This window comes from Pinus tabuliformis, chromosome Q (genome assembly GCF_031772625.1).
Source record: "Pinus tabuliformis cultivar Carrire ecotype Pingquan chromosome Q, CPIR1, whole genome shotgun sequence".
In the NCBI taxonomy this organism is placed as follows: Eukaryota; Viridiplantae; Streptophyta; class Pinopsida; order Pinales; family Pinaceae; genus Pinus; species Pinus tabuliformis.
In genome coordinates this window covers 110,825,498-110,969,676 of record NC_142296.1, presented here as the reverse complement: position 1 = coordinate 110,969,676, position 144,179 = coordinate 110,825,498, and positions in this window count along the sequence as shown.

Genomic DNA, 144,179 nt, shown 5'->3' with positions numbered 1-144,179 from the left:
AGTCTGGCAAGGCCCTGACCTCTGACAAGCTTAGTGGGCTTCAATTCTATGTTAAATTCAATCAGTTTTGCAATCCATTTAGCCCTTCTTCCATCAGCATCAGGCTGCGTTAGGACATCTTTTATTGACGCAGAGGGTACATATGCAATTATCTTGGAATGCAAAATGTAAATTCTGAAAGCTTTCAAAGACTTGATAAGAGCATATGCCTGTTTCTCAATGATATCATACTTCAACTCAGCATCCCTTAATGTTTTGCTAAAAAATGCCACTGGATGCTCTAAACCTTCTTCATCTGCTTGCAATAAAACTGCTACAAGGGTGTCATTAGAGGCAAATGAAAATATATGGAACTCCTTGTTGTAATCTGGACTTCTTAAAGTGGGAGCTTCCATAATAGCTTTCTTAATGGACTCAAAGGATCTTCTTGCTGCATCAGTCCATTTGATCTCCGACCCCTTTTTCAACATGGAGGTGATGTGTTTCACAAGCTCTGCAAAATTTGGGACAAACCTCCTTACAAAATTAATCTTGCCCAGAAAGGACTGGATATCTTTCCTTGATCTTGGGACAGACAAAGTCTGTATTTCTCTTACTCTTTCTGGGTCAATTCAGACACCTGCAGCAGAAACAACATGTCCCAACAGCTTGCCCTCTTCTAAAGCAAACTGTGACTTTTTAGGATTGACTGAAATCCCAAACCTTCTGCACTTCAGGAACACCCTTTTTAAATGCTACAAATGGTCATGATGGCTGCCAGAGTACACTGTTATATCGTCTAGGTAGATAAAGACAAACTTATCCTTCTCTCCCACAAATGTTATATCCATAGCTCTCTTAAAGGTGGCTCCAGCATTCATCAACCCAAAAGGTATCTTGGGATACATAGAAGTGCCCCAAGGAGTGGTGAATGCAGTCTTTTCTTAGTCATCTGGATGTACAGAAACCTAATTATACCCTGAAAATCCATCCAGGAAAGACATTACTTTGGCACCTGAGACTTTCTACAGTAAATGCTCCATCTTGGGTAGAGGATAATTGTCTTTCTTAGAGCATTTGTTTAAGTTTCTAAAATCAACGCAGAGCCTGATTTCTCCACTTTTCTTCCTCACCACTACCAAATTGGCTACCCATTTGGAATACCTAAGAGGGATTATGATTTTGGCAGCCAGTAATTTCTTGATTTCTTTTTCAATTAGAGGAAGGAGCAAAGGATTTATTGGTCTCAGCTTTTGCTTGAAAGGAATGGTGTCTTTCTCTAAAGGAATTTTATGATGGATGATCTTTTTGTCATATGTTTTCAGGTCACTATATTCCCAGGCAAAGACATCAGCAAATTGCTTCATTAAATTGCAGTATTCAGCACTCTGGGCAACAGACAAATGGGTGGACAGATTTATATATCTTGGTTGTCCTGGACTCCCTATATTATGCTTACAAACTACAGATTGGTCTTCTTTTTGGGCAGCCTTATAAGGCACATCATTTTGGTCAAACAGCTTTTCTAATGGAACCAGGCCCTTAGGTATATGATTGTTGGGCAGTTGGACAATGCTATCTTTACCAATTATGTTCTTTAACCAGGATTGGGGGCTTTCTTCCAAGGCTTCATTCTCTTGGTCAATTTGCATTTCAGAAAATTCATCAATGACTTGCAGAAACCTATTCACTTCATCATCATCTTCAAAAACTTTCCAATGCTGGACATTATCAGGCAAGGATGGTCTGTATTTTATCTGAACTTCATAAACTAGTCTGGGAGGCATGGGAGGACTAAACATGCTAGCAAACACAGCAAGGGAATCAGCAAGCTAATTTTTTACTCTAGGGATATATGAGATACAAAAATTATCAAAAGAATATTTGAGTCTCCATACCTCATCTCTATATGCTTTCAACCTTGGGTGCTTTGCTTAAAATGCTTTGTTTACTTGTTGAATGATAAGATCAGCATCTCCAAACACCTTTATGTTCTTGATTCCTCTGTCCTTAGCTGCATTGAGACCTAATATCAAAGCCTCATACTTTGCTATATTGTTCGTGACTTGAAAATCCAGTTTAAAAGACAGATGTGTGCTTTCTTGTTCTGGAGATATCAGCACCACCCCTGCTCCTGCAACCTTCCTAGAACATGCTCCATCAAAGAACATTTCCCAAACTAGAATTCCTTGCTCTCCCTCGGCCTGATTCACTGGTTTCTTGATCTACATTGAGGCCTTTTGGAATTCTTCAATTTGGAGAATACAAGCTCCAAAATCAGTGTACACGGCGTATATGGGATGATTAGAAGGGTTCTTCTCATCACTAATGATGTAGGTCAGTTGTGCTTATCTGTACAATCTCCTGCTTTCCCCTCCAAAGACTAGGACAGTGGCATAAGATAAATCATTTTGTAGTGTCCCACCTAGTCTCTTAATCCACCCTCTGGACAGCAGCATGCCAAACTTGGGAGGGACATCTGCTACCACAATATCCATAATCATGCTCTTCATGGGCAACTGAGTTAGGGTAATGGCCAGGTCTTTGATTAATCCTAGGCATTTTACCATTCTTGAATCAAAGGAGAATAAGTCATGAGATGGTCTAATGATATCAAGGCCTAACTCTTCCATGACAGCTTTTAGCATCAAATTATGGCTGGCCCCTATGTCTAGCAGGCAGTTATGGAGGGTTTTATCACGAATGGTCAAGGAGACATAGAATGATGGGGAGCTATTATCAGCAGGTTCGATCATTGGGCTAAGCACAACTGCAGGTTTATCATCTTGCAAATTGACGTGGTCAGTGGGGTTTTGTGAGGCTTTCAGCTCAAGAACATCAAGGATAGGCTTTCTGAAAGGTTCACTCTTTACTAGTTCTATCAAAGGTACAAGTATTTTTAACTTCTGGACTTCTGATTCAAAACTGAAAGGGGAAGGGGGCTTGTCAGAACCTCTTACCTCTTGAGCTGGTGCTTTGAGGATGACTGGATCAGCTGCTGGCTTCTTCTGTCTGATATTCTGTAGCTCTGTTGGGACAGTAGTTCTTTGGACAAGATTCTCTTTGACATTGTTTGCTTTTGACCTCAGATTATATCTTTGCTGCTCACCAGTTTGCAGAACAACCTCTCTATCCCACCCTTGACTAATTTGGTCTTGGAGTAATGATTCTTCATAGGCAGCCAATGTCAAGAAGGTAGCATTGCCTTTATCTTCCATGCAATGAATTTCATCCTCTTCTTTGAATTTCTCCTCCTCCATGACTACGTTTTGGAAAGGAGCCTTCACTCTTTGTTCTTCATGGGCCTCCTTACCCCTCTGAATGATCTGCAACTGCTCGTTTTCTCTTCTGAATGGATTTGGGTTTCTTAGAGCAAATGTGTTTTGAAGCCTTGTCTTTCCAAAGCTCTGCTCAACCTTCAGCTTAGATATCTCAACAGCCAATGACTCTATCATTTTAGTCATTTTGTCTAGTTTAGGTTCCGAAGATGAAGCAGGGGAAGAAGAAGCCTCACCTCTCTGCCTCCTTCTGTCAGCATGACTTTTGAGCTTTTCTGCAGCCATGATATTAGATTCTATCTCTAGGGCTGCATCCTGCATTTCAGTTAGAGTGGCACATCTTCTTTCTCTCAAAAGCAGGTAGAAATCAAAGTCAAAAGCATTGGCATAAGTGAGTTTGGCAGAGCTGGGGGTAGGCTTTACTTCAGTTGGTATCTTACTATACATACAGTTAAATCTTTTATTAAAATCAAGCAATGATTCCCCATTCTCCCTCTTTAGGTTTCCAAACTCTGTATGGTAATAGAGCAGATCTTTCTTATCGCCGCATTGCTTCAGAAATGCATCATCCAATGCTTCAATGTCTGCTGTGGACCTATGGGGCAATTCTCTGAACCACTTTCTAGCCTCACCATCAAGGCTCTGGACAAACATTCTCATCCACACATCATCTTCACTGATATCTAGGTTATTAGCATAACTATAAAAAGACTCAAGGTGTTCTTCAACTATTACTCCCTCTGTACCAGTGAACTTAGGAATGTATTTCTGATACTCTCCTGCAGGCATGGCATTCAAAGGAATAGGCAAGACCAGGGGTCCATACCGAGCAGCTATGATTCTTTCCATCTTTGTGGGAGCTTGTTGACTTGCCATGACTGGGATAGATGAAAGTATACTGGCACACTGAATGGTAGGAGGCAATGAAATAGATGACAAAGACAAAGGAGTATGATGGACTGTATGGGAGGCTTTCTTTGGACTAAGATCCAAAGGGGAACTAAATGAACAAGGAGCTTTATGAATCTCTGAAGGTATTTCTTCACTAACAATGCTAGGCTCTATATCTTCAAACCGTATATTCTCAGCTATAATCTTCTCTTTCAGAGATACATAAGATTTCTTAGGCTTACCTGATCCTGATGCTCCTTTCTGTGATGTTTTCCTTTTCTTAGCAATCTTCTCAGGGTCAGGCACTGGGTCAGTTGGTGATTTCTGAGGATTTCTCTGGGTATGCCTCACAAACTGAGCCAGAACTGTAATGTGGAGTCGCCACTAGGTTGGTTCTCCAGTAGAGTCACCAGATAGATGATTACAACCAGAAATGTGTCCGTACCTCGTCTATCATCAAAGTTGGAACTGTGTCGTTCTCCCAGGGAAGCTGAGCTTCAATCTCCTCTCCCCGGCAACAGCGCCAATTAATGTTATCACCCCAAGAAACTCTCCTAGATTGTAGCTCGGAGATGCTCGGTAACTTTACAAATTCAACTTATTGTTGCAAATGGATGAATGGAAGGAATGATGCTTGTTCAAGCTAGATAACCACTTCTACTATGCTTAACTCCAGACATGCGTGAACACTCCCAGACTACCAGCAGATGCACAAGACCTTGTGATGGCCGAAAGCAACCAGTAAAGAGGTCTGCAAATCTAATTCCCTAATGTACAGACAGGATGACAACTCTCTGTCACTAGGTGAAAAGAAACCTGAATAACACATTCACTGGTACATGCAGGATTTTAACACAGAGGTAGGATGACAACTCATCTAATGCTAAACATTAAGAGTTCAGAAAAACTACACATCAGGCACAACCTAGAACAGAATAGAAATGGAAAGTGAGCAATTAACAGCAAAAGAAGCCTGTATTAGTTGAAAATTAAGACGAGACTCTACAAGTATCAAAGTAGTTACAGTCTCCAAAAGTTGAACCTTGCATCAAAACAACAACCATCAACCCTGATTACATCTTGTTTCTAGGTATATATAGAGTTTCATTACAAAGGCACTCGGCCATTCTAAGTAGGGAGGGGTCATAATTGACCACCAACCGCTTTAACTACCTGATGGAGCCTCTGAGTTCGTTTACTTGTCTCTGTGAGTGAATTTGATCTCCTTGGGTGCTATGTTGTCCTCTCAGGTGGCTGGAGTGTCCTTATCCATTAAGTTCCCTAACTGCTAAATGAAGCTACATACTCATACTTGGTCCTTTTCTTTCATAGCCATACTGCCTGTTAAATTCAGTTGATGTGGAGTAATTGCTATTGGTACTGGTGAGCTGGTCACCTTTGTCCTTTAGGTGCACGGAATGGTCAGGGGACGTGGACTAAGTGGCGAATGGACGGACTAGACGAAGGAGGGAAATCAGCCGTCGGATTGAGAGGACGGACGGCGGGGACGGCTTAGCGGAGGGTATGGGGAGAGATGAGGGCGAAGTGATCGTGGGCCATTGGATCTCGGGCGGACAGATCCAACGGTGATCAGGCGGTGAAGGTGCATGGCGGTTATTAGGCGGGAATGTGGGACCAGGCGGTAAGTAGTATTGTTCGCACCGGCGTTGGGGGTTGGGCTGTAAACGTACATTGGCGTGCAATCCCACTTGGCGCGTGATGCATGGCGGTAGAGGAGTGGGAAAACCACCTTTCCATCACGCGTTAACTCCCCAACACTTTGTGGTCATGGGGAGAGCGGACGTCGTCCGATCGTGATGGGGGTGATCGGACGGTAGGGAATCAATCGATCTAGTTTTTTGTCAGATGTGACAGGGGACCGTTGGATCGGGGTGCAGAAATCAATAGCTGCGATGATGGGTGAAGGGTTTGTGAAGGCGCTTAGTCATATGGGCGTGGGTTTTATGGGGTTTTGGGGTTTTAACTCCCGGGGCTTAAGGAAAAAGTTTTATGTGATTTTTTAACAAAAGCATGGGTAAAGGAGATGAAAGGGGAATGAGCGAGGTAATGGAGAAAGGTGAGGATAACCATTTCAGGCCTTTTTTGAGCATGACCAAGGGCCAAGTTGGCCTCCAGCTTTAGAAAATCCTGATTATATAGTAGAGCTAACAGCCCTTATTATACTTGATCACCAAATGAAATTGTTGTAAAACCCCGTCCACTTGTAGTGCCTAGCCTGTTGTAGCTTATTCTATGCCTGCAAGTACTATAACAACTGGTGATCTGTGTGGATTATAGTCTCCTTTCCCATCGGATAGTGCTTCCACTTCTTCATAGCTTGCACCATGGCATAGAGCTCCTTGTCGTAGGTAGGGTAGTTAAGAACTGCCCCATGAAATACTTCTGAATGGTAGCAAATGGGCCTTTCTCCTTGCATCAAGACAACTCCCATAGCATACCCACTCACATTTGTATCCACTTCAAAGGGACATTTCAAGTTTGGTAATGCCATTACTGGTGCTTCACTGATATTCTTCTTTAACTCATCAAAGGACTGCTACTGACCTTTTCCCCACTAGAAACTCTTGCCTCTTGCTGTTATGGTGTGGAGCGGTGCTACTACTACTGAAAACGAGGCTATGAATTTCCTCAGGTACTGTGTTGCTCCAATGAAACTCCTAACCTCAGTAACATTAGTGGGCACCAGCCATTTTATGATGGCCTCCATCTTGGAAATATCTATCTTCAATTCTCCTCCACCAATCACATATCCCAAATACACCAAGGATTGTTGCGCAAACTCACACTTCTTGAGATTTGCTAACAGTTGGTGCTTCTTCAATCTGTCCAGCACCTGCGTCAAATGTGAATATGCTCCTCCCAAGTAGCACTATATACCATTATATCATCCAAATAAACAATAACAAATGAATCTATAAAAGGGCGCAGTACATCATTCATTAATCTCATAAATGCAGTCGATGTATTACATAGGCCAAATGGCATAACTAACCACTCATACAAACCTTGTCTGGTTTTGAAGGCGGTCTTCCATGTATCTTCTTCTTTGACTCAAACCTGGTGATATCCAGACTTCAAGTCCAGCTTGGTGAAATACTTTTCTTGCTGCAACTGATCTAGAAGTTCGTCTATCCTGGGCAGGGGGTATCTGTTCTTGAGTGTTATTTTATTCAACGCCCTGTAATCTATACACATCTGCCAAGTCCCATCCTTCTTTGGTGACAATGATGATGGGTGACCCACATGGTGATGTACTCAGTCGAATTACACCATGTTCTAGCATTTGCTGCAACTGTTTCTTCACCTCACTTGCTTCTATAAGAGACTGCCTGTACAACCCAATATTTGGCAATGGGAAGTCTAGCAATAGCTGGATCTCTTGCTCCATTTCTCTCTTATGGGGTAACCCTTTAGGCTCTCGGAACACATCTGTGTATGCCCGTAACAACTCCTCCAATTGTTGTTTTTGTTTCTTAATACACCCCTCTAGGGATGCCTTGCCTCTTATTGACTTCTCTACAGAATGATTTTCTCTTAAAAACAATAAAACATACTTCTTACTGGAACTGATCAATTTCTTGTCTTGGTTGTGTTGAAGGAAATGTAACTAGGTTCGGTCTTCATCAATGTACTTTTGATATTTGTATATATTCAAGAAAATAAATAATATTTTTATAATATATGTCAATGAGTTTCTTTCTCATTGAAATAGGTTTAGCACTAGTTAAAGTGTTATAGGTGAGTCCAATAGTCAAAAGAAAAAGGTTGAAGACCTTAAGGGCATGTTACACCTTGTATAAATATGTATTAAAGTCAAAGAGAAAACCTCTAAGCAAATTCAAGTCTCCTCCCATGGTAAGGCACCATCAAGAAGCTCCTTCAACCATGCAATACCACCCAAGAAACCATCTGAAGTCTACTCTTCAAGTCGGCCTCCAAACAGTTGACTAGTCAGCCTAAATGGAGGGACATTCCTCTATTTATAGAGGTTTTCCACTGCAATACAACGCCCTCAATCAGCTCTGAAATCCACAAAGGAAAGGATGCAAAAGAGGAATGAAGGAAGACGAAGTAAAGGGCCTACAAGGGCAGCGAAGTAAGGAGGAAGACAGCGAAGGTAGGGGATTGTTTATAGGGATAGAAATAGTCACATGTGCGAGGAGAAGGAGGAAAAATATGCGGATATGACAGAAGGGACAAGCAATCCATAATCTTGTGTTGTTTGGGTTTGAAACTAGGCCTACAATGCCTCCCAAGACAAGCGAAGAATCCTATCTATCTAGCGAAGGAAAAGGACCCTAATTCTCTAAGGTACCTCTCACACATGCAAGAATTAGGGCTGCACCGCTATCATAACAAACCTCCCTTGACAGTCATAAATGTTCATCGGTTGGCTCAGAGAGTGAAGGGATCACCATAAGGGAAGGGTTGCATCAAAGGCATGTCTTCTAGAGCAAGTATAACAAGACTTACCAACAATTGAAAGAAGAACGAAGTGTCGGAAGAAGGAAGACGAAGTGCCGGAAAATGAAGTGTTGGGGAACAAAGTGTTGGGAAACAAGGTGTAGAAAGAGGGAAGGACTTGACTTGTGCTTGGAGGATATTCTTGTCAGGGGTCTAAGGTTTGGCATTGATCAATAGAAGCTTCAATAAGAGAAATTCACTAAAGGGTTTTCCTCTCAAGAGAAGAGAGGTTTTGGCCCTGGCAGAGAGCCAACATCTTGTGTTCTTATTTTTATGTTTTGGTAGAAGTTTGATGAAGTACACTCTTTGATGAAGTACACACATATGCACTAATAAGAATAAGAAGAAGAATAAGCTAATAATGAAAAGTAAAAATACTCCACAAATTGTTATCAAGTAACGAAGAATCACACTACACTACTTTGCCCTAGATTCTTCAACATGGTATCAGAGCTAAGGTGACACATCAAGGAAAGGGAAACTCAAGAACACTCATCAAGGAGAAGCATTTACAAAGTTGAAGCATCAAGCCTAGAAGTCTCAATCACTTCAAGGACAAGAAGGGTCTACAATCCATCATTCATCAAGGAGGTCTACAAAGCTAGAAGAAGAGCCTTACATAAAGGCACCTACAAAGAAGAGAAGATTGAAGCAGGACCTACATCAAGCTACAAGTCTTCAAGAAAATCTCATCATCAAGCAAGTCCACTTAGAGAAGGCAACTTGAAGAACATCAAGATCCAAGGAAGGCAAGCCATCAAGTCTCCAAAGAGGAAGCAAATCCACTACATCTCAAAATCTATCAAGTACATGTCCCCTCCTGAATATACATCAATATCTTTTTGCAAGGAAGGGAAAAAAATTGGTAGGTAGCAATAACTTTCTTGCATGGAAGAATAGGATTTATCTACTTCTCAAGGAGAATGAAAGCCTAGAACATGTCAAAGGGAGTATCACTATCCCTGCTAAGTGTTGAATTTTCTAAGTCTATCTATTAGAAAATTAATTTGTATTATGCTGGTTTATTTCTTCTAATTGTTTAAATTCAAACAAGTTATTTAATACATTTAAATACCGAAATAAACACAATACAGTCACGACATCTATAGATCAACAACTGAAAGAAAACAAGCACACAAGTGACACCGTTATTTTTGGACAAATGTCCCCGGAAAAACCCAATGCGAGAAAACCGGTGCAGTTATTCTGAGAGTATATTATTATGCAATATTTCCTTGAGTACAACTGGGTGCCTAACCGGCTCACCCAATAGAGAAAAAAATACATAGCAGCAATACCTCTATATTCGAAAACAGGTATATAGAAAACCTATCCCACGAAACCCTCTTCGACGACTCTGAAGCTTAGCGCTAGCCCTTCTAACCTCTGCATCAGCCTCCTGCTGACCTATGTCAGCCACAGGACCCTCTATATCAGCCCTCTGAGGCATTGCACAGCCTCTAAGACCCTCTGCATCACTCCAGCAACCTCTGCGTGGATGACGCAGTCCCTCTGGCCTTTGCGCTATCTTTGTTAGGCTCTGTGTGGCCTGAACTGGTTGTCGCTCTCGCTCTCTCTGCTTCTGCGTTGGTCTCTCAATGATGTCTCTGCCTCTTTGTCTCGTACTCACTACCCCTCGTTGCTTATCACTAATTCAACTTTGCTTAGCAACCCCGCTTTAGCAAAATGAATGACTAATCACTCTAGTGTATCCTCCAATTGACCCTCAAGCCTCCTCTTATACTTTTCTCGTTGGTCGTTCAACGGCCGAGATTAAATCTCTAATCAACGGATAACATTAGATTTGGCTTGACTCATGACTTTTGGAACCTTCTAACCTAGTTTTATATTAATACCCATTAATATTTTATTTTTCCTATGTTTAGACTTAGGAACTCCATTAAAAATATTAATTATTTTAATATCTCCCAAACCGGGTACCCTCTCCACCAATTTTCATGGCTAGAGCACATACGATGCTACCCCAAATCAACACTCCCTCTTAGCAAGGATTGTGCTCTAGTAATACTCCTCATTATGTATCAATCTGATTATCTGGCACTGGTACCTGTGTTGATGCTAGGCCTCCCCACCCAACATCCTCTGCACTGCTACATCCTGTACTACTGCCCATGGCCCTGCCACTGCCATTGTTGCATCCGTACGACAACTTCCTCTACATCTGTGTTGTTGTTGATCCATACTCACAACACTGCATCCCCCTCTCATCATGTTGCATCGTGCTACTGCATACTGCTATTTCACTGCAACTCAGTTACTGAGAAGTAAGTACCTGATCCACCCAACTTCTGACATCCCTGTCAGGCTAGAAACACTCCTGATGATGAAGCTACCTCTGCCACTAACAAGTGATCCCTCTATTGACCTTTGCGCTGTTGTAACAACTCCCTGCATGTTGCACCGCTGCAACCCTCTCTGTGCCATCCTAAACCGTTGCAACACTCTCATGCCTCTCGCATTGTTGCAACCTACTAGCCTCGCGCTATCCGAGAAATCCTGCACTCTTTCACTCTTTGTCGCTTCATCCGCATCCGTCTCTACCCACATCCACCAGTCCTGCTACTCTCTCTTCGGGGCTCCTGTAGCAAGGTATAATCCAGGAGGTTGGGTACCTCAAGGATCCTACCCCTCATCACTGTAGTCATCCTAACTACAACTCGATGTCTCCCCACTTCTTCTCTAGTGGCACATGAGAACTCATGGCACAATCATCATCCTCCTTGACTTCTTTCTCCGCCTTCACTGGCACTGCCTTAGAGTCAAAAGCCTCTCCCTTACTCTTCTTCCTCGGACACTAGTTCGCATAGTGACCCAGTTCCCCACAATGGAAGCACTTGACCTTGGAGAGGTCCTTCTTCTTCCTCTTCTCCTACTTTCCCGCAGATGCTAGAGCCGCATCCTCTTCCTCTTCCTTCTTGATCTAGACTCCTTTGCTGCTACCTCTCGTCTTGGTTAGTCATCTGATCTCCTCTTGACGAAGAGCTGCCCATAGTTCTTCCCAATCTAGAAGACTCGCCCTGCCCAGTATGCTCTGGAAAAATATCTCCCACTCCTCGGAGACTGTGTTAAGTGCGGTCCTTACCATCAACTCCTGATCTAGCATGGCCCCTATGGAAGTCAGTTGGTCCCAGATCTCCTGCAACCTGCTGAGGAAGTGATCTATCTACTCTCCCTTCTGCATCTGGTATGACCTTAGCTGATTCTCAAGGAGCATCTTCCTCTGCACGGAAGTATGTTGGTACAACGTCTTCAAGGTGTCCCACATCTCCTTTGTCGTTTCCTTCTCAGTAATATGTTGGACCACATGATCCTTGACCCCATCAAGGATGATGCATTTTGCTTTGGCCATTGCCTCCTTGTACCTTTCATTAGCTACCGGATCAACTTGGATAGCCACTACTCTCAAGGCGAAGCCCTTGATACGATGTTTATCTAGAATGGAGAAGATTATGGCCTTACAAACCACAAAGTTGAACGCTCTGTCCAGCCTGTCCTAATCTCTCAGCCCATTCACGGCCATCTCGTTGCTCTTTTTTCGACTCCTCCGAGTCTCTCTACTTCCCTCCTAGAAATCCTCTATTCGACTCCTACTAAGTCTCTCTACTTCTCGTCTTGAAGTTCTCGGTTCGACTCCTGCTGAGTCTCTCTACTTCCCATCTGGAAGTTCTCTTCTGGACTCCCTCTGAGTCCCAATTTCCCTACTGGAAATCCTTTTGCCAACGTCAAGTTGCCTCTCTCCGATTGCCTGTGCAACCGCAACACTGATCCGGATTCCTTGGCTAGAAATCTGCCTCGGCAGGAACTCCCTCTACCTTGGTATTTCCCTGTTAGGTATTGTTCTAACCATAGTACCCCACCATCTTTGTTCTCGCAAACTGCCCACAACTTCCTTTGCCCCAGAAACTAAAGGACTAAGCCTTTAGGCTCTGCGCAATCCTGGCACCGGCAAAACAGCTCCCTCATCCAATTGTGTCAACCCTCCTGGCCTTTGTGTGGCTCTGCGTGAGCCTCTTTCTGCCCTCCTCAACCTCTGTGTTGGCCTTTCTCTAGCACGGACTGATGGCACAGTCCCTCTGCGTCAACTCTTCCTTTGTCGCTTTTTGCAAGGATCAGATATGTCACTCAAGACAGCTGAATCTGCTGCAAATGCTCTGTTTAGTTGATGCCTTCAGCTTTCCTGTGATCTGCAACCATGCTCTGATACCATGTTGAATTTTCTAAGTCTATCCATTAGAAAATTAATCTGTATTTTGCTGGTTTATTTCTTCTACTTGTTTAAATTCGAACAAGTTATTTAATACATTTTTATACCGAAATAAACACAATATAGTCACAACATCTACAGATCAACAACGAAACAAAACAAGAACACAAGTGACATCGTTATTTTTGGACAAATGTCCCCGGAAAAACCCAATGTGGGAAAACCGGTGCTGGCATTTTGAGGGTATATTATTATGAAGTATTTCCTTGAGTACAACTGGATGCCTAACTAGCTCACCCGACAAAGAAAAAAATACACGGCAGCAATACCTCTATATTCAGAAATAGGTATTTAGAAAACCTGTCCCACGAAACCCTCTCCAGTGAATCTCAAGCTCAGTGATGGCCCTTATGGCCTCTGTGTCAGCCTCCTGGTGACCTGTGTTAACCCCAAGACCATCTGCGTCAGCCCTCTGAGGCACTGCGTAGGCTTTGGGACCCTTTGCCTCACTCCAGCAGCATCTACGTGGATGACGCTGTCCCTTTGGCCTATGCGTTGTCTTTGTTGGGCTCTGTGTGGTCTGAACTGACTATTGCTCTCATTCTCTCTGCTTTTGCACTGGTCTCTCGATACTGTCTCTGCCTCTCTGCCTCGTACTCACTGCCCCTCATTTTTTATCACTGATTCAACTTTGCTTAGCAACCCCGCTCTAGCAAAATGAATGATTGATCACTCTGGTGTATCTTCCAACTGACCCTCAAGCCTCCTCTTATACTTTTCTCGTTGGTCCTTCAACGGCCGAGATTAAATATCTAATCAATGGCTAAGATTAGATTTGGCTTGATCCATGACTTTTGGAATCTTCTAACCCAGTTTTATATTAATACCCATTAATATTTTATTTTTGCTAAGTTTAAACTTAGCAGCTCCATTAAAAATATTAATTATTTTAATATCTCACAAACCGGGTACAATCTGTCCAAACAATGTTTGGGTCTTGGAGATCTCATGTTCTTTAGCCTCTCCACCAATTTTCATGGCTAGAGCACATTCGACGCTACCCCAAATCAACACTAAGGAATAAACTCAAGCCTTAGCCAAGTACAGTAAGGATGAGACAAGAGCTCAAAGGATTCTAATAGAATCAATCAAAGACTCTCTCATTCCCCATGTCTCCAAATTTGAGACATCAAAAGAAATTTATGATAAGCTAGTAGATCTATTCTCAGTCTCCACCACCGGAGAAGTAATATCTCTGAGGAATGAATTATATAAGATGAATTATAACAAAGGAAGGAATAACTCCCTACTTCATGAAAATCTTTGAAATGAGAGATCAACTTCAAGAGCTTGGGAAATTCATGTCTGACAGAGAGATGACTTCCCCAAGAAAGAAGCAACCACTCTCAGTGAAATGTGGTCTCTCTGCAGGACAGAGGAAACCAGACTCAAAGCAAAAGAAGATGTGGGAATCAAAGGAGCAAACATTTTCTACCATGGCCAAGAGAAAAGGGAAATTTGGAAAATTTTGTCCACGAAGAACAAATAACAAAGACATCCAAAATCCAATGTTTTGGATGCCAGGAATATGGACACTACAAAAAGAATTGTCCTAAGCTTAAGAAGGAAAACAACAACAAAAGAAAGAGGGAATAAGCTTACATGACTCAAGAGGTGAAAGAAGAAAAAAAGAAGAAAAAGAAGGAAGATCCTCCGAATCTCTAGTATGACTAGGTCAAACTATTTATTTTAAGTCTTCTTTCAAAAGTTTTGAGTAGGATAGGAGCATGTAGGAATAAAATAAAATTGCATGACTAGAAACATCTTCTAGAATCTAGAAGCATTATGTACATAGAGTTCTAGATACTCATGAAGATGTAGCATTTATAATAAGGATAAAAATGCATGGGTCAAAAATATCTTCTAGAATATATAAGCATGGTAGATATAGCTCAAGATATTCATATAGAAGGGGCATACCTAGTGTAGGACCTCATCCATGATAAAAGAAGATTGATAAGCTAGTAGAGCTATTCTTGGTCTCCACCACCGGAGAAGTAATATATCTCAGGAATGAATTATATAAGACGAATATAACAAAGGAAGGAATAGCTCCCTACTTCATGAAAGTCTCTAAAATGAGAGATCAACTTCAAGAGCTTGGGGAAGTCATGTCTGACAGAGAGATGACTTCCCCAAGAAGGAAGCAACCACTCTCAGTAAAATGTGGTCTCTGTGCAGGATAAAGGAAACTAGACTCAAAGCAAAAGAAGATGTGGGATCAAAGGAGCAAGCATTTTCTACCATGGCCAAGAGAAAGGGGAAATTTGGTCCACGAAGAACAAATAACAAAATCCAATGTTTTGGATGCCAAGGATATGGACACTACAAAAGGAATTTTCTTAAGCTTAAGAAGGACAACAACAACAAAAGAAAGAGGGAATAAGCTCACATGACTCAAGAGGTGAAAGAAGAAGAAAAGAAGAGAAAAAAGGAAGATCCTCCGGATCTCTACTATGACTAGGTCAAACTATTTATTTCAAGTCTTCTTTCAAAAATTTTGAGTAGGATAGGAGCATGTAGGAATCAAATAAAATTTCATGACAGAAACATCTTCTAGAATCTAGAAGCATGATGTACATAGAGTTCTAGATACTCATGAAGATGTAGCATTTATAATAAGAATAAAAATGCATGAGTCAAAATATCTTCTAGAATATATAAGCATGGTAGATATAGCTCAAGATATTCATATAGAAGGGGAATACCTAGTGTAGGACCTCATCCATGATAAAAGAAGATTGATAAGCTAGTATAGCTATTCTCGGTCTCCACCACCGGAGAAATAATATCTCTGAGGAATGAATTATATAAGATGAATATAACAAAGGAAGGAATAACTCCCTACTTCATGAAAATCTCTAAAATGAGAGATCAACTTCAAGAGCTTGGGGAAGTCATGTCTGACAGAGAGATGAAAACTGTGGTACTCAATGCTCTACCTGAGGATTGGGGAAACTTCACATCAAGTGTATATGCCATGAATGAAGCAACCACTCTCAGTGAAATGTGGTCTCTCTGCAGGACAGAGGAAACTAGACTCAAAGAAAAAGAAGATGTGGGATCAAAGGAGCAAGCATTTTCTACCATGGCCAAGAGAAAAGGGAAATTTGGCAAATTTGGTCCACGAAGAACAAATAACAAAGACATATCCAAAATCCAATGTTTTGGATGCCAGGAATATGGACACTACAAAAGGAATTGTCCTAAGCTTAAGAAGGACAACAACAACAAAAGAAAGAGGGAATAAGCTCACATGACTCAAGAGGTGAAAGAAGAAGAAAAGAAGAAAAAGAAGGAAGACCCTCTGGATCTCTACTATGACTAGGTCAAATTATTTATTTCAAGTCTTCTTTCAAAAAGTTTGAGTAGGATAGGAGCATGTAGGAATAAAATAAAATTGCATGACTAGAAACATCTTCTAGAATCTAGAAGCATGATGTACATAGAGTTCTAGATACTCATGAAGATGTAGCATTTATAATAAGAATAAAAATGCATGGGTCAAAATATCTTCTAGAATATATAAGCATGGTAGATATAGCTCAAAATATTCATATAGAAGGGGCATGCCAAGTGTAAGACCTCATCCATGATAAAAGAAGATTGATAAGCTAGTAGAGCTATTCTTGGTCTCCACCACCGGAGAAGTAATATCTCTAAGGAATGAATTACCTAAGATGAATGTAACAAAGGAAAGAATAGCTCCCTACTTCATGAAAATCTCTGAAATGAGAGATCAACTTCAAGAGCCTGGGGAAGTCATGTCTGACAGAGAGATGAAAATTGTAGTTCTCAATGCTCTACCTGAGGATTGGGGAAACTTCACATCAAGTATATATGCCAAGAAGGAAGCAACCACTCTTAGTGAAATGTGGTCTCTCTGCAAGACAGAGGAAACCAGACTTAAAGCAAAAGAAGATGTGGGGTCAAAGGAGCAAGCATTTTCTACCATGGCCAAGGGAAAGGGGAAATTTGGAAAATTTGGTCCACAAAGAACAAATAACAAAGACATCCAAAATCCAATGTTTTGGATGCTAGGAATATGGACACTACAAAAGGAATTGTCCTAAGCTTAAGAAGGACAACAACAACAAAATAAAGAGGGAATAAGCTCACATGACTCAATAGGTGAAAGAAGAAGAAAAGAAGAAAAAGAAGGAAGATCCTCCGGATCTCTACTATGACTAGGTCAAACTATTTATTTCAAGTCTTCTTTCAAAAGTTTTGAGTAGCATAGGAGCATGTAGGAATAAAATAAATTGCATGACTAGAAACATCTTCTAGAATCTAGAAGCATGATGTACATAGAGTTCTAGATACTCATGAAGATGTAGCATTTATAATAAGAATAAAAATGCATGGGTCAAAATATCTTCTAGAATATATAAGCATGGTAGATATAGCTCAAGATATTCATATAGAAGGGGCATACCTAGTGTAGGACCTCATCCATGATAAAAGAAGATTGATAAGCTAGTAGATCTATTCTCGGTCTCCACCACCGGAGAAGTAATATCTCTAAGGAATGAATTATATAAGATGAATATAACAAAGGAAGGAATAGCTCCCTACTTCATGAAAATCTCTGAAATGAGAGATCAACTTCAAGAGCTTGGGGAAGTCATGTCTGACAAAGAGATGAAAACTGTAGTACTCAATGCTCTACCTTAGGATTGGGGAAACTTCACATCAAGTGTATATGCCATGAATGAAGCAACCACTCTCAGTGAAATGTGGTCTCTCTGCAAGACAGAGGAAACTAGACTCAAAGCAAAAGAAGATGTGGGATCAAAGGAGCAAGAATTTTCTACCATGGCCAAGAGAAAGGGGAAATTTGGCAAATTTGGTCCACGAAGAACAAATAACAAAGACATATCCAAAATCCAATGTTTTGGATGCTAGGAATATGGACACTACAAAAGGAATTGTCCTAAGCTTAAGAAGGAAAACAACAACAAAAGAAAGAGGGAATAAGATCACATGACTCAAGAGGTGAAAGAAGAAGAAAAGAAGAAAAAGAAGGAAGACCCTCTGGATCTCTACTATGACTAGGTCAAACTATTTATTTCAAGTCTTCTTTCAAAAATTTTGAGTAGGATAGGAGCATGTAGGAATAAAATAAAATTGCATGACTAGAAACATCTTCTAGAATCTAGAAGCATGATGTACATAGAGTTCTAGATACTCATGAAGATGTAGCATTTATAATAAGAATAAAAATGCATGGGTCAAAATATCTTCTAGAATATATAACATGGTAGATATAGCTCAAGATATTCATATAGAAGGGGCATACCTAGTATAGGACCTCATCCATGATAAAAGAATATTGATCATGATTAAGAATCTTAGAAGACCTCCATCATCAAAAGAAAAAAAGCATTTGCAAGGCAAGGGTCTTTAAGATCCTATGATGGAATCTTCATAAGAAGGTTCATGAACCAAAGCAAATGTCTCATTGGGAAACCCATTCATGGGATTCAAGAAAATGATGATATGCAGGAAGCTAAGATGAATCAAGAAGGGCCACACCAAGGACAACCAAATGAAGCTAAGATGATCAAAGGAGAATCAAGATGAGGTATGTATGCATCAAATTTTAGTAATGTTATCATTTATATATCGTTGAGTCATGGGAATAGTTCTATAACATGATCAAGTATGAAAGAATCTCTTTCACCAACAACATGCTCGAAGGCATGTAATACAATGCAATGAAGGTCAACAAAGGAATATGCTCACAAAAAGAGTATAAGATTGTTGAATACAAAGAAAGAAGAAATGTTGACTAGTCCAGGAAGCAAGAAATGAAGAAATGCTCTCACAAGAAGCATAAGATGGTTGACCTATCTATCTAAGAAGAAGCAAATGAAGAAAGAGATCAAGCATGTGGAAGAACACCATGATCACCGAGAATCACTATCTGACAAGATACTTTGAAGATATCTCCCAAAAGAAGGCAGGACCACTCTGACAAAGGAAGGACCCTTGACACCTATGAAGGCCTTGGAGATATAAAATATGCATATAATTAATTCTACTTTACAAAGATGTCGTGATGAAGAAACCATCCAACAAAAAGAAATGTTGAAGCAATATCAAGATGAAGTCATGATGGACTACTAGGTCGAAGCATGTAAACAAGCAAGTACAACGAAGCATCCATGAGAAGAGTATTCTGAAGCATGGAAAAGATGACAAAGGAGTAGCCAAGATGACAAGAAAAATTGATGAATGACAAGAAAGCCACTTTCTACGAAGGAAACAATGACATGAAAAACCAGGAATGAAAGTGGTCGGTGGATGGTGCCCTACCTAGAAGAAGTTCAAACAAAGAATTGATGACATCAAAGAAAGTAAGGAGATCAAGCACTGAAGGACCCATGAAGAAGAAGTTGTTGATGAATGAAAGAGTCCCTAGTTAAGAGGGAGCCTTGAGAGTCCCTGATCAAGAGGGAGCTTTGGATCACCCCTGATTACAAAGGAGTGACAATTGTGTTTTCCATTTCATGGGTCATGCACTAGAACAAGACTAACAACTGTAATTCTAGATGAAGGCCATGAATGGAAATGTAAACACAATATAGACACAACATTCTTGTCTTCACTTGGGAAGAAAGAATGGGAGGTGTTAGCACTCCAGGAAACTCTCCTAGGTTGTAGATTGGATATGCTTGGTAACATATAATCTTCAATATTGTTCTCAGAACTATTGGAATGGATGATGGTTTGGTTCAAGTTAGATTACCATTTCAGCCCTAGTCCCACTCGAGACATGCATGAACACCCTCAACAACACAAGGCTTTAGACCACTAATGCTCAATAGTTTGTAGATTTAATGGATAGATGGAGAATAGTGGCAATACTAGCAGATTACATACATGAACATATATGAATGGCTAGCTATAGGCAACAAATGAGTTTACTGACTATACTGGCAGATGCATATATAATAACACATATAAATGGCTAGCTACAGGCAACAAAGAAGCTTGCAAATCTAATATATCAAATCAGAGATAAGATGACAGTTATTTGGCCTTAAAAACAAAGAAAACCTGAACAAATTGTTCAAGTGCAAGCATAGAACAGCAAAGAGAATGGGTGTTGAACATATTATGGCAAAAGAAGCTTGTATTACTAAAGAATGCAGATGAGAAGCTTGAATGAACAGAGGAGGAATAATCTCCAAAAGTTGAACCCTTATTACATTTAGTTTTCTTCCTTTTATAGGCCCTTTACAATGCCCCTAAGCTCTCTAGAAGGCTCAGAGTCTTAATCTATCCCCTTTGTCCCTTAACTGTTTGATTCCCTAAAGGCAAGCATGGCTTGGAGGTTTTTCCTCCTTCTGATAGAGGAATAACATTTTTCAGATATTTTTGGGTGATTTGTTGCGCTGTCTGGGAGCTCTCTCGTGCCAGAGATGCCCCACAATTGATTCTACTGTTATGGATGAGCTGCGCTGTCTGGGATGCTTCATGGTCGATTCCGTTTCAGGCTGGCTGCGCGTGCTCCATGATGCTTCTTTGTTGCATTGTCTATGTGGTGGAATGGCTCTTCTCTTTCCCTTTCCAGGCTCTTGTTTCCCAGCAATATGTCTCATCGGATCTGTTATATGGTGCAATGGGTATTCGGGCCCGTATATCCCTCTAAATGGCCCCTTTCTTTCAATACAAGATTGTTTTCTATTTAAAACAGAAAACGCAGTGATACTGTGAAAATACCCCCTACCTCTGTCCTTTTCGGACTTAACAAATGATTAGATATGGCTTATCAATCTCTCGGGTCCACCCTTGTCACCATCGCAGGTCGTGTTCGGCCTTGTTCCTGTGTATTTCGTTTATACAATGAAAACACTGAAAAATGCTTTGGGCGAACTTCAAATTTCATATATTCCACTTCCCGGATCCTCTTGGGTCTGGGCTTCATCACTATTGGCACTGCCATTATTCCTTTTTATTTTCATTATATAACGAAAATATATCAAATACATTGAAAATTACTTGGGCGCGGATCTCAAAATATATGAATTCAAAACCATAACGCCGTCGGGTCTGGCTCTTCGGGTCGCCCATATGTATGTGTGGAGGACTCGCCCCATGTATTATGCCAACGCGATACAGCGATGCAATCCGATCGCAATCGCTGATCGCTCAATGCCCGGGCCCCTTTATATATATAACATAGCTCCTCGCCGATGCGAGCCGCCAATCCGATCATCGGCGATCACTGATCAGCGGTGTCATGCACCCACTTTAAGCCTGCCCACTTTGCCTGGCCGATATGCGATTAGTCGCCTAGATCTGGGCCGTTGATCGGCTAGATCTAATGGTGGTTGTGCAATGCCTGTTTAAGCCTGCACCTGTGGGTTTTTTCACTGTTCTCCTTTGGTTTTTTGCCTCACGATAGTGATTTTCAACCCTTCCAAGGGCTTTCCTCTTGCATCGATTTTGATCATTAGATGATCCTTGAGCCAAAATTGAAAATGTCGAGGACATAAATGGATCCATCGGCAGGATTTTTTAAGCACGCTTGGAGACTTTGGGGCATCTTTGGATCCAATTTTGGGCCTTTTGTCAGTGAAGCTAACATTGGCTCCTTCTGGGGATGAAATCCTCCCTGTGAGGTTTCAAGAACTACTGATCAATGCCTTTCCTGTATACAACAAGTTCAAATCTTCCTCCTAGTGTTGCATCAGGCATGGAGTCTATTAAGCATGAAATAAAAACTTTGAAAACAACATATTTACAGTAGCAAGGCTTGAAAGCCTTAACTGAAATAAAGTTCAAGGAACAGCCCATTGAATGGGCCATCAAAAACATATCCTTCCTTTGATGCATCCCTTTTGAGAAAGCAGTCACTAAACTGAAAATCGACCCTTTTTACCTTTCCATGAAAGGTTTCTTTCTCTTGGTCAATGTGTATATCAGCCAATTCATCAAAGACTTGCAGAAGCCTATTGATTTGATCCTCTACTTCAAAAAGTTTGGAACACTTGATATTATCAGGCGGAGATGGTCTGTATTTCACCTCCTCTCCATATGCTTTCAGCCTTGGATGTTTTGATTGGGAGGTTTTCTACACCTGTTGAATGATAAGGTCTGCTTCACACTTTACTGTGTCATTTGTGACCTAAAAAATTAATATGAAAGATGAATCAATGCATTCTTGTGTGGGGAACACAAGGACTTCACCTGTTCCTGCGGCTCCCTCAAAGCAAGCCCCATCAAAAAACATGTCCTAAATCTATGGGCCTTCTTCCTCTATGATCTGGCAAACTGATTTTTTAAGCTGAGTAGAGGCCAACTGATAAGGCTTCGTAATGTCAAGACCGAGCTTATCCATGACAGCCTTGGGCATTAGATTATGGCTGGCTCCAGTATCCAAAAGGCAGTTGTGAAGGATTTTATCATGAATAGCTAGAGAGACATAGAATTATGGGGAGTTGTCTTCACAATTTTCAATCATTGGGTTGAGAATAATAGCTGGCTTGTCATCTTGGAGATTCACACGGTCAGTGGAGGCTTGGATGGCTTTAGGCTCAAGGGCCTCGAGGATGGATCTTTTGAAGGACTCATTCTTCAATAGTTCAATCAGAGGCATGGGTATTTTTAGCTTCTGAATTTCTGCTTGAAAATTGAAAGGAGGAGAATACTTTTCAAGACCTCTAACCTCATGAGCTGGAGCTTTGAGAATGATAGGATCAACTGCTGATTGCTTTTGCTTATTAGCTTGCTGTTTTGCAGGGACAACAACTTTATGAACGGGAGTTTCTTTGGCATTATTCATCATAGACCTCATATTATATTGGTGCTGATTTTCAGTTTGTAGAACAACTTCACCATCCCACTCTTGGTTGATCTGGTCAGTGAATAATGACTTCTCATAGGTAGCTTTGGTTAAAAAGGTGGCGATGCCTTTGCCTTCCATACCATGGATCTCATCATCTTCCTCAAACTGCTTTTCTTCCATGACTGCATTCTGAAAAGGCACCTTCAGCCTTTGGTCTTCATTGGCCTCTTTGCTTCTTTGCAAAATTTGCAATTGCTCATCAGGTCTTCTATATGGGTTTGGATTTGGAGGAGCAAAGGTATTATTAACCCTTCCTTTCCCAGAACGTTGCTCAACCTTTAATTTGGAAACTTCAGAGGCTAATGACTCAATCATTTTGGTCATTTTATCTATCTTAGGATCAGAGGATGATGAAGACTTATCCCTTTGTCTCCTTCTGTCAACATTACCTTTAAGGTTTTTTGTAGCCATGATATTCGATTCTACTTCCAAGGCTGCATCCTAAATATCAGCCAAAGTAGCACATCGCCTCTCCCTCAACAGTAAACAGAATTTAGAATCAAAGGCACTGGCATAGATGAGTCTAGCAGAGGTAGTGGTGGGTTTTACTTCAGCAGGTATCTTGTTGTACATACGGTTAAATCTTGTTAAAATTGGCAACCAGGGCAAAACTTCATGTGGGTCATCTTATTCATGGCTAATAATATTTTTATTATATTCCTCTCGTCGAGAGGTGTAGGATTGATATAAAGATCATCCAATTCCGATAAGTATTCATGGAGATATGAATTTATTTTGATTATGGAATTATTATCAAGCCGACCTACAACTCATGTAGGCTCAGAAGCCCAACAGTCGCATCTATTCACGCACCAACATTGTGTATAAATATAAGAGGACTTTTCCTCATTTAGACTCACTCATCTCATCACATCTCTCTCTCTCTATTGCGCAGATATGAATCTCTTCTCTACTGCGCTGAAATGGGTCTCTCTCTCTCACACATGTGAAGCCGGAAGCTGTTGAATTTGAAGCTGCAACTGCAGAAGTAAAGATTGACTTGCATGGCCTAGAAGATATCCTCTTTGGAACTGTGTTGTAGGTTCATCTGAACCTCCTTTCAAAGCCGCAACTTTTGGTGGTGGAATGAAGTCAATCCGACGAACGGTTTGCAAGATATCGACTGCCCTAGTTTGAAGCCGGAAACTGTTGAAACTGAAGCTGCAATTGCAGAAGTAAAGATTGACTTGTGTGGCCTAGAAGATATCCTCTTTGGAACTGTGCTGTAGGTTCATCTGAACCTCCTTTGAAAGCCGCAACTTTTGGTGGTGGAATGAAGTCAATCCAACGAACGGTTTGCAAGATATCGACTACCCTAGTTTGAAGCCGGAAACTGCTGAAACTGAAGCTGCAACTGCAGAAGTAAAGATTGACTTGCGTGGCCTAGAATATCTCCTCATCTGAACTACACTGTAGGTTCATCTGAACCTCCTCTGGAAGCCGAAACTTTTGGTGGTGGAATGAAGTAAATCCGACTGTCAGTTTGTGAGATATGGTCTGCCCTAGTTTGATAATGAAGCCGCTAATGCTGATGCTACTGATCTAGGGTTTGCTACTGCTGATATGAATCAGATTTATTGTACTATTTCTCTCTGCTGAATTATTGAAGATAAAAGAATATTTGATCAAAGGGTTTCCCCACACATTGTGGGGTTTGTCCCTGGCTAGCCGCCACATCTTGTGTCTCTTGTCTTGGCTTGTTTTCTATCGATCGTTTAATGTTCTATCTGCAGTTTACTTTATGTACATGTGATTGCTAATCGGTGGAATATAATAAGAAAAAGAAGTAAACTGTTATAAGCATAGAACATACCATAACTTAACACGGTATCAGAGCTGAGGTGAAGACAAAGCCCGAGCAAGAGCAAGAGCAATCATTGAAGAGAAGATTGGCAAGGCTATCCTAAAAGAACTATGGGGTCCTCAACACTCTTTCCTGCCGAAGACAAGCTCCGTGAGAAAGCTGACTATCACGGATGGAAGATGTCTATCGATCTAACCCTTGAAGATCAAGGAGTGTTGTACCATGTAAGAGGCAATATTGTTGAGCCTTCATCAAATGCATCTGCTGCTGCCTGGAACAAATGGAAAAATGGAGAAGTCAAAACAAAGAAGATCATCCGGGACTCTATCGACAAGCGTTTGGTGGCCTACATCTCTGATCTAGACACCTCTAAGGAAATCTATGACAGACTGGTGAGTTTATTTAAAGTTAATGATGCAAATCAAGTTTTGTTTCTTAGAAATAAGTTGAGGGAAATCAAGAAGGGTAAAGATGAAAGTATGCAAACATACTTCTTAAGAATCACCGAGATCAAGAACGATCTCCTATCTATTGGGGAAACCATTACTGACAGAGAAATGGCACTCACAACTCTCGGTGGATTACCATCTGAATGGTATGTGTTCAGGACTACTCTTCTGAACAATAATGTAATTCCTAGTTTCGAGGAATTAATGGCTAGATGCATTCAAGAACAAACAAGGGTAGAAGAGCAGGAAATGCCCTTGCCTAAAGGTCCTCCTGCTGCTTTTTCTTCTCATGCTAAGAAAAGAAATAATTCTGGGTCTAAATCGAAAAGAAAGGCTGGATTTAAGGGTGGAAGAAAAGGACGATGTTTCATTTGCAATAAAGCAGGTCACTATGCAAGGGAATGCCCTGATAGAAAGGACTCTCACCGTGACGATGATCAAAATCCCTCTCATGGTAATCGAAGGAATGGAAAATTCAACAACAAAGGTAAGAGGAGAGCTGGGAATCAAGGAAGAGGACAAGCATTCAAGAAGGCCAGAAATTCCAGGATGTATTAAATGCACCTGACCTCAAAAAGAACCTAGTGTCCATCTCAGGAACGGAAGACAAAGGCTACAAGGTAACCTTCAACGATGGCAAGGTATGTATATGGAAAAATAATGTTAAAGATGCCTTTACTCTTGGGTTTAGTGTTGATTCATTATATCAGGTCGATGGAAGTCTGCTAGGTGTCATGTCTTATGACACATCTCTTCAGTGAGAAACTTTGGCATTAGAGGTTTTCCCCCCTTCATTATAAAGCTATACTCGGTGTAAGACAAATGGTGATAGGGATGCCCGAATTCTGAATAGAGAATGAAGGTGTATGTCCAGGATGTGCTGAAGGAAAGCTAAAAAGGGGACAATTCCCCTCAAGCCAAAGCAAGACCTCTGATATATTACAATTGGTTCACTCAGGCATACCTGAGGTTGGCATTAAGAGGGATACTACTTCACCACATACTCTTGAGCAGAATGGTGTGGCAGGAAGGAAGAACCACACGATGATGGAAGTTGTCCGGGCCATGCTACATGATCAAAGACTTCCAAAGTTTCTATGGGCTGAAACTACAATCACCGTCGTATATGTACAAAACTGATGCCCTCATCAAGCATTGGGTTCCTAAACTCCTAAAGAAATGTTCACCACCGGTCAAAGGGAAGTCGTGATTAGTCATGATGTCACCTTTGACAAAAATATGGCTCTCAGCAAGGTGGACAATCTGCTGACTTTGAGTAGCTCTTAAGAAGCTGACACCAAGGAACCGAAAGAAAAGGATGATGAATCAATGCCTGATGTAGAAGAACCCATGGATCCGATTGATCCTCATTCACATGAGCCTTCCTCTTCTAGGAAGAGGCCTTCATGGCTTAGGGGGATACTTGATGATGCTGAAGGACATGGTGCACCCTGAGGAACCTTCCGTCAAAGTAAGAAACTTAACAGGTATCAGGGATACCTGACCATCATGAGCACGATCATACAAAATGAACCTTCATCATTCTCAGATGTCATCAAGCATTAACTATGGAAGGATGCTATGACCATAGAATATGAGTCTATTATGGAGAATGATGTCTGGGAAGTAGTTCCCAGACCCTGGACAAGACAATTGTTACTTCAAAATGACTTTACAAGATAAAGCATGCAGCAAATAGAAGTATGGAAAAGTATAAGGTTCATTTTGTTGCTCGTGGTTTATCCCAAAAGAGAGGTGTAGACTATGATATTTGCACCTGTTGCCAGACATACGACCATGCGCTTGATCTTAGCCCATGTGGCTTCACAAGGATGGAACCTACATCAGATGGATGTTAAGACCACGTTCTTGCATGGTTCTATCAAAGAAGAGGTCTATGTGGAGCAACCTGAAGGATTTGAGATTTATGATTGAAAATCTCATGTATGCAGGTTGAAGAAGGTTCTCTATGGGCTGAAGCAAGCACCCCGAGCATGGTATGATCTGAATGGAAAATGGCATCAACCCATGGTACTCATCCACCCATATTTTTCATCGACCCATGGAATTTACCCATGGTATTGTAAATGGCATTCGCCCGTGGTATTGTAAAATCCACCCATGGTATTCATTCACCCATGGAATTGACCCGTGGTATTGTAACTGAAAAATACTATAAGTAACAAGTCACATTTTGTAAAAGGATAGATTGTCCGCCACAATGTAGCCTTTACAGTTCAGAGGCATGTAGCCGCCACATCTCTTCTCAGAGATAAGCTACCATCGCCCTAGCTGGTTTATTTCCATTACTATTTTAAATAAAAGTTTCTTTGTGGTTTTGTTTATTGGGCATTCTCCTATTTTTCTTCTGGCAATTCAATCTTTCAGATCTTGGGGGTCTCTACCCCAAGATCCATTTCAAGTTTTCAGATCTTGGGGATCTCTCCTCCCAAGATCCATTTCAAGTTTTCAGATCTTGGGGGTCTCTCCTCCCGAGATCCATTTCAATCTTTTAGATCTTGGGGGCCTCCCCCCAAGATCCAGATCAGTGGTATCAGAGCAGGTTATGATTCCATGGGAACGAGGGTTTGATGCATATTTCAGTTTCAAATTTTGCAGCAATATTCAATAAACTTCAGGCATGTGCTACAACCTCCACAGAGCACTTTCTTGGGTCAAGCAGGAAGAATTTTTCTTTTTTCATTTTTTTGCAGGAATTTTTTTGGGCGGTGACTTTGCAGATCAGATCTGAAAATTTTGGTACAAAATTTACAAAAACAAATACCAGATCTAGATTCCTCTCGAAAAATCACCCAATTTCAAAAAAAAAAGGGTCAAATCGGAGTCCGGATGTGGGAGATATCGCTGATTTAAAATCAGCTATTTTATCAGAATTTTTGTGACGACGGAACTGTTGTAGCGCGAATCTGAGATCTCAGAGTGTCCAGATAAGAATTTCCAGTTCATGGGAAGATTCAAATTGATCCTTCTGCTTCCAAAAATAGGTTATAATAAATATTCTGAGTTATATTGACTAAGTTATGCTCATTTTAATTCTGAAGCAGCATTCGGAGTGGGTTCCCATTGGAGACGTGCCCTCCCACCCCACTTTAGTAGGCACCTGCTTCACATTCATCAGTTTCAACATAGCAGCATTCGACTTGGGTTATTTGGAGACGTGCCCTCCCACCCCAGGCTATGTAGGCACCTGCTACTTCATCAACAACCAACATCATGGTTATGGGTCAACCGCATAAAATCCTTGTCATCGAAATCCATTTGCTAGGCCGCACACTGTCAGAATCACAGTTGGTCACAAGCATTACAGGGTATCTCTATCCTCGGATCTTCGTTTATCAGGGTTTTTGGGTTAACCACATAAAACCCTTATCTTCAGTGGCTCTTCATATTCAACAAAGGCTTCGCAGGAGGGAACTTTACGCAATGGGGACCATTGCTTCTTAAGGAGGGAGGAATGATCCGAATGGAAAATGGCATCAACCCATGGTACTCATCCACCCATATTTTTCATCGACCCATGGAATTTACCCATGGTATTGTAAATGGCATTCGCCCATGGTATTTTAAAATCCACCCATGGTATTCATTCACCCATGGAATTGACCCGTGGTATTGTAACTGAAAAATACTATAAGTAACAAGTCATATTTTGTAAAAGGACAGATTGTCTGCCACAATGTAGCCTTTACAGTTCAGAGGCATGTAGCCGCCACATCTCTTCTCAGAGATAAGCTACCATCGCCCTAGCTGGTTTATTTCCATTACTATTTAAAATAAAAGTTTCTTTGTGGTTTTGTTTATTGGGCATTCTCCTATTTTTCTTCTGGCAATTCAATCTTTCAGATCTTGGGGGTCTCTACCCCAAGATCCATTTCAAGTTTTCAGATCTTGGGGGTCTCTCCTCCCAAGATCCATTTCAAGTTTTCAGATCTTGGGGGTCTCTCCTCTCGAGATCCATTTCAATCTTTTAGATCTTGGGGGCCTCCCCCCAAGATCCAGATCATGGTATGAGAGGATCGATAACTACTTGATGAAGCTGGGATTCACTAGGAGTGAAGTTGATCCTAAGCTTCACTTTAAGGTTGAAGATGACAAGCCTCTCATACTGGTGTTGTATGTGGATGACCTCTTTCTAATAGGTGCAAACCCTCTCTTTCACAAATGTAAGAGGGAGATGGCTTCTGAATTTGAAATGAAGGACCAAGGACTTCAAGTGTGGCAGAAGCCAAGGGAAATTTTCCTATCTCAAGGGAAATATGTGGTAAAGATATTGGAAAGATTTGGTATGATGGACTGCAAGCCTGTGACTACCTCGAGGATCTTAACTTTTAGAAGTTATATGGTAGTGATGTCGAATCAGATTTGGGAAATGCCTCTGAGTTTCATAAACTCATTCACATTGATGTTCTTGGTGAACCTCCGTCCGAACATATTTTTTGCAGTTAGCATTGTGAGCTCATATTTGGTTGAGCCTCACTGGATTGATGCCAGGAATCTTCTGAGATGTCTTCAGGACACAATCTCTCATGGATTAAGATACACTGCCGGAGATGTGAGACTACTTGGATATACTGATGTTGATTGGGCAGGCAGTGTGGTGGACCGTAAGAGCACCTCCGGGTGTTGTTTCACCTTGGGATCTGCTTCGATATCCTGGATGAGCAGGAAGCAGAAGTCGGTGGCTTTGAGCACCGCCGAAGCAGGATATATTGTTGCTAGCATAACCTCGTGTGAGGTAGTCTGGTTGCGAAAGCTCTTCAGTGAGTTGTTTGGATTTACATTGGATACCACTGTGATTCTCTATAACAACCAGAGGTGGGATTCGATTATTGAGGAATCCTGTATTCGTCGATTGCTCCAACAGATAGACATCATCTTGGATATGGTAAGTTGATGAGCAAGGAGGCTCCATCGCATTAAGATGATGTACAGGTTGATACACCTTGTCAAAGCCCCGAGGAAAGATCTAATCTGTGATTTTCCCAAACGACTTGGAGTCATCAAGAAACCCTTGTACAAGGGTCCTGCATGTTGCATACATTGAGCTCTGGGAGCTCTGAGGGCTTGTGGTTCCTACTGGAGCAACATATGACCACATGGTGACTCACCCTCCCCTGGTGGTGCACACTGGAACAAGATGATTCGCTCTCTTGTGGGACAAGATGATTCGCTCTCTTGTGGAACAGGATGATTCGCTCTCCTGTGTAGCAGGATGATTAGTTCTCTTGTGAGGCCTGGATTGATGTGTTCTCCATGGCAGCCTGGATTGATGTGTTCTCCACGATGATTGTAGCAGGATTGATGTGTTCTCCTGTGAGGCCTGGATTGATGTGTTCTCCATGGAAATTGTAGCAGGATTGATGTGTTCTCCTGTGAGGCCTGGATTGATGTGTTCTCCATGGCAATTGTAGCAGGATTGATGTGTTCTCCTGTGAGGCCTGGATTGATGTGTTCTCCATGGCAATTGTAGCAGGATTGATGTGTTCTCCTGTGAGGCCTGGATTGATGGGTTCTCCATGGCAATTGTAGCAGGATTGATGTGTTCTCCTGTGAGGACAGGATTGATTAGTTCTCCTGTCTAGGCATCCTACCCATGCAGTCTGGGACTCATGGGAAGTACCTCTCATCTGATCAATGAGCAGGGAAATGAAGTTAGGGACCATAGTAGTACCGATGGACGCATCGTTGTAACTACCATACTCCCTACGCTAGGATGACCTCCATTGATCTGGGATCAATGATACTGGTCTGGGACCAGTGGTAGGAGTTGTACCATACTATGACGCTGACTTCGGGTCGGTTGAGACTGGTCTGGGATCAGTGGTACATACTCTGAGACTGACTTTGAGTCACTGGAGGATGATATTGGTCTGGGACCATTGGAGTTGTACTCACTATGATGCTGACTTTAGGTTGGTTGAGACTGGTCTGGGACCAGTGGTACATACTCTGAGACTGACTTTGAGTCAGTATGATACATCCTCGATCATTTCTTCTTCTTCATAATTCGGACAAAAGCAGAGTAGAACAGAACAATGCAAGAGCAGAGCAGAACAGAACAAAATAGTACAGATCAGTGCAGGGCAGAACAAGACAAAGCAGAACAGGCAAAATAGAGCAGAGCAGGGCAAGGGTCAGGCTGTATAAGGCAGTGCATTTGATGGATGAATAGTAACGACCGATAGACAGATTGCAGATGAAGTTCTCCATGGTTGAGAGGGAGTGTTAAAATTGGCAACCAGGGCAAAACTTCATGTGGGTCATCTTATTCATGGCTAATAATATTTTTATTAGATTCCTCTCATCGAGAGGTGTAGGATTGATATAAATATCATCCAATTCTGATAAGTATTCATGGAGATATGAATTTATTTTGATTATGGAATTATTATCAAGCCGACCTACAACTCATGTAGGCTCAGAAGCCCAACAGTCGCATCTATTCACCCACCAACGTTGTGTATAAATATAAGAGGAATTTTCCTCATTTAGACTCACTCATCTCATCTCATCTCTCTCTCTCTACTGCGCAGATATGAGTCTCTTCTCTACTGCGCTGAAATGGGTCTCTCTCTCTCACACATGTGAAGCCAGAAGCTGTTGAATTTGAAGCTGCAACTGCAGAAGTAAAGATTGACTTGCGTGGCCTAGAAGATATCCTCTTTGGAACTGTGTTGTAGGTTCATCTGAACCTCCTTTGAAAGCTGCAACTTTTGGTGGTGGAATGAAGTCAATACGACGAACGGTTTGCAAGATATCGACTGCCCTATTTTGAAGCCGAAAACTGCTAAAACTGAAGCTGCAACTGTAGAAGTAAAGATTGACTTGCGTGGCCTAGAAGATCTCCTCTTTGGAACTGCGCTGTAGTTTCATCTGAACCTCCTTTGAAAGCTGCAACTTTTGGTGGTGGAATGAAGTCAATCCGACGAACGGTTTGCAAGATATCGACTGCCCTAGTTTGAAGCCGGAAACTGCTGAAACTGAAGCTGCAACTACAGAAGTAAAGATTGACTTGCGTGGCCTAGAATATCTCCTCATCTGAACTGCACTGTAGGTTCATCTGAACCTCCTCTAGAAGCTGAAACTTTTGGTGGTGGAATGAAGTCAATCCGACTGTCGGTTTGTGAGATATGGTCTGCCCTAGTTTGATAATGAAGCCGCTAATGCTGATGCTACTGATCTAGGGTTTGCTACTACTGATATGAATCAGATTTATTGTACTATTTCTCTTTGCTGAATTATTGAAGATAAAAGAAGATTTGATCAAAGGGTTGCCCCACACATTGTGGGGTTTTTCCCTGGCTAGCCGCCACATCTTGTGTCTCTTGTCTTGGCTTGTTTTCTATCGATCGTTTAATGTTCTATCTGCAGTTTACTTTATGTACATGTGATTGCTAATCGGTGGAATATAATAAGAAAAATAAGTAAACTGTTATAAGCATAGAACATACCATAACTTAACAAATCTCTTATTAAAATCAAACAGCAGCTCACCATTTTCCCTCTGTAAGTTCCCAAACTCAGTGTGGTAGTAAAGAAGATCCTTCTTATCCCCCCAATGCTTTACGAATGCATCATCTAAGGCCTCAATATCTGCTATAGATGCTGGGGTAAGTTCCCTGAACCATTTTCTAGCGTCTCCATCTAAGCTTTGGACAAAGACTCTCATCCAGACATTATCTTCACTAATGTCCAAGTTATCAACATAGCTATAGAATGACTCAAGATGTTCTTCAGCTGAAACACCTTCAGTCCCAGTGAACTTAGGAATATACTTTTGATACTCTCCAGTAGGCATATCATTCAAAGGAGTGGGCAGTATCAGAGGTCCATACCTAGCAACTATGATCCTTTCCATTTTGGTAGGTGCTTGTGGACCTGCCATAGCTGTGGTGGCTAAAAGAGTATTGGCAGTCTAAATGATAGAGGTCTGAGGAGTGATTGATAGGACTTAAGGAGTATGATGGATATGAGGTGAGGTTTCCTTTGGGCTTGAAGCAAAAGGAGAACCTAAAGAATAAGGAGCTATATGAATCTCTGAGAGTTTTTCTTCACTGCTAGTATTAGATGCTATACTCTCAACATGTATTTTTTCTATTACAAGCATTTCTTGAAGAGATATGGGAGATTGTTTAGGTTTACCTGAAACTAATGCTCCTTTCTACAATATCTTTCTCTCTTTGATGCTTTTTTCAAGGTCAGGTACTAGGTCAGCTTGTAGCTTTTGAGGATTTCTCCAAGTATGCCTCACAAACTGAGACAGAACTATGAAGTGGAGTCCCCAAGAGGTTCAACCTCCTGTAGAGTCGCCAGATAGATGATTACAACCAAAAATGTGCCCAGGCTTTTTCTATCATTAAAGTTGGATCTTTGTCATTTCCCAGGGAAGTTGACCTTTAGTTTCCTCTCCCCGACAGTGGCACCAATTATGTTAGAACTATAGGAAACTCTCCTAGCTTGTAGATCGGAGATGCCTGGTAACATATAATCTTCAATATTTTTCTCAGAACTATTGGAATGGATGATGGTTTGGTTCAAGTTAGATGACCATTTCAGCTCTAGCCCCACTCAAGACATGCATGAACACCCTCAACAACACAAGGTTTTAGACCACTAATGCTCAATAGTTTGTAGATTTAATGGATAGATGGAGAATATTGACAGTACCAGCATATTACATACATGAACATATATGAATGGCTGGCTACAGGCAGCAAATGAGCTTACTGCCTATACTGGCAGATGCATATATAATAACACATATAAATGGCTAGCTACAAGCAGCAAAGAAGCTTGCAAATATAATATATCAAAGCAGAAATAAGATGACAGTTATCTGGCCTTAAACACAAAGAAAACTTGAACAAATTGTTCAAGTGCAAGCATAGAACAGCAAAGAGAATGGGTGTTGAACCTATTATGGAAAAAGAAGCTTGTATTACTAAAGAATGCAGATGAGAAACTTGAATGAACAGAGGAGGAATAATCTCCAAAAGTTGAAACCTTATTACATTTAGTTTTCTGCCTTTTATAGGCCCTTTACAATGCTCCTGAGCTCTCTAGAAGGCTCGGAGTCTTAATCTATCCCCTCTGTCCCTTAACTATTTGATTCCCTGAAGGCAAGCATGGCTTGGAGGTTTTTCCTCCTTCTGACAGAGGAATAACAGTTTTCAGATATTTTTGGGTGGTTTGTTGCACTTTCTGGGAGCTCTCTCATGCCAGAGATGCCCCACAATTGATTCTGTTGTTATGGATGAGTTGCGCTGTCTTGGATGCTTCATGGCCGATTCTGTTTCAGGCTGGTTGCGCATGCTCCATGATGCTTCTTTATTGCGCTATATATGTGGTGGAATGGCTCTTCTCTTTCCCTTTCCAAGCTCTTGTTTCCCGACAATATGTCTCCCGGGCTCTGTTATATGGTGCAATGGGTCTTCTGGCCCGTATATCCCTCTAAATGGTCCCTTTTGGTCAATACAGGACTGTTTTCTGTTTAAAACAGAAAACGCAGTTATACTGTGAAAATTTTGCCTACCTCTGTCCTTTTCGGACTTAAAAAATGATTAGATACGGCTTATCAGTCTCTCGGGTCCACCCTTGTTGCCATCGCAAGTCGCGTTTGGCCCTGTTCCTGTGTATTTTGTTTATACAACGAAAACACTGAAAAATGCTTTGGGCGAACTTCAAATTTCATATATTCCACTTCCTGGATCCTCTCGGGTCCAAGCTTCATCGCTATCAGCACCATCAGGCTTCCTTTGTATTTTTGTTATATAACGAAAATATATCAAATACATTGAAAACTGTTTGGGCGCGGATCTCAAAATATATGAATTCACAACCATAATGCCGTCGGGTTCAGCTCTTTGGGTCACCCATATGTATGTGTGGAGGACCCGCCCCATGTATTATGCCGATACGATACAGGGATGCGATCCAATCGCAATCGCTAATTGCTCAATGCCCGGGCCCCTTTATATATATATAACATAGCTCCCCGCCGATCCAATCATCAGCGATCGCTGATCGGTGGTGTCATGCGCCTGCTTTAAGCCTGCCCACTCTGCATGGCCAATATGCAATTAACCGCCTAGATCTGGGCCGTTGATCGGCCAGATCTAACGGTGGCTGTGCAATGCCTGTTCAAGCATGCGCCTGTGGGTTTTTTCACTGTTTTCCTTTGGTTTTTTGCCTCCGGATAGTGATTTTCAGCCCTTCCAAGGGCTTTCCTCTTGTGCCGATTTTGATCATTAGATGATCTTTGAGCCAAAATTGAAAATGTCGAGGGCATAAATGGATCCATTGGCACGATTTTTTAAGCACACTTGGAGACTTTGGGGCATCTTTGGATCCAATTTTGGGCCTTTTGTCAGCGAAGCTAACAAGAGGATTAGGTAATCATATGGCATCTGATACTCTTTGAGGATGTGTAGGGAATCCAAGACAAGAGTAAGCAAGAGGACCGATATTCTTTTAGGGTTGGGAACCTAAGATAAGAATAGTCCTAAAAGGTCATACTTAGGAAACACTTGGGTGGGTATGTACCTTGAGAGACAATGATGAAGGTGTCTATAAATCATTGGTCTCACCAGCATTGTAGCTCATGGTCTTGTAAAGAGATGGAGTTGTTACTCAAGGCCTTTCACTATGACAATGCTGATGGATATGATGCTATGACAGATGGATTGCATATCCGGTTTCTCTTATGTGAATTCTTCAAAGATTGATAAGAGCCAAACACCTTGTAATGTTGTATGAATACCTCCCTAGTTAAGAGGGAGTGTTGAAGGAAATTTAACTAGGTTCGGTCTTCATAAATGTACTTTTGATGTTTGTATTTATTCAAGAAAAGAAATATTATTTTTATAATATATGTGCATGAGTTTCTTGCTCATTGAAATAGGTTTAGCACTAGTTAAAGTGCTATAGGTGAGTCAAATAGTCAAAAGAAAAAGGTTGAAGACCTTAAGGGCATGTTACACCTTGTATAAATATGTATTAAAGTCAAAGAGAAAACCTCCAAGCAAAGTCAAGTCTCCTCCTATGGTAAGGCACCATCAAGAAGCTCCTTCAACCATGCAATACCACCAAAAAAACCATCTGAAGTCTACTCTTCAAGTCGGCCTGCAAACAGTTGACTAGTTAGCCCAAATGGAGGGAAAAACCTCTATTTATAGAGGTTTTCCACTCCAATACAACGCACTCAATCAGCTCCACAATTCACAAAGGAAAGGAGTCAAAAGAGGAATGAAGATGAAGTAAAGGGTCTACAAGGGCAGCGAAGTAAGGAGGAAGAATAGCGAAGGTATGGAACTGTTTCTCCGGCTAGAAATAGTCACACATGCAAGGAGAAGGAGGAAAAAATTGTGGATGTGACAGCAGGGAAAAGCAATCATAATATTTTGTTGTTTGGGTTTGAAACTAGGCCTATAAGGCCTCCCAAGACAAGCAAAGAATCATATCTATCTAGCGAAGGAAAATGACCCTAACTCTCTAGGGTACATCTCACACGTGCGAGAATTAGGGTTGCACTGTTGTCATAACAGCCCTCCCTTGATAGTCATAAAAGTTCATTGGTTGGCTAAGAGAGTGAATGGATCACGATAAGGTAAGGGTATCATCGAAGGCATGTCTTTTAGAGCAAGTATAACAAGACTTACCAACAATTGAAAGAAGAACGAAGTTTCGGAAGAAGGAAGACGAAGTGCCGGAAAATGAAGTGTCGGAAGAAGTGTCGGGGAATAAAGTGTTGGGAAACAAGGTGCAGAAAGGGAAGGACTTGACTTGTTCTTGGAGGATATTCTTGTTAGGGGTCTAGGGTTTGGCATTGATTAATAGAAGCTTCAATAAAGGGTTTTCCTCTTAAGAGGAGAGGTTTTGGCCCTGGCAGAGCGCCAAAATCTTGTGGTCTTGTTTTTATGTTTTGGTAACAGTTTTATGAAGTACACTCATATGCACTAATAAGAATAAGGACAAGAATAAGCTAATAAGGAAAATTAAAAATACTCCACAAATTGTTATCAAGTAACAAAGAATCACACTACACTACTTTTCCCTAGATTCTTCAACAGGTTAGCACTTACCAATGAAATTTTCGACCTGCCTTTGTGTGCTTTGATGATGAATGATTTTCCATCCTTGATGAGTCGGTACTGGTTAGCTCTCCTCATGAATATCTCATCATGCATGTACATTTATGGACTCCCAAACATAACTCCACATACATCAAGGGGAACTACATCCAGATCTACTTCATCAATAAAATCAACACTAATAGAAAATCTAATTTTACAATGTTTTGTTACCTTCAGCTCTGCATCTTAAGTACCCATCCCAGTGGATATGGGTTTGGATGGTCACAAACTTCCAGCCCCAAATCCTTGACCAGATTTGTTGCAATGAAGTTTGCCTGCGATCCTAAGTCAAACATAGCATCAATCTTCATCTTCTTGACCTATATCTTTACATGGAAGAGTTTGGTCATTTCTTTCTCTTCCTATTGCTGAAGGCTACTTAGATTCACCTCCTTCTACAGTGACTTACAAACGATATTCTCATCCACATCCGAGCTGCTTTCAACTTGGTTGCTCAAATTAATGGCCATGAGATTATTCTTCTTATTATCTTTCTTCTTGTTCTTCGGGTTTAGCTCTGGATGCAATTTCTAGCACTTCTCCTCTGTATGGCCATCAATGTTGTAGTGGTTGCAGTGGTTGCTAGGATATTTGCATTGGTGTGTTGTGGTTGCCGTATTTTCATCTTTTCCCCTTCCCCTTCTTAGAAGCATCTTTTTTCTCGTTTTGCTTCGATCAACTTGATTGCACTTTTTCAAGCCTATGTTCTCCAGGTATTGTGCCCTAATACACAAGCCTCGTCGAGCTTTTTGGGCTTGAACAACATCACTTGCTCACGCAGATGGAGGTGTAGACCCCCCAAATACTTGAGGAGTACATCTGGGTTCTTTGGAGAGATACCCAACATTATAGCCATCTTTCTGAATTTTGTGGTGTACTCCTGCACGCTTTGGCCCAGTTTTTTCCTGAAGTAATGCCACTGGATCCACTGGTCTTCCACATACCCAGTGGGATAAAACTATGACTTAATGAGGGTATTGAAATCCTCCCACTTAGTCACTGGAGGTTCTTCCTCCAACCTCATGGTTTCTATGTGGCTCTCCCACCAAGTGAGTGCATGGCCTTCCAATTTCAGTTGCACGAATGAGAACTTCTGCCCTTCCTTGATCTGATGGATGCTAAAATAAACTTCCAGTTGCTGCAACCAGTGGTTCAGCTTTAGAGCGTCGATCTCATCGTGGTATGTCTTGATATTGACTTTTGCTATCACTTTAAACGGGGATTGGTTCACGACACCTTAAATGGGTTGATCTTTTCCGGGTTCTTTCTTTGACAAGTTATCTGTGTCTTCACGATCTCCTGATCCCCCTTCTGATTTGTCCTCTACATTCGAACATCCTTCTTCTCCAAATATCCCTAGCTTATTTCTTAGGGCCACCATGAGGAGGTTTACATTGCGGTTTATATCTGCGACTTGTTCTTCGAGCCGTGAAAACCTCACCTCTTCAGGATCACAAGTTTCGTTTACAAATTCGTCGCCCATGATTAGGGTTTTACGATTTTCAGCCTCACTGATCTAGATCCATAAAATCTCCACAAAATACCCAAAGAAACCTTCTCTGGTACCAAATGATCCGTAAACTATCGTGGATATTCCACTAGACAGTTCATCACAACAGATCTGATAATATTCTATTAAAAAGCTGAGATTCTACACTATTACAGTCTTATTTAATTTCTAGATCTGTAGATTTTATTGTAATTAGTGCATGCATGCGAATATAAATTATGCATAAAAGTAGAGAACGAAAAAACAATCTCACATGTTAGGATATTCTGACACATAGGAAATAGTTAAGTATAACTTGGTCTAGTGTAGAGTTAGGTAAAGTGTGTTTCTTTACTATGTACTTTTGTAACTTACAATCCGACAATCACGATATGTACTAGACATGAAGTGATTCGACGGTTCATTCTTTCCTCGGTATTACCGACACTTGATCCATGGCTTAACACCCAATTGGTTCATGATCTGTATTTAAAGAGCATGGAGGGCCATTTGTAGGTTAAATGTTCATGAGAGAAGCTTATGTAAATTTTCATTATTTTATTAATAAATTGCCTGAAGTGGTTGCATTGGCTCGGGCCGCGAACTGTTTCCCTCTTTGAGGGTTTTAACCACATCAACGATACTGGTGTATTGATCTGTGATCTATTTGTGAGCGGTGTCCTTTGGTGTTCTATCTGAGGAACTTACCCTGTAAATTCCTACATGGTATCAGAGCTATTTGAGGGCCGCATCCGTTGGTGATCCAAATCTGAAGCGGTAGAACTGCATCCAAATGTCGTTTCCTAGATCTATTGTTATTGACTGCTTTCGAGCCTAGATGAATGCTTTATTGTGTTAGGAGCATCTGTTCCAATGAGGAACCCCTTTCGTTTCACGTGAAAAGGTTTCTGGTAGCTCTAGCTACGTCATTTGTAAGATCTGGAGGTATACAGTGTTTATTTGCAATTTTTAGTTATTTTCTCTCTGTTTATTTCTGTTTATTTAGCTATTTCTTTTTTTTTATTACTGAATCTATACTTTTCATTTCTGCATATGCTCTTTTCCCCCCGACTTTGTGCAATCTGGGCAAATCAAAAACAGAAAGGAAGGATTTTTCTCATGCATATGCTCTTTTCCGCCACGCCTTAGTGTGATCTCGGAAAATCATAAACATTGAGGAAAATATTTATTTTCCGGCTAAAGCTAACTTCAAGCCATAAGGTTTGTTTTTTTTTTGTATATTCATGTTGGGTTTTTTGTTTTTTGTTTTTTGTTTTGTAGGCAAAAGAAGAGCTTTCTCAAGTAAGCACGCACCCCAAAGCAAACCCTTCCTCTTTTCCAAAAACTACTAACCTTTTAATCTAGCTCACTTGGTCCAAAGCTACTCTATGAGAGTAGAGGTCTTGAGTTCAAGTCTTTCTTTTTGTTGAGCTAATTAGATTAAGTTTGGAAAGGGGGCGGATTTTTTTTTAAATATAACATTATCATTCATTTCTGCACATTCTCGCACTTCGTCGGCATCTTCAACAACTTTTCTTCAAAAAATCATAACTTCTCCATCCGGAAGTTGTTTTCAGAGCCGTTTTTTTTAATCAGCCTAATTTTTCTAGATCTTTCCATTGGAACACTTAGTTTCAGCATCTATATCTTCAATTTTTGTTAAAATGGAAAGTCCATGCCAAGTTATTCTTGACAGCACCAACTACTTCCAATGGTGGTACTACATTGTGGATTTACTTAGAAGTAAAGGTCTTTACAGAATAGCCTCAGGCCAAGAAACCAAACCAAAAGATGAAGATAAGGCAGCCAAATGGGAAAATAGGCAAGATCAAGCACGTGGGTTGATAGGGATGTCTATTTCTCTAGACCTTAGATTCCATATTGCATAACTTGATACTCCTAATGAAGCAATGAAACAGATCACTAAAGTTTTTAGAATTAAAAATGAACTTAGAGCCCATCAACTCAAAAATGAGTTGCTTACATTGGACCCAAATAATTTTTCTTCCATTGAAGCTTTTTTGTCCAAGTTGAAGACCCTTAGACTTCTCTTGGAATGTGTTAAGGTTAAGAAAGAATATGGTAACGTTATCTATTTCATTCTTACTAAGTTGGGACCAACCTACTCTGTGTTTGTTTCCACCTTCCATTCTACAAGAGAAGCCTTCATTTCTTAAGGACAAGACTACAAGTCCCCTTCCTTTGATGCCTTTTGTGATTCTTTAATAAGAGAACAAGAAAAACTCTTACATCTTGGTCTTCTTAATCTTGGAAACTCTTCTAAGAAAGCCTTAGCCGCTCAGCAGCAACCAAATTCAAAGAATCCTAAGAAGCCGTATCCTAAAAAGAATGGTCCTAAACCAAACAAGGGTCCTAAGCAATTTCATTCTCAAAATGAAAAATCATTTCAACAAAATGATAAGGCAAATAAAAACAAAGGGAAGAATACTGATAGACATTGCCAATTTTGTAATTGAGATGGCCACTTAGAATCCAAATGCTTTAAGAAGATGGAAGCCTTGGAAGCCACAATGAAGAAGCATAACATCCATTTGGAGCACTCTTCAACTTCAACTTCATCTTCAAGAATAACACTTTCTGCATGTGGTTGTCAAGCCTCTCGGTCTGGCTATGCACTAAATGTATCTTCTTCTTCTCATTCTCATGAGTGGCTCATTGATTCTGTAGCTTCTTATCACATGGCCAAAAACAAAGCCATGTTTTCTTCTTTAAATGATTGTAACATCGAAAATATATATGCTGGTGATGATAAATCTCTTAGTGTTGTAGAGACTAGAACCGTTCATATAGACAATGGTCAATTTAATGATGTATTATGTGTTCCAACCTTATCCGGCAACCTTCTATCTGTATATCAGATAACTCATTTAGGTGAAGGTAAAATCATTGAATTTTCACCTCACGATGTTGTAATTAAGGACCTAAGATATCCTAGATAGATTTTAGCTACTGGCATCGCTGATGATTCTACAAGGTTGTATAAGTTTAACAACTTTGGGTCATCAAATCCTCCCTCAGTATTTGTTGCTCACAACGATGAAGTGAGCAGACTTTGGCATGAGTGATTTGGTCACTTAAACTATCACTCCCTTCAAAATCTATGTAAATAAAATATGGTGACAGGTCTTACAATGGTATCTTGCAGAGATGGTGTTTGTTTCGAATGTGTACTCGAAAAACATCATCGAGATAGTTTTGAAAAATGTGCCTCTTGGCATGCCTCATCCCCTTTACAGCTTGTGCATATTGATTTATGTGGTCCACTTCTAGTGGTTTCATTCTCTGGCTACAAGTATTTCTTAAATTTCATTGATGATTTCTCCAAACGCACTTGGGTATACTTCTTAAAACTCAAGAGTGAAGTATTTAACATGTTCTTGGCCTTTAAGGCCTTTGTTGAAAAACAATCTGGACATCAAATTCTTAAGCTAAGATCTGATAATGGCAGAGAATATGTTAACAACAAATTCATCAACTTTTGCACTGAGAATGGAATTCAATGCAACATATTGTTCCATATACTCCACAACAAAATGGTGTAGCTGAAAGAAAGAATCGCACCTTAAAGGAAATGGTTAATTGTATGCTTCAGTCTAAAGGACAGTCTTAGTTTTTGGCAGAAGAAATTAACTGTGCAAATTACATAGTAAATCGCACTCCTACTAAGGTTTTAAATAACATCACTCCGGAAGAAGCATGGGGCTCAATTAAACCAGATGTAAGTCACTTTCGTGTTTTTGGAAGTGAAGCATGGGCCCATATTCCAGATGATAAACATAAAGCTTTAGAACCTAAGAGTGAAAAATGTATTTTTGTTGGATATTCTAAAGATGTCAAAGGATATAGACTTATTCCACTTAAGTCCAAAAATGTTGTAATTAGAAGAGATGTAAAATTTGTTGAAAATATATCGGCCTACGAGCCTAGTGCAGCGGATGTGCCACCTCTCTCTATCCCTTTTACCTCTGAAAATATTTCTTCTTTAGATGATGACAGCGAGGATGACAATCCTCCCCCACCTTCTCAGGATCCTCCTTCAACTCCTCAACTTCCAAAATGGGTCCGTGCTACTCGGGATGCAGTAGGTGCTCTTGTCGATGATCCTACAGATCAGCGTCGCACACGTTCTCAGTTCGATAGAGCCTCTTCTTTACTAGCTCAAGCTTCAGCGAATTATGATCCTGACACCTTTGCAGAAGCTTCAGGCCATCCAAATTGGGACGTAACTATGAATGAAGAATATCATTCATTATTGGAAAATGATACATGGGATCTTGTTCCTCTTCCAAAGGGACGAAAACTTGTTAGATGCAAATGGGTTTACAAAACCAAGTATGGCCCAGATGGAAAATTTGATAAACATAAAGCTTGTCTTGTTGCTAAGGGTTTTTCACAAGTTGAAGGCATTGACTATACTGAAACCTTCTCCCTTGTTGCCAAAATGAACTCTATCCGCCTTGTTCTTTCCCTTGCTGCCTCTTTCAAATGGGAAGTCCATCAGATGGATGTTAAATCTACCTTCTTGCAAGGAGACTTACATGAAGAAATCTATATGGAACAACCTACTGGCTTTATACAAACAGACTCTAGCCTTGTATGCTGGCTTAAGAAATCCCTTTATGGTCTCAAGCAAGCCCCTCGAGCTTGGTATGCCAAAATGGATAGCTTTCTTTTAGAAACTGGCTTTTCTAGGTGTCATTTTGACAATACTATCTACATCAAGAAAGTGGGCAAGTCTCTTATCAAAGTCTCTTATCATTCTTGTTCTTTATGTTGATGGTCTTATCCTTACTGGTAGTGATCCCAACCTTATAAACCATGTGAAGTCCAACCTTAAAAAGAAGTTCGAAATGACAGACTTAGGACACTTGCATTATTTTCTTGCTCTTCAAGTCTTGCAATCCAAGGAAGGTATTTCCCTTTCCCAGTCCAAGTATGCCTGTGATATTCTATGCCATTTTCACATGGAAGACTGTAAGCTAGCCCCTTCTCCCTTTCAGTCTGGAGCCAAACTTTCAGTCACTTGTACTTCCCCTGAAGTTGATGCTACCTTATACCGTCAACTTGTAGGAAAACTTTTGTATTTGACCCATACTCATCCTGACCTTTCCTTTGCTATTGGCCTTATTGCTCGGTTTATGCAAAACCCACATGAAAGTCATTGGAAAGCAGCTAAAAGAATACTTCATTATGTTCGAGGTACAGTTCATTTTGGGATTCATTACAGTGTAGAAGCATCTCCTCTATTGGTTGGTTTCACTGATTCCAATTGGACTGGTGACCCTGATGATCGGAAGTCTACTACAGGTTATGTGTTCACTCTTGGTTCAGGAACTATTACATGGGCTTGCAAGAAAAAAAGTGCCATTTCTCTTTCTTCAACAGAAGCAGAATATCGTGGTGCCATAGAAGCTAGTAAGGAGGCCCTATGGCTTCATCAGATCCTGTCAGAGTTTGGCTTTCAGCAATAGTATCTGACTACACTTTGGTGTGATAATTAAAGTGCCATTCAACTATGCAAAGATCCAGTCCAACATCAGTGCAGCAAACACATTGAACTGCACATGCACTTCATCAAAAACCTCATTCATGATTATGTTCTTGAAGTGCAATATTGTTCAACAGATGATCAAGTTGCAGACATATATACAAAGGCTCTCACAGAGGCGAAGTTTACTAAACTTAGATTTATGGTTGGAGTTCAGGAAGTTGTCACTAAGGGGGGATAGGCTCTAGTGCCTCCTTCCTTCTCCTATTGTGTCATATCTGTACATCCTTCAATCCTATCCCAAGTTGTTCTTAAGGGGGGATGTTAGGATATTACGACACATAGGAAATAGTTAAGTATAACTTGGTCTAGTGTAGAGTTAGGTAAAGTATGTTTCTTTACTATGTACTTTTGTAACTTACAATCTGATGGTCATGATATGTTCTAGACATGAAGTGATCTGATGGTTCATTCTCTCCTCGGTATTATTGACACTTGATCCATGGCTTAACACCCGATTGGTCTATGATCTCTATTTAAAGAGCATGGAGGGTCATTTGTAGATTAACCATTCATGAGAGAAGCTTATGTAAATTTTCATTCTTTTATTAAGAAATTGCCTGAAATGGCCGCGTTGGCTCAGGCCGTGGAATGTTTCCCTCTTTGAGGGTTTTAACCACGTCAATAATACTGGTGTATTGATCTGTGATATGTTTGTGAGCGGTGTCCTTTGGTGTTCTGTCTGAGGAACTTACCTTGTAAATTCCTACATCACACACATAAGACATAAGATATGCTCTCTGGGAAACCCTTTCAGGAGAGAACCCAGCTGGAAGGTGAGGCCACTTCGCTCTCTTTCTCTGTCTGGAAATATGGTTGCAGATACAAAGAAGTAATATTTGTGGCCTGTGGGATGCTACAGTACACATATCCTCTCTGTGTGCTCTACCTCCTATCTCTCCTAGCTATCTTTTCTCAACTATGGAACAAAATGTTCTCGAAAGAATGGAATGCCTCTTCCTCCTAATGGCCCGGTTATAACACAGATCGATAACCTACTAGTGGTTATGTTTGACTACATCAACTCTTAACTAGAGTTAAAAAATAGACTCTTTTAGAGTATTCTACATCAAAAACACCTAGCTAGCCCCTTGTCCATGAATAATGGGGGTTGACGTAGCATCCTCCCAAACTTTAATTGTGAAAACAGGAAGGTCAACTTCTGAGTGGCATAACTTTTGCATACAGACTCCGATGAACGTGATTCTTGTGTTATTGGAAATATTTTTGTGTTTATAATAGCATGAAAAGGTGTGGTGCTTAAGTGACAAAGTTTTATCCCCAAAAAACGTCGTTTGATACCTCAAAATGAAGGTTTCAGACCCCATTTTTCCAAGCTATTCCCGCCAGTAAAAATGGTCCCGTGAGCTTATTCCTCCACTTTTTCCACTCCAAATGCATCGAGATGGATAAAAAACAATATAATGATCCAATTTGAATCACACGTCCCCATTTTTAGAGGCTTTTGTTCCCCAAAAGTTTTTACTCAATGGGGTGAGGAAATTTTTCCTCCACCTTCTCTTTGATGTACCATTTAGCTTTGCCTAGAAGTTGTCCCTTCAACCCAATCTGCCAAAGGTCTTGTTGCCCTTTTCTTGTAGTTCTGGACCTCTTCTACAAAACTGTATCTTCTGTCAACTCTACCTGAGTGTCTGGCGCCAAATCCTCCACAAAAGGTAGGACCTGTTCCTCTTCCTGATCTAGCATGGAAGGCTCATAGAGTTTCAAATTCTATACATTTACAACTAAGTAAATGCACATATATGGTGGTAAACTAAGTCGATAGGCATTATCAACCACATTTTCCAGTATCTCAAAGGGATCGTATTTGATAGCCTTAATTTTCTTACCAAGCCCCTGCAGCCTCTCCTTGTTCAACTGTAGCCATACTCTATCTCCCACCTTGAATGATTTCTTTGTTCTGTGTTGATCATGTTTGCCTTATACTTCTCCTGCAACTCCTGCAGTGTTTCGTGTACCTGTATATGGATCTACCTGATCTTCTCTATAAATTTTTCAGCCCTCAAAGCATCTCCTATAAGGTCTTCCTTCACTCCTCCTTGTTGCCCATATGCAATATCTAAAGGTGAAGGTGGAAAATATCCAAAACAAGTTTCAAATGGGGACTTTCCTGTAGAAGTGTGGACTACTTTGTTATAAGAATGTTGTATATATACCAAATTTTCATCCCAGGTCTTCGGATGCTTCTGGTTGTAACCCCTTAGAAGTTGCACCAAAGTCCTATTGACTACTTATGTCTGCCCATCTGTTTGTGGATGGAATGTTGTAGATCTCTTCAACTTCGTGTCCATCTTCTCCCACAATGTAGTCCAGAATGCACTAAGAAATCTTGTATCCTTGTCTGTAAAATGTAACTAGGTTCGGTCTTCATAATGACATGTAATTATGATCTTTGTAAATGATGAAAAGAAAATAAAATTATTTGTGTAATGCCTTGCTTCATGGGTTTCATAAGCAAGAGTTTTTATCTAGTTGGCTCCCATTCAGAGCCTTAGGATTTATCATTAGAGTCAAAGATTCAATGTCATGTATAAAGAAGCCCTTCTTTGGCATTTTTCAATTGCATATAACTCTATATATCCCCCAAACGACAAGGACACAGTCCCCTCTTCCTATGTCAGCGTCAAGATGAATGAAGGAACTCATGTCGGCTCACCCTATGAAGACACACCTATTCCAAGTGATATGTCTGCTTATTTATATGCACCAACAACTATAAATAAGTGTGAAGGGTACTCACATTAGATAGTTCATAATTTCGATATACCTCTGAGGTTTTCGGTGGATAAGACAAAAAGGTAGTTCGAATCTCCACAGAGAAGACAGTTTGGATGTCTCTCTGTATTTCGGATGGGTATTACATATGAGAAGACAGTATGGGGTGACAGAGTGTTGAAGGGAAATCAGATCCCTCTAGAGCTCAAATCACAATGATAGCAAGTCTAAAGATCACAGTTAAGAAGTTCGGATCAGAGTGGCAGTGGATATAATCTTAGTTAAGAAGTTCGGATCTATGAAGTGGATATAATCACAGTATAGATGCTACCTTGTAGTACCTCTGTCCCGGTGTTACATCAAGTGTAGTGAGGCATCGTTGATGACATAACAGTTCGTTGTTGGTAATACTATTATGATAAGGTATTATCTATGTGATAAGGGCTCGTGAAGGAAACATTTTTGTCAAGGCAACAATGAAGATCTTGGTATCAAGGCAATGATGAAATCTAAGTGGAAGAGGAGTCAAAAAGAGGATTGACAAAAGAACGTGTGTCTTGGTCTTGGAGTGGCTGCTAGGTCAAGGGTCTTGGTCTTGGTATTTGTCAATTGGAATCTCTATAAGAAGAATTTTGTGTGGGTTTTCCTCTCAAAGAGTGAGAAGTTTTGGTTGTGGCTCATAGCCTACATTCTTTGTCTCTTGTCTATTTATGTTCATGCATTGGTTACCGTTTGATGAAGAAGAACACTAATAATCTAAGAATAAGAAGATTCTTATCTAAAGAAGTAAATGATGTTCTCAAGTAGTTACTAATGGAAGAGAAATCACCTAATGCTAATGCCCTAGATTTCTCAACATCGTATCAGAGCTAAGGTGTCAAAGTCAAGGAAGGGCATCTAATAAAAGAGACACTCAAGGATCGAGTTTCAAGGAAGGCATCAAAGAAAATTGAAGGATCTACATTGAAGAATCAAAACCTAGATCAAAGAAGGAAGTCTACTTCAAGAGAAGCCTTGGGATCATCAAATAATTAAGGCCAAAGCCTTAATTCTACTCAAGGTAAATATATCTACAAATCAAAGCAACAAGAACTCTACACCAGCAAAAGTGTTGGATAATATAGTCATCATCAAAAGACCATAAAGACCCTCATCAAGTTATCTAACAAGCAAGGTAGCTCAAAGTACTTTAAAGACAAAAATCACATCATCTTGAAGAGAGTTGAAACCCTAGAAGCATTTTTTATATGCATTCATTCACTACCAAAGAAGTCAAAGTATCTTGAAGGCGAGAAGGAATTATCATCATCTTCAAAAGCTCCCTATCATTGCAGCAAGGATCCCCTCCTTATCCTTGAAGAATATCATTCGAGGAATCATCAACAAAGGAAGTTAGATCTAAAGGTGTTGACATTATAAAAGGCAATCTCATTTATTGAAGGGATTTTTATTTGGAAGAAGAGCATCCAAAAGGAGAACTAATACATCTTCTTCAACTGCCATCAAAGTGATCAAGCTGAAGATTTCATCTTCACTTGTCAAGTAAGTATCTTTCATTCTATAATCAAATTTGGTAAAATGACTTCGTTTTGTAAGGAGAATTATAAGATGGTTGGGTCATTGAAATTCCTTGCATGAAAAAGGAGGATAGACATAGTCCTTGAACAAAGTAAATTCATTGAACATATCAATGAAAAGGTCTCCTATGAATACATGGAAAGGGATTCTTATGAAATGTCCCCTCATATAGCATTATTGGAGACATCAAAGAGATATATATGATAAGTTGGTAGAGCTATTCTTTGAAGATGCGATAAAGAAGGTTACATTATTTAGATCTGATAAACACAAAGTGAAGTTAACAAAGGATAAAGGGTTATCTTCATAAGATCTCAATTGTAATATCTGGCAAAGATAATCCCCATTGTTCTAATTGCACTAACTGATGAACAAGGTAACAAATGTCTATGAGGATAAGGAAGCTATCCCATTCAACAACTCGTGTTTTCTATGAAATATAGAAGAAGACAAGTTGAGGGCAAATATGTTCAGACATTTGTTGAAAGGAAAGAAGGACATAGCTAAGATTCAATGCTATGAGCACTACAAGAAAGATTGTCCTAAGTTCAAGGGAAATAACAATAAGAATGGAGAAGAAGTCCATATCACTGAAGAAGTGGAGGAAGCTGAAATAAGGAAGTCCAAAGAAGAGGAAAAGCATTAGAAGTAAGAGCTCATGAAATCACCATACGAAACATGAAGGATGTCTAATAGTCAACTTTGAAGGATATAGCTCTTGGTGACCTCATTGAAAGATCAAAGGAAGAAATCATCCAGGACAAGTCTCATCATGCATTAGTCAAAAGGGAATCTGTTGAATAAGGATATGCGAGAACCTCAATATTCTCTGATGGGATCCTCATCGGAGGGTTCATTGATCTAGAGTGGAAGCAATTGTTTCATCAGGAACTTCAACTTATGAAATTCATGGGATGATGGTATGATGACATAAGAAATGAAGTGGATCAAGGGGTTGATGATCTTGTCAGGGAAGCAGCTAAAAGAAGCTTAGATGACCTAACGGTAAATGAGGTATGTATGCTTGTATTAATTATTATAAATTCGTGTTGTATGATTAAAAGTAACATGGATCACGGATCTCTCTTGAGAAGCATGATCAAAGGTTATGAATCTACTCCTATGAAAAGATTCCAGAAGGTATGGGTCACACTAGATGAAATCAACATAATATGTCCTCATATGAAGTATGAGGCGGTTGACTACAATTGAGGAACTCTTATTGGAAACTCCTAGAAATGGAATAAAATGTGTGAAGAAAGGAAGGAAGAGATTGTGAGATATGCAACCATGGTAAAGGCAATCAACATCCGGAAAACCAAGAAGATTTGACTAGGAAATCTCCCAGCAATTTATGAAGACTCGATGGAAGTCTGGAAAATATGGAGACCCTTGACAATGGATATCTTTGGGAGATATTTCAACATGTATGCAGGATGCTGATGTAAACTGGAAGATGTCATGATGAAAGACCATCACAAAGGTAATTTTGATTTAAGTGTTTATTTCTTTTTTTTGAAAAAATGTATGGATGGGTTTATACAGGTCTGCCAAGGGAAGAAGCATCACATAAAGCAAGGCTAGATGAAGACTAGTAGATCACCTTCTCATGAAAGGAATAATGACATGACTAACCGATGTATGAAAGTGATGTATGGTTTGTTCCCTATGAAGAAGCCACAAAAGATGAAGACTCCTTGATAAATAAATTCATGGCATCGAAGGAAGGAGATCTGCAGGAAGTTAGTTAAGGAGTTTATGTAGGTCCCTAATTAAAAGGGAGCCTGAAAACAAGTTTCTTAATTGGAAGAAACTTGGAAATTCCTAAGTCAAGAGGGAGTTTAGGAATTGATATGTTCTCCTTGTTATCACCCCAAGAAACTCTCCTAGGTTGTATCTCAGAGATGCTCGGGAACATTACAAACTCAACATAAAATGTTGGAAAATGGTGGATGACTAGAATGAATGATGCATATTCAAGCCAAATAACCACTTCTACTATGCTTAACCCCAGACATGGGTCAACACCCCCAGACTACAAGGCTTTAGACCACCAATTACTCACAGTTTGAGGAACAGATGAAGATGGAGAATACTGACCACACCAACAGATGCACAGGACCCTGTGATGGCTAGCTGCAACCAATTAAAAGGTCTGTAAATCTATTTCCTAATGCACAGATAGGATGACAGCTCTTTGGCATTAAGATAACAGAAACTTGCATACACACTTAATGATACATACTAGATTTTAACACAGAGGTGGGATGACAGCCCCTCTAATGTTAAACATCAAGAGCACATGAAAAATGCATAACAGGCACAGCCTGGAACAGAGAAGAAGTGGAAAGTGAGCAATTAACAGCAAAAGAAGCTTGCATTAGCTGAAAATGAAGACCAAACACTGTAGGTATCACAGTAGTTACAGTCTCCAGAAGTTGAACTTTACATCCAAACAATATCCATCAACCCTATTACATCTTGTCTTCTGGATATATATAGATGTTGATTACAAAAACACTCTGCTATGCTATACGAGGAGGGGTCATAATTGACCACCAACCACATTAATTCTTTGGAATGGACCTCTGTTATGATCTGTTGCTTTAATGGATGAACTTGACATTCTCTGGTGTTCTGTAGTCCTTCTCTGAGCAGGTGGAGTGTCGACTGAAAGAAGATCCATAACTGATTAATGCGTTTATCTGCTCGAACTCTGTACTTTCCGTCTCGGCCATGCTGTTGGTTAATTGTAGTTGTTGAGGAGTAACTGCTTGGGTACATAACTGCAGGCCACCTTCGTCCTTCGGGAGTCTAGAAAGGCTGTGGAAGAGGACCATGTAGGTGAATTGAAGGGAAAATAGGCCGTAGGATCACGCAGATCAATGGCGGAAAATGCTTGGCGAGGAGTACCGAGAGGCGAGGTGGAAGCAAAATGATTGTAAGCCGTCAAATTTGGCAAGTGGACGACGGAGATCAAATCGGAGGAAGCTATTGGGAGGAAACGGGAAGAGACCATTATGAGTCGTCGGATTGCGGTCAGGCAGATCCGACGGCGATCAGACGCGAAAGGTACACGGAGATTAACGACTGGGGGACAGTGGTTTCGCAGGCGAGCGGTATTCCCCGCACCGCCTTTGGAGCTACGGCGGTTTCCGTATGCGGGGACACGATGTAATAAAATTGCGACGCGTGGCGGATGTCAAGGCGGGGAAACCGCTTTCCCCGTGGGTTATCGAGCGTGCAGTTTACAAGAGCGGGAGGCGCGATCACCGTCAGATCTTGCGACGGACGGTCGGATGGCGGGGAACATGTGTGAGGTTTAACGTGGGGAAAAAGGGTGCAGACCGTTGGATCGGGACGATCAACAGCTACGAACGAAGAATGATACATGGGCGTGGTTTCATGGGTTAAGTGCCCAAGCTTAAGGAAATGCAGGTTTAAGGGAGAAATATGGATTTGCGCTGAGTTCTGAAAGAAAACAAGGCTAGCGGGGAAAGAAGAGGTTTTAGGATACAAAACAAAGAAGCGGGGCTCATGCAAGCGTAGGAAAAATGAATGAGAAGGAGGAAGCGAACTGCTGTGGGCTCCCTTCTGAGCATAACACACGGCCAGACCTGTCCTTTACCCATCAAATACCGAATCATGTAGCAGAGCTAACACTGGCTCCTTCTGGGGATGAGATCCTCCCTGTGAGGTCTCAAGAACTGCAGACCAATGCCTTCATACAAAACCAGTTTAAAAACATTGCCTAGTATCCATTGGGCATGGAGTCAAACCAAGTCTACACTAAAACCTGAAAAAGAAACTTCTTACAATCATTAAGGCGTAAGGACCTTAAACAACATAAATATTCAAAAACTGGCCAACTGATGGGCCATCAAAATTGTTTCTCCTCCTCTCGGCCGGTTCCTCATAGATCAACAAAACTGGATTTATTTGATCCTTTACCTCAAAGAGTTTGGGGCATTTGACCTTAATAGGTAGATATGGATCAAAATTCATCTCCCTTCTGTGTGCTCTCCTCCTTGGATGTTCTTCATGGGAGCCTCTGTACACATGCTGAATAATCATGGTTGTTGTGTACTTATCTTTGTCACCTGTGGCCTGCACAACTAATATGAATGATGAATCATTGTATTCTTGTACAGGGGACACAGAGACACCATCTGCTCCCGTATCTTGCTTAGAACATTCCACATCCAAGTAAGAGTCCCAAAACTAAGCATCCTCTTCCTTTGTCATCTGATAAGCTGCCCTTTCAATCTGTGTGGAGGCTACCTGAGCAGCATCAGAATATCAAGACTGAGATGATCAGTATTAGCCTTGGGATTTGAATCATGGCCTGCCTTAGTATTCAAGGGGCAACCTTGAGGGATTGTCATTTGAGCAGACAGAGGGACAAAAGATGATGGGGAGCTTTCCTCTCCCTTATCGATCACTATGCTGGGGACGAAAGCAAGTTGGCCAACTTGCAGTTTTGAATAGTCATGGGAGGATGGGCTGGCTTTAGGCTCAGATTCTTCAAGGATGGTAGGACCTGTTACTGGCTGCTCCTGTTGATAAGCTTGTTTTTCTGCAGGTACAACAAACTTACGAGCAGTGCCTTTGGATATTACTTTTTCATATGCAGCTCTGGTTAAGAAGGGGGCACTGCCCTTATGTTCCAAACCATGGACCTCCTCCTCTTCAGGCTGCTCTTCTTCCATGACTATATTCTGAAAAATGGTTTTCACCCTTTTGTCTTCATTTGTATCTTTGCTTCTTTGAAAAATCTGCAACTGCTCCTGTGCTCCTCTATATGTATTTGGAGTTGGAAGAGAAAAGTCACAAGGAGCTCTTGCTTCTTCAAAATATTGCTCAGCTTTTAATTTGGAAACTTCAGAGGCTAAAAACTCTATCATCTTGGCTAATTCATCGATCTAAGGCTTTGAGGATGATGAGGATTCACCTCCTTGTCTTCTCTTTTCAGCATCACCTTCGAGTCTGTTTGTAGCAATGATGTTTGCTTCTACCTCAAAGGCTGCATTTTTCATATCAGCCAAAGAAGCACATCTTCTTTCTCTTAACATCAGGGAGAACAGAGAATCAAAGGCATTGGCATAGGTAATCATAGTAGAAGTAGGGGTAGGCTTTATTTCACATGGTATTCTGTTGTACATATGGTCGAATCTCTTGTTGAAATCAAACAGTAGCTCACCATCTTCTCTCTGCAAGTTCCCAAATCCAGTATGATAAAAGAGCAGATCTTTCTTATTCCCCCAGTGCTTTAAGAACACATCATCTAGGGCCTCAATGTCTGCAATAGACCTAGGGGGTAATTCTCTAAACCATTTTCTAAGCTCCCCATCTAGGCTTTGGACAAAAACCCTCAGCTAGACATCCTCTTCATTAATATCTAGGTTATCAGCATAGCTATAAAAGGACTCTAAATGCTCTTCAGTTGTTACTCCTTCTGCACCAGTAAACTTAGGCATACATTCTTGGTAATCTCCTATAGGCATGGCATTCAAAGGGACAGGCAAGAGCAAGGATCTATACCTAGCAGCAATGATTCTTTCTATCTTTGTAAGAGCTTGTTGACCTGCCATGACTGGGGTATATGAAAGGATATTGGTAAACTGAGTGGTATGAATCAATGAAAAGAATGATAGAGACAGAGGAATATGATGGACAGCATGGATGCTACTTTCTTTGAACTGGAATCCGAAAGGGAGATGAATGACTAAGGAGCTTTATGAATCTCTGAAGGTGACTTTCACTAGCAGAGATACATGGAATTTCTAAGGCTTACCTGGCCTGATGCTCCTTTCTATGATACTTTCTTCTTCTTAACGATCTTCTCAAGATCAGGCACTAGTTCAACTGGTGATTTCTGAAGATTTCTCTAAACATGCCTCACAAACCGAGCCAGAACTGCAATGTGGAGTTGCCAAAGGTTGGTCTTCCTCCAATGGAGTCGCCAGATAGATGATTACAACTAGAAATGTTCCCAGACCTTGTCTATCATCAAAATCTGGAACTGTGTCGTTTTCCCAGGGAAGCTGAGCTTCAATCTCCTCTCCCTGGAAACGGCGCCAATTAATGTTATCACCCCAAGAAACTCTCCTAGGTTGTATCTTAGAGATGCTCGAGAACATTACAAACTCAACAGAAAATGTTGGAAAATGGTGGATGAATGGAAGGAATGATGCATATTCAATCCAGATAACCACTTCTATTATGCTTAACCCTAGACATGGGTGAACACCCCCAGACTACAAGGCTTTAGACCACCAATTACTCACAGTTTGAAGAACAGGTGAAGATGGATAATACTGACCACACCAGCAGATGCACAGGACCCTGTGATGGCCGGCTGCAACCAGTTAAAAGGTCTGTAAATGTATTTCCTAATGCACAGACAGGATGACAGCTCTCTGGCATTAAAATAACAAAAACCTGCATACACACTCAATGATACATACTAGATTTTAACACAGAGGTGGGATGATAGTCCCTCTAATGCTAAACATCAAGAGCACATGAAAAATGCATAATAGGCACAGCCTGGAACAAAGAAGAAGTGGAAAGTGAGCAATTAACAGCAAAAGAAGCTTGCATTAGCTGAAAATGAAGACCAGATGCTGCAGGTATCACAGTAGTTACAGTCTCCAGAAGTTGAACTTTACATCCAAACAATATCCATCAACCCTATTACATCTTGTCTTCTGGATATATATAGAGGTTGATTACAAAACACTCTGCTATGTTATACGGGGAGGGGTCATAATTGACCACCAACCACATTAATTCTTTGGAATGGGCCTCTGCTATGATCTGCTGCTTTAATGGATGAACTTGACATTCTCTGGTGTTCTGCAGTCCTTTTCTGAGCAGGTGGAGTGTCGACTGAAAGAAGCTCCATAACTATTAATGTGTCTATCTGCTCGAACTCTGTACTTTCCGTCTCGGCCATGCTGTTGGTTAATTGCAGTTGTTGAGGAGTAATTGCTTGGTTACATAATTGCAGGCCACCTTCGTCCTTCGAGAGTCTGGAAAGGCTGTGGAAGAGGACCATGTAGGCGAACTAAAGGGAAAATAGGCCGTAGGATCACACAGATCAATGGCGGAAAACACTTGGCGAGGAGTACTGAGAGGCGAGGTGGAAGCAAAATGATTGTGAGCTGTCAGATTTGGCAGGTGGACGGCAGAGATCAAATCGGAGGACACTATCGGGAGGAAACATGCGGAGACCATTATGAGCCGTCGGATCGCGGTCGAGCAGATCCGATGGCGATCGGACACAAAAGGTACACGAAGATTAACAACCGAGGGACAGTGGTTTCACGGGTGGGCAGTATTCCCTGCACCGCCTTTGGAGCTACGACAATTTCCGTATGCGGGGACGCGATGCAATAAAATTGCGACGCGTGGCAGATGTGACGGCGGGGAAACCACTTTCCTCGCGGGTTATCGAGCATGTAGTTTACGGGAGGGGGAGGCGCGATCACCGTCAGATCTTGCGACGGACGGTCGGATGGCGGGGAACGTGCGTGAGGTTTAACATGCAGAAAAAGGGCGCAAACCGTTGAATCGGTACGATCAATGGCTACGAACGAAGGATGATACATGGGCGCGGTTTCGTGGGTTAAGCGCCCAGGCTTAAGGAAATGCAGGTTTAAGGGAGAAATATGGATTCGTGCTGAGTTCTGAAAGAAAACAGGGCTAGCGGGGAAAGAAGAGGTTTTAGGAGACAAAACAAAGAAAGCGGGGCTCATGCGAGCGTAGGAAAAATGAATGAGAAGGAGGAAGCGAACTGCTGTGGGCTCCCTTCTGAACATAACACATGGCCAGACCTGTCCTTTACCCATCAAATACCGAATCATGTAGCAGAGCTAACACTCCCCAATTGAGAGGGAGATATAGACACATCATTCTAGTCTTCACCTGGGAAGACATAATGGAGGATTGGGTAAACATATGGCATCTGATGCTCTTTGAAGATGAGATAAGGCATCCAAGATAAGAGTAGTCATAGTGGACCATTATTCTGTGAGGATTCGCTACCCAAGATAAGAATAGTCCAAAGAAGGTCATACTCTGTGAACACCTGGGTGGAGTATGTACCTTGAGAGAGAATGATTATGGTGTCTATAAAGCATTGGTCTCGCCAAAAAAAAAATTTGATCATGTGGATAGATTTGTTAGTCAAGGCCTTACTATGTGACAATGTTGGTTCAATATGATACTAGGCAGATGGGTTACCAATCTAATTCTTCTTATGAGAAATTCTTCATTTTGAGAGTGACCAAGTACCATTATGAATACCTCCCTAGTTAAGAGGGATCATTTTAAAATGTAACTGGGTTCGGTCTTCATAATGACATGTAATGATGATCTTTGTAAATGATGAAAAGAAGAGAATAAAAATATTTTTGTAATGCCTTGCTTCATGGGTTTCATGAGCAAGAGTTTCTATCTAGTTGGCTCCCATTGAGAGCCTTAGGATTTATCATTATATTCAAAGAGTCAATGTCATGTATGAAGAAGCCCTTCTTAGGCATGTGTCAATTGCATGTAACTCTATATATCTCTCCAATGACAAGGACACAGTCCCCTCTTCCTATGTCAACCTCAAGATGAATGAAGGAACTCATATCGGCTCACCCTATGAAGACACACCTATTAGAAGTGATGTGTTAGGTTAATCAATATGCACCAACAACTATAAATAGGTGTGAAGGGTACTCGCATTAGACAGTTTAGAAGTTCGATATACCTCTTAGATTTTCGGTGGATAAGATAGAAAGGCAGTTCAGGTCTCCACATAGAATATGGTTTGGATGTCTCTCTGTATTTCAGATGGGCAGTAACATATGAGAAGACAGTATGGGGTGACAAAGTGTTGAAGGCAAATCATATCCCTCTAGATCTCGGATCACAGTGAAATCAATTCTAAAGATCACAGTGGTAGCAAGACTAAAGATCCAATCACAGTTGTATTGGATATAATCTTAGTTAAGAAGTTCAGATCTATAAAGTGGATATAATCACAATATAGATGCTACCTTGTAGTACCTATGTCTCGGTGTTACATCAAGTGTAGTGAGGCATCATTGATGAAATAACAGTTCGTTGTTGGTAATACTATTGCGATAAGGTATTATCTCTGTGATAAGGTCTCGTGAAGGAAACAATGTTGTCAAGGAAGTAATGAAGATCTCGGTATCAAGGAGATGATGAAAATCTCGATGGAAGAGGATTCAAGAAGAGGACTGACAAAAGAACATGAATATTGGTCTTGGAGTGGCTGCTAGGTCAAGGGTCTTGGGCATAGTATTCATGAATTGGAATCTCTATAAGAATAATTTTGTGTTGGTTTTCCTCTCAAAGAGTGAGAGGTTTTGGCCCTGTCTCATAGCCTACATTATATGTCTCTTGTTTATTTATGTTCATGCATTGGTTATTGTTTGATGAAGAAGAACACTAATAATCTAAGAACAAGAAGATTATAATCTAAAGATGTAAATGACATTTACAAGCAGTTACTAATGGAAGAGAAATCACCTAATGCTAATACCCTAGATTTCTCAACACGGAAGAGGGTCTAATCATGGTCAGAGTGTAGATCCTAATGAGGTCTTGATGAACTCTTGAGTGTAATGTACCCCAACATCAGTGTCATGAGAATCGACTTCTTCCACTAAAATAACTTGCTAATGCTCTCTAAGCCTCAAATTTGCAACTTCGTCAATAATCCATTCCATTGGGATAGAAATTCGTTCTTTTCATTCATGTCTTAAGTGCACCACTTTATCCTTGGTTGCAACCCAAACTCTATGAGTATAAAAGATCTTCAACTTTGCTACCTAGCCCTTTCCTCCAAGATCTAAACCCAACTATCTTTATTTGCAGAAGCACTAAAGGCCCCAATATAACTCATTCTATTAAAAATTTTGGCCACTCTTGATTCATTCTCTATATTGTTTCTCGTGCCCTTCAATAAAAAAAACTTTCCTCATAAACCATAATCAACCTCCTCCATCCTCCATATTGATATCCCCCACATCTTGGAATTGACATTCATCACATGCTAAATTGGAAAATTGTCCATTCTTATTTTATGTGTAATTTTAATTTGTTGGAATGTACAATTTAATATGTTGGAATATGAAGTACGTTTATGGTTATTCAAGGAGAATTTTTTTCATAAAAGTAGTTTGTCTTACGAGATAAAAGCATACCAACAAGAGGGGCACGCAAGGTCATAATTGTTTTTAGAATAAAAAATGTTTATATACACATAATGTTGTCTCCCAAAATTATAGAAATGAAACTCTACGAAACTCAAGATTGCAAATTGCATTTTTTATTTTATTTTATTTTTATTATTATTATTATTTATAAATGTGATCAAATGTATCTAAATTTGTGGACCAAACCTTGTTACGAAGGTTTAACACTACAAGCATTACAAACCCCTGCCCAAAGTTGAGTTGTAGACTTCAAATTAGGGAGGAATTTAATGTCAAACAACCAAAGTAAATTAGAAGTCCAACTAAAGCACTATACTTATCGGTTAAAAAAAGGACACATAAATGCATTAGGAATAATGTAAAAACACAAAGAGTTGCATCAAAATTCATTGCATCAAGATGCATTTGGATTGTGAGCATATTAAAATGTAAAATATTTTGAAGATTAAAGAATTCAATATACTTCTTATGTTTTAAGATTAAATTATGTTTTCAGAGATCATTTTGGAAGTTACTATTCTTATCAATTTTATTATATTGCTATGTGTTTTGACTATAAATGTTTTGATGTCAAACCGTATTGATTATTGGGCGTACTTTATATGGGATGAAATTATGGATAACTATATTTTGTTGAGCAATTCTTGCTCTGGACGTGATATATGGGTTTGCAGCCTTCAAGCTCCTCTGGGTTTGGGTGTCAATGAAGTCAATTTTATGTAACTTTTCATTTTGATGATTAATACAAATAGTATCAGTTCACGAAGGAAAGAAAAAAAAATTAAATTATGAAAAAAGGATTAAATTATGAAAAAATTAAATGGAATGCTTTGTTAAAAATTGAAAGGTTAATGGATAAGATGTTATGTTTTAAGATTAAATTATGAAAAAATTAAAAGGAATACTTTGTTAAAATTTGGAAAGTTAATGATTAATGGATAACATGTTGGGAAGAGTAAAAGGTTCTAAATTAAAATTCACAATATAATAATCTTGTTGAACACAAAATAAAAATGGATAAGATTATTTTAATAATGTTTTTTTATGCTTTAAAATTAAATTGTGTAATGATGGAAAGAAATGCCATTTTGGAAATTTAATGATTATACTCTAATGATTAATACATAAAACTATGTTGGAAATAGTAAAGGGTTCTACGAAAATTTACACAATAAGATAAGCTTGTTGAATGGAAGATTAAAAATAATATTGTTACATCAATGATCAAATCAAGGACAATAAATATAGAAATACATCACTTAGACTTATTGGAAATATTCAAAGAAATTGAAAAAGATTAAATAGATAGTTTGTTTAAAAATATTTAAATTGATTAAAAATTGAGAGATAGTTTCTTATCATAAAATTGCTAGTTCTAAAAAGTTCCTCTACCTTAAGATGTCTAGTGGTGAAAAAGTGTCCCATGATATAGATATACTAATAGAAATTATGTCACAAATAATAGTAAGATAAAAACCGAATGTAAGAGGATTTAAAGTTAGTGTTATTGAGAAAATTACCCATATATATAACAATATAGTTTTACACTAAACTAATAGTATCTTGGTGATTATGAATTATGATTGTATATGTTTTCCTAAACAAAAATAATGTAGATGATATTGAATAGGGACATTGAAGCATAGGCTTTCTAAAAAACAAGGAGTGTGGAAAGTTTGGAAATAATAAATGCAATACAAATAAAAAGAAGGTATGCTATTATTGTAGAAAGCCAAAAAATGTTCCCCGGAATACTTGAGGCAACATGGATAGTTTCCTATGTGAATGTTACCTTCAACATGAGGATACATAGAGGGGATGGTAACTTGAAGTAGCTCCATATTCATTAGTGGAGAGTACAAACAATAGTTGGTTAAAGTGGGTAACAAGTACTTCAACTAGGATTAGTATTCTTTGGTTTTGATATTAATGGGTAGTAATATGAACCAATGATTAGTTGTGTTGTCAAGATATGAATTTGAAAGGTGATGTTAATCTAAAATGAAAGGTCATCCAAATCCTTAAAAGCATATGAAACTCTATGGACATTAGGGGGCCTTCAAATGTATAGTTTCTATTATTTTTATTCTTACTCATTTTTGTGTGTGTCTCCTTTGAAATTTAATTGATAATCCATAGAACAAGTTATTATATTAGCCTTCAAATATCTTCGTCCTTTTGCAAATACCACTTACTAAATTTGTTTAGAACTAGCCCCAAGTTGTCATGATAGCTATAAACTAAGTTTCAATTCCCTTTAATAGAAACCTAACCTTATCATTAAGGGGATTAGTTAATAAATAAAAACCAAGAACACTTTACAATCATACGAAGATCTAGTAAGTACATTGAGCAATCATACATGTGATTAATTAATAAATAAAAATGAAGAACACTTAACAATCATATGAAGATCTGGTAAGGTTAAGTTTCTATTGAAGGTAATTGAAACTCTAATTTATAGCTAGCATGACAACTTGGAGCTAATCCTAAACAAATTTAGTAAGTGGTATTTTTTCACATTGCACAACAAATCTTTTCCACATTTGTGGGAGGCATCCCTAATAAACTAGTTGAAAAGGACTAGTGTGCCTCACAAATGAGGATTCATATTAAGCACTTACTAGCATGGAACTAGCAAAATTCCCAAGAACATTGGTAATAATCAATCTGTTAACCCCTTGGGCTTGTTCAAACATGCATTTTGAAGGTATACTTAAGTTGTTGAAGATGAACTTAGAATGCATGTATGTACATGTTATGTTAGATTAAGAGTAATTTACATAGAGAAACAAGTGTTTTTTAAAGATTTCTTAGGAAAGACAGGGTTTGTAAGTATAAGTGAATTGTGGAGAAGGCCAATGCATGCATCTTAAGATAGGAGTGGAAAAAGTTGCTATAACACTCAATTGATTGGACCATCCAATTTAAAAATATAGATTGTTGAGAGAACACAGGTTCAAGCTCAATGGATTCCTTTTAGGTTAGGATTAGATGTACTCTGCAATGTTTATCCTAGATACCATTCATGAAAAGTGAGAAAGTGCCTAGAGAGTTTCCTAAATGTAACTTACCCAGTCCCTTAATGCCTAGTTAATAATATGGGGTTTCTAAACTCGACTTCCAATGTTAATTTATGAGGATTTTTCAAATTCTTGTTTCTTTTAACCATTGTAAACCTTTTTTCAGAGACCATGATTGTCTTATGCTCATTAAGAGCTTTCCAATGATATAAATTTCATTCAAATTTGAACTGTAGACACAGTTATGCTTAATTGGAATTTGTCCTCCAAGTGCCTCGTCAGCATCCATATCATTGCCACGTGGTAGACACTTGGTAGTCCATTTTCCCCTGTGTCCCCACCATACAAGACCATGCCACATTAAAACAGTATCGTGTCTCATTAATATCAAGAACAAAACCCAATAGCTAGTGTCTCGACCTCTCGATACCCGATCATTGGATATTCTGAAAGTTGGTAGCATGAAGTCCCCATATCCAATATCCCTACCTCCTTATATTTGATCATCTGATAGCTTAAAGTATTAATAGTGGATATGTTGATCTTTGTCACTTGATTTCCTAAAAAAATCATAAACCGTAGTTATTTGGTGGGAATTTATCTATTAGTCAACAAACTTTCCTATTATGTAATCAAACCACTGGGGGTAGATTAAAAGAGTCTTCAACAACTCTCATTGAATTTGATTAATAGATTGTCCATTGTCATAACTCCACTTTTTCTTTCAACTAACATTTTTTTCCACCAGGGCATTGAAAAATTGGAAAAAATAAAAACTCTACTCACAACACTCACCTGATCTAATAATAGATGTTAGCCGACAAGAATAATCTTTGTTATTTGACATAAATTTTTAGGATCTATCAATATAGGGGGTTTGCATTAGAGGTTGTTCGGTGTGTTGCTTAACACTTGATAGCCTGACATCCTATCCTTTTAGAATTAAGCTTATTTCTACTAAGCTCTTGTTCACAATCCTTATTGCAATGATGTTTTCATTGATGTCAAAGTGCATGGTCTTACATGTTCACGATGTTTTAAGGTCTGTAATGGAGCTTGTCTTTGGAGCAATTTTTTATACATAATATTAGTTGACATGCTCCTGCAAAGTACACAATTGAATAGGCCCTCAAAATTCATTTCCAATGGTATCAGAACCTACGCCAAGCATTTTTTCTATAATTTTTTCATATTTTTCTGTGAGTGTTTCCTTTGTGTCAGGAAGGGCTTCTATTCTTTTCTTGGTCAACTTTAGGCCTAGATCCACTTAGTATTTTTCTCCATTGGAGGAAGGAAAAATCCCCTTAGGGTTTAGAGTACACCTCTATCAGGTAGGAAAGAATTTGCTGAGTTGAGGAGTCTAGTGTGCAGCACCTTCAGGTATTGTTTTCCATCTCTTTTTGTAGAATTTTGCAGTATTTTCTATACAGTTTTTATAGAAATTTCCCTTAGAAACTTGTGATGGTTTCTCTCTTTAGGATCCATTTGAGCATCCTCTTATTTGCATCTTATTTTCTATCACTTTCCAACATTTCACTTTCTGTTTTTTGTTGGTTTTCTGCATCACTTTTAGCATATTTTTGCCTTAGATCTCAGACCCCTTAGACAATAGATCTTTTGCCCATTTTTTTGTTTTTGAGTTGCTTGTTTGCCATCATTTTTCTTGTTTTTTGATTGCCTTTTTGGGTGGGAAATTGTGTGTTTGAGTATGTTGTTTATTTTACTGCTCATTTTTAGTATTATTTACAGTTTATGCACTTTATTTTCAACAGCAATGGCATCATCAAAACATGCTTAATTAACTCATCCACTGACACAATTTTCACACACACACACACCTAAAGCGAACGTGAGCTTAGTTACAACCACCAAGCCAAGACTGGAACACTCCACCATAATCATAACTTAAATCACATAGATTAAGCCAACTTGGACAATAGAGCCAAACAATCTTTGTAGCTAGGTTTAGGATCAGTGGGATAGGCTTTAAAAACACCCATTGATCACTTACACTGAAACATAGAAAGTTGAAATTCTAGGGTGTTTGAAATCCTTCATCATCCCACGGTCCAAAGTTGGTGCACGTCGAGGACCTCCTTGAGAGGGGGTTAGGCTTAGCTCATAGTGTGTGTGACTCTCCATGAGACTAGCCTAACTCGTTGGTCCAAGGTTCCACATTGTTGACTAACTACCAAGAAGCCCAAAACATGACCACCCCCATGGGACGAAGGTAACCTTAATGGCCAATCTTAGGAAAACACCCTATAGGTAGTGGTTGTGGGAAAATTAGTCGCTCCTCTACTCTACTTTCTATAGACATCTTTACTTGTGGACATTGGACCCCGTCAAGTAAGAAGTCTCTTGGAAGGCCATCTAAAATAGTAGAACTATAACTTATTTGAGGATTTAGATCGCCATAAGGATTTTCCTTGATAGGATGCATTTTCTTGGATTAGACTAACATATCATTATAGTTAGTTTATAGTTGGCACCATTGGACTAGGTGTTTGCCTGTTGTTTGTTACTCTTTTCCCCTATCATCACCCCTTCACCTTTTGAGTTTTCTTTGTCTTGACACCATTACACCCCCTAGGCATTTATCGCAAAGAATTTGTGGCTTTCACCCCAAGTTTCATTTAGGACATCCTCTCACCCCTGCTCGACGAGTAAGAGTCCATATACCCAGTCCTCCACCTAGTCCACATACAGACTCTAGTTCTTCTTGTCCTTCTAGCTCTTACTCCGATTCTGCATCCTCCTACCCTTGCACCGCTATCATGTCAAGAGCTAATTTATGTGGTGGAAACCAAGGTGCTAACATTATTCCTAACCAAGGTAACCCTCTCAGAGGCAATAACGGAACCTCTTCAAGTATGGTTGTGTTGTGTTGTACAACAACACCCCATTTCTTAAAAAAAAATTACAAAAACTTTAATTAGAAATAGGTCCCTTTTTAATAAACTTAGTAAAATTAGTGATTTAATAAAATCGCTTACCTGGCATTAATCATATCGCACATAAAAACCCTTTTCAAAAGGTCCGATGCAATAGAGCTATTATCCAAAACCTTTTGATAAAATATGAAATATCCTTTTAGAAAGCCATCGTAAGTAAATCTCCGATGCGATAATGCAATCGGAGATTGCATATCGCTAAGTTAAGCCACAATGCATCCTAAACGCTCTTTTCTAAAATCTGATCCGATAACGTAATCGCAATCGGCAATCGGAGGTATCACACAAAACATAGCGAAAGCAATTTCAAATTCCCCGATTGTGATATCATAAAGTAAGGCACATGTTTCAAGAACCACCAAAAGGTTTTATTGGCAGGCGGAAACCATAAAAGCAGTAATAGACAAAAAGGTAATAAATCAAACAATGCGTTGATTACCCCTCTGCTTCATTATATTCCTTTATTTCGATCAGAGCTATCAGTCTGAAACGTTAAGCTTGACCCATTCAATCTCTCGATTGCAATTCGTGATTTATCGTTGATCGCTGATCAGGAAAATCCAAAGACACGTTTGAAAGGATCATCAAGCATATGTCCGATGCGACGGGTAATTATTACTTTTATTTACTATGATTGGCGGTTATGATGGTCATTAATTTCGCAGTTAAGGGTGAATCCTTCGAGGATTTCACCCGTGGTGATACTTAATTACATTTGGTTTATCATATGCGAATTACTTTAACTGTTTTCATTCCGTATTAGCTTTCAGCAGAAATATTTCTCTGTTACATTTTCCATTGTCTGTGCAGAACTACTCTAAGCTTATGAATCCGGAAAAAATGGGAAAGAAGGTGAAGAAAGCCAAGGCCCCTGTCGTAGTCAAAGAACCAGAGCCGAATAAGAAAGGATTGATATCAGATACGACTTGCCTCGGTTTAGGAAAAGCAAGCTGGGAGAGTATCTATAATTTACTAGAAGCAGAAGAGCCTAAAGAACTCGAAGAAGAAGCTACAGTGGATTCTACAAGCAAATCAGAAAATACGTTGAAAGAATTGCCCTGGTCATACCTACACCAGAATAGCACCGCGTGCCAAGGTTTTGCCATATAATGACGTGGTCAGATGGATTGTTGAGAGAATTGCAACCACAGATAGGACATTTACTACAACAGAAGGAAAAGTGTTCGGGTCATTTAGAGTAGAGGATCTTAGACAAATGTACCATTTACCCCAGCCAGAGAAGCAGTATAATAAAGCATTCTTAGAAGCTTTTTCCAAGGAAAACGACATTGAATCAGACCCTATCAGGCAATGGAGACATTTCCCGACCAAACACAAGCACGAGACATTGGGTATGTACTCTGTAGATTCATTAGCCTCTCCTTATTTTTATGTTGGTGCAATGATGTGCAGACTCTTCGGAGTCCATAATTCTGCTAAGTTCTCTATAGATATGGTTCCTTTAATGGAGGCTGCAATTAATGGATATATCATGGACTGGGAAAACATTTTGTCTGATAAAATGGCCACCGAGATACTTGAATATAGAAGAAAGAGGTTTGTGACTATCTGGGTGATACCTCCCTTTTACTTCAGTGCCTATACTATGGACACCATATGTTTTAATTCCGAATACCCCATTCTCGGATGGAGATGGACTCCCCAGGATCCCAATCCCGTTCACATCTATCACAAGGATCTATGGAAAGCCCATTATAAGAACCACCTATATAGAATTTGTCATGGTTTTATTCTTCATGCACATTATGCCATGTTCAATAAGCCTGCTCCTAGGTTATCCGAGGAGGCAATGGTCGACTTAATAGCAGTTGGCAGTTGGTTTGGAGAAGAGAAATTCACCTATATAAGGCTTTTCGATAGTCTTACTAATCCTCATGTTCTTCCTCTGTACATCCCCGATATACTACTGACCGGGGAATTAGCATATCAGATAATAGTGGCAGGGATGTCAAAGACCCTCAGGGGATTCTAAGAAACACATGTGGCCTACATTTCCCCTTCGGTGTGGTGCCTTTACCCTGCATGATTTTAAAAATGCAGAGAAAGAGGCCAAAAAATCAAGTTGTTAAAACTTGCAACTATTCCAAAAAGGCAGTATGACCCTAGAAATATTGCCTATAATGTTGCTTCCCAGGCTAAAATCGCCAAATTTGATCACGTAGAGGATAGATTTGACGACTTGTTTGCTTCAACAGAAATATTTTCCCAGGTCAAAGAAATGGCTAAGACTAAATTGGGAACACAGGGATTAGAAAAATTCAATAGGTTCAGGGCCCTGAGATTGGAAACCCTGCCCCCAGATTTATTAAAAACGACATCTATGGTACGACCTCAAGACTACGTTGAGGAGAAAATTACTAAGAATGCTCCTGATATTGAAAAGATTCCTGAGAAGAAGAAGACACCAGAACAGGAGGAGGAGCAGGTAACAGTTAGTGAACCCCTTGATACACACATTAATGTTGACCCTAAGTTAATCAAGGAATGGAAACAATTTGATTCTATCATCAGTAATCTAGAGAACACCCAAGGGTTCACTACACCAAAGGTGTCTATAGCATAGAAATCAGTAGTCAACACAGTTTCGATTGTAGGAACAAGCGGCCCACCCAAGCTTCATAAAGACATAGAGATTATCCCTGAAAATCCCACTGATGAGATTGTTTTGCATATAGAAGAAATACCACCACTGGATGTCTTCTATAGCCCTAAGCATAGGGCTGTAGTCAAAAGATAAAGGAAGAAGAGGAAAATTGATCACTCTCCTCTTTTGACTCCTCAGATGGAAATGATGAATGTGGTATGGAGAGAGGAAATAAATCCCTCCGAAGATTTAACCAAACTTTCTCAGTATGTCGGAGCATATACAGCGGCAACAATAGATAAGGCTTCAGAGGTTAGTCATTTGTTGAAGGAAAAAGACCAGGCGATCATTCAGCTAGAGGCATAATTGGTAGAATGACAACAAAAAATAGAGCAGCTTGAACAACAGTTGGCAGAACAGAGACAGCTTAATGAACAATTGAATGAGCAATTAATTAATGAAAAGTAGAGAATTGATGAACAGGCCATCCATAAGCAACAAGAGTTGTCTCAAGCATTGAGTAAACTACAGCTATTGAACGAGCAGGTGAAGAAATCAAAAGAAGAGCAAATCGCCCAAATGAAAGATCAAATAGAGCGATTCAAAGGATATCCCCAGGTAGATGAATTCAGAACTAAAGCCCTGGAGATGACCAAAGCTTTATCCTAGCAATTGGACCTTCTGTGTCATAATATATCATTGGTCGTTCCTTTATGTGATATCTCAGCAGCTATGATCGAAAAATCAGTGGATGCAAGGCTTGAGTTAGAGAAGGCAGATGAAAGATTAACTAATTTTCTATCTTGGCAAGATTCAAATGAAGGAAAAGTTGCCAATCTGCCAAAGATACAGGAGTCACATAAAGAAATTCTATTTTCTGAATGGGAGTCTCAGTTAATGAAATCTGAGAGAGCTACATCCAGATGCAGATCAGCAACAAATAATCTAATTGAATTAATCAACAATAGTTTGTATTTATCTAATCTAATAATAGAATGCTCTCCAGGCAAACTCCCAAAGGTAAAATCATTAGAACAATAGTGGAAACAAGAGCTGATGCAAAGAGAAAAACTGATCGGAGGCATTCACAGCCTAACATGGGAAACGTTTTGGTTTTTCCTTGTAAAACCACACAGTCAGCAAATGGCGATGAAGTGTCTCACAAATGTGATCAACCACATGATCCCCGAACTTGTCAATGCCACATTTACAGCTCAGTTACACTCTCGTATGAGTCAACCACCAGAGGTCCAGTCAATGCTTGCCATTTGTCAACTGCAATCACAAGAATATAAGCCGATACAGTGAATCCTTTCGACCGACTGCAGCACTACTATTTCAAGATAAATCCCATATTTTTGTATTTTTGGTTATACCAGCTCATAGCGACTTTCTTTTTTAGTTTGTTAGTATTTATAGACCCTTTCATGTTTCTAGAAAAGGTCCTCAATTTTGTATTAAGAATTAAATCGGAAGTTGCACTATTGTACTTCCGATATATGTTTTTATGAAAGACTGGACCAGAATTCTGAATTTTGGCAAAGAAGGCTTTTATGAGATATGCACTTTTGCTTCCTATGAAAATATTCCCAAATTAGAAGGCAAAATTTGAATGTGAATCACATCAGAGGAGATCCAAATGCATACATTACTACTATCTATGTTTTCGCTTTATTTTTCTATGTGAATTGGCATTTATCAACTTTGCTATTATTGATATATATATATGTGTGTGTGTGTGTGTGTGTCTATAACAATTCTTTAACTTGTCACTTTTGAAGAGGAATATGCAATCTTATCATCAGAGGAAACTTAGGAAGAAGAAGTTGTAGAATGTCATGGTATGTGGGATTTTATTTTCCCTAATTCAGATACCAAAAATGAACAGGAAGTTTTCCCAGTAAGTACCAGGAGTAAAGGAACCACAAAGCTTGTTCAACCAACTCCAAATAAGAAAAATATGGGTCCTACTACCAAAGATAAGGTTCCCACAAAGAAATCTACAACAGTGCCTACTCAAAATCAGCCATCATCTTCCAATCCACCTTCATCATCCAAGACATTAGTAGTTGCTGACTCTATGGATTACAACATCATCGAAGACATGAAGAAGACTAGAGCAAATATCTCTATATTTGAGCTTAGCAAGCTCAAACATCAACAGAAATTGCTACTCAAAGAATTAAATGTAGTAACTTCTTCTCCTCTTCCAAATGTTGTACTATCCAAGGCAGTTAATGGAACAGGTAAGCCACCATCCAATAGAGTAGAAGCTACTGATGCTCTGTTGATCGGAGACAGATCTAATTCTCATACCCCTCCTTTTCTCTTGACCTGTGAAATCTACAATAGAAACTTGCATAATTGCTTGATAGATTTAGGGGCTTCATCGAATATAATGCCAGCTTCAGTCTGTTCAAAATTGAATATTGAACCTCAAAAATCTACAGTGCATATTGTTCAGTTGGATAGAACTAAGGTTCAAGTATTGGGAGAAATCAATTCAGTTACCATTAGGTTATCAGCTGATCCAAGGGTAGTTCAAAGAATTGATATATTGATTGCTGACATTCCTGAGTTTTATGGCTTAATTCTAAGCAAGGATTGGTCTGAGAAACTCCATGGTTATATTTCTACCGATTGGTCTCATATGTGGCTTCCCTATAAAGGAAAGCCAAATCAGATTAAGATCGATCGGGAGAAGCATATGACTCATACTGTAACAGAATTTGAGCAAGAAAACCAGCCCATAGCATTCAATAATAACATTCTTGGCAACTACTCATTTGAATCATTCTTTGGTAATTTTAATGCTCAATCATCACCTTTCTCAGTTAATAGTTTCACATCTCAAATAGAAAAATTTTCTCATACAGATACATCAAGGTGTGTTAATATTGCTGAGGAAATTGTAAATAAAACTGTAGATAAGCCTGTATTTTGGTCTTTATATTTTGATGGGTCAAAATCCAATGACGGTGCAGGAGCAGGATGTATTTTAGTTAGTCCTAAGGGAGAAAAAACTATGTTATCCTGTAGACTAGAATTTGAGTGTACAAATAATACTGTTGAATATGAGGTGTTGATCCAAGGAATTTACAAAGCAATAGGCCTGAAAATGCAATATCTTAAAGTATTCGGTGACTCTAAAATTGTTATTAAGCAAGAAATACTATACATTGCCTTTCTAGGCATCTTAAACATTATCAATCATTGGTTCAAGACCTTATATCTCATTTTCTAGCGTTTAATATTTCTCCCATTCCTAGATCTCAGAATGCAGCAGCTGATTTACTAGCCAATGTTGCTTCTAAGCTCCTTCCATCCGAGGATCACAGCCCTAATAGATTTTTAGTTGAATTAATTTTTAGACCATCAGTTCCAGACAATGTCACTAACTGGCGAGTATTCAATCATGACAATGACATTTTGAATTTCTTAACTTCTGATAAATCCTATGATGACCAGATTATTGATGAGAGTAATCATGATCTTCAAATGAAGCAAAGACTTGAGGAAAATTCCATACCTAAATCAGTAGTCAAGCTTGAGGATCTATATGACATCAAGGATAGGTTTAAGCAAGTTATTAATTCAAAACTTCAAAGTTCTACTTTGAGATTCGAATTAATAAATCTTGGCACTGAGGCCAAACCACAAAATATCAATCTGGGATTAGGACTTACTTCAGAAGAAAGACTTGCCTTTATAAGACTTTTGAATAGATATAAAAATGTTTTCGCTTGGAATTATGATGACTTAAAAACATATGATACTTCTATCATACAGCATACAATTCCAATGATATCTGAAGAGAAACCAGTACAACAAAAATTGAGGAAAATTCATCTGAACCTAGAAAGTCAGATTAAAGCAGAGTTAAACAAACTCTTAAAGGCTAAGATAATTTTTCCTGTTAGACATTCAAAGTGGGTTTCTAACTTAGTGCCTATTAGGAAGAAGAATGGTGACATTAGAATTTGCATTGATTTCAGAAATCTTAATAAAGCTAGTCAAAAGGATAACTTCCCACTACCAACAATGGAGCAAACTCTTCATTCAGTAGCTGGTTCTGAATTAATGTCTTTCTTAGATGGTTTTTCTAGATATAACCAAATATTGGTGCATCCAGATGATAGACTCAAGACTACTTTTAGAACTAAATGGGGAACATATGCCTACCAAAAAATGCCTTTCAGTTTGATTAATATTGGGGCTACCTTCCAGAGATCAATGGATATAGCATTCAAATGTTTAATTAATAAATCAGTTGTTGTCTATTTGGATGACATTAATGTCTTCTCCAAGAAGAGAGCAAATCCTTTACATGATTTGAAACAAATCTTTGAACGCTGTAAAAGGTATGGGATTTCATTGAATCCCAAGAAATCATTTTTTGTTCTTGACCAAGGTAAACTCTTAGGGTTTATTGTCTCAAAAGGTGGTATTTATATCGATCCAGAAAGGATCAAAGAGATTTCTGATATTCCACTTCCACACAATAAAAAATCAATGCAATCATTTTTAGGTCAAATAAATTTTGTAAAAAGGTTTGTTCCAGATTTTTCACAGATTGTTTTACCCTTACAGACCATGATCAAAAAAAAATCAGTGTTCAAATGGGGGCATAAAGAAAATGAAGCTTTTGATTCAATCAAACAGGCAATCATAAATGCTCTTGCATTAAACACTCTGAATTTTTCCAATCATTTCATTTTATACACCTTAGCATCTGATACTTCCTATGCAGCTGTGTTGACACAAATCAATGATCAAAACATGGAAGCAGCCATATCATTTTTTAGTTCAAATCTCCAAGATGTTGAGTTTAATTATTTTGAAGTATAAAAACAAGCTTTCGCTGTGTTCAAATCTATTAAACCCTTTAGGCCTTTTCTCTTAAAAACTCATACAAAAATAATAGTCTCATTTTCAGCAATGAGACAATTACTAGTCCAAAGGGATTTAGGAGAAAAGAGGGCAAACTGGGTTACAGCATTACAAGAATATGATTTGGACATTAAACCAGCGAAAATTGTCAAAGGTCAAGGTTTTTGCAGGTTGTTAGTGGGAGCTTTTAACCTTCAGGAACAGGAAGGTTCAAATAATATTGAGGAAATCAATGAAATAAGTACCATCAATCCTGAATCTCAATATGCGAATTTGATATTTTATTTGAAAAATGGATATGCTCCTTCTAATATTTTCTATAAAATTAAATGTGCTATAAGACTGAAAGATAAAAACTTTTATATTATGGATGATGTGTTGTTTAGAAGGAATTACGATTCGTTTTTATTAAGATGCCTTGAAAAAACTGAAGCACAGAAGGTCTTGCAAGAATTACATGATGTTCAAGTAGGTGGACATTTTGGAGGTTGTTAGAGTCGGTCTAGTAGCCCTCCACCAGAGATCAAAGCTCTTTGCATTTCATAGTTAGGTGTCTCATCAGCATGATCGTGTTGCATTCCGTTAGGCATGCCATAATCTCGGTGGAAGGAGTTTATGTCGTTATTCCCCTCTTGTTTGGCATTGCTGGTTCAGGTCTGTTCAAATAAATAAAGTCCTCAAAGGGTCGTTCATTTTGCTTTAAGTTTTTAGGTTTTAGGTCTAGCGTTGAGTCTAATTTTGTCTTGAGAGGTCATCAAGGACCTGTAGGCCAGAGGGATGTCCTTCATTAAACATTTCTTATCATTGTACAGCTGAATTTTTGCCTTGTTCTCAAAAAACTCTGTTTTTGAAAACAAGGTCATTATCTCATTTTTGTAAAAATTCTCAAAATTTCAAATTCTTCAAATGTCGAAGTGCAGCCTTGGTCTCCTTTTCCAAAGCATCCTAGAAGCTATCCCTGCAAAAATTTTCAGAAGAAATCATCATTTCAACCAATTTTTCAAAGAAATGAAATTAAAGGTCAGAGCCAATTAAAGCAAAAAATGTCAACATTCAAACATAACAAAGTGGGTTTTGGGTAAGTGAAAAATTAAAAGGAAGCCTATAAAAGCATGCCATCCCTCATTGGTAATTCATTTGCCTCTCAACACTCCAAGAGAATTGTTGTCAAGTCGATTTCAAAGTTCATTGGGCGAATTGAGCAGTTGCAGCAGCGCGCTACGCATCAAAAGAGGTGCACTACGCATTGGAGGGCGCGCTACGCATCAGCGCGCAGTTTCCAGTTCAGTTGTACTCAGGCGCTACGCGTTGGGAGGCGCGCTACGCATCAGGCTGGGCGCGCTACACGTTGGATTTCTTGCTCAGGAAACCGCCAGCAAGCCACCAAAACTGCTTTTCTCTCCAAATCTTTTCAGGTAGGCCTCTAATCATGGTGATTTTTGGTTTGGCTAAGATGAATGAGCAATGAAAATGCAAAAATGCCATGCTAATATGGAGTAAACCCTACCTTGCTGTATCAAATATTAAAAATGCAAATGTGTTAGGGTTTCATTTGAAATTTGCTGCCCAAGGTAACCCATTCTCCCATTCCTCTTTCCCCATATTTTCCTCACCATTTTCCTTGACATTTCCCATGCAAATCATATAATTTCCCTACTAAAAATCATTAAAATTCCTAAACCCTATTAATTCCTAAAATCCTATGTAAATTCCTAAACCCTACTTCCCATTACAATCCTACAAATTATGATTGTATATGTTCCATGTTCCTTTCCTAACATTTCCTTCCACATTTGTTTTCCCTAATCCCCTCAATTTTCCCTTTTCCCTAACATTTCCCATGTGTGTTTGTCCCCTTGGTAACAGCTTTCAAAAAAGTCAAAACAGCAGTTCATTGGGTGCACAGTCAGCATTATTTTTTCAGTCACTTGCCTCCAAAATCATGTCAGAAACCGAAACAGATTATGAGCAAAGTGATGACCGTGAATCAACACCAGAGGTAGAGGTGCCAAGGAGGCATCACAGGGGTGGTAAGGGTGGTCAGCATGTCAGGGAGGAACCCACCTCTTTGGCTTATCTACAAGCTTGTCCACTTGCAGTGTCATGTTTCCGATATCTATCATGCTATGAATATTGTGAAAGAATCTCCCAAATTCAACATCACAAGGAATTGGCCCGATTGTTTGTCCTACATTTGCACAATGGGCATGTGAATCTTGCAGGAGTGGACTTCACATTGTCACCTAAAATTGTTGCTCAAGCAACAGGGATACCCAATATTGGAGAAGAATGGAGCAAGCGCCAGCTATTGAACAGATTTCATTATGAGCCATATATCAAACCTACATGTATGAGGTACTTAACTGGTGTTTTTCCCTTCAGGTTCCTAAGAGACGAGTATGCACCTATGATGAAGATCATCATTCACTATTTCACTTGTGAGGGCAGATTTTCACGCTTGTATTCGTACCATATCCGTTTGTTGATGCATTTCACACGGGTACGAATGATGAACATTCCATTTTTCATGTGCCGAAATATCGAGAGGATGGTGCCCTTGGTGCAAAGAAAGAGCCCAGCACAGCAACACAAGAGCATTTATCATTATGCACTGATCAAGATTGTGGTCATGCATCAGTTGGCACAACAGGGTATTCCATGGGAGGATTTCATTTCTCGTGACTTGTTCACGGTGCCACAGCCACCTCCTGAGGTTGTCCGTGATGAGGGAGGGCCTTCACATTAGTTTGATATTCCAGAGCCCGAGCATGTCAGCACTCCTCCTTATGTTACATATCAGAGAGGCCACAGGGTCTTATTTGCATCTGCACGGCGAGTATTATCTCCACATCATGTGGAAGGGGCCTCACTTTCGACATCAGCACAGGTACCAGAGAGAGGAAAGCAGCCCAAGATTGATGAGGGGCCATCAGGTGTTCCAGGCATAGATGTTGTTGATCTTGATATCATTTCTCCTAGCCTAGAGTCAGAGGAGATAATCCAGCAGTTAAGGGCTGAAAATGACTTGTTGCAGCAAAAATTGGAGATGGAAAATTGGACAATCACTTATTTAGAGCAGCGCAACAAGCAATTAGAGGATGAACACTCTCTTGATGAGTTGCGGAGGATCCGAGAAGACCGGAACTTGGCTCGCAAGAGACCCGGTGATTTGACACCTAAGGAGCAAAACTCCATGCTCATTCAGGTGAACACGCATCTAGAGAGGTTGATAGCGAGGGCAAACAGGGACAAAGACATGCTCCGACACATGAAGAATCACTATTGGGCTCGAATGCATGTGTGTAAGGCAAGAATTAAGGTGCTCAAAGGACGGTTGGCCAAGGCACTAAAACGGAGGAAAAGGCCCGATCCCCTTCATATTTTGGCTGAGGCTACCTTGAAGGAGCATGGTGCTCAATGATGCACTTCCAGCTCAAATTTCAGGAAATTTTGAGCAATTTTGGTCAATTTTGACTTTTTTGTGCTACACACAGGTTTTTGCTCTGAACGCGTAGCGCGCCGCGCGCTACCCTGAAGATGGGCAAGTCCATTCCTCAAAAACTCAGCATTTTTGGATTTGTCATGACAAATTACACTTTCTCAGCAATGGCCAAGACATTTCATCAGGTTTTGAGCCCTCAGAATGTCAAAAAACATGCAAAAAATGACTTTCTGCCACTTTTTGGACACACAGGAAGTAGTCTTGGGAGATTGCAATTTTGGAGGGGCAAATGGACACCAAAGTGAGAAATTCCACTTGGGTTGGAAAGTAGACATCCAAACCTTTCCAACAAGCCTACTTTTTCCTCATTTAGATGCTGGGAAGTGCCTCAAAAGTTGGCTCAAAGGCGCGCTACGCGTTCAGGATTGGGGCGCTACGCATCAGCACATTTTCTCAATTTTTCATCTACAGCTCAGGAATTCGCCCAGCTTTGACCAGTTTTGACTTGTGATGGGATTTTTCACCCTCTTTGATGTAATTAATGTATTTTCATGTTGACATGACACTTATTTACCTATTCTAGAAGATTCATTCATGAAATAGCAAACATTTAATGAATGAATTGGTTTCCTAGCTTATAGAGGCAAGTTGTTTTGACTGCCTAGATTGTAGTGCTTTGTTTAGAATTGGTTGAAACAGCTCCTAGGATGATGAGCTCGACCCCTAGAGGCAAGGAAAGGTGTTAGCTTTCCTATATTATGTATTTTCTTAGTCATTTTCATGGTTGGACTCTTGAGGGATAAGCTTCTATTGTATTATACTTTGTATCTCTGCAATTTTGGCAAAGGAAAGACCAGGGTTTTGCAGCACTTTTTGGGATTCCTGTGGTTATTGTGTTGATGGTGTGCTTCTCTCATGTACTTGTAAGTGTGTTATGTGTATCATTTTCCCACTTTTCTTTTCTGCACATTAAGTAAATGAAGTGTTAAGGTAGAATTCATAATTTATATGCTCTGCCTTTAAGTTTGCTTAATATCTATGTTTTCCTCTGTCTAAAGAGAACTCTCGATGGTTTCTTGCTCTCTTTAGCTCCTCACCGGTCATTCCTATCCATTCACTTAAATCGAAGGCATCAAGACAATCTCCTACCTTGCCCCAAAAGGACCTCTGCAAAAGTTGTGTCCCATCCCCGCACCCAAAATTGCTTTCCCCCTGTTTTCCACCAAAACCCTAAAAATTTGAAATCAAACCTTCTCAATCAGTTTACTAGCCTAAAATTAGTGTTCTTTATTGGTCATCTTCGCCCTTTGAAGACCTTTTGCCGAGATAGACCCGGAGAGAGCCCTCTCCTGCCCCGTAGGGCTAGCTACGAGGCTAAGTGGTTTGATGTTGCCTTGGATTTTGTCTTTTTCAGCCTGAAGCCAAATTCAAGCGCTAACATATTGGCGACCATACTGGGGAGAACAAACTTGTCTGTTGATTGATGTGTTTGTTTCATAAGTCTTAGACGGAGCCTGAAGTTATGCCAGGTAGCCTTCGAAACGCTTTTGCTTTGCATTAGCGGAAGTAGATAAACGTTGCTTCAGTGAATCTCCGTGAGCTTGTGAATACAGCCACCTCAGTTGTATTTTACCCCAGTTCATTTGTAAACTCTGAACTTTTGGATGATTAGTTAAGAGTTTTCACAGGCTGATCGGTTATTTGTTCCTCGATATCCAAACTGGCTTCAGATTCTAATCACATATTCAAATCTCATTCATGTCCAGCTATTTTTGAGTATCTTGAAGACATTGATTTTGACGAGAGTTTTGAGTTGTCCTTGTTCAAAACCAAATCTGAAAGTGCACCTGGTTCTCTAGTTCCCAACCCTGATTTTGCTGCTGCTCTTGAAATCGAGAGACATAATAAATTGGTTGAAAATTTCATCCTAAGATCTCTCCAGTCAGATATTCACGCTACTAATCTTGCTGAGTTCGTTGAAACTATATCTGATCGTATTGGATCCACTATCACGGCGCATGAGCAGACCAATCCTCCTTTTATCTATGTTTCTCCTATAATCACTTATCCTGAATCTACAGTTGGTTCGCCTTCTACATCCCATACCACTTCTCCTCCCTATACCCCTCATACTACAGCTACACTTACTCCACCTGCTACTCCTAGACCCAATCTACCTAAAGCAACGGCTGCCCGGTTTGCCCCACTTGCTCTTCCTCAAAATCTGCATGATATGCCAGCTGATTATCAGAGTAAAATTTCCATGTTTGATGGCACTCCTCAGGGTGTTTCTGCTCAGCAGCATATAGACAAGATGACAACTTTCTTTGATATATATGAGATAGATGAAGAGGATGTAACTATGCGTTTGTTTGTACAAACATTTGATGGAGAAGTAAGAAAATGGTTCAGAGGTTTGACAGCTAGAAGCATACCCACCTTGGAAGAACTTCAGAGGCAGTTTCTAGATCGATGGGAAATCAGAAAGGATCCACTTTAGATCAATGCTGAGTACAACAATCTCAAACGTAATCATGGTGAGTCGGTCCAAGATTACATTATCAGATTTAACACAGTTTACAATGCTATTCCAGATGATTTAAGGCCATCTAGAAAATCAGCACTTCTTAAATTCCCGGATGGTTTTGATCCGGAGACGGCTTATTCATTGCGAGATAGAGATCCGCCTACCTTGGAGGATATGCAGAAAATCGTTGTTAGTGTTGAAGCGAATTTGAATGATAAGAGAGCAAGGATGAAAGCCGAAAAGCGAGTGACAATCAAAGAAGAAGCTTCTACAACAGATCAGCTCCTTCGCAAGGTAACTACGTTGCTTGAAAATACTCATCTCAGCAAGCCGGAACCGCAGATTCGTAATCCTAATTTCCGAGGTCCACAGCAGCCACAATACAGAATCAAGCAGCGTGAAACAAGGGCACAAGAAACAGTGGTTCAGCAGCAAGTAAAACCTCCGCTTCAGCAGAATTTTGTTAGCCAAGAATCCGAGGATGAAGGTGATACTATAGGAGAGGAAAATCACTTTTTCTCTCCTGATGATTTGCCTACCTATATTACAGAAGAAGAATAATTTGTGAGAAATTCCATCATACATCAGGATGAGAATTATATCTTATCAAATGAGGTAGTACTTGAGGAAGAATCAGAGGAATACCAAAGAGGATATCTCAATGCTTTGTCCGCTCAGCAGAGACAATTAAGAAACCGAGCTGTTCCCATAAATCCCATTCAGAAAAGGAAAGATACTTCAGCAAAAATTGATTCAGCTTCCCTACAGACAAAGGGAAAAGACATAATTGATCCCTCAGCAAGTCAATCATCTTCAGCGGATAAGGTAAATCAGCCACCAAGCATAATGAAGGATAAAATCGAAAGAAGAGAAGTTCCGGCCAAAGAAGGTGAAAAATTTTCAGCATTTAGTTTGGAGAATGAAATTTCAAAGCTGAAAGTGTCTATTCCATTGACTGAAATCATGAAGAACACCACCTACCGAGGTCAAATTTCCAAAATGCTGAATTTTGATCCAATGCTTGACACGGTAAATGTAGAAGATGATCAGCGGGAATTAATCTTTGGGCCTGCTTTGAATGGTGAGTCTCCTGAAAATGATGTTCCTCCCTTCTATATCAGTTTGAGGTTGCACGAGTTTATTTTACATAATGCTATGTTTGACTCGGGTGCTTCGCACAATTTGATGCCGAAAGCAATCATGGAAAGGCTAGGATTAGACATCACAAGAAAATATCATGATTTGTATTCATTTGATTCCAGCCGGGTAAAATGTATCGGTTTGATCAAGGACTTGGTGGTAATCCTAGATCAAATTCCAGCTAAAAATGTTTTGATGGATGTGGTTGTGGCGGATATTCCTCCGCGGTTTGGTATGTTGCTTTCAAGATCTTGGGGAGCTAAGTTAAAAGGTACACTTCAGCTAGATTTTTCCTATGCTACAATTCCAGTCTTCGGTCAAATGAGAAAGTTATATTGGGAGCAAAAGATGAAATACATGATAACTAGCAAAGAAAAACCGATAAATCATCCTGTAAATTATGTACATACAGATTCGGAATCGTTTGTTTTGTTTGCTGATAATTTTAATGAGGTAGATAGTCAGTTAGTTCAAGCAGAAGATATACCAGAGATTACCGAAAATTTTCGAGAAGTTTTGCAAAAGGAAAGAGAAGAAACGCCAGCTGCCATGGAGCGAACAGCTGAAGCTAATGGGCAGCAAGCAGGAAAAACAGAGGCAACACATTTTCAGCACTTGGAGGAAGATGAAGATGGTCTTTGGACCATGGATTTCGATGGCGTTGTGGGCAGCGATGGTGCTAGTATTGGTGTGTGGATTCGAAGTCCCTTTTCTGCCCAAGACAAAGTCCCAAGCAAGGTGAGAGTTTTCTCTTATAAACTAGCATTCGATTGTTCAAATAATGAGGCGGAATATGAGGCTCTCATTGCTGGCCTTAAAATTCTTCGTAAGCTGAAAGCAAAGAAGATTGCAGTCTATGGCGACTCCGAGTTGGTGATAAAACAAGTTAAAGGTGAATTTCAGGCCAAGCATCCTCGTATGAGAGCATATCGAAATGCTGTCCTAGATATTTTGAAACTGTTTTCTGAGCATACTTTGACATGTGTGCCCCGCATACAAAATGGTGTTGCTGATGCATTGGCTAAGGCAGCAAGTAACTTAAAAATTCCCATGAATTCCAGCAATAAGTTTTAGATTTATGTGAAGCACCGTCCTACAGTTCCGGACAATCAAAGATGTTGGCAAGTCTTCCAGGATGATGAAGAAATTAAAGAGTTTCTGCAAGTTGAAGGTGAGTTTAAAGACATCTCCATGGATACAGAACCTGATGAAGTGAATCAAATGGATGTGCTGCAACTTAAGGATAATTTTATTCCTAAAGGATTGATTCCTTTGGAAGAGCTGTTTGATCAAGATGATGTGGCCCGCAAGCCGACATTGAGACCAACCGAAGAAAGTGTTGAGGAGGTAAATCTTGGAGCAGCTGAGAATCCTAAGATGGTAAAGTTATCTAAGTCATTGTCACCAAAGGTAAAGAAGGAGTATGTCAGATTGTTGTCTTCGTTTTCTAATGTTTTTGCATGGGATTATTCAGATCTGAAAACGTATGATACTAATATCATTTAGCATACTATTCCTATAAAGCCAAATCAAAAGCCTTTCCGCCAAAAGTTGAGGAGAATCAATCCTAAATTGCTGCCATTGATAGAAAAAGAAGTGAATAGGTTGTACAAGTCCGGGATCATTGTACCTATCAGATTTTCTGATTGGATATCAAATTTGGTGCCCGTAAGAAAGAAGACCGGTGAAATCCGTTTATGCATTGACTTCAGAAATTTGAATAAGGTATCTTTAAAGGACAATTATCCGCTGCCCAAAATGGATCATATATTGCAGCGAGTAGTTGGAGCATCAAGGATGTCACTACTCGACGGCTATTCCGGGTACAATCAGATTTTGGTGCATGAAGATGATCGTGATAAAACCGCATTCACTACTCCATGGGGTACATTTCATTATGCAAAAATGTCATTTGGCTTGAAAAATGCAGGTGCCACTTTTCAGCATGCGATGGACATGGCCTTTGCCAATGAGAAAGATGTCTTTTTAGTTGTTTACCTTGATGATTTGACTGTATTTTCAAAATCCGATGAAGAACATTTATATCACTTGCAAATTGTTTTTCAAAAGTGCAGAAAATATGGTATTTCACTGAATCCAAAGAAAAGTCTTTTCGCCATGAGTGAAGGCAAGCTCTTGGGTCACATCATTTCCAAAGATGGCATCCGTATAGATCCTGCACGTGTTGAAGCTATTCAGCAACTTGAGCAGCCCCGGAACAAAAAAGAAATACAATCCTTTAATGGTAAGCTGAATTTTCTGCGTCGCTTCATTCCGAATCTTGCCGAGCATCTTAGAGAAATCACAAACATGCTGAAAAAGGACAGCCAGCTCAAGTGGACCGAAGAGGCGGTAAAATCTTTCAATTTGGTAAAGTTGGTTTTATCTTCAGCCCCAACTCTAATCAGTCCAGATTACACACAAGATTTTATTTTGTTTTCATTTGCTTCTGAGCACACATTGGCAGCTGTACTAATGCAAAAGAGAGATGGAGTTGAGAAGCCTATTTCTTTTTTCAGCCGTATTATTAGAGATGGAGCATTAAAGTATAACATCATTGAAAAACAAGCACTTGCACTTGTGAAGGCCCTGAAAGATTTCTGTGTGTATGTATTGCATTCCCACATTATAGATTATGTTCCTAACGCGGCAGTAAAGGATGTGTTGGTACAGACAGAACCGGAAGGAAGGCGGGGAAAGTGGATTGCTGCATTATTAGAGTATGATGTGGAGATTAAACCCACTAAGTTGATCAAAGGGCAAGGTCTTGCCAAGTTGATGGCTGAAACAAATCTACATGTCCTAGACATCAATTTGATGGCTGCCATGTCCGATGAAGATGAGGAGAATTCAGCACAACAGGTATTTGACATCTTTATTTCTTCTCCTTGGTATGCTGATATTGTATATGTACTTCAAAATTTGTCTTCACCTCCCGGGATGCCCCGAAATAAAAGTAGGACATTGAAGTTGAAAGCAGCCAAGTTTTGCATCCTTAAAGCTGCACTATATTGGAAAGACGCCGGTGGAATATTGCTGAATTGTTTGGTTGAGGAGGAAGCCAAAACAGTGGTGGAAGACTTTCATAAAGGTGACTGTGGGGGTCATTTGTTTTGGAAGACTACAACAAACAAGATCCTAAGAGCGGGTTTTTATTGGCCTTCATTGTTTTCAGATGTATATAAAGTTGTTAAGAGTCGTCATGAGTGCCAAATATTTCAAGGAAAACAGAAATTGCAGCCATTGCCTCTCAAACCAATTGAAGTCAGCGCACCATTTCAGCAGTGGGGCTTGGATTTTATCGGTGAGATTCATCCGGCATCATCAGGACAGCATAGATGGATATTGACAGCCACAGATTACTTCACAAAATGGATTGAAGCCATTCCCACTCGGCAGGCCACAGATGCGGTAATTATTTCTTTCCTTGAAAATAATATACTGTCACGTTTTGGCTGTCCAAGTAAGTTAATTACAGATAATGCAGCAGCATTTAAATCAAAGAGAATGGTTGATTTTTGCTACAAGTATAATATCAGCTTGGGGAACTCTACTGCCTACCATCCGCAAGGAAATGGGCTGGCAGAATCTTCAAATAAGTCCTTGGTAAATATCATTAAAAAGTTGCTAGAAATCAATAAGAAGAGCTGGCATAAAAAGTTGGTGAATGCACTGTGGGCTGATAGGGTAAGTCATAAAAAGTCAATTGGTATGTCTCCTTTTGAGCTGGTGTACGGGGCAGATGCAGTGTTTCCTACGTCACTTGCTATTCCGATGGTCAAATTGCTTCAAGAAATTGATAGTGAGGAAGATCCCATGCAGAGGTGGGTTAATCAAATGATTCATTTATAGTAGACACGGGAGGAGGTTCTTCATAATACTCTCAAGTTGCAAGAGCGCATAAAAAAGATTTATGACAAGAAATCAAAATCAGATGACTTCCAAATAGATGATGTGGTTTTGAAGTGGGATGCTCGGAATGAAGACAAAGGGAAGCACGGCAAATTTGATAATCTATGGAAGGGTCCCTATAAGATCGCAGCATATCGTGGCCAAAATGCTTTTCTTCTCAAGGAGATGAACGGAGATGATTATCTCGGAAGGTCGATCAATGGTCGACTGCTGAAGAGGTATCATGTCTGAGCATTTTTGTTCTTCTCACCATCATTGTATATACCATTTTACCTCTGTTTTATTGCATGTGTGTGCTGATCTTTCATCCTCAGTTTAGGGCCCGCGATGAAGGCTATAATTCTGAAGATGGAGATTGGTTGGTTTGAGGTTTGTCATGTTGTTTTTATCAATCCATTTTCCGTCTAAAGTTGAGTTAGTTTGGGTCAAAGTTGTGTCCAATTTGTAGTCAGATGTCCAGTCAATAAAGCTGTCCAAGCTTAGGTCAAATATGTAAATAATGACTCCATTGCCCAATGGTTGAAAGCACTGGTCTGCTCTCCCAGAGGTTTGCGGTTCTTGGCACCTCCAAGGAGCTACCATCCCCATTGGAGCCAATGTTAGAGTCGGTCTAGTAGCCCTCCACCAGAGATCAAAGCTCTTTGCATTTCATAGTTAGGTGTCTCATCAGCGTGATCATGTTGCATTCCGTTAGGCATGCCATAATCTTGGTGGAAGGATTTTATGTCGTTATTCCCCTCTTGTTTGGCACTGCTGGTTCAGGTCTGTTCAAATAAATAAAGTCCTCAAAGGGTCATTCATTTTGCTTTAAGTTTTTAGGTTTTAGGTCTAGGGTTGAGTCTAATTTTGTCTTGAGAGGTCATCAAGGACCTGTAGGCCAGAGGGATGTCCTTCATTAAACATTTCTTATCATTGTACAGCTGAATTTTTGCCTTGTTCTCAAAAAACTCTGTTTTTGAAAACAAGGTCATTATCTCATTTTTGTAAAAATTCTCAAAATTTCAAATTCTTCAAATGTCGAAGTGCAGCCTTGGTCTCCTTTGCCAAAGCATCCCAGAAGCTATCCCTGCGAAAATTTTCAGAAGAAATCATCATTTCAACCAATTTTTCAAAGAAATGAAATTAAAGGTCAGAGCCAATTAAAGCAAAAAATGTCAACATTCAAACATAACAAAGTGGGTTTTGGGTAAGTGAAAAATTAAAAGGAAGCCTATAAAAGCATGCCATCCCTCATTGGTAATTCATTTGCCTCTCAACACTCCAAGAGAATTGTTGTCAAGTCAATTTCAAAGTTCATTGGGTGAATTGAGCAGTTGCAGCAGCGAGCTACACATCAGAAGAGGCACGCTACGCGTTGGAGGGCGCGCTACGCATCAGCGCGCAGTTTCCAGTTCAGTTTTACTTAGGCGCTACGCGTTGGGAGGCGCGCTACGCATCAGGCTGGGCGCGCTACGCGTTGGATTTCTTGCTCAGGAAACCGCCAGCAAGCCACCAAAACTGCTTTTCTCTCCAAATCTTTTCAGGTAGGCCTCTAATCATGGTGATTTTTGGTTTGGCTAAGATGAATGAGCAATGAAAATGCAAAAATGCCATGCTAATATGGAGTAAACCCTACCTTGCTGTATCAAATATTAAAAATGCAAATGTGTTAGGGTTTCATTTGAAATTTGCTGCCCAAGGTAACCCATTCTCCCATTCCTCTTTCCCCATATTTTCCTTCCACATTTGTTTTCCCTAATCCCCTCAATTTTCCCTTTTCCCTAACATTTCCCATGTGTGTTTGTCCCCTTGGTAACAGCTTTCAAAAAAGTCAAAACAACAGTTCATTGGGTGCACAGTCAGCATTATTTTTTCAGTCACTTGCCTCCAAAATCATGTCAGAAACCGAAACAGATTATGAGCAAAGTGATGACCGTGAATCAACACCAAAGGTAGAGGTGCCAAGGAGGCATCACAGGGGTGGTAAGGGTGGTTAGCATGTCAGGGAGGAACCCACCTCTTTGGCTTATCTACAAGCTTGTCCACTTGCAGTGTCATGTTTCCGATATCTATCATGCTATGAATATTGTGAAAGAATCTCCCAAATTCAACATCACAAGGAATTGGCCCGATTGTTTGTCCTACATTTGCACAATGGGCATGTGAATCTTGCAGGAGTGGACTTCACATTGTCACCTGAAATTGTTGCTCAAGCAACAGGGATACCCAATATTGGAGAAGAATGGAGCAAGCGCCAGCCGTTGAACAGATTTCATTATGAACCATATATCAAACCTACTTGTATGAGGTACTTAACTGGTGTTTTTCCCTTCAGGTTCTTAAGAGACGAGTATGCACCTATGATGAAGATCATCATTCGCTATTTCACTTGTGAGGGCAGATTTTCATGCTTGTATTCGTACCATATCCGTTTGTTGATGCATTTCACACGGGTACGAATGATGAACATTCCATTTTTCATGTGCCGAAATATCGAGAGGATGGTGCCCTTGGTGCAAAGAAAGAGCCCAGCACAGCAACACAAGAGCATTTATCATTATGCACTGATCAAGATTGTGGTCATGCATCAGTTGGCACAACAGGGTATTCCATGGGAGGATTTCATTTCTCGTGACTTGTTCACGGTGCCACAGCCACCTCCTGAGGTTGTCCGTGATGAGGGAGGGCCTTCACATTAGTTTGATATTCCAGATCCCGAGCATGTCAGCACTCCTCCTTATGTTACATATCAAAGAGGCCACAGGGTCTTATTTGCATCTGCACGGCGAGTATTATCTCCACATCAGGTGGAAGGGGCCTCGCTTTCGACAGCAGCACAGGTACCAGAGAGAGGCAAGCAGCCCAAGATTGATGAGGGGCCATCAGGTGTTCCAGGCATAGATGTTGTTGATCTTGATATCATTTCTCCTAGCCTAGAGTCAGAGGAGATCATCCAGCAGTTAAGGGCTGAAAATGACTTGTTGCAGCAAAAATTGGAGATGGCAAATTGGACAATCACTTATTTAGAGCAGCGCAACAAGCAATTAGAGGATGAACACTCTCTTGATGAGTTGCGGAGGATCCGAGAAGACCGGAACTTGGCTCGCAAGAGACCCGGTGAATTGACACCTAAGGAGAAAAACCCATGCTCATTCAGGTGAACACGCATCTAGAGAGGTTGATAGCGAGGGCAAACAGGGACAAAGACATGCTCCGACACATGAAGAATCACTATTGGGCTCGAATGCATGTGTGTAAGGCAAGAATTAAGGTGCTCAAAGGATGGTTGGCCAAGGCACTAAAACGGAGGAAAAGGCCCGATCCCCTTCATATTTTGGCTGAGGCTACCTTGAAGGAGCATGGTGCTCAATGATGCACTTCCAGCTCAAATTTCAGGAAATTTTGAGCAATTTTGGTCAATTTTGACTTTTTTGTGCTACACACAGGTTTTTGCTCTGAACGCGTAGCACGCCGCGCGCTACCTTGAAGATGGGCAAGTCCATTCCTCAAAAACTCAGCATTTTTGGATTTTTCATGACAAATTACACTTGCTCAGCAATGGCCAAGACATTTCATCAGGTTTTGAGCCCTCAGAAGGTCAAAAAACATGCAAAAAATGACTTTCTGCCACTTTTTGGACACACAGGAAGCAGTCTTGGGAGATTTCAATTTTGGAGGGGAAAATGGACAGAAAATTGCGAAATTCCACTTGGGTTGGAAAGTAGACATCCATACCTTTCCAACAAGCCTTCTTTTGCCTCATTTGGATTCCGGGAAGTGCCTCAAAAGTTGGCTCAAAGGCGCGCTACGCGTTCAGGATTGGGGCGCTACGCATCAACACATTTTCTCAATTTTTCATCTACAGCTCAGGAATTCGCCCAGCTTTGACCAGTTTTGACTTGTGATGGGATTTTTCACCCTCTTTGATGTAATTAATGTATTTTCATGTTGACATGACACTTATTTACCTATTCTAGAAGATTCATTCATGAAATAGCAAACATTTAATGAATGAATTGGTTTCCTAGCTTATAGAGGCAAGTTGTTTTAACTGCCTAGATTGTAGTGCTTTGTTTAGAATTGGTTGAAATAGCTCCTAGGATGATGAGCTCGACCCCTAGAGGCAAGGAAAGGTGTTAGCTTGCCTATATTATGTATTTTCTTAGTCATTTTCATGGTTGGACTCTTGAGGGATAAGCTTCTATTGTATTATACTTTGTATCTCTGCAATTTTGGCAAAGGAAAGACCAGGGTTTTGCAGCACTTTTTGGGATTCCTGTGGTTATTGTGTTGATGGTGTGCTTCTCTCATGTACTTGTAAGTGTGTTATGTGTATCATTTTCGCACTTTTCTTTTCTGCACATTAAGTAAATGAAGTGCTAAGGTAGAATTCATAATTTATATGCTCTGCCTTTAAGTTTGCTTAATATCTATGTTTTCCTCTGTCTAAAGAGAACTCTCGATGGTTTCTTGCTCTCTTTAGCTCCTCACCGGTCATTCCTATCCATTCACTTAAATCGAAGGCATCAAGACAATCTCCTACCTTGCCCCAAAAGGACCTCTGCAAAAGTTGTGTCCCATCCCCGCACCCAAAATTGCTTTCCCCCTGTTTTCCACCAAAACCCTAAAAATTTGAAATCAAACCTTCTCAATCAGTTTACTAGCCTAAAATCAGTGTTCTTTATTGGTCATCTTCACCCTTTGAAGACCTTTTGCCGAGATAGACCCGGAGAGAGCCCTCTCCTGCCCCGTAGGGCTAGCTACGAGGCTAAGTGGTTTGATGTTGCCTTGGATTTTGTCTTTTTCAGCCTGAAGCCAAATTCAAGCGCTAACAGAGGTGATACAACAGCTCACAAAATTATACATGCTGGTTATTATTGGCCTGCGTTATTTAAAGATGCCCATGAATATGTAAGGAAATGCAGAATGTGTCAGACTGCTAGTGGAAGACAAAGAAAGCCAACCTTTCCTTTGCAACCAGTCAACATCGAGCAACCTTTTGAAAAATGGGGACTGAATATCATTGGAGAAATTATTCCACATTCATCCAAACAGCACAGATATATCCTTACAGCCACGGATTACTTTACAAAGTGGGTAGAAGCAATTCCTTTGAAGGTAGCCAACTCTGAGGCAATTATCGACTTCATAGATCAGTTCATCATTACCAGGTTTGGCATACCTAATGCTCTTATTTTTTATAATGTGTCTTATTTCTCTGGAAATACCATACTTGAATTTGCTATTAAAAGAGGGTTTAAATTGAAATACTCTACAAACTACTACCCTCAGGGTAATGGTTTAGTAGAATCGACCAATAAAAATCTCATCAAAATCATTAAGAGAACTGTTGATCAGAATCAAAAGAATTGGCACAAGTCTTTAGTATTTGCATTATGGGCAGATCGCATAATGTCGAAGGCCTCAATAAGCAATTTTCCATTCAATTTAGTGTATCGAAAGGAAGTTGTTATACCAGCAAACTTAGCACTCTCATCTCTAGCCTTAGTATAGTTTATTGAAGAAAATCCCTCATCTTCTATTCAATTGAGATATAATCAAATCCTTAAATTAGAAGAAGAAAGGGAAAAAGCCATAATTACACATGCAAAGCATCAACAGGTTATTAAGTCCTCTTTTGATACAACTTCCACTGGCCCAAAATTTTTACAGATTGGTGATCTTGTTTTGAAATGGGACAAAGCTCATGAAGATAAAGGTAAACACACTAAATTTCAGAAAATGTGGCTAGGACCATTTCAAATCATTGAGAAGATAGGCCCATCAACATTCATATTGCAAGATCTATCAGGAAAGAGAGATTCTCTTCCTGTCAATGGGCTTATCTTGAAGAAATTCTTTACTTAAGGAGGTAACCCCTTTTTATTTGTAAATATTCAATTTGCAGTCGTATTTGTGTGAATTTGTAGTTTTGTTTGTTTGCTAGAAAATAAGGTTGTAAATAGCCTTCTATTGGCCTTTACTGTTTTGAAGGTTGCTTAAAAAAAATAGTGTTAATATTTACTTTTAATAAATGGAATACTTAAAGGAAAAGAAGGAATTAGTTGCAATTAAACTCTGAAAACCTCTTTTATTTTTGTAAGATCTTTTCAAACCTTGAAAACACTGTAAATCATTCCAAGTTGTTAAAGCCTAAATTAGGTTATCTATAAAAAGCAAAGGCCTATCCAAACTTAGCATCTACAACTCTTACATTGTCATCCATATTCTCTTAAGGAGTAAATCATTCACCTCATCCACAAAGATTGTGATTTTTTAGAGTGTAATTCTAAAATATGTTTGATATAAAAGATAAGAGGTCTCTTTATGAGCCTGCTTACCATGATCATAGGGAACTAATTAAACTGACATTACCAATACTGCATATCAAAACAGGGTAATGGCTTATAATTATAAGACAAGGGGTCTCATCACGAGCCAGCTTGTTCAGTTCAATTACAACCAGTGAATGGCATTGTCAATAGCTGGCCACCAAACCAGGACAATGACTTTTTATCTTTTAAAATAAGAAATAAAGAAGATGGAAAAACAATAAAGAAAATATTTGGAAACATGTCTTTTTAGATTTACTCTTAGAAATTATACTCTGAAATGGATGGGAAAATGAATGATTGAATGGTTAAAAGGTAACCCTGTCGAGACTATAAACATTTGCTGGCAGCAAAGGCTCTACCTATGACAATGGAGTCATTATATAAGCTAAGTTGGAGAAATCTTCTTGTTTTATCTTTATCAACCAATCAAGGCTTAAATAAACTTAGAATGTTTTTATTTTTAAGATAGCAAAGGAATTGCAGAAACATTTTTCATTATGTTCAGAGTTAGTGATTATCTAATTATTCTTAGCTTATTTTCTCTACATTCAAAGGTTTCCAAATTAAGAAAGTTAGAATATTGCATTATATTCTCAGAGATAATTGTTTCTTCCAGTGAATTGCCAATTGTTGTGTTGTACAACAAACCCCCATTTCTTAAAAAATTTACAAAAACTTTAATTAGAAATGGGTCCCTTTTTAATAAAATTAGTGAAATTAATGATTTAATAAAATCGTTTGCCTGGCATTAATCATATCGCACATAAAAACCATAATCAAAAGGTCCGATGCAATAGAGCTATTATCCAAAACCTTTTGATAAAATATGAAATATCCTTTTAGAAAGCCATCATAAGTAAATCTCCGATGCAATAATGCAATCGGAGATCGCATATCGCTAAGTTAAGCCACAATGCATCCTAAACGCTCTTTTCTAAACCTCTGATCTAATAACGTAATCGCAATCGACAATCGGAGGTATCACACGACACATAGCGAAAGCAATTTCAAATTCCCCGATTGCGATATCATAAAGTAAGGCACATGTTTCAAGAACCGCCAAAAGGTTTTATTGGCAGGCGGAAACCATAAAAGCAGTAATAGACGAAAAGGTAATAAATCAAACAATGCATTGATTACCCCTCTGCCTTATTATATTCCTTTATCGCGATCGGAGCTATCAGTTTGAAACGTTAAGCTTGACCCATTCAATCTCCCGATTGCGATTCGCAATTTATCGCTGAACGCTGATTGGGAAAATCCAAAGACACGTTTGAAAGGATCATCAAGCATAAGTCCGATGCAACAGGTAATTATTACTTTTATTTACTACAACTGGTGGTTATGATGGTCATTAATTTCGCAGTTAAGGGTCAATCCTTCGAGGATTTCACCCGTGGTGATACTTAATTACATTTGGTTTATCATATGCGAATTACCTTAACTGTTTTCATTCCGTATTAGCTTTCAGCAAAAATATTTCTTTGTTACATTTTCCATTGTCTATGCAGAACTACTCTTAGCTTATGAATCCGGAGAAAATGGGAAAGAAGGTGAAGAAAGCCAAGGCCACTATCGTAGTCAAAGAACCAAAGCCAAATAAGAAAGAATTGATATCAAATACGACTTGCCTCGGTTTAGGAAAAGCAAGCTGGGAGAGTATCTATAATTTACTAGAAGCAGAAGAGCTTGAAGAACTCGAAGAAGAAGCTACAACAGATTCTACAAGCAAATCAAAAAATACGTTGAAAGAATTGGCCTGCTCATACCTACACAGAATAGCAGTGCGTGCCAAGGTTTTTCCATATAATGACGTGGTCAGATGGATTGTTGAGAGCATTGCAACCACAGACAGGACATTTACTATAGCGGAAGGAAAAGTGTTCGGGTCATTTAGAGTAGAGGATCTTAGACAAATGTACCATTTACTCCAGCCAGAGAAGCAATATAATAAAGCATTCTTAGAAGCTTTTTCCAAGGAAAAGGACATTGAATCAGACCCTATCAAGCAATGGAGACATTTCCCGACCAAACACAAGCACGAGACATTGGATATGTACTTTGTAGATTCATTAGCCTCTCCTTATTGTTATGCTAGTGCAATGATGTGCAGACTCTTCGGAGTCCATAATTCTGCTAAGTTCTCTATAGATATGGTTCCTTTAGTGGAGGCTGCAATTAATGGCTATATCATGGACTGGACAAACATTCTATCTAATAAAATAGCCACCGAGATACTTGATATAGAAGAAAGAGGTTTGTGACTACTCGGGTGATACCTCCCTTTTACTTCAGTGCCTATATTATGGACTACCCGGGTAGTCCATAATATAGAAGAAAGAGGTCTGTGACTACCCGGGTGATATCTCCCTTTTACTTCAGTGCCTATATTATGGACACCATCTATTTTAATTCTGAATACCCCATTCTCGGATGGAGATGGACTCCCCAAGATCCCAATCCCGTTCAAATCTATCACAAGGAGTTATGGAAAGCCAATTATAAGAACCACCTATATAGAATTTGTCATGGTTTTATTCTTCCTACACATTATGCCATGTTCAATAAGCTTGTTCCTAGGTTATTCGAGGAGGTAATGGTCGACTTAACAGCAGTTGGCAGTTGGTTTGGAGAAGAGAAATTCACCTATATAAGGCTTTTCGGCAGTCTTACTGATCCTCATGTTCTTCCTCTGTACATCCCCGATAAACTACTGGCCCGGGAATTAGCATATCAGATAACAGTGGCAAGGATGTCAAAGACCCTTAGGGATTCTAAGAAACACATGTGGCCTACATTTCCCCTTCGGTGTGGTGCCTTTACCCTGCATGATTTTAAACATGCAGAAAAAGAGGCCAAGAAAATCAAGTTGTTAAAACTTGCAACTATTCCAAAAAGGCAGTATGACCCTAGAAAGATTGCCTACAATGTTACCTCTCAGGCTAAAAAATCGTCAGATTTGATCACGAAGAGGATAGCTTTGACAACTTGTTTAATTCAGCAGAAATATTTCTTAGGTCAAAGAAATGGCTAAGACTAAATTGGGAACACAAGGATTAGAAAAATTCAATAGGCTTAGGGCCCAAAGATTAGAAACCCTGCTCCTAGATTTATTAAAAACGACATCTATGGTACGAACTCAAGGCTACATTGAGGAGAAAATTACTAAGAATTCTCCCGAAATTGAAAAGATTCCTAAGAAGAAGAAGACACCAGAAAAGGAGCAAGAGCAGGTAACAGTTAGTAAACCCCTTGATACACACATTAATGTTGACCCTAAGTTAATCAAAGAATGGAAACAATTTGATTCTATCATCAGTAATCTAGAGAACACCCAAGGGTTCACTACACTAGAGGTGTCTACAACATAGAAATCAGTAGTCAACACAGTTCCGATTGTAGGAACAAGCGGCCCACCCAAGCTTCATAAAGACATAGAGATCATCCCTGAAAATCCCACTGATGAGATTGTTTTGCATATAGAATAAATACCACCACTGGATGTCTTCTACAGCCCTAAGCATAGGGTTGTAGTCAAAAGACAGAGGAAGAAGAGGAAAATTGATCACTCTCCTCTTTTGACTCCTCAAATGGAAATGATGAATGTGGTATGGAGGGAGGAAATAAGTCCCTCCGAAGATTTAACCAAACTTTTTTAGTATGCCAGAGCATATACAGCGGCAACAATAGATAAGACTTCAGAGGTTAGTCATTCGTTGAAGGAAAAAGACCAGGCGATCATTTAGCTAGAGGCACAATCGGTAGAACGATAACAAAAAATAGAGCAACTTGAACAGCAGTTGGCGGAACAGAGACAACTTAATGAACAATTGAATGAGCAATTAACTAATGGAAAGCAGAGAATTAATGAACAAACCATCCATAAGCAGCAAGAGTTGTCTCAAGCATTGAGTAAACTACATCTATTGAACGAGCAGGTGAAGAAATCAAAAGAAGAGAAAATTGCCCAAATGAAAGATCAAATAGAGCGATTCAAAAGATATCCCCAGGTAGATGAATTCAGACTGAAGCCCTGAAGATGACCAAAGCTTTATCCCGAAAAGTAGACCTTCTGTGTCATAATATATTATTGGGCGTTCCTTTATGTGATATCTCAGCAGCTATGATCAAAAATCAGTGGATGGAAGGCTTGAGTTAGAGAAGGCAGATGAAAGATTAACTAATTTTCTATCTTGGCAAGATTCAAATGAAGGAAAAGCTGCCAATCTGCCAAAGATACAGGAGTCACATAAAGAAATTCTATTTTCTGAATGGGAGTCTCAGTTAATGAAATCTGAGAGAGCTACATCTAAATGCAGATCAACAACAAATAATCTAATTGAATTAATCAACAATAGTCTGTATTTTTATAATCTAATAATACAATTCTCTCCAGGCAAACTCCCAAAGGTAAAATCATTAGAACAACATTGGAAACAAGAGCTAATGCAAAGAGAAAAACTGATCGGAGGCATTCACAGCCTAACATAGGAAACGTTTTGGTTTTTCCTTGTAAAACCACACAGTCAGCAAATGGCAATGAAGTGTCTCACAGATGCGATCAACCACATGATCCCCAAACTTGTCAATGCCACATTTACAGCTCAGTTACACTCTCGTATGAGTCAGCCACCAGAGGTCCAGCCAATTCTTGCCATTTGTTAATTGTGATCACAAGAAGATAAGCCAATACAGTGAATCCTTTCTACAGACTACAGCACTACTATTTCAAGATAAATCCCATATTTTTGTGTTTTTGGTTATACCAGCTCATAGCGACTTTCTTTCTTAATTTGTTAATTTTTGTAGTATTTATAGACCCTTTCATGTTTTTAAAAAGGGTCCTCATTTTTGTATTAAGACGTAAATCGGAAGTTGCACTATTGTACTTCCGCTATATATTTTTATAAAAGACTGGACCAGAATTCTGAATTTTGACAAAGAAGGATTTTATGAGATATGCACTTTTGCTTCCTATGAAAGTATTCCCAAATTAAAAGGGAGAATTTGAATGTGATTCACATCGGGGGAGATCCAAATGCATACGGTACTACTATCTATGTTTTCGCTTTATTTTTCTATGTGAATTGGCATTTATCAACTTTGCTATTATATATGTGTGTGTGTGTGTGTGTGTGTGTCTACAACAATTCTTTAACTTGTCACTTTTGAATGTTTCTGAGTTGTCATCTTTTAAACATATATATGTCAGTGATATATTACGATCAGTGCAATAATGTTTTAATTAATACTTTGTTCAATTAATTATCATATGAATGCATATTTTTATTTATGAATAAATCATCTTCATGTTTATTTGTCAATAGAAACAATCAAGAATCGCATTGTTAGAAGAATTCCTGGGATAGATTAGTTACCTTTGTATATTTTTGCACTTTAGAATAGAGCACTTATCACATATGTTATACGTTACAAACCAATCATCCATCAACTCATATATCACTGGGAAACTGTTCCCATTTTATCCAATCGGAGCCACCACACCAAACAGAAAAGGAGCTGCACTAAGGTCCGGACCAGGTGGTTTTCCCCGATGTTGATGCAGCAATTTTAGAGGCATCAACAAGCTGTTAATCAACCTCTCCTTCCCTAAATGGTTGGATTGAGCCTCCCCGACTTAATCTAGCTCATCAACTATCTCATTCTCCATGACCATAATTTCCCTCCATGCCAACCAAACTTCACTCAGACATCCCTAAGTTTGAAGGTGATTTGGAGAAGACCCTACCCATCGCATTCGTTCTTTCCACGTGTGGTTCTCATCCAAATCCATTACCGAGGGCTCCATTTGTCTTTATCTCTTTTAACACACTCTAACTAGAGTTGCTTCCAAGTGGTATGTCGACCAACCACATGCCTTTCATTCCACCTTTGTGACTCTTACCAACACCTTCGTTTCATATTTCCAATTACCTCTTAGATATGACACTAGTACTAAACTTTTTGACTTCATTTCGTGAAAATTATGTCACTCGCCTTTCTAACCATATACAAGAATGATGCAGAAGGAGGAGACTTTGTAAACCTCCTAAGTTCGAATACCATGTGTATATGGATTTTTTTTAGAATGCTCTTGGCCCCCATAGGTAATGATGTTTCCTCTCACTTCCTTCAGACTAAGGAAGAATCTCTCCAAATAGCCTTGAAATATGATCTTATATATGCCAAGTCAGCTTATGTTTATACAGTCCTTCTAGATCTCCCTAAGCCTGGTGTTTCTCATGCACCAGGGGCATCGTATGTCATTGACGGTATCATTGGATCCCTTTCCCACCCTCATTCATATCCATATTCTCAACCTCCTATGAGTTGTGGTCAACTCCGGGGGGGACCAATTCCGCTTACACCTATCCGCCTTCTAATCCTTCATGTGTCAACTCTTACCAAGGTACAAGTATGTCATATGTGTTTTCTCATTCGCATCAGTTGATGCCAGGGCTAGTTGTTGCTCAACCTAGTTTCTAAAATGTTATCACGAACCCTTATTATTAGTATGCACTACCTAGTGCTCCAGCCCAAATGGCACTAGCACCTCAACCTTCCATGCCTCCCCCACCTCTATTGCAGTAGAAACCACCTTCACACAGTCAAGTGTATGCTCATCAGAGTGCTACCATTCCCCCCAACCCTAAGAGAAGGAACAAGGAGAAAGGTAAGCAGAACCAGAAACCTCAGGGTAATTAAGACAACCAAGGTAGACAACCTAATGTCAATAAGGGTGACTAGTCCACTCCCACAACCCAACAACATGGTGAACAACACAAGCAGAACAAGGCTCTTAGAACTAATAAATTGTGTGCTTGTTGCGAGACTTATGCCCATTACACTCATGAATTCCCCCTTCTCCTTCAAATGCATCAAGCATGTGAAGTTCAAACAACTACCTCTAGAGCGTCGTAGCCCATTTCTCAACCCCCTATTTCTTCCTTCTAGTTTGCAGTGCTTACCAATCCATTCCCTCATCAAGGATATGTGGCCACCCAACCTACCTAGAATCCTCCAGCTCCTCAACCTTCGCAACCAAGGAATAGAAATTACCAAATTCTCATGATGAATTCTAAAGATGTCAACCTCCAGACTCAGTCGCACTAATATGACAATCCATATGATAAGCCAGCGACTGATTCCCAAACCAAAGTTTCAACTGAGCCCTTTTTATTACCAAATAGTACCTTACATATCCCTCCACCTAAGGTAGAGGTTCATCCTAATATCACCAAAGGACCATTACATCGAAATGATGCTAGTTCTCGATCCACCCACATTTACAGTATAGTGGATGACTTGGCATAGTCTCTTTCAACCATGTCAATGTTGGAAGTCCTCCAGACGTACCCTTTTGAAAAAAAAAAATATTTTCTTCTTTAGGCATTATGGATCCTTATGATGATCATCTTATTGTCTTTGACATTGATAAAGCAAAAAATCCCCCCCCCCCCTCCTTCATTGCTTTTTAGATATCAGTCTCAATAAAAAATGACATTTTTCAACGGTGTATAATCAACAAAGGCACCTCCACTTGTGTGATGGTTGCTAGTGTTTAGAAGAAACTTGGATCCCCTGACCTGCCATCATCAACCATCACTCTTCCTTCATGGGATGGTCACCCCTCGCAACCTCTTGGTTTATATCAAAATTTCCCCATCACTATTGTTGGCAAGATGGTCATGATCGATATCGAAGTCATTGACGCCCCTTTGTATTATAACCTATTGTTGGGTCCTAGTTACACATATTCCATGTCAATTGTCGCATCTTCTATCTTTCGCAAGATATGCTTTCCCCATAATGGAAAGATCGTCGTTATCGATCAGCTGATTTACTATGACCCCCAATCATAGACCTCTCCCCAAAATACCATTTCATCAATGGTGGGAAACAATACCACCTCAATCTTTACTGATGTTTCTCTTGGAGTCTATAAAGAGTCCATGTTGCTTGGAGCTTATTATGGCCCAATTCTTATTCCTTCTTGTTAAAATTGGAAACCAGGGCAAAACTTCATGTGGGTCATCTTATTCATGGCTGATAATATTTTTATTAGATTCCTCTCGACGAGAGGTGTAGGATTGATATAAATATCATCCGATTCCGATAAGTATTCATGGAGATATGAATTTATTTTGATTATGGAATTATTATCAAGCTGACCTACAACTCATGTAGGCTAAGAGGCCCAACAGTCGCATCTATTCAAACACCAACGTTGTGTATAAATATAAGAGGACTTTTCCTCATTTTCACTTACTCTTCTCATCACTTCTCTCTCTCTCTCTCTACTGCGCAGAAATGAGTCTCTTCTTTACTGCGCAGAAATGGGTCTCTCTCTCACACATGTGAAGCCGGAAGTTGTTGAACCTGAAGCTGCAACTGCAGATCCAAATATTGACCTACGTGGCCTAGAAGATCTCCTCTTTGGAACTATGTTGTAGGTCCATCTGGATCTCCTATGAAAGCCACAACTTTTGGTGGTGGAATGAAGTCAATCTGACGAACAGTTTGCAAGATATCGACTGCCCTAGTTTGAAGCCAAAAACTGCTGAAATTGAAGCTACAACTGCAGAAGTAAGGATTGACCTGCATGGCCTAGAAGATCTCCTCATCTGAACTGTGTTATAGGTTCATCTGAACCTCCTCTGGAAGCCGCAACTTTTGGTGGTGGAATGAAGTCAATCCGACGGTCGGTTTGTGAGATATCGTCTGCCCTAGTTTGATAATGAAGCCGTTAATGCTGATGCTGCTGATCTAGGGTTTGCTACTGCTGATATGAATCAAATTTATTGTACTATTTCTCTCTTTTGAATTATTGAAGATAAAAGAATATTTGATTAAAGGGTTTCCCCACATATTGTGGGGTTTGTCCCTGGCTAGCCACCACATCTTGTGTCTCTTGTCTTGGCTTGTTTTCTGTCGATCGTTTAATGTTCTATCTGCACTTTACTTTATGTACATGTGATTGCAAATCTGTGGAATATAATAAGAAAATGAAGTAAACTGTTATAAGCATAGAAAATACCATAACTTAACATGGTATCAGAGGAGAGGTGAAGACAAAGCCCGAGCAAGAGCAAGAGCAATCACCGAAGAGAAGATTGGCAAGGCTATCCTAAAAGAACTATGGGGTCCTCAACACTCTTTCTTGCCGAAGACAAGCTCCGTGAGAAAGATGACTATCACGCATGGAAGATGTCTATCGATCTAACCCTAGAAGATCCAGGAGTGTTGGACCATGTAAGAGGCAATATTGTTGAGCCTCCATCAAATGCATCCGTTGCTGCATGGAACAAATGGAAAACCGAAGAAGTCAAAATAGAAGATCATCTAGGACTCTATCGACAAGCACTTGGTGGCCTACATCTCTGAACTGAACACCTCCAAGGAAATCTACGATGGACTGGGGAATGGCACTCACGACTCTTGGAGGATTACCATCCGAATGGTACGTGTTCAGGACTACTCTTCTGAACTATAATGTAATTCTTGGTTTTGAGGAATTAATGGCTAAATGCATTCAAGAAGAAACAAGGGAAGAAGAGCAAGAAATGCCCATGCCTTAAGGTCCTCTTGCTGCCTTTTCTTCTCATGCTAAGAAAAGAAATAATTCCGGGACTAAATCAAAAGGAAAGGTTGGACCTAAGGGTGGAAGAAAAGGACGATGTTACATCTGCGATAAAGCAGGTCACTATGCAAGGGAGTTCCCTGATAGAAAGGACTCACACCGGGACGATGATCAAAATCCCTTTGATGGCAAATCAAAGGAATGACAAATTCAACAGTAAAGGTAAGAGGAGAGCTGGGGATCAAGGAAGAGGACAACCATTCAAGAAGGCCAGAAAGTCCAGGATGTATTAAATGCACCTGACCTCAAAAGAACCTAGTGTCCATCTCGGCAATGGAAGACAAAGGCTACAAGGTAACCTTCAGCAATGGAAAGGTATGTATATGGAAAAATAATGTTAAAGATGCATTTACTCTTGGGTTTAGTGTTGATTCATTATATCAGGTCGATGGAAGTCCGTTAGGTGTCATGTCTTGTGACACAACTCTTCAGTCCGAACTTTGGCATCGGAGGTTTGCCCACCTTCATTACAAAGCTCTACCCGATGTAAAACAGATGGTAACGGGGATGCCCGAATTCCAAGTAGAGAAAGAAGGTGTATGCCTGGGATGTGCCGAAGGAAATCTCAAAAGGGGACCATTCCCCTCAAGCCAAAGCAAGACCTTCAATATATTACAGTTGGTTCACTCAGGCATATCTGAGGCTGGCATTAAGAGGGAGACTACTACACCACGTACTCCTGAGCAGAATGATGTGGCGGGAAGGAAGAACTGCACGATTGTGGAATCTGTTTGGGCCATGCTACATGATCAAATACTTCCGAAGTTTCTATGGGCTGAAACTACAAACACTACCGTATATGTACAAAATCGATGCCCTCATCAAGCATTGGGTTCCAAGACTCCTGAAGAAAAGTTCACCGATAAGAAACCTGATGTTTCTCATTTTATAATTTTCTGGAAGCCTTGTATATTTTCATGTGTTGAAAGAGAAAAGAAATAAATTGGGTGCATCTGGAAAGAAGGGAATTTTCGTGGGCTATGGTGAAAATACTAAAGGCTATAGAATCTATGTAGCCGGTCAAAGGGAAGTCGTAATTAGTCATGATGTCACCTTTGACGAAGATATGGCTCTCAACAAGGTGAACAATCTTCTGACTTTGAGGAGCTCTCAAGAAACTGACACCAGGGAACCAAAAGAAAAGGATGATGAATCAATGCTTGATGTAGAAGAACCCATGGATCCGATTGATCCTCCTCCACATGAGCCTTCCTCTTCTAGGAAGAGGCCTTCATGGCTTAGGGGGCTACTTGATGATGCTAAAGGACATGTTGCACCCCGAGGAACCTTTCATGAAAGTAAGAAACCTAATAGGTATCAGGGATACCTAACCATCATGAGCACGATCATACAAAATAAGCCTTCATCATTCTCAGACGTCGTCAAGCATCAAGTATGGAAGGATGCTATGACCGAAGAATATGTGTCTATCATGAAGAATAATGTCTGGGAAGTAGTTCCCAGACCCCAGGACAAGACAATTGTTACTTCCAAATGGATTTACAAGATAAAGCATGCAACATATGGAAGTATAGAAAAGTATAAGGCTCATTTTGTTGCTCGTGGTTTCTCCTAGAAGGAAGGTATAGACTATGATGTGATATTTGCACCTGTTGCCAGATATACAATCATAGCCCTTGCCGCTTCACAAGGATCGAACCTACATTAGATGGATGTCAAGACTGCGTTCTTAAACGGCTCGATCAAAGAAGAGTTCTATGTGGAGCAACTCGAAGGATTTGAAATTTATGATCAAGAATCTCATGTATGCAGGTTGAATAAGGCTCTATATGGGCTGAAGCAAGCACCCCGAGCATGGTATGAGAGAATCGATAGCTACTTGATGAAGTTGGGATTCACTAGGAGTGAAGCTGATCCTAACCTTTACTTTAAGGTTGAAGATGACAAGCCTCTCATATTGGTGATGTATGTAGATAACCTCTTTCTAACAGGTGCACACCCTCTCATTCAAAAATGTAAGAGGGAGTTGGCTTTTGAATTTGAAATGAAGGACCAAGCACTTGAAGTGTGGCAAAAGCCAAGGGAAATTTTCCTATCTCAAGGAAAATATGTGGTGAATATTCTGGAAAGATTTGGTATGGTGGAATGCAAGCCTGTGACTACCTCGAGGATCTTAACTTTCAGAAGTTATATGGTAGTGATGTCAGACCAGATTTGGGAAATGCCTATGAGTCTCAAAAACTCATTCGCGTTGATGTTCTTGGTGAACCTCTGTCTGAACATATGTTTTGCAGTTAGCATTGTAAGCTCATATTTGGTTGAGCCTCACTAGATTTATGCCAAGAATCTTCTAAGATATCTTCATGGCACAATTACTAATGGATTGAGATACACTACTAGAAATATGAAACTGCATGATTATTCGAATGTTGATTAGGCAGGTAGTGTGGAGGATCACTGGAGCACTTTTTAGTGCTGTTTCTCTTTAGATTCTACTTCGATATAATGGATGAGTAGGAAGCAGAATTCAGTTGCCATAAGCACCACCGAGACCGGATACATATCTACGAGTATGATCTTGTATGAAGCTGCCTAGTTGGGGAAGCTCTTCAGTGAGTTGTTTGAACACATACCATTGTGATTCTCTGTAACAACCAGAGGTGGGATTCGATTATTGAGGAATCCCATATTCGTCAATTGCTCCAGCAGATAGACATCATCTGGGATATGGTAAGTCAATGAGCAAGGAGGCTCCATCGCATTAAGATGATGTACAGATCAATACACCTTGTCAAAGCCCCAAGGAAAGATCTAATCTGTGATTTTCCCAAATGACTTGGAGTCGAACCCTTGTACAAGGGTCCTGCATGTTGCATACATTGAGCTCTGGGAGCTATGAGGGCTTGCGGTTCTTACTGGAGCAACATACGACCACAGGGTGACTCACCCTCCCCTGGTGGTGCGCACTGGAACAAGATGGCTCGCTCTCTTGTGAGACAAGATGATTCGCTCTCTTGTGGAACAAGATGATTCTCTTTCCTGTGTAGCAGGATTAATGTGTTCTCCTGTGAGGCTTAGATTGATGTGTTCTCCATGGCGATTGTAGCAGGATTGATGTGTTCTCCTGTGAGGCCTGGATTGATGTGTTCTCCATGGCGGCCTGGATTGATGTGTTCTCCATGGTGATTGTAGCAGGATTGATGTGTTCTCCTGTGAGGATAGGATTTATTAGTTCTCTTGTCGAGGCATCCTACCCATGCAGTCTGGGACTCATGGGAAGTACCTCTCATCTGATCAATGAGCAGGGAAATGAAGTTGGGGACCATAGTGGTACCGATGGATGCATCGTTGTATCTACCGTACTCCCTACGCTAGGATGACCTCCATTGATCTGGGATCAATGATACTGGTCTGGGACCAGTGGTAGGAGTTGTACCATACTATGACACTGACTTCGAGTCGGTTGAGACTGGTCTCGGACCAGTGGTACATACTCCGAGACTGACTTTGTGTCAGTGCAGTACTAGTCTGGGACCAGTGAGAGTGGTACATACTATGACACTGACTTCGGGTCGATTGAGACTGGTCTGGGACCAGTGGTACACTCTCTGAGACTGCGATATTGGTATGGGACCAGTGGTAGGAGTTGTACCATACTATGACGCTGACTTAGGGTCGGTTGAGACTATTCTGGGACCAGTGGTACATACTCCGAGACTAACTTCGTGTCAGTGCAGTACTGGTCTGGGACCAGTGAGAGTGGTACATACTATGATGCTAACTTCGGGTCAGTTGAGACTGGTCTAGGACTAGTGGTACACTCTCTGAGACTGTGATACTAGTCTGGGACCAGTGGTAGGAGTGGTACTTACTATGAAGCTGACTTCGGGGTCGGCTGAGATTGGTCTAGGACCAGTGGTACGTACTTTGAGACTGACTTTGAGTCAGTGGAGGATGATACTGGTCTAGGACCAGTGGAGTTGTACTCACTATGACGCTGACTTCGGGTTGGTTGACACTGGTCTGGGACCAGTGGTACATACTCTGAGACTGACTTTGAGTCAGTATGATACATCCTCGATCATTTCTTCTTCTTCATAATTCGGACAAAAGCAGAGCAGAACAGAACAATGAAAGAGCATAGCAGAACAGAGCAAAACAGTACCGATCAGTATAGTGAAGAACAATACAAAGCAGAACAGGCAGAATAGAGCAAAGCAGGGCAAGGGTCAGGCTGTATAGGGCAGTGCATTTGATGGATGAATAGTAACAACGATAGACAGATTGCAGATGAAGTTCTTAAAATTGGAAACCAGGGCAAAACTTCATGTGGGTCATCTTATTCATGGCTGATAATATTTTTATTAGATTCCTCTCATTTAGAGGTGTAGGATTGATATAAAGATCATCCGATTCTGATAAGTATTCATGGAGATATGAATTTATTCTGATTATGGAATTATTATCAAGCCGACCTACAACTCATGTAGGTTCAGAAGCCCAACAGTCGCATCTATTCAAACACCAATGTTGTGTATAAATATAAGAGGACTTTTCCTCATTTGCACTTACTCTTCTCATCACATCTCTCTCTCTCTACTGTGCAGAATGAGTCTCTTCTCTACTGCACAGAAATGGGTCTCTCTCTCACACATGTGAAGCCGGAAGCTGTTGAACCTGAAGCTGCAACTGCAGATCCAAAGATTGACCTACGTGGCCTATAAGAGTAGGTCCATCTGGATCTCCTCTGAAATCCGCAACTTTTGGTGGTGGAATGAAGTCAATCCGACGAACGGTTTGCAAGATATCGACTGCCCTAGTTTGAAGCCAGAAACTGTTGAAATTGAAGTTGCAACTGCAGAAGTAAAGATTGACCTGCATGGCCTACAAGATCTCCTCATTTGAACTGCATTGTAGGTTCATATGAACCTCCTTTGGAAGCTGCAACTTTTGGTGGTGGAACGAAGTCAATCCAACGGTCGGTTTGTGAGATATCGTCTGCCCTAGTTTGATAATGAAGCCGCTAATGCTGATGCTGCTGATCTAGGGTTTGCTACTACTGATATGAATCAGATTTATTGTACTATTTCTCTCTGCTGAATTATTGAAGATAAAAGAAGATTCGATCAAAGGGTTTCCCCACACATTGTGGGGTTGTCCCTGGCTAGCCGCCACATCTTGTGTCTCTTGTCTTGGCGTGTTTTCTGTCGATCGTTTAATGTTCTATCTGCACTTTACTTTATGTACATGTGATTGCTAATCCATGGAATATAATAGGAAAATGAAGGAAACTGTTATAAGCATAGAACATACCATAACTTAAAACTTCTGAACCCATCTCTTCAAGTGTTTTCATGCTTCAAGGATCACAGGTCATTGGTAAGTAGTCTGGTATGTCTTCTTAGCAGCCAACTTCACAACAACCCTCTACTCAAGACTTAAATCGTCCTTCATGAACAATTCCTCCAAGAAATTTCCCTTCAGGTAGTGCCCTCGAGGTCATCCTCCCTCAGGTGGAGTTCCTCTAGGACATTACGCCTTCATTCAGATACCTTTATTATTCTCCCCACCATGAATCTTTTCTACTCTTGTAATGGTTATGTTGAGTCTTCCTAACATGACTCTAGGAATCCCAGTCTAGTACGTTGATCCTCCTACAAACACTCCTCCTGACCAGCGCAAACCATACATAAGTTTGACTCTAGTTCAACCCATTCATACCACCCCTTCCTTTGTTTCAGTTCCATAACAACCTCAATGGGAAGCTACTCCTATTTTGAAAGCATCTGGTGAGGGGGTCAAATCCCAGAAAAAAAGGGGCAAAGACATGACAACCCAAGTGATTCCCACTCCTCCTAAAACATTGAAGCCTTCTCCTCCATGTGCTTTGTGTGATGTTCCTAGGCATGCCATCAATACTTGTCTTAAACTCCCCCATATTAAGAGTTTGGTCTCCAATACTCTACCTAATCCTAACATTCCTAAGGTCCATGTTACCTTACCTAAGACCACCAAGAAGAACAAATCATTATGCACGAATCACCTATTTTCTTTGTGTGATATATACGGACATTATTCACATCATTGTACTCATCTCGAAGACTTTTGTGATACACTTCATGTGCTTCGTGAGTTAGTTGTCACTCGTAATGACTCTACCTACGGGTTATGGCCCCACTTCTTCGCTCGGACAAGAGGTTTCTCAACGCACTATTGTAATTCTCCCTCCTAATGTCGAGATGATGGATATTTCAGCACTTATCCTCTACTTATGATCATCCATGGGATCAATATATTCGTACTCTTTATGAGTTTCCTATTGTGCTTCTTTTGAACCATCTTCGGAAAACACTTAGTTCTCAAGATTAGTGGATCTTGCATATACTAATCATCTATCCAACCCCTCTGATGATGCGCATGTGAACCTTGTCTCTCATGGCATCTTCGTCAAGTGGTCTTTCTTCCTCTCTTCCACCCATCTTTCATTTTGATGAATACATCATGGAAGCCGTGACCAACCCTAAATATCCTTGGGATGATATGCACCATCATGCGTACTTCCTTTTACAGTAAACCCATGATCAATATGTTGTGGATTCTAAAGACTTCATCCATGGTGAAGTCAACTAAGCTCAAAAATCCTATCCCTGCACTATATGCTTTCAAATAAGGTAATATGGCTAACATTTCCCCCACCATTAATATTAATATCTCGAATAAACTAAGAGTTGAAGAAAATATCACCTTGGGGGCACAATGTACCCTGGAATAAATTGAGGTTTAGACAATGTTATTCAAATAATTCTATGATGTTCACTGTAGAGTCCCAGAACTACTTTATCTTGACATCCTTTTTGTCCATATTTACCTCCTTTTTCCTACTGCTATCATCCAAATAAATGCAACAAACATAATTTTTTGACAAGGTAAACATTCATTTGTCCTATTTTTCATATTTTGTCAGTATGTATTATTGTTCTATTAAAGTTTACATGCAGCTATAGAATTAATCTGAATATGCAGCTAATCCACAAATATGCAACCACTTCCATTGTTGACAGGGTTTGAGTGCGCCAGTTCAGCAAAGGAGTATATGTGTAGATAAGGAATGATCCTCTCATAGATTTATTCTTATTTACTCAAGCTAATTCACCAGGAGATCCACACTATAACACGATCAACCATGGCGGTCAACAACAGGACAACGCGCTAGAACAGAGTCTGAATTTTAAGAGATTTCATCGATTTTCTTTTTCAATAGAAAACCAGCAAATAAGTGATATGATCTAGTTTTGATAAGGACTATAGTGAAGTCTTGTAGGCTTAAATTTCTTGTATTGTTAAAAAGAACTCTATAAAAACATTGGCAGCTCTATGTAATGAGTGTGCCACCATATGTAGTTTGAGCATCCTGTAGAACTCTTTTTCGCTTAATGCAAAGTTCTTATTTCATATATTTTATGTGCTATTAATCTAAGGTGACAAACTGCCTCGTGGAAGGCCCTTGCGCGCAAATGAGGCCTCTGATTCACATTAATTATATTTTCCTTTTCAATTTTTATTTCATAGATTTAATTCATGGATGCCCTGTTTTCATGTTTTTAAGATGCAATTCAATGAGGATCGCTACTAGGTTCACTTTATTGATTTTTGTATCGTTCATTTCATTTGTTTAATACCTAGCATAAACTCAGTAATTCTATTTATGTTTTGGTTTTTGCATTGAAATAAAGTTGTAGTAGATAAGAGTGGCAGTCTTTCTCAGCTTCTGAATTCAGGCACATTTCATTTCCAAGTTGACAAATTAGGATTTTCTTTATGTCATTTCATGATTTCATAGTTAGCTTTGTTTAGGTGCAACATAAAAATCCAAAAACTATAAAATCATAAAATCATTATTCAATCATTCTAAAAACTCAATTCAATCAGAACTAATTCTAGAGATAACATTTAGGATAATCAATTAACAATAAAATCTTAGGAATAACATCCTAGTATAGATAATAACATCACCTCAACACTAATTCTAGAGTTTGACATTAACTTAGATAACGATAACATAATCACCTTAACGACATAAAAGACTTCTAGCACATACAGTGCACTTTCACTTCATTAGTTTACGTGCCCTCGTCGATAATTTATGCTTACAATTTAAGAACATTAAATTGACTAAACATTTTGGCGTCGTTGTTGAGGAAGTGCAAATAGAAGTTAAAAAAAAAATCGAATAAAAACATGACATGCATAGGGAAAGAGACTCTAGAGGTAGATTTGTAGGACGAGGAAGAAGCTTAATTCCCACAACTCCGCTCACTCCACCACGACCTTGAATTTCCACACCACCCATTCAAACTAGAATTCCATCCATAGGCCAACAAATACTTCCTGAAATCTTAAGATTTGAAATCCAATCTAGAACGTCACCTACTTCATCTACTGAGGCTATAATCGAAGTAGAAGAAGATCCTACATCCCCAACTATAGGAGTAGTTTTTCTATCTTCCACTAGTGAACAAATTCTAGGAGAAGAATTAGAAATTCCCAGTGAAGAAGAGGAACAAGAAACTCATCTTTATTACCCATTTATAGAGGAACCAAAAGAATTATAAGATCTTGTCATAGAACCAGATACTAAAGAATCCATCATGGTTGAAGAAGGAGAAGGAAAGGTATACAATGTCAATGGTGAACAACCTAGGATTGGAGGAGGAGGTAGAGGAGGAGGTGGAGATAGAGGCAAAGGAAGAGGTAGAGGTGGAGGAGATCGAGACCCTTTTGGATTTCCTATCTTTGATGAGGATAGAACCCTCACAAGAAAGAATATTTCACCTTCTATTCTTCCTAATTTCCATGGAAAAAGAAGTGAAGACCTAGAGACATTTCTCTTTGAATTTGAAGTATTATGCAAATCATATGATTATCTACATGTTGCTCAAAAATTAAAATTTGTCCCTGCTACCTTAAAGGATTCAGCATTGAAATGGTTCATGAGTCTAGGAATGAATACTATAAGGACATGGGCACAAATGAAAGAATAATTCTTAGAGAAATATAGGGACTACTGTATGCCTCACAACATTAGGGACGAAGTCTTCAAAATGACACAAAAAGAAAATGAGAATCTTGAATACTTAGTCGAGAGATTTGTTTATAATCTTAAAAGGGAAAAAATGGATAGTCTAGATGAGGAAACTTTGAAAGCCCTCCTACTCAAATCTATCAGAGATGAGTTGGTTGATCTCCTTAACTTGACAGGAAAATGAGATATTTCTCGATTACCATTTGCAGATATTTGTGATCTGTGTACATATCTCAAGAGGTAAAGCACAAGTTGGAAAAAGTCCTAGGGATCCTTTCTTATCAAGAATCAATAAATCTACAGCTGGGTCAGTCACTAGGGCAGAATTAGGAAGCTTGCTTGATACTTTTAAGACAGATATTTTAGGGAGTCTTAGTGAACAAATTGACATCCTTAAAATACAAAATAAGAAAAAGGTCGAAAATGTTGCATTATCCATCTTTTGTCCCAGGTGTAGAAAGAAGCATTCTCTGAGAGAATATGCTGTAGACTTAAAAACCATAGAAAATTGTGCCATATGTGCATAGAACCATGATACTAAAGAATGCCCTTCTCTACCAGGTCTTAAGTCTGTATTTAATAATGAAGGAATACCAGAGCAAGTAGACCATCTTTGTTTTATTTCCAAAAGACCATGGCAGAACTCTCAATCAAATCAACCACGAGGCTTTAAATCACAACAATTTGCTCAGTATTCACAAAGTAATTGGAATCCATCTTGGCAGCCTTGGGTTCAACCACAATCACAATCTTGGAATCATGAATTGACAAATCATTATGGGGCTTATGCTCAATATCAACAATATTCACCATCCTATCCTAATTTCCCACCACAATTCTTACCTCAATCTAATCAAATCCCTCAACCTAATCAAATTCCTCAAGCTAATCAATTACCTCAAGTTCAAATCCAAAATCAAAATCCACAGCTCTCCCTACCATTTGCACAAAAACCAAATCAATTACCTACTCAACCACTTCCGAATCCAAATAATAAAATGTCACAACCTGTTTACAATATGGAAGGGAAAAATCCTCAAACCTATGTAATAACTCCACTAGATCTAAATAATGTTCAATTAAGATCTGGTAGAGTATTACAAAGAAAACCCCCTATTGTCATTCAGGAAGCAAGGACAAATCTTCAAAAAGATAAAAATCAATCTGAAGAAGGAGAAATCTCTCTTCCTCAAAAATAAAATAACCAAACAGAGAATGTTCCTATAATTTTTTATGATACTCCTATTATAGAACAACCCTCAGTATCCATTAAACCACCTTTTCCTGAACGGTTGAAAATTGATGGAGTAGAAAAACAAATCACATTGCCTAATTATAATATGTTGGATGAATTAAGAAATGTTTGTATAAAAATTCCTTTATTGCAAGCCATAAAAGAAATACCATTTTTTGCAAAAACAATCAAGGAATTGAGTACTCAAAGATCAGGAAGAAAAAGAAAAGACATAAAAAGAATTCAATTAGTTGGGAAAATTGCAGACATCATGATGGGGAAAGCAACAATACAAAAATATCTAGATCCAGGGAGCCCCATTGTGAAAATTCACATCAATGGAATTGAAATACCAAACACACTGATTGATCTAGGAGTAGCCATAAACATAATGAGTAAACAAATCATGGATTCACTAAGGCTTCCTAATCTTCAATACACACCAACATTGTTGCAATTAGCAGATAGGTCTATAATTAAACCTGATGGTGTGTTAGAAGATGTTTATGTATCCTTAGATTCTTGGGAATATCCTGTCGACTTCATGGTTTTAACACCCAAGAATAATTTAGGAGGACATCCATTAATCCTAGGAAGACCTTGGTTAGCTATAGCTGATGCTTTCATCAGTTGTAGATCAGGTGACATGTTTATCTTAGATGGAATTTCTACAAATAAATTTACATTGTATCCACCTACAAAAACAACAATAGAAATAGAGAGTGAGGAATGGATAGATGATGATTATGATATACAACATGTTTTCACTACTGAATAAGTGAGGAGGACTTTAAATCTAATGGAAAATAATGAACCCTCCTTACATTATGACCATAGTCGAATTGAATATCTATCATTTAGACAAATGTCTTTACACTCTATGGAAAAATTTGGAAATTATTCAATAGAAATTTTTCCAGGCAAAACTTTGAACATTAATGAAAACCTGTAAGAATTACAGAAAAATCAACTGGTAGAAATTTTACAAAAACATTTTTCTACTTATGCATGGGAATACACTGATATGAAAGGAATTAATCCTAAAACTTGCATGCACCATATCTACATTGAACAGAGTGTGGGACCAGTTAGACAGCCATAAAGAAGAATGAATCCAAATCTGAAAGAAATTGTTAAGGAGGAATTACAAAAACTGTTGAATGTAAACTTCATCTATCCAATATCAGACAGTCAGTGGGTTTCACCCCTAGTAATTGTTCCTAAGAAAAATGGGAAATGGAGAGTATGTATCGATTACAGGGAATTGAATAAGGCAACATTAAAAGACCACTTTCCACTTCCTTTCATAGATCAAGTTTTAGACACATTAGCAGGGAAAAAGTATTTTTCATTTTTGGATGGTTTTAGTGGATACAATCAGATTCAGGTAACACCTAAGGATCAAGATAAAACTACATTTACCTATCCATGGGGAGCTTATGCTTACCAAGTACTTCCTTTTGGATTATGCAATGCTCCAGCAACATTCCAAAGAGCAGTCCTCGTAATTTTCTCTGATCCTATTCATGATTGTGTGGAAGTATATATGGATGATTTCACAATTCAGGGAAATTCTTTTGCAGAGGCACTTGAAAATTTAGAAAAAAAATTCTAATAAGATGTAAAGAAACAAATATTTAGTTAAGTCATGAGAAATGTTTTATGATGTTTAATGAAGGAATTTTTTTAGGTCACCATATTTCAGGAGATGGAATTAAGGTAGACTCATCTAAAGTGGAGCTCATTTCTAAATTATCAGTATCAAATTGTCAACGAGTTGTTAGGAATTTTCTTGGTTTTACTGGATACTATAGAAGATTCATAGAAAAATTCGCAAAAATTGCATCTCCACTCTTCAAACTACTTACCAAAGACTGTGAATTCAGGTTGGATTCTGATTGTCAAAATGCTTTTGAAACTTTGAAAAATAAATCTCTGAATCGCCTATTTTAAAAGGACCTAATTGGAAATTGTCTTTCCATATATCAACCGATGCTTCAGACACAACCTTAGGAGTTGTGTTAGGACAAAAATACCTTACTCCTTATGCAATCTATTATACCAGTAAAAATTTAACTCCATCAAAGCTAAATTATACTATAACTGAGAAGGAGTTTTTAGTTGTAGTTCATGCCATTAATAAATTCAGACATTATATAACTGGATATGAAACTTTCATTCACACAGACCATTCTGCCATTATATATCTAATGAATAAACCAATCATTAATGGTAGAATAACCAGATGGCTCTTACTGTTGCAAGAATTCAACATCACCATTCTAGATCGACCTGGAAAACAAAATACAATTGTTGACTTTTTATCTAGAATTCAAAATGATAACAATGATAAACCTGTGGAGGATAAATTTCCTGATGAATATCTTTTTGCAGTATCTACTAAATCACCTTGGTATGTAGATATTGCTAATTATTTAGCTATAGGAAAATTATCATTTCATTTGTCTCCTAGATAAAAGAGGAGGATAATTCAAAACAGCGCATATTACTCATGGATAAACAAAGAATTGTATAAAACAAGACCAGATCTCATCATCAGAAGATGTGTTCGAGAAAACGAGATACTGGAAATACTTAAAGCATGCCATGATGAACCATGTGGAGGACATTTCTCTAACTAAAGAACTGCTTATAAGATCCTTCTCTTAGAATATTATTTGCCTTCCATTTTCAAGGATACCAAGGAATATGTTAGGAGATGTGACAGATGTCAAAGGATGGGGAAACCTACTATTTCAAGTGAAATGCCACTACAACTTCAAGTACTCATTGAACCTTTTGAGAAATGGGTGTTATATTTTCTTGGTCCAATAAATACACCCTCAAAACAAAAAAGGTATATTCTGGTATGTATTGATTATGTCACTAAATGGATAGAAGTGTTACACGGCATTTTGTCACTGTCCCTATACTCCCCATTCCTTGATCCTGGAGGACCTCTACAATGAACCCTACATGCTTTCCCTTCATGAAGAAACTCCCATTGTGTCCCTCTTCATGAGCAGAACAATTCCATTTTGCACAATTTCCCAAAATCTTTTGTTTTTCCCAGTTTACAAGACCGACGCTAATGACCCTTGTTCTCCTCATGCCGATATGTAGGGATTAACATTGTCCCTAGTGTCGACCGGAGTGACTGAGCTTTGTTTTAGTCACACCGATCCTCTTTTAAAAAGTTTCTTAAATAAGGAGATGAAGCTTCTAGCTCTAGAAGCTTCGTAACAGAAGTCTGGTAAATGGTTGAGCCAGATGGAGTCAAGGATGTCAGTTTGGGATCCTTTCTCCTATAAGGATGGAACTACCTCAAGAGATAAGACCTTCTCCCATGAGAAGAGGAACCATCTCCCATCCATTCATGCTATATAAAACTCCCTTTTTCCCAAGCACAAGCTAGTGTTAATGTTGGTGTGCTAGTGCTAATTAAGTTTGGAGTAAACAACAAGCTATTCACAGTTGTAGCAATCTAGTTGTGTGTAAGGGAAAGGTGTGAATTTGGTTTAGTGTGAAGCCTAAAGGGAAGAGCCTTAAAATTATCATTGTTGAGGCTATCATGGAATGCTAATGGAAGTGTTTGGGAACCTGGTTTTGTCAGAGGAGAACAGCAACGTCAAGACATTGTAATCTCTTCTTGATTTAATATATATGAAACGATCAATTGATTTCCTACATAATGTGTCATCTCACATGTTTATGGCTTAATGTTTATTGACTTGTTAAGTAGGTTGAATTACAATTTGTCTATTATCACAGTTGTTGTTTGTTGTTGTTTACTTGTTTCAGGCGTTCAAAGAAGGAAACGGGAGATAGATAAAGCGAGCAAGCAAGGTCGTTGCCGAACGAGATAGGCATACTAAGAGGTAGGCCCTCTTAATTGGTTCTAACCTAAGGAAATCTTCCATAGAATGTCTTGCTAGTGGTTAGACCCGCTATCAGGCTAAAGGAATTGTTTGTTTTCGCACTTATAATTTTACTTCACCACAAATTAGCGACTCTGTTGGGGACACCAATCCTTCTGTTTGTTTGCTTGGAATTGCATGGTTTTGTGTGAACTTTTCTAGTTTCGCCATTTCCCTTTAGTTTTTCTTGTTTTCCTTTGCTTACTGCTATGGGTTTGAAATTCATAGTAGCAAGTCTACTCCCAACTTTTGAAAAAAAATATTTTTGTCCTTTGCATCCTCGCTCAGCGCGCTTAATTCGCTGACAGTCGCATCGATCAGCATGATATGCTGAGAAACAATTGTGTCGACCTTCTTCTGGTGCTTGTTGTCAATTAGGCAGTCATTTCAATGCTTGTAAGTGAAGATTAGGGTTTACCATAGATCTTGGCTAGTGTGTTTTGCTCTCATGATTTCTACCCTGTAAGCTTTTTAGACCGTCTTCTCCCTTACCAGAAAGTTGTTTTTCATTTGGTTTATTTGCTTGTTGATTTGTCATCTTTTCGCTTGATTTCTTGGGTCATTGAATGGTTAGTGGCACTAGGGCATCTAGATTGTCATCCATTCAGCAAATTGAACTTAGTGAGTCAAGTTGTTGGTGCATTTACTCCTTTGCAATTATTTAAGGTCCCTCTACATATTTGATCTCCATTACATAAGTTTGAAAAGTTTTCGTTTGCTTGTCTAAACATCTATTTTCTGGCATAGATCACATTGCTTGTCTTGTTTTTGGTAAAGTCGTTGTGTCATTAGTCTAAAAGAGATTCTCTCTTCGTGTTTTTCATGTTCTTGAGAATCGATTGTCTTGAAAACTTTTTCATTGAAGTGTTTTATGAGAAATTCATTTTTTCATTTCATGAAAAGTACAAAATTCTAGTTTTCTACATCAATATGTTACTGTAGTTAACATCATTGAAAACCAGGATTGCATTGGCATTTGAAAAGAAAAGAATTACCTTTTCTTTTGAAAGGACTATTAGAGTGTACTTGTTAGGAAATTAGGAATCGGAGTGTATTTTTCATTAGTTTATTTTCTCAAAAAATGAAGTAGTGAAAAATCATTTTGCTTTCGGTTGCTTGGTTGTTTGCATTTGATTATGTTTTCTACCTTCTCTAGTGTAGACAATTCATTGAATTGAAAGGGTCTTGTCTCATTTCGCTGCATTTAGGGTTTTTCGAGTCACATCGCTAAGGCCTGAAAACTTATACATAACTTAAGATAAACTTTAAAATGAACTCAATTAACCTAAGGCACATTTGAAACCTAACGATCACATCTAGAAGGTCTAGGCTAGAAACGTGTTCCAACATCTTTAAACCAGCAGTTGTCGTTAGCTTTGACACTAGACAGCACTAGTACGAATTTGTGTTCCCCGTACCATCGAGTATATAATGAGAGACTCCTCTAGGATGCGATCCTTTATCCATAGAAAGTCAAGTCAGTCCCCTTGCAAACATGATACACCAAACACAGCATTAGGGGAGATCACCTACCTATACTTCTCGGTTCGCAAGGAGGCATTCTGCAGTTCACGGTTGCCTGGTAATCCTTTTTACCTAGATTATCCAAAATAGTCATTTGATCTTTTTGACTCATTAAACTTAAAAGATCATTCGAGCGCTTGTCCTTTCGAGCTTGTTTTCAATTGAAAGTGATAGATTCATATTTGTTTCTTTCTCGACTCTTAAAACATGAAAGAGCACTAGTTTATTTATGTGTTTTAAAAAATTGATTGCCCACGATCTTATAACATCCTGTTAGTCTTTTCTAGACCAAATCATGAGTTTTCCCTAAAGAACATTTTAAAGCCTTGAAGTTTATCTCTCTTTTCATGTTAACTAAGACAAGGTCATCATGGTTGAACCATCTAGTTCACCTAGTTCCTCTTCCTCTCTCTTGTCTGAAAGATTGTCTGAGGAGCCTTTTCCTGATTACTAGAGTCACTTGAGGACCAAGGTGTTGAACTCACAATCATTCTGAGCATTCAACCTTTGTCATCTTGTCCTCCGCCTACCTCAGATACTGGGTCACCTACTGATATTGGCCTGGAATCTCCGGACAATCCCGTCTAAACTCCTGAGAGTTCACCGACTACTGATGGTCAGCTTGGACTGGTTATATATCCTCTGAATCCTTTGTTCGACCTTGTTGTGATAACACTGCAGTGTCCGTACATTCCATAGGATCAGCCGAGTGTTCCTTTGGAATTATCCCCTCCTACATCTTCGGTCGTTTGTCGTCATTTGTTCCCAGCTATGGAATCCGAAGGCAATGCTCCAGTTACCTCTCCGGATGAGTCAGAAGTTTCTACTCCATACACTATAAAGGAGGAAGAACATCAATTTCCTCCTAAAGGTTTCCCCTATAAAGGGAGCATTCCCATTAGTGTGTATGGGGATTTACCGCATAATTATGTGAATTTGGCACAATTGGTCTCAGGTACACCTAATGCCTCATCACTTTACCATCACCCTATTTGGTCGTCAGGCGCCATGCCTACTACAGGTCCGTTAATTACGAACCCGACCTCCCAACAGGCCTTTACCTCGGTCCCGGTGCAACCCACCATTCCAAACCCTCTTGTATTGTCTATCCCAGTCACCCGTCCTGTTCAACCGGCAATCTTGAAGAATGTTACTATTAGTTCTTTGATCCCTCCAGTAAGTGGCCAAGTTGTGCCACCGCCTGGGGGGAAGAATCTGAGTGTTTCTATGGTGTCAGGCACCACCAATGTAAGTAGATCACATGCTCACATGGTTGGCATGAACCAGTGTTCTTCTGGCATTATCCAAAACCCTGCTGGATCAAGCAATGTCCAGTACTAACAGGTTCAAAATCCCATTGGTCTGTCTGGGTCAAGCAATTTCCAGTATCAACAGCCTTATGAAGCTCAAGTTCAGTACCAAACTCCTTACGTTCCATATGGTTCTCAAGGAATGGTCAATCTGCCTTACATCCTTCAATATGGGTAGTATGTTCAGCATGGCACATTCACTTTTTAGGGTGGCTATGGCCAGATTCAGTTCATAAATTTTCTGGGAAATGTTCAAGTACCCTTGCAACAACAGGGACAGCCTCTGCAGCAACAAGGGAAACCTTTGTTGCAGCAAGGGTCATCCACACAACAGCAAGGGCAGATGATACCGCAGCAAGGACAACTGCAACAACCGCAGGGGCAACCCTTGCAACAGTTGCAGCAAACCATGTAGTTGCAGATGTAGTATGCTCCGCAAACCTCCCAGCCTATGTCTTCACAGGGCCAACCTCTGCAGCCGCAGGGACAGCCTTTGCAGCCGCAAGGTCAATCCTTGCAGCCGCAGGACCAACCCAGGCAACAACATCCCTTATATACATATCAATAGGGTCAACCCTTGCAACCACAAGACCAGGGTCAAGTCCTGCAGTAGCAGGCCCAAAATCCTAATGTCCTAGGTCAACAGGTACAGAATCCTTTTGTCCAAGGTCAGCAAGTCCAGAATCCCTATGTCCAAGGGCAGCAAGTGTATAATCCTTATGTCCAAGGACAACAGGTCCAAAATCCTCTTGTTCAAGGGCAACAAGTTCAAAACCCGTATGTTCAGGGACAACAGGTGCAATATCCATATGTCCAAGGTCAACAAGCTCAACAGCCTCTTAACCCGTATGTTGCTTATCAGCAACCTATGACTAGACAGTTTCAAGGTGTTCAAGGTCAAAATCCTCCCTACAGCCAAGGTAACCTATAGTGGGGACAGAATCAAATGCCATATGTCCAAAACCCTCCACTATGGGCCAAAATCCTTACCAGTAGGGATGGGCTCCTCCGGTTGGACCCGCTTATCGACCTCTAATGCCTTTTAATACTCAATTGTTGTTCTTGGCCACACTAGAGTTTTCAGATGTGTCTCGCCTTACGAATGATCTAATTCTTCATTCACCATACTGGCCTCTGATTCCGTCCAAGATCCCGAGCAATTGTCCTAAGTTCGATGGGAAAGAAAAAGAAGATCCTCAAGCCCATGTGATGACATATCACCTCTGGTGCTCTTCGAATTCTTACGTTGATGATTCTATTCATCTATGTCTTTTCCAACAAACCCTCATAGGTGCTGCAGCCAAGTGGTACATCGAGCTTCCTCGAAGCACTTACAATGACTTCAACTCTTTAGCCATGGCTTTCCTCACACATTTCCAGTTGTTGGTTCACTATGAAACTAGCACCTATTTTCTCACATCACTTAAGCAAGATACTGTGACACACATCTCCAATCACATCCATGAATGGAGACGTAGATGTCGTCTAATCAAATTTGAGATTGTTGCTTAGTTGCTCAATGAATGGTTTACCAAGTCATTCGTTGCTCCAATTGCTCGTGATATAGCTATGGGTGGATGTGTTACCAAAGAACAAGCCATTGCTTGTGCCCATCACTTAGATCTTGTTTATTCTCAGTCTGGCACTTTGTATGAGTTATTACCTGATGCTCCGCAGCCATCATCTGATCCCATGGCATCGAAGTCACAGGCTACACCTCTTGTTGATGGAGTAATTGGTTCAGTGTCCCAGACCCCTGCTAAATCTTCTTCCAAACAGAATTTATTCTCAAACATTGGTTCCAATAGTTCCTCCCAGAATCCATCTCACCCTGGTAAAACCTCAGAGGTTCACACTATCCAGTCTAACACAACAAACAAATTCTCGAAAGGTAAGAAGAAAGGCAAAGGAAAGGGTAAAGTCGATTCCCCAAAACAGGGTCCTCCTAAGTTGTCTGCTGGTGATTCTTCACAACGGAAGCCTAAGTATCTGTGCCTCATTTGCGAGGAGGATCACTATACCAAGGATTGTCCCTGACGATCTGAAGTTAGTCATTTGCTCAAAGGGGCCCCATCTATCCTAAAAGAGTCATTTCCGTCCCACCAAAATCAAATGGTAGACCAACCTCAATCATCCGCTTCCTTGGGATCTCAAGTGTTCATGATGAGTAGGCCTATTAATGTGGCTACTAGATCAAAATATTACCAAACTCCTACTCCAACAGTCGGGAAAGAGAAAGAGGCCACCCCTTCTTCTTTTGCCTCAAGTTCTAGCCCTCTTCATATTGAGTGCCCTAGCCCGGATTCCGCTATTTGACCACCATCTCGAGGTGTGCTAAGGAAATCCTCATACAATCCCAACGCTCGAGTCTCTCAGCACTATAATATTGTTGAGGATTTGGCTAAGACACTATCAGCCATGTCAGCTCTCGAGGTACTCTAAAGTTGTATGTCTCAGCAAAAATCCTTGTTGTCAGCTATTAGGGGTATTGATCCTACCAATTCCAATTTGATATGTTTTGATATAGAGTACCATGTTCCATGCCTGCCTCATCAGATTTCCTTTCTCATTCAGGTAATCATCAATGAGAAAACCATTCATAGGACTATCATTGATGAAGGTGCTTCTACCTGCATCATGTCAGTCGCATGTTGGAAGGAAATTGGTTCTCCTACTTTGAACCAATCCTCGAACACTTTGGAAGCTTTTGACGGGCGTGATTCAGGACCCTTCAGTGTCTTACCTAACCTTGCCAATACTTTGGAGGGCAAGACAGTACACATCAAGGTAGAGATTGTTGACGCCAATCTCAATTATAATGTTCTACTCGGACGGAGCTGGACCCATGCCATGCATGCTGTAGCCTCCTCCCTATTCTACGTGATTCATTTTCCCCATCAAGGGAAGATCGTCCCTGTCGACCAGTTGTCCTTCTTTGCCTCTTCCTCCTCAAATGCCAATGTTTCGTATGTCAAGCACGTTGGTGCTCCTTATGAGAGTGTGGGGAAGGTCTTTTTAAAGATTTTGCCTTGATGGGAATTTTTCCGCTTCCACCTCCTCATGTTGCCTCTGTCAACATGATCTTGGTTAAATTTGATCCTTGGGTCATACCTTCACCAAATCTTGTTGATACCTGGGGCAAGGTTATGCCACTTAGTCCTGCCAAAATCAATTATGTGGATATTGTTTTGGCCTCAAGTTCCATATCCTCTGATTCTCCTATTTCGAGGACTTCTCTTGATACGTATTCTCCATCCCCATGGCTTGGTGCTTCAGAATCTCCTGATCCCTTAGTCGAGACTTTTCTGGTTGACCAATATATCATGGAAGTAATGTCTCTCGAGGAACCACCTTGGAACGACACTCATCATCATTCCTCATTCCTGCCTTTCCTGGTGGTCATGTCTACTAGTCTCGAGGAGTTCTCTTCTCAATTTCCTTCCCTCCCGCTTCTGGCACCGATCCTGACTCATGAAGTATGGTCGGAAGGGAATCTGGGTAATATTACCCAAACGATGCCAATTGATATTTCTGCCAAACCTAGTATTGTTGAACATGTCCATATCAGGGTAACTTGTTCTCTGGATGAGATCAAGACCTATACTCGTTTGTTTCAAGAATTATGTGATGTGTTCATGTGGTCATATGAAGAAATGCCTGACATTGATCCTAGCATCATTTTGCACGAAATTCAAAATTATCCTGACGCGAAGCCCGTTCGCCAACGGCTCCGCCCGGTTCTCCCTAAGAAAGCCTCCGCTATCAAGGGTGAAGTTGAAAAACTTCTCAAATCTAGATTCATTTATCTGATCCCTCCTATAGATTGGGTGTCAAATATTGTCCCAGTGATAAAGAAACAAGACAAAATTCGCGTTTGCGTTGATTATCATGATCTCAACTATTCTTGTCCTAAGGATAACTACCCTACTCCCTTCATTGAATAGATCATTGATGAATGTGCTGGGAGTGAAATTTTTTCTTTTATGGACGGTTTTTTTTGTTACAACTAAATTAGCATTGCACCAGCCGATCAAGAAAAAACAGTTTTAATCTGTCCGTGGGGTACTTTCGCGTACAAAAAGCTCCCTTTCAGCCTCAAAAATGCTGGGGCTACATTTCAGCGAGCAATGTCCTATACGTTTCACGATATTCGCAACATCATTTAGCCTTACTTGGATGACCTTCCCGCTCATCTTGTAAGCGCCAAGATCACCTTAACCATCTTCGATATATTTTTCTTCGTTGTAGACACTACAACATTCGGTTAATAACACATAAATGTGTTTTCTGCATAGAATTTGGAAGACTCCTCGGCTTTATCATTTCCAAGGACAGTATCCACCTTGATCTGCTTAAAGTCGAGGCCATTTTAAATTTACCCCTTTCATCTTCATTCCACCAACTCCAGAGCCTGCAAGGAAAGGAAAATTTCCTCCACTGTTTCATTCCCAATTATGTTTGGCTTGCTTAAGGATTTACCCGGTTGCTTAAGCAAGAAACACCCTTTGTCTGGGATGAGGTTGCCCAAAAGTCTTTCTATGACCTCAAGGTTGTCCTCGTAAATGCTCCTTTGTTGCATCCCCCAAATTATCATCGTGATTACTTCCTTTACCTAGCTACAGCCCCTTGCACCATTGCTATGGTATTGGTACAAGACGACGACGAAGGCAATGAACATGTTATCTACTACCTTAGTCGTAATCTCCTCGACACCGAAACGCATTATGCCCATATTGAGAAGTTGGCTTTGGCTTCCGTATAGGCTGTTCAGTGCTTTCGACACTACATTATATTATGTACTACTACTGTGATTTCTGAATGTAACCCCATGACCTACATCCTGACTCGTCAGTTGCTGGGGGGGCAAGTATTCTAAATGGATTGTCATCCTGCAAGAATTCAATTTGGTGTTTAACACTGCCAAATCTAAGAAGTCACTAGTTTTCACTGAATAGCTGAACAGCTTCCAGACGAGACTCTCTTCCTTATCAACACCCTTGACCCATGGTACGGTGATATCATCGTGTATCTCCAAACATCCATATTCCGGTCCGCATTGACTAAGGATGACTGTCGACAGATTCGACATCACTCCCAACCCTACCATATTATTGGCAATACTTTATACCGTTTCAGTGTCGATTCAGTTCTTCATTGATGTCTTACTCTCGAGGAGGCTAAGAGAGTTCTCAATGATTGCCATTCTGGGGCATGTGGTGGTCATATGTCTGGCTATGCTACCGCTCAAAAAATCCTTCGCACTGGTTATTTTTGGTCGTCCATTTTCAAGGACTGCATCCTTATTGTTTGCAAGTGCCATGAATTCCAAATTTACCAACGCAAGATGCGCCCCCCACCCACTCACCTACACCCCGTCATTATCGTTGGTCCTTTTTCAAAATCGAGCATTTACTATATGACATGTAACCCTCGTTCGATCAGGGGGAATGGTTATATTATCGTTGATGTGGATTATTTCACCAAATGGCCCGAAGCGATGCCTACATACTCTGCAGACGGTAAAACGGGGGCTCATTTTCTTTTCAATCACGTTATTTCTAGGTTTAGCATACCTCAAACCATTGTCACAAACCATCGCTCCCATTTCTTAGATTACATGATGGCTGAGTTGACCTCTACATTGGGTTTGCGCCACGATGGCTCAACCCCATATTACCTACAAGCCAACGGTCAAGTTGAAGCTGTGAACAAAGTTTTGTTACAATGCTTCAGCGTACTATTGGGATGCACAAGTCAAATTGGCATCTCGTTCTTTTTTCATCTTTGTGGGCTTACCGAACCTAAACCAAGAACGCAACTTGTTTCATACCATTCCAGCTTGTCTACGGTCTGGAAGCAATGTTACCGATTGAATGAAAAATTCCTTCACTCAAGCTAGCTGCCGAACTTCTCCCCGAAACATCACCTCAGGAAGAGCGCCTTTTATATTTAGAACGGCTGGATGAGACTTGTCGTCTCGCTGCTTTGGTCATCAAAGCACAAAAGAAGCGATTCAAGTCCCATTTCGATCGGTCAATCTCTCCCCGTGTGTTCTCTGAGGGTGATTTGGTTTTACTGTACAATCAAGCTAATGATAAACTAGGGGTAGGCAAGCTTGAACTCATGTGGCATGGACCCTACATTGTAAAACGTGCTTTGCAAAAAGGGGCCTATGAGCTTATTGATTATGAAGGAAATCCTTTGGACAAGCCCCAAAATGGGCTTTATCTCAAAAAGTACTATGCTTAGGTTATCTTACATGGTTACTTATGTACATTAGTGTGTCATTCATTTTTGTGCAGTGTGGTTTGGTGTGTTATTTTTCAAGTAGCTTTCCTGTTTACTATGTTTTTCCCTGCTTTGCAGATGTCTGTGACTCGTCACATCGGTTTCGCTGATGGTGCTTGCCGTAGTACCTGGAATCTATCCTCTGCAACATGGGCCATTTATGACCCTCACAGTGAGTTGATTGATCTTCAAGTTATTCGTTTAGGTCACACAACTAATAACATTGTTGAATACAACACAGTCATCGAACTGTTGTCAGAAGCCATTGCTCTTGACATTTGAGAGTTGGTTGTCAACTTGGATTCACAGCTTGTTGTTCTTCAACTCAACGGACAATATTTCTTCAGAAACCCTCAGATATTGAGAATGTATCTACGTATTCATCTACTGGAAAGGCATTTTTATTACATTACATTACCTGTCACGCCCCTACACCTGCAGTAGTCTTTCAACCGCTTATAGCGAGGTGCCCCACTACCAATCGTTTTCTTTTCACCAATACTTACGATCGTAGACTATGCCTAACATTCCACTTATCCTACTTAGTTTGTATTTCGCAACCAAGCATTATTAATGTTTCCTTTATACCAATGAACACCCGTACACATTCATTATCATCAACAATTATAAATGAAGAACAAAATTGCACAGTATAAAGGGAGGGGCAACTCCCTGAACAATGAGTCTGCCCGAATAATATATTATACAGTCTTTTACAAAAGTTACAAAGCTTTACAAGTATACTTGGAAACCCCAAGTTTCATACTTAGCCAATTTTACAATCTTCAGCAAACTCGGTTGCCCAGCTCGTCGGTGCCTCCGCACGATCATCGCACAACTCACCAACCCTTCGTTCACCTTGTCACACAATCGTGTTGTTTTCCCAACTTGGGCGCGCCTCCAAGTCGCCACACACGGGCGCCTCCACCCGAGACACACCTTTGTCCACAATCTCAACACTTTACCAAGTCACCGTGCACACTTGCATGACGGGTGGGCACTCACCCGAGTCTGCCAAGGACCCATGCCAAGTCATCGCACAAACCGGGCGCCCACACACACTGTGCATGCCTTTCTCCAACCGGCACGACCCTGCCCCCGCCCTTCACCCAAAACCAAGACAAGCGGTTCACCTTCGTGCGGCCTTGCCCAAGAACGGGTGCATCACCCAAATTTGCGCCTTTCTCCTTAGCTACGTCCACACTCTTGTTCTGTGCCTTCTTAACATGTTTGAGCGATGAGCAATGGATTGTCAAATGAGCTCTACGCACCACTTGTTTATACGGGTGGCAGGGCGAGTTAGCTTACCCGGCCGACTCGTTCTCCACGCCTTACGCACCCACACTTCTCCACAATTAACCCGTCAGCTTTGTCTCCAAGTGTGGTTGGCCCGTGGGTGTTCTATCATGTTCCCACGCCTATAAACTCTAGCTCGCCCTCCCCTATATGCATTATAACACTTCGCATATCCAAGTCGAGCTCGCACTTCGTTCAAACCTGCTGTCCATTCAAGCTTCCAACCACGCACGCTCCGTTCGTTCACAGTCGCACTTCGGGCGGAGCTGCAGGTCCTTACATCCTCCTCCACCTGAAGTCGTTGTTGCCCTCGACAACATACCATCCTGGTAGCCATCCACCAAGATCAACATCGATATCTGTCTCATCCTTGGTCCATGATGTCAACCCCTCCACATACTGCAAACATCTCTGTAACATATGTAGAACTCCCATCTCCATCATGTGTCGTCCTCATCCTATGAACTGTCCTCCTTATCTGCCTGATGTCAACATCTCTCTGGTGCACTGCTAGCCCCCATGACTTGAACTAATCGGGTGATTAGTCCAACTGTCACACTCAAATCATCAGAATGTCCATCCTTATGCCTTCACCAATCTATCTCGGATTCTACCACATCCCGGACTCACCAAGAATCTGTCCCATGCTCAGGTCCATGGAAACTCCATCCCATCTGCAACATGTCATGATGCTTGATGCCAAGCCATCCCTGCACCATCTATCATACCAGCTCACAAAAAGATAGAAAAGATAGATCAACACCTTAGAATTCAGCCTCTTTGAGGGGGCAACCTCCTTTACATTACACAAATGAACAATTCTTCGATGATAAAAATGCAAAGACCTCCTTTCTATATATAGGAGTCTAAGGGGTCATAACATAATTAGAGCCGACATAACAATAATAATGTAAGGGCACAATAATAACAATAGTGGGCTTCTATGGGGCACAATAGTGACAATATGGGCACTACATGGGTACATCAATATAATAAGTGGGTTGTACTAATAACAATAAGGGGTTACACTAGTAGTATAGGGGCCTAACATGCCCATCTCCTTCAAAAAGCGTTGTCCTCAACGCTTGAGTAGTTCTTGATGCTTCTGTATAAAATTCTTGTCCTCCCATGTGGAATCTTCAGCGGGTAAGTTCTTCCACTTGATGAGATACTCTGAAATTGATCGATTTCGTAGCTGTCAGGTTCTTGTTTCTGTGACTGCTCCAAGTTCCAATATGATTTTTCCTTCCTCTTCAATATCTGGCAATATTGTTTGAATTGGGATCTTTTGCAACTTTTGAATAAGTGGCATACTTCTTCGTCCTTCTCCCATTCATCCCTTGCTTCGTTTATCCAATCTGGTTGGATAATAAAAATGGCAAAAAACAATGCTTCCACATCCTCATCCTTGAAGAGTCTTCCCATTCGGTAAGGTCGCCATTTTTTAAGTGCATGTAATATTGCCAACATTTTCTTCTCATAAATAGCTTGCTTGAGATGTAGAAGTAAAAATACCCAATCACCTACATCAAAACATTTTTCACTACGATGTTGATCTACCTGTTGTTTCATTTGATTTTGTACCGAAGTGGCGTTATCCTTTAAAAGTTGGAGAAGTTGTTGTTGATGCTCGATGTGATCTTTCACTTCTTGAACCTTTTTCTTCTTGATATGTCCTTCTATCTCTAGAGTTTGGGGAGTGGTAATTTCTTCCAATCCTTTACAAGATATGGTCAAATTCATTTCTTGATGCTCAATGTGATCTTTCACTTCTTGAACATTTTTCTTCTTGATATGTCCTTCTATCTTGATAGTTTGAGGAGTGGTAATTTCGACCAATGAATTACAAGATATGGTTGGATTCATTTCTTCTTTCTCGATGTGATCTTTCACTTCTTGCACCTTTTTCTTCTTGATATGTCCTTCTATCTTGAGAGTTTGAGGAGTGGTAATTCTTGCTAATGCTTTACAAGATATGGTCTGATTCATTTCTTCTTTCCCTGGGGTGGGGTCCTGGAATATATCTTCTTCTTTTGATGTTTCTTGATCCTTTTCTTCCTCCTCTTCATATTCTATGTAAAATATTTTCTTCTCAGCACACTTATGACCTTTAGTGCATTTTCTATCACAATTGTAACAAAGCCCTTTTTCTCTTTTTTCTTCCAATTGTTGTGGTGTAACCCTTGTGGGTTGTGGAAAGCTAGGAAAAACAACACTTCCATCTTTATAGTTGTGAGGGGTATGCTTCCTGGTTTCCATAATTTTGCTTTCCACTATATCACAAAGCCCTTTTACTCTTTCCAACTGTTGTGGTGTTGCTCTAAAGAAGGTGTTGCTCGTTGTATCCTCATAATGTGCTATCATTTCCTCCGTGAAAATTGATCACGTAACAAGTTGTTTACGAGAACAAAGCCCTTCATACCATAAAAATTGTGTTAGGCCCCTATGCTACTAGTGTAACCTCTTATTGTTATTAGTATAACCCACTTATTATATTGATGTACCCATGTAGTGCCCATATTGTTACTATTGTGCCCCATAGAAGCCCACTATTGTTATTATTGTGCCCTTACACTATTATTGTTATGTCGGCTCTGATTATGTTATGACCCCTTAGACTCCTATATATAGAAAGGAGGTCTTTTCATTTGTATCATCCAAGAATTGTTCATTTATGTAATGTAAAGGAGGTTGCCCCCTCGAAGAGGCTGAATTCTAAGGCGTTGATCTATCTTTTCTATCTTTTCTTGAGTTGGTTTCATAACAAATTGATCCGGTTCTAAATATGAAGATGTAATACATACCTTTTGTAATAGTGGTACACCATGTAGATCAAAATATTGCTCCATCTGAAGTATCCAATTTACCGGATCCTTGCCACCAAACTTCCTCATCTTGCTTTTTCTTGATTTTAGGAGCTCGATCTTGAAACGACTGTAACTCTGTACTTTCAAATCTTTAAGTTTTGAAGTTGCAACCTGTAGTAGCCCTCTGTGTCCTCTTTCCAATGCCACCAATCTGATTCAAATTGGATTCTCCAAGAAAGAGGTATTCACAATCTCCCACGATGACCTGATTATAGACCTTTCCAGGAGAGCGAACTTGTATGAAGTGCCACGTGTCACTTTTTCGACCTTTAGATCTGAAAAAGATACACAAGAAACTACAGTCTGTCCTCTTTCTGTACCTTCTTACGAAATTTCAATCCGATGCTCAGAGAGAAAGTTATGATGATTTTCCCCAGGTCACCTGTTTGGAATGTAATTCAGGAGTCTACAAAAAGACCAAATTCCTCAGATCTTATCTCCGCCAATATAGTGCGAAAAGCTCTGAAATTTTGTCCCAAGATTCAGCGTGATTTCTTCTCAAATGAGTTTTTTTTTTAGCTTCTGAAACATTGTAGAAACAAAGTTATAGCGAAAATTCCACGATGACCTGTTTGGAGCAGCGAAACCCTAGAATCCAAAGCTCTGATACCAAATGTTATGAAACCAGCTCACAAAAAGATAGAAAATATAGATCAACGCCTTAGAATTCAACCTCTTTGAGGGGGCAACCTCCTTTACATTACACAAATGAACAATTCTTCGATGATACAAATGAAAAGACCTCCTTTCTATATATAGGAGTCTAAGGGGTCATAACATAATCAGAGCCGACATAACAATAATAATGTAAGGGCACAATAATAACAATAGTGGGCTTCTATGGGGCACAATAGTGACAATATGGGCACTACATGGGTACATCAATATAATAAGTGGGTTGTACTAATAACAATAAGGGGTTACACTAGTAGTATAGGGGCCTAACAGGCCTATGAGCTTATTGATTATGAAGGAAATCCTTTGGACAAGCCCCGAAATGGGCTTTATCTCAAAAAGTACTATGCTTAGGTTATCTTGCATGGTTACTTATGTACATTAGTGTGTCATTCATTTTTGTGCAGTGTGGTTTGGTGTGTTATTTTTCAAGTAGCGTTCCTGTTTACTATGTTTTTCCCTGCTTTGCAGATGTCGGTGACTCCTCACATCGGTTTCGCTGATGGTGCTTGCCGTAGTACCTGGAATCTATCCTCTGCGACATGGGCCATTTATGACCCTCACGGTGAGTTGATTGATCTTCAAGTTATTCGTTTGGGACACAAAACTAATAGCATTGTTAAATACAACACAGTCATCGAACTGTTGTCAGAAGCCACTGCTCTTGACATTTGAGAGTTGGTTGTCAACTTGGATTCACAGCTTGTTGTTCTTCAACTCAACTGACAATATTTCATCAGAAACCCTCATATATTGAGAATGTATCTACGTATTCATCTATTGGAAAGGCATTTTTATTACATTACATATCAGCATATTTCGAGACGAATGAATACATTGACAGATGCATTAGCTAATTATGTGTTGGATAGACATTTACAAAACATGTGAAAAGCCAAAACAAATCATTTGTACCATAGTTAGCAAGAAAATACATCATATATATATATATATATATATATATATGGTGATAATGTTTGATACATCAAAACCCCAAAAAATAATATGTGTGTTCAAATAACATCGGTAGCTGACAGGCCTCATATATCCATGGCATGCAGACCTCAAAAATATAAAATGATGGACCTAGGAACTAATCAGCGTGGCGATCATGGTAGCATGAAACTGCTCGTGCAACACGAGTCAGCAATCGTTGGATCTGGTCTAATACTCCCACCGTGTGTCTCTAGTACTTGCGAGGAATGTCTCCCACCTAATCATACTCTGGGGATACCACGAGTCAACCCCTCAAGTTTCCTCGCAATCTCCTCCTCGTTGTCACTCCCCTCCTGGTAAGGAGAGACATCAAATTGGCAAGCAACGTGCCTGGCTATCGGAGACATCCCAGCAAGACGCTCTGGTCCAACATCTGCACTAATAAAACGAAATGTTACAAACACATTATATATCAAAAACAATTAAAAAATCACAAAATTAAAAAATTGATTTTTTACCTTCATCGTCAAAATCATCCCCATCTGGCAGCGGCATGTCCAGGTCTCCACGAAAGTTGGTAACACTGTATGGCCAATCCTCCACGATGATCAGTTGTCATCGTAGCCATGAAAAGAAGGCGGGCCTGTAAGACATATGTTGGCCCCCAATGATCCTAGGCATCAAACGACTCCAACGGACCATCTATGGGTCTCATGGCATCGGAGGATCTACCTCAGTTAGCTGGTACTAGTACAATGGCACCCGTTCCAAGAAAAAGGTCACTAGTATAGATCCGAAGCAAAATTGCTTCAGATTCCTCGCCTTAGCTTTTGTCAGCTGGTGCTTTATGTTGATCTTCATGGCTTCTGCCCAATTGAAGATCATTGGTGATGTACAGTCAATGGCATATAGAAATTTCGACTTGTTAGTCTCGTGCACTACCTAGGACCCCACCACTCTGTTGATAGTCAACAGTAGCACTCTTAGTGTCATATCTCGCAGAGTGGCAATCTCAATCTTGACACTCTTGGATTTGAGGGATTCAGGGCAATGTTTGGTAATTAGCATGGATATGGTTACCCCAATCAGTCGTGACCTATATAGGTTGACTGGTTCTCCTCTTCGGGACAGTCCTGTGATGAAATATATGTCTGAAGTTTCTAACTCTAGCTCCTAGTCACCAATGATGAATATTTCCTGATTTATATCCTAGAGACTAATCAGGTATCGAAGTAGCTCAGGTTGAGCCCGCATCCCTGATGTGAGAAAGAACTTGAGGAGCCCATAGTTCCTCAAAGCGTTCAGTCAATTTGGATCATTCAGCGCCTGAGTATCCACATCTTCGTGCTCACGTTCTTTCCAATCTACCATTTTCAACGATTCTTTCCTACAAAAACCATGTATTCAAGTCAATAATCATTTTTGGCCAATAAAATTTGGATTCAAACGATGATTTTGGGAGGAAAAGGGTTTTTTCCTTATTCACGGTGCCGGTGCGCCTGTTTTAAAAACAGTTGCGCTGACGGCATGATTGGGCGTTTTAATCACCCTCGGCTGGCGCGATTCTGTGCCCAGAACTCGTGTCAACCGAGGGCGAAATTTTTGCCAAAACCTCCCTCAAAAATCCAAAAAAAGGATGAAAACAAGAATAAATGATATGGAATGGAGCTTAGAGCCTTGGCTCTTACCTGCAACTAGTGGCTCAACGAATGACCTCCTGGATCTCCCGCAATTTTCTCCGGAAAAATTAGGGAAAAAGTGAGTGAAAAGTTTTTCACAAGGTAAAATGGTAAATGGTAAAAATATTTACTTTTCCTCCCTTTTATTCAGTTTTTCATTAAATATTAGGTTTTGTAAGTATTTTGACCTATTTTTCCTCAAGAATTGGATAATGCACTCTACCTTTTTGCGCAGCAACAGGTGATGGATGTTCGATGATGATGTCGAGTCACGTTTTAGCTCTTTTCTCGACTCATAAAACTCAAATGAAAAGATTGTCGAGTATTTTTTCCCTTTTGACTCGTAAAAGAGAATAAAATAGGGGGTCCGCTTTCAAGCTCTTTTTCGACCCTTTAAACACGAAAATATAGTCGAGCCCTTGTCGTTTCGAACTCGTTAACGAATGTGAAACGTCATACGCCCAGTATACGTTTTCAACCTTTTCGGGCTGGGATGCACTATTTACGAAAAAGGTACTCCTTGACTGAAATGGTCAAGCGATTCTCTCAAGTATCATTTTCTACCTTTTCGGGCTTAAGAGACACAAACATATGAAAAGGGACCATGTGGAGTTTTATTTTCCATGTCTTTTTCAAACTCTCTAAACATGAAAAAGATACTAAGTTACACCTTTGTCGGACTCGTTAAAACATAAAACGACATCGGATTTGTCACCATGACGAACATGAGCTTCTCCTTCCTAGGGCTTGTTAAACTTACTAGGTCGGATTTGTCTAAAGGATGAACTTACAGTGCAAGCACATGCTATCCCCTTCAAGCATGTGATTTAAAAATAATTGGGGTCCCTACCATAAATGGTGGGGGAAAATTTATAAATCTAATTAGTTGTGTCGGCAGCTCACTCTTGAACATGACAATTTCTGCTTCATGTCGGGTTGGGCTATCCTCCTTTTTATCATTGACCTTCCTGGGTTGGGCCGTTCATTTTTGCCTTCCATTTTATCTCTACCACGTCATCATGACCACTAATCCTATGGATCCTGTTAGTGTCAGTCTTTCCAGCCTTCCTCCAGTGATCAAATATGCTCTTACAAAGTGATTTTGAAGTGTCAAGGTCAAATTTTGTCATTTCAGTGAGTCTTCAAGCAAAATTTGGTCACTAGGCATTAGGTCTAGGGTTTGCTTTCACACTTTTCAAAGTTGTCCAAATGTCAGTCCATGTCATCATTCAGCTGAGCCTATCATCATTCAGCGGGTTGCTATCATCATATTAAGTTCCATTGGGTCATGTTACACCTTATTCATGCTTCCGTTGTGCCTAGGCAAGGTCATTTCCCTCTCCTAGGGTTTTGAAGGCAATTTCTCTTGGATGGTCAAATCACTGGCAAAACTTGTTTCCTGATGTTCATACACCTTCCCCTATACTTAAAGTACCTTATCAAACACTTCCCATCCCTTAGATCCGCCAAATTCCTCATTTTTGCACAAACCCTAGTTTTTAGCTACAACCTGGCAATTTTCTAGGTTGGGCCTGTGTTTTGCCCTTTTGGACCCCTTCCCCTCACTCAATCTCTGAGATTCCACTTTCCCCTGCTTCCTAACATCCCTCCCTACTTCCAAAAATTTCCCCAAGAATTTAGAAGCCCCCGATTCCCTTCATTTCGCTCCATTTCGACAAAATTCCTTGTTTCACACATCGGGACAAGACGCACTCAAATGATGTTCCAGAGAAATAAAAGATGAATTTTGGAAAACTGAGAGAGGTTTTTGTCCACAACATGCCAGGGAAGAAAAACCTCCTTCACTTTTTGTACAGGTGTCATGGTTTTAAAGAAATGTCAAAAATACCGGCGAGAACGAAGGTGCTCCAAGGACGGTTGGCCAAAGCACAAAAACGAAGGAAAACGCCCGATCCACTCCAAATTTTGGCCAAAGCCTCTTTGACTGAGCATGGTACTTGATTGGGGACTCCCAGCCCAAATTTCAAGAAATTTGGAGAAAATTTTGTCATTTGTGAATTTTTTATGCCAAACACAGGTTTTCTCCATTAACGGGTCTCACCCCCCGCGCGACCCTTCATCATGGCAACTCCATTTTGCAAAAACTCAGCATTTCCAGATTTTTCATGAGAATTTACATATTCTCATCAATGGACTTGAGATTTTATGAAGTTTTGGGCCTCCAGAAAGTCAAAAAACAAGCAAAAAATGACTTTCTGCCACATTTTTGAGTTGCAGAAAGCAGTCTTGGGAGATTGCAATTTTGGAGGGGCAAATGACCACCAAATTCAGAAATTCCAGTTGGGTTGGAAAGTAGACTCACAGACCTTTCCAACACGCCTACTATTGCTCAATTTGGACACCAGGAAGTGCCCCAAATATGGTCCCAAAGGCGCACAACCCGTCAGGCAAACTTCTCCAATTTTCAGTGTACAGCTCAGAAAAACGCAGTTTGACCCTGTTTGACTTTTTGGGGTGGATTATTGGGCTCTTTGATGTAATTATTGTACTTTTATGATAATTTTACTCTTATGTACCTCTTCTAGAAGATTCATTCATGAAAAGGGTGAAAATTAAATAAATGAATTGGTTTCCAAGTTTATAGAGGCAAGTTGTTTTGACTGCCTAGTTTGTAGTGCTTAGTTTAGAAGTGGTTGAAACAGCTCCTAGGATAGTGAGATCGACCCATGGAGGTAGGGAAAGAGGTTAGATGATCTCTATTATGTACTTTCTTGCTCATTTTCATGGTTGGACTCTTGTGGGATAAGCTATCATTGTATTATTCACTGTATCTCTGCAATTTTTGGCTAAGGAAGACCAGGGTTTTGCAGTCCTCTTTGGGATTCTTGTGGACTCATGTGTTGATGGTGTGTTTCTCAATGTACTTGTAAGCTTGTTATGTGACTCATTTCCTTTCTTTTACTTCTGCACATTAAACAAATGAAGTGTTAAAGTAAGAATTCATGCCTGCCATGCTCTGCTTTTAAGTTTATTTAATTTCAGTGTTTTCTACTGTCTAAAGAGAATTCAAAGTTATTGTTTGCTCTCTTTAGCTCTTCACCTTTCATTCCTGACCATCCACCTCAATTAAAGGCATCAATATTGTCTCCTACCTCGCCCCAAAGAACCCCCTGCAGAAACTGTGTCCAATCCCTGCACCCAAAATTGCCCTCTCCTCAATTTGCCACCAAAAACCCAAAAAACCCCAAATCAAACTCTTTGATCAGTTTACTAGCCTAATATCAGTGTTACCTTATTGGTCATCTCATCTATTGAAGATTTTACGAGATAGATCGGAGAGAGCCTTCTCCTGCCCCGTAGGGCTAGCTACGAGGCTAAATGGTTTGATGTTGCCTTGAGGTTTACCTTTCTCAGCCTGAGGTGAAATTTCAAGCGCTAACATACTGGCGACCATACTGGGGAGAACAAACTTGTTTGTGGGTTGATGTGTTTATTTTATAAGCTACAGACGGAGCCTGAAGTTATGCCAGGTAGCCTTCGAAACGCTTTTGCTTTGCATTAGCGGAAGTAGATAAACGCTGCTTCAGTCAATCTCCGGTCTAGCTTGTAAACGTGACATCTAACTTGTTAATTACCCCAGTACATGTATCAAGTTCAGATCTGATTGTTGATGGTGAACAACAATCAGACACTGACAAGGCTGAAATCATTCACTGGCGACTCCTTCACTGAAAACTCCAGAGATCAATGCTTCATGGTGACTTCACTGCAGAGAGATCAGTAGCTTTGAGCTTTTCAAAATGGATCGGATCGCAAGAAGATATGCTCCCTTGAGCCGAGATCACATCCCTGGTTTTCCAAATAAAATTCCAAAGGTAGATTGGTCAAGGAATCTGCCTATATTTAATGATGATGGTAAGAAGGATGCTTCTTTACATCTAGTTAGATTTCATATGCATATTCGCAAATTGAAGGTGGATTTTCCTGAAGATTGCTTGATGAAGATATTCCTGGCCACTCTGGAAGGTGAAGCCCAATCATGGTATGAAAGTTTGCCGCCTGCTTGTATTTACTGTTTAAAGGATTTTCATGCTATGTTCATCGAAAGATATAAGGACTCTTATCCATCATTAAATCTAGTTCAAGACTGTTGCAAGCATGCTTATAGTTTTATCGAAAGCCTTGAGAAATATTATGAAGATGATAATTTTATGGATGTTGAGATCATGGAGGCTCTGTATGAGAATCCATTTCAGCAGCACACAGAAATCTTAGATACTTGTCAAGATCAGCAGGCTGAAGATTTCCATATGGTTGAAAATGAGGAAAGAGAAAAAGTTGTTTCAGATCTGTCCATAGAAGAAGACAGCATGCAGGTAACGCAGGAAAGTAATGTTCCAATCTCAGAAAGTGATGATGATAAATCAGATCGGGAGATAAATTGTGATGAGGCAAAACATGTTGTTCTGGATCTCATAAAAGAGAGTTGTATTGTCGCGGCTGCCTCAAATGAAGAAAATGGAGTAGCAGACCTAAATGCTCTCATCTCACCAGCACTAGATCTTCATGAGGAGGTAGTTCATTGCCTCTGTGAAAAACAAGACAAGATCTTCGTTCAAGTAAGTGAAAAGGTTTCTCTGGATGAATCTATGGTAGCTGATAGAAATGTTAGTGTTGGGTTTCACGAAACATCTGAAATTTCTTTTCTCATGTTTGATGAATGTAATGAGAATCTGGCTGTCATATCACATGAGGATAACCTACCATATATTCAAACTACAAAAGATCAGACCATTCAGGATTCCATTTCAGATTCTTCCTCATATGTCTCATGTTTTGAAATGTTATTTCAAGAGGAGATCTGCTCACCTACTTGTTCAGAATTTTTTGAAGCCCATGAGCATACTTTTACTGAAGCATATGATGAAGGAAGATCAGAATCAAGAGAAAAAGACACCTTGATCTTTCAGCAGGAGGTGGCAATGGCAAATCTTCATGTTTTTCACGATCCTCTAGCAAGTTTGTTGCAGCCAGCAGTGATAGTGTTTATTGCAGTGTCCAGTGATGAAGGAGATCATGGTCAGCTATGTTTTTGGATGCTCAGTTATAGGTTTGTGCTGTTGACCAGAAGATCTGATAAGAAGAATCAATCAAGAAGGCATCTCCTTGATTGGTTGCATTGGCATTTTGAAATAGTTTGATGTATATTGTCTTGTAAGAAACACAGGTGGTTGTCATCATGATTTCAAATCTTGATGGACTGCTACCCTTTCAAAAAGCTTTGTAAAGTCTTGTTTTAAGTCAATCATGAGTCATTTGTGTTTGGTCTGTTGAGTAAGTTTTTCCATCATTTCAATTTGTCATCGAGTCGGTTTGAGTCAAGTTTCAGTTAAGTTTCAGTCACTTTTTAGTCAAGTTTTCATTCAATAAATGTGTCAAAGGTTTTGTGTTCTCCGTTCAAAATAATGACTCCATTGCCCAATGATTGTAAGGCACTGGTCTGCTCTCCCAGAGGTCTAAGGTTCTTGGCACCTCCAAGGAGCTACCATCCCCATTGAGCCAATGTTAGTGTCAGTCTTTCCAGCCTTCCTCCAGTGATCAAATATGCTCTTACAAAGTGATTTTGAAGTGTCAAGGTCAAATTTTGTCATTTCAGTGAGTCTTCAAGCAAAATTTGGTCACTAGGCATTAGGTCTAGGGTTTGCTTTCACACTTTTCAAAGTTGTCCAAATGTCAGTCCATGTCATCATTCAGCTGAGCCTATCATCATTCAGCGGGTTGCTATCATCATATTAAGTTCCATTGGGTCATGTTACACCTTATTCATGCTTCAGTTGTGCCTAGGCAAGGTCATTTCCCTCTCCTAGGGTTTTGAAGGAAATTTCTCTTGGATGGTCAAATCACCGGAAAAACTTGTTTCCTGATGTTCATACACCTTCCCCTATCCTTAAAGTACCTTATCAAACACTTCCCATCCCTTAGATCTGCCAAATTCCTCATTTTTGCACAAACCCTAGTTTTTAGCTACAACCTGGCAATTTTCTAGGTTGGGCCTGTGTTTTGCCCTTTTGGACCCCTTCCCCTCACTCAATCTCTGAGATTCCACTTTCTCCTGCTTCCTAACATCCCTCCCTACTTCCAAAAATTTCCCCAAGAATTTAGAAGCCCCCGATTCCCTTCATTTCGCTCCATTTCGACAAAATTCCTTGTTTCACACATCGGGACAAGTCGCACTCAAATGATGTTCCAGAGCAATAAAAGATGAATTTTGGAAAACTGAGAGAGGTTTTTGTCCACAACATGCCAAGGAAGAAAAACCTCCTTCACTTTTTGCACAGGTGTCATGGTTTTAAAGAAATGTCAAAAATACCGGCGAGAATGAAGGTGCTCCAAGGACGGTTGGCCAAAGCACAAAAACGAAGGAAAACGCCCGATCCACTCCAAATTTTGGCCAAATCCTCTTTGACTGAGCATGGTACTTGATTGGGGACTCCCAGCCCAAATTTCAAGAAATTTGGAGAAAATTTTGTCATTTGTGAATTTTTTATGCCAAACACAGGTTTTCTCCATTAACGGGTCTCACCCCCCGCGCGACCCTTCATCATGGCAACTCCATTTTGAAAAAACTCAGAATTTCTAGATTTTTCATGAGAAGTTACATATGCTCATCAATGGACTTGAGATTTTATGAAGTTTTGGGCCTCCAGAAAGTCAAAAAACAAGCAAAAAATGACTTTCTGCCACATTTTTGAGTTGCAGAAAGCAGTCTTGGGAGATTGAAATTTTGGAGGGGCAAATGACCACCAAATTCAGAAATTCCAGTTGGGTTCGAAAGTAGACTCACAGACCTTTCCAACAAGCCTACTCTTGCTCAATTTGGACACCAGGAAGTGCCCCAAATATGGTCCCAGAGGCGCGCGACCCGTCAGGCAAACTTCTCCAATTTTCAGTGTACAGCTCAGAAAAACGCAGTTTGACCCTGTTTGACTTTTTGGGGTGGATTATTGGGCTCTTTGATATAATTATTATACTTTTATGATACTTTTACTCTTATGTACCTCTTCTAGAAGATTCATTCATGAAAAGGGTGAAAATTAAATAAATGAATTGGTTTCCAAGTTTATAGAGGCAAGTTGTTTTGACTGCCTAGTTTGTAGTGCTTAGTTTAGAAGTGGTTGAAACAGCTCCTAGGATAGTGAGCTCAACCCATGGAGGCAAGGAAAGAGGTTAGATGATCTATATTATGTACTTTCTTGCTCATTTTCATGGTTCGAATCTTGTGGGATAAGCTATCATTGTATTATTCACTGTATCTCTGCAATTTTTGGCTAAGGAAGACCAGGGTTTTGCAGTCCTCTTTGGGATTCTTTTGGACTCATGTGTTGATGGTGTGTTTCTCAATGTACTTGTAAGCTTGTTATGTGACTCATTTCCTTTCTTTTACTTCTGCACATTAAACAAATGAAGTGTTAAAGTAAGAATTCATGCCTGCCATGCTCTGCTTTTAAGTTTGTTTAATTTCAGTGTTTTCTACTGTCTAAAGAGAATTCAAAGTTATTGTTTGCTCTCTTTAGCTCTTCACCTTTCATTCCTGACCATCCATCTCAATTAAAGGCATCAATACTGTCTCCTACCTCGCCCCAAAGAACCCCCTGCAGAAACTGTGTCCAATCCCCGCACCCAAAATTGCCCTCTCCTCAATTTGCCACCAAAAACCCAAAAAACCCCAAATCAAACTCTTTGATCAGTTTACTAGCCTAATATCAGTGTTACCTTATTGGTCATCTCATCTATTGAATATTTTACGAGATAGACCAGAGAGAGCCTTCTCCTGCCCCGTAGGGCTAGCTACGAGGCTAAATGGTTTGATGTTGCCTTGAGGTTTACCTTTCTCAGCCTGAGGTGAAATTTCAAGCGCTAACAGATCCAAAAGCTGCCAAACTTCCAATCGTGTCGCCGATATGTTCAAGAGTTGTCCTTCTGCAGTTACACTTACCCCTAATTCTCTGTATCATCCAAAATCATTTTGCATCCCTTTGTCTCATTTCGATGATGTGGGATACATTATGGCCCTCCTTTGACACGGTCGCTTCCTATCAGAAGTTGACCGAGAGACTCCCTTCCGGTACCTTAGAGCTTGCATGCCCTAATGGCAAGTTCTTCGCACTTGACGACAAGTTCACATCATTGGCTTACGATTGAGTGATTTCACGGGTGTTCGATTTCAGTTCCTCTATTCACATTTTGTGGATTATATTGATATTAACTTGAGGACCATTGTCATTATTAGTGGTTTCTCTCGTGCTTATTAAAAATTTACATCATCGGCTGGTAATCAAGTGATTTTCTACCATGTTCGACGTCAACACATCCATTCGCATGTTAGAATTTGCACTTTGATCGGGTCATGTTGGAGCGCAAGACCCTGGGCTCAGATTACAAATGTCTAGGTTGCAAGGTGATGTGACATGATTATGTTGATATGCATGTCTCTCTCAGATGGATGGTTGCGACCATACCATGATTTATCATATGTGATCCTTCTCATTATTGGATGGTTGCAACCATACCTTGGTTTCTATATGATCCTCTTTATCGAATGGTTACGCCCATGGTTGGATCCGTTTACATGATCATTGTCTGGATGGCTGCGTCCATGCCACGATTCATGTATCATTTGACAGAGTTTTCAGTTATGTAAATGTATATGTACTTTCTTGTATATTTTCCGATGACACACTCCGGTTCCCCGCACTAGTTCATAAAGAATTTCATCCCTCACTCTAGTTCGGCCTTCACGCTTTAAGGGGCATCTGTTACATAACATTTTGTCACTGTCCTTGTATTCCCAGTCCGTTGATCCTAGAGGACCTCTACAGTGAACCCTACATGCTTTCCCTTCATGAAGAAACTCCCATTGTGTCCCTCTTCATGAGCAGAACAATTCCCTTTTGCACCATTTCCCACAATCTTCTTTTTTTCCCAGTTTACAAGACCAGCGCTAATGACCCTTGTTCTCTTCGCGCCGATATGTAGGGATTAACATTGTCCCTAGCGCCGACCGGAAGATTGAGCTTTATTTCAGTCGCGTCAATCCTCTTTTGGAAAGTTTTTTAAATAAGGAGCCGAAGCTTCCAACTCTATAAGCTTCGTAACGGAAGTCTGGTAAATGGTTGAGCTAGATGGCGTCAAGGATGTCAATTTGGGCTCCTTTCCCCTATAAGGATGGAACTATCTCAAGAGATAAGACCTTCTCCCATGAGAAGAGGAGCAATCTCCCATCCATTCATGCTATATAAACCTCCCTTTTTCCCGAGCACAAGCTAGTGTTAATGTTAGTGTGCAGGTGCTAATTAAGTTTGGAATAAACAACAAGCTATTCATAGTTGTAGCTCTCTAGTTGTGTGTGAGGGAGAAGTATGAATTTGGTTTAGAGTGAAGCCTAAAGGGAAGAGCCTTAAAACTATCATTGTTGAGGCCATCATGGAATGCTAATGCAAGTGTGTGGGAACATGGTTTTGTCAAAGGAGAACAGCAACCTCAAGACAATGGTTGTAATCTCTTCTTGATTTAATATATATGCAACTATCGATTGATTTCCTACATAATGTGTCATCTCACATGTTCATGGCTTAATGTTTTTTGACTTGTTAAGTAGGTTGAATTACAATTTTTCTATTATCACGGTTGTTGTTTACTTGTTTCAGGTGTTCAAAGAAGGAAATAGGAAATAGTTGAAGCGAGCAAGCAAGGTCATCACCAAACGGGATAACCGTACTAAGAGGTAGGCCCTCTTAATTGGTTCTAACCTAAGAAAATCTTCCATAGAATGTCTTGTCAGTGGCTAGACCCGCTATCAGGCTAGAGGACTTGTTTGTGTCTGCACTTATAATTTTACTTCACCACAAGAAGCTAAAGCACTTCCTTTTGCTAATGAAAATGTTGTAGTTTCATTTCTTTTTGAGGATATTTTCACTCGTTTTGGTGTCCCAAGAGAAATTGTAACAGATCAAGGAACACAGTTTACATCCAGAGTAGTGCAGAAACTCGTGGAACAGTACAAAATCAAGCATCAGAAATCTACTCCATACCATCCAAAAGCCAATAGACAAGTTGAGCCTACAAACAAGGTGATTGAAGCAATTCTCACCAAGACTGTACACTTACATAGGAAGGACTGGGCAGAAAAGATTCCAAAATATTTGTGGGCCTATAGAACTACATGGAGAAGCACTATAGGACATACTCCCTATGAACTTGTTTATGGGAAGCAAGTCTTACTTAAAGTAGAGTTTCAGATCCAGACTTATAAAAAAATAGTCCAATTGGATCTTGACTTATCAAAAGAATAAAAGCAAAGGATGGGACAACTAAATGAGCTTGATGAAATAAGACAAGATTCCTTCCAGAAGACCAGCCTAGTTCAACAACGTAGATCCAAGTGGCATGGCAAATACATCAAAGAAAGAAAATTTCATCCAGGAGATTGGACATTAATTCTCTATTGAAAGTTCAAGAACTTCCAAGGAAAATTCCAAACTCACTGGCTTGGACCTTATGAAGTTGAAAAAATCTTTGGCAATGGTGTAGTCAGAATCAGGGCTCTTGATGAAGAGAAAAATCCTCTTTTAGTGAATGGAAATCAACTTAGACTTTATTAGAAGCCATTGACAAAAGAGGAATTTGTCATAATTGTCCAAGATAACTCAGAATTAAAGATGGTTAAGACGAATTCTTCTTCTTTTCCACCTTAGAAATTTTATTTTTCTCTGTTTCATATATATATACATGAAAACCAACAAGTTGTTGGCATGCTTATACAGAAAATTTAAAGTGAAAAACAACTCTTGTTGGCACCTTAAATTTTCTCTTAATCATTTTTCTAAAAATCCCTTTTTCTAAACATCCCTTTCTTGAACAAGAAATTAGCTACAAAATTAGTGACTTTCTACAGCTCTGGCAAGCTTTTGCAGCTTTAACAAAGTTTATGCAACCAATCTGATAGGGACACTTGGGAGGTTGATGGTTTACACAGGGAGGTGACAAAAACCTTTGCACGATCTTTTGATGGTGCAGAAGTCAAAATAGGCGATGTCAAGTTCACAGTGACAGAGTCCCTGATTGCAAAAGCCATCGAACTGCCCAGAGCTGGAGAAAAGTGGTTCAAGAACAAAGGAATCGAAGGGGAAGACTGGAAATTTTTCTTTAAAAACCCAAGCATGGATACTACTGTCTTCAGAAAAGGCATTCCTAGCTCTGCCCTCAAAAGTAAGTGGAGAAATTTGATCCTTATCCTTTAGAAATTTGTTACTTGTGAAGGCCGATTTGGGTGTATGCTTTTCTATCACAGTAGGCTATTGATGAATTTCCTTGAACATAAAATGAATTTTTTGTACTTTTTGTTGAATAGCCTTAATAAATTATCAGTAAGTGTACAGAAGAAAATCCATTTTATAGACAACACAATGTATCATCATGGGTTAGTAAAAATTTTGATCAAGTTTCATCCTCAAATCATAAGTGATAATTGGGAATATTTTCTAGTGAGAAATCACTTTGAAGAGGAAAACCTTGAACAACCAAGTGGTAGCAGAACCCTAAGGGGAAGAAAGAGAAAAATTGAGACAGTAATAGAACAAGAACCATAGAATCAACAAGATTTGTCAAAGGATGATCTACCAATTGCAGAAAGTTTGCAGAAAATGAACACATAAAGTCTTAGAAGAAAGAAATCCAACAAGAAAACAAAGGTTTTACCCCAAATAAAAACCCTGCTTTAGAAATAAGTGCCAAAAGTTAAGGAAAAGAATATTCAAATGATACCGACCACAGGTTTGAGAAGAAGCACCAGATTGAACACAATGAAAGAGGCAGCTTCAAAAGTTGCAAAGCATATTGATCTTAAGTCAAAAGAGCAATCTAAAGATCTCGATGACTCTCCAAGAGTATCACTGAGACTATCACAAGGGTATCACCACTTCCCTTCATTTCACCTCCAAGGCGTCCAGTACAAAGCCCAAGTATTGATCATGTACAACAAGAAATCTATGATTACATCTAATCATTGGAGAGAAAAGAAGTAGTAGCCAAAGGATCAATTCAGAGCCCAAAGGAAGAAATCAACCAGTTTAGTGAGCCACAAGAACCTCCAGTATCTAATGTCTTGAAACAAGAAATCTTTGAGCTGAAGACATTAAACAGGTACCTCAAAACTGAAAATCAAACTCTGAAGGCACAAAATGGAATTAAAATTTCCAAAAGTGATAACCTCATACTTCACTTAAGTCTATGGTATAAAAAGAATAAGAAATTGAAGAAAGAAAACAAGGCCATGAAAAGAGAAATCATTAACCTAAAATACAAGATCCTTATGAGGGAGTCAAGGATGGCAGTAATTGCCAAGAAGAAGAAGAAAGTGAAACCTATATGTTTTGGAAAATGTATCTAAAGACATATAGAAAAATGAAAATTTTGTGTTGTATGAGGACATACAAAACCTCCAGTGTGGGGGAATGTAGAGTCCCAAAACTGCTTTATCTTGACATCATTTTTGTCCATATTTACCTCTTTTTTCCTACCACTATCATCCAAATAAATGCAGCAAACATAAGTTTTTGACAAGGTAAACATTCATATGCCCTCTTTTGACAAGGAATATCGACAAATGATATTCCTTGTGATTTTCGCCGAAAAAAATCTCTCTAACATGTCTTATTGTTTTATTAAATTTTACATGCAGCTACAGAATTGATCTGATTCTGTAGCTAATCCACAAATCTGCAGTCATTTCCATTGTTGACAGGGTTCGAGTGCGCCATCTCAGCAAAGGAGTATATGGGTAGATAGAGAATGATCCTCTCATGGATTTCTTCCTATTTACTTGAGCTAATTCACTAGGATATCTGCACTATAACACAGTCAAACATGGCAGTCAACAGCATGACAACACGCTGGAACAAAGTCTGAATTTAAAATATTTCATCGATTTGCTTTTTCAATAAAAAATCGACAAATAAGCGATGTGATCTAGTTTTGATAAGGACTATAGTGAAGTCCTGTAGGCTTAAATTTCTCGTATTGTTAAAAAGAACTCTATAAAAACATTGGCAGCTTTGTGTAATGGGGGCACCACCGTATGTAGTTTGAGCATCCTGTAGAACCCTTTTTCGCTTAATGCAAAGTTCTTATTTCATATATTTTATGTACTATTGATCTAAGGTGACTGACTGCCTCGTGGACGACCCCTGCGCGTAGATCAAGTCTCTGATTCACAGTAATTAGATTTTCCTTTTCAATTGTTATTTCATATATTTAATTCATGGATGCCTTGTTTTCATGTTTTTAAGATGTAGTTCAATGAGGATCGCGACTAGGTTCACTTGATTGATTTCTGTATCGTTCATTTCATTTGCTTAAAACCTAGCATAAACTCAATAATTTCATTTTTGTTTTGGTTTTTGCATTGAAATAAAGTTGCAGTAGATAAGAGTGGTAGTCTTTCTCAACTTCTGAATTCAAGTACATTTCATTTCCAAGTTGATAGATTAGGATTTTCTTTGTCATTTCATGCTTTCATAGTTAGCTTTGTTTAGCTGCAGTATAAAAATCCAAAAACTATAAAATCATAAAATCATTATTCAATCATTCTAAAAACTCAATTCAAACAAAACTAATTCTAGAGATAACATTTAGGATAATCATTTAACAATAAAATCTTAGGAATAACATCCTAGTATAGATAATAACATCACCTCAACACTAATTCTAGAGTTTGACAATAACTTATAATAATAACATAATCACCTTAATGACATAAAAGACTCCTAGCACATACAGTGCACTTGCACTTCATCAGTTCACCTGCTCTAGTCGATAATTTATGCTTACAATTTAAGAACATTAAATTGACTAAACATTCACTTGGTCCTATTCTGAGATGCCCAGACTTGATCCCACCATTTTTTAACATCATATCGACACATGGCCTGATGTCATTCCTATCTGCCAAAAGAAAAGGCTTATACATCCTTCCAAGTGTGTTGTCATTAAAGTTGAAATTGATAAGCTCAAGCAGGTTGGATTCATTTATCCGATAAAGTACACCACATGGGTTTCCAACCCCATCCTTGTTTTGAAGTAACAAGGCACCATTCGTGTCTGCACGGACTTTTGCAATATGAACAATGTTGAAGAATGTAACTAGTGTTGGTCTT